General features: G+C 44.1%; 1 protein-coding gene across 1 annotated transcript; it reads left to right on the forward strand.

The window, feature by feature from the left end:
• Positions 1-5,442: 5,442 nt before the first annotated feature.
• On the forward strand, positions 5,443-95,925 carry MAST1 (microtubule associated serine/threonine kinase 1). Its single transcript, XM_044276966.1, has 28 exons — positions 5,443-5,530; positions 43,719-43,747; positions 51,869-51,930; positions 52,672-52,763; positions 61,020-61,095; positions 61,471-61,552; positions 62,433-62,593; positions 62,856-62,931; positions 63,439-63,648; positions 64,371-64,472; positions 67,941-68,070; positions 68,149-68,213; positions 68,309-68,391; positions 69,375-69,583; positions 70,025-70,163; positions 70,437-70,569; positions 71,196-71,361; positions 71,624-71,725; positions 72,399-72,521; positions 73,237-73,346; positions 75,035-75,195; positions 76,445-76,632; positions 76,745-76,924; positions 89,257-89,486; positions 91,775-91,897; positions 91,989-92,125; positions 92,433-92,617; positions 92,774-95,925. The coding sequence occupies exons 1-28, from the start codon at positions 5,443-5,445 to the stop codon at positions 95,119-95,121; spliced, it is 5,790 nt and encodes a 1,929-aa protein (XP_044132901.1). The 3' UTR covers positions 95,122-95,925.
• Positions 95,926-132,854: the final 36,929 nt, after the last annotated feature.

Below are 132,854 nucleotides of genomic sequence, written 5' to 3' on the forward strand. Positions count from 1 at the left end.
AGAAATTGAAATTTTTCGATTTATTTCATAAAAAAAGGTGAAATATATTGACTCAAATTTATGACTATCATGAAGTACAATATGTCACGAGAAAACAATCTCAGAATGGTTTGGATAAGTAAAAGCGTTCCAAAGTTAATAGCACATAAAGTGACACGTCAGATTAGCAAAATTAGACGTGGTCATGAAGGTCAAAAATGGCTTAGTCTTGAAAGGGTTAATTACATGCAATTACAAAAGTATTCAGATCTGGGTGCTGGTTTGTAAAATATCTTTATTGGCACAACCCCTTAATTACTTTCCCCCCGGGTCTCCACATGCCATCCTCCCAGCTGAATAGAAAGAGCTGAGAGGATGGGGTAACTTTAATAGGACATCTTGGGAGAGGGATATGTTGCAATAATATAATTTGTGACCATTTCATTAGGGCAGGGGTCAGGCATGGGGGACATGTATGCAGTGTGTACGTCCATTATTCTTGTTCTATTATCACAGATCTAGAAGTGATGGGAGGAGAGTAATGATTCAGGGAGTGCTCCGTGGCCAGGTAGACCAGGGGGGGACCTTTGCTGCAATGTGAAGGATCACACAGGAACGAGAACCAATTAGGTAGCAAATGAGAAGTCTAAATAAACAGAAGCAATCAGCCACAGATCCCCCCCTCCTCAGCCTCTCACTGTCCTCGTCACTGACACCACATGCAATATACAGTATATGGAGAGAAGACATGCTCTGGAGGGGGACTGGTATCTGGTATTATAATCCTTAAAAAGGTATATTGCAAACAGGCTATAGAATCGAATGCTAGCTCTATGGATCAGTGTGTGTGGAAAACCTCTCCATCTGTCATCAGTATTGTTAAATTGGCAACATCTTAATTATTCAATTCAGCTGTTTCATTCGGCCCCATTAACACAGGTGTATAAAATTCAGCCACTAGCCAAGCAGTTTACCATTACCACAGGTGTATAAAATCCAGCCCCTAGCCAAGCAGTTTACCATTACCACAGGTGTATAAAATCCAGCCCCTAGCTATGCAGTGTACCATTACCACAGGTGTATAAAATTCAGCCTCTAGCCAAGCAGTTTACCATTACCACAGGTGTATAAAATCCAGTCACTAGCTATGCAGTGTACCATTACTACAGGTGTATAAAATCCAGCCCCTAGCAATGCAGTGTACCATTACCACAGGTGTAAAAAAACCAACCCCTGGCCATGCAGTTGCCCTCCAGACATTTGTGAAAGAATAGCTTATTCTATCAAGCTCACTAAACGCCAGCGTGGTTCTGTAATAGGACGTCACCGCTGCCACACATCACTTCCTGAAATGTCTTCCTCCTAGATATTCCAGCATCACCTGTGAGAGGTATTATTGAAAAGTGGAAGGAACCTCAGCAACTTGTAAAGTTAAAGAGCGGGGTCACTGAGTGCTGAGGAGCATAATGTATGAAAGTCATCAACACTCTGCTAAGTCCATACCTGCAGAGTTCAGACCTCCTCTGCCATTAACATCAGCACAAAACCTGTGCTGTGCCAGGAGCTTCATGGCATGGGTTTCCATGGCCGAGCGGCTGCATGCCAGGTGTCAGATGCAGTGGTGTAAAACATGGCGAACTGGACTCTGGAGCAGTGGAAACGTCTTCTGTGGAGTGATGAATCACACTTCTCTGTCTGGTAAATGCCAGGAGAACATTATCTGCCGGACTGCATTGTGCCAGCTGTAAAGATGGTGGAGAAGGGATACATCTGTGGGGGTGTTGTATAGTTTGGGGAAGGCCCTTTTCTGTTCCAGCAGGACTGTCCCCAGTGCACAAAGCAAGGTCCATGAAGCCATGTTTGGGGGAGTCTGGTGTGGATGAACCTGACCGGCCGCACAGAGTCCTGACCTCAACCCCATCCATCACCTAGAACAGAGATTGTGAGCCGAGTCTTCTCCAACATCAGTGTGTGACCTCACAAATGCTCCTCTGGGTGAGTGGGCAACAAATCTTCACAGACGCCCTCCAAAATCTTGTAGTTAAACTGCTCAGAAGAGCAAAGGATGAACAACACCATATTCATGCCTACGAATGCAGAATGGGACGTCATAAAACTTTATATATATATATATATAGGGGAAGATTTATTATTTAGTATATAAATATAGGGGAAGATTTATTAAAACTGGTGTAAAGTAAAACTGGCTTAGTTGCCCATAGCAACCAATCAGAGTCCACCTTTTATTTTCCAAAGGAGCTCTGAAAAATGAGAGGTGAAATCTGATTGGTTGCTATGGGCAAGTAAGTCAGTTTTCCTTTATACCAGTTTCGATAAATCTCCCCCCTAGTGTGTACTAAAGTGTTCTCTGTAGATCTGGTGGTGTGGACCCTTTTAGTTTCATAATATCGTTATATATATATATATATATATAGTTTCAGATATCTAAGGGGCTTAAGCAAATACATAAAACACAAAAATAATAAAAATGGAGATGGTCTTAGATCTTCTTTATCCCAGGACTTCATGGAAGATCTGGATCTTACAGATCACCAGAGGTCTCTGAGGGGTCTCATATCTCAGGATCTCCATGGTGGCCTATATATTCACAACACTAACACTGGGGACGCATGTAAGAAAGAAGTATATGCTCTTTATATGCCCCTGAGTTTTGGTGAGGAGAGCAAGGTCCATATTGGGGTCTCTCACTTCCTGTATACAGTGGTCTTAGATTCAGTCCTGGTAGCTACAGGGGGAAAGATTAACCCCCTCATGTTTAGCTCCATAATAGTTTGTCATGATAGCAATTAGTGCTCAGCAGCATACTATTGCAGTGCAGTGATGGCGGGGGCTCAGGAGCTGTGTCCGCACCATTACTTGTCGATGACAACCATATACAGCTGATACTCTGCTTTGACTACCAGGATCCTCTCATGCCGGCTTCCACGCTTATGCTCCTCATACCGGGCCTGATGAAGGGCTACTTATAGCCCGAAACGTTGCCTGAAATTATGTTCGGCTGAATAAAATCATTAATTACTTCACCTTCAACTTTGGAGTGCTGTCTATTTGTATATATATTGCATAGACGTGCGCAGCCTATTGCATTAGAGTGTGCACCCTAAAGCACAAACACACACGCTGCGCGCGCTTGTATGTGTATATATATATATGGGGGTGCACACAATGCTCCTCTATCATGGGGTGCAGGTCCCCACAATGCCCATCTATCATGGGGTGCAGGTCCCCGCAATGCCCCTCTATCATGAGGTGCAGGTCCCCACAATGCCCCTCTATCATGAGGTGCAGGTCCCCACAATGCCCCTCTATCATGAGGTGCAGGTCCCCACAATGCCCCTCTATCATGGGGTGCATGTCCCCACAATGCCCCTCTATCATGGGGTGCAGGTCCCCACAATGCCCCTCTTTTATGAGGTGCAGGTCCCCACAATGCCCCTCTATCATAAGGTGCAGGTCCCCACAATGCCCATCTATCATTGGGGGCAGGTCCCCACAATGCCCCTCTATCACGAGGTGCAGGTCCCCACAATGCCCCTCTATCATGGGGTGCATTTCCCCACAATGCCCCTCTATCATGGGGTGCAGGTCCCCACAATGCCCCTCTATCATGGGGTGCAGGTTCCCACAATACCCCTCTATCATGGCGTGCATGTCCCCACAATGCCCCTCTATCGGGGGGTGCATGTTCCCACAATGCCCCTCTATCATGGGGTGCAGGTCCCCACAAAGTCCCTCAATCAGGGGGTAGGGGTCCCCACAAATAGTTTCTATCAGAGGGTGCTGATCCCCACAAAGCCCCTCTATCACTGCCACTTTATCAGAGGGTCGGGGTCACCCACTTCAGCAAGTCACCATCTCCACATGACTACCCTCCAGACTATAAGAACAGCCTGGCTGCAAGGTGAACCCCAACTTCAGCACTCACTCCGCTCCCACTCAGCTCCGCTTCAGCTCCCACACATTGCAGTCAGAGGGGTGCACGCCGCACACCTACCTGCTGGGGACACACCTGCTCCAGGCTCCCTTTCACTTCACAACTAGAAAATTTGCGGGGCGCCCATGCTGCCGGCGCTGTCTGTAGCGTCACTCACCCCAGGGGCTGAAAGCGGAGCCTGGATACTGCCCGTGACTCCCGCTAGCTTAGCTCCTCCCAGTCTGTGTAATGCTCCAATCAATGGAATGGGGGCAGGCGGGCGGCCGGCGGCACAACGCAAGTGATTTATAAAAAAAATAAAAAATAGTTTCACAGCCACCGGGCCTGATTAGGGTGTGCCCAGGCACACCCCGTGCGCACGCCTATGATATATTGACTACCAGGATCTGAGATGATTGTGATCCCGGCACAAAATATACAACCTGGCCTGCAAAAAGTAAGCCCTCATATTGCTATATCGATAAAAAAATTATTATGGCTTATTAAAGTTATGGCTTTTTACCCTTTCCTGACATTCGCTGTACAATGGAACTAGAATTTATGGTAGAGGTTTTTTTATATGTCATAGGGACACATCAAAAGTTTAGGTTGTTGGATAACGCTTCTCTCCCTCATCCTAGAGATTGATGGGGGTCTCAGCGCTCGTTGTGCATTATCAGGGACCTCTGTGTCCGTGTAACGTTGTGTGGCCTATGATAAGTGGACACTATTCTCATCTTTAAATACCACTTTTAAAATGTTGACAATTACACTGACGAGCAAAAGGGTAACAATGTTATGAACTTTTGACTTTCAGGCTCCATATCTCACCATCCACTACAGCTTTGAGCGTGAGACCCCCATCATTTTACAGACATCTTGGCTTTCTCATAGATAAATTGGACTTATTTAGCATATGATTAGTTCTGCAGATTCTTGTCAGGTAAGGCCTCATGCACACGACAGTATTTTTTTGCGTTCCGTTGTTCCGTGATCCGTGTCTATTTTTGTTTCCGTGTGTCTTCCTTTATTTTTGGAGGATGTCCAGACATGAAGGAAAGTAAAAAAAATCTAAGTCAAGTTTGCCATGCAAATGATAGGAAAGACGCGGACACGGATGACAATCTTGTGCGCCTCCGTGTTTTTTCACTGACCCATTGACTTGAATGGGTCCGCGAATCGTTGTCCGTGAAAAAAATAGGACAGGTCATATTTTTTTCACGGACTGGAAACACGGATCACGGACGCGGATGACAAACGGTGCATTAGCCGCGTTTTCCACGGACCCATTGAAAGTCAATGGGTCCGCAGAAAATCACTGAAAACGGAACAACGGGCACGGGACACAACAACGGTCGTGTGCATGAGGCTTAACTTGCATTGTTACTGTTTTTCTCCTGGTGGTGGAACAATCTTTTTCTTCTTGTATACTACAAATTACAACCGGTTCTCACATTCCCTAATAGCTCTGTGTGTTATTAGGTTGATTCCCAAGTGTAAAGGTCGCTGGTTCTAATCCAGGAGCCGCCATGAAGAAGATTTCCCAAGAAAAGAGAAACAGCCTCATCCAGTTCATCAATAACGATATCTCGGTCAAGAAAATTGCCAACCTGCATGGTGCGGACGAGTGTCATGACAGTAGGAGGAACGTGAAATGAAGTCCTTCGATCCATGCCAAAGCCAAGAGGTTGGCGTCCAGGCAGAATATTGGAGTCAACAAGTTGGCTCATCACAAGGTCTATCAGTTCTGGTGCGAGAGTTGAAGAGAAAGCTGTATTTGTACCCAAGTGAGTCGACCAGTATGTACCAACATTGGGAACGTGTAGAAGAGACCTGGGAACAGATTTCTGTCGAGACATGCTTGAATCTGATCAAGAGCATGCCCATAAGGATTCAGGCAGTGTTGAAAGCCAAAGGTGGATTAACAAAATAATAAAAATTTTGAATTTTAGGAGCAATTCAGTTACATGACAAGAGTCTGCTAATTATATTCTTAATAGTTGCAAGTCCAGTTTATGTATGAGCCAAGATGATTGTCTATAAAATGATGGGGGTCTCACGTTCAAAGCTGTAGTGGATGGTGAGATATGGAGCCTGAAAGTCAAAAGTTCAAAACATTGTTACCCTTTTGCTCATCAGTGTATTACACCATTACCTCCGCCATAAGGATGGGGGAATTGCAAACCTTATCAGTTAATACACCATACACTGGCATCATGGGGAAATTATCAAACCCGATCTGGCCTTTTAACCCACGGTAGTCTGGTTTCATACTTTCAAAGAGATAGTTTCACTCTCTATCTGTGATAACCTGTGTTTACCCAGCCAAAATTCTGTGCAAGAAGGGTTGCTATGCTATACTGACCTGTCAAGCCCTGGATGGTTTTTGGATCTTGTCTGCTGAATTGGCTTCTTCTGATCCTCCTGGTATCCTGACCATGTTTCTGGATTAACCCTTCGTCTGCTGTTTTGGAATTTATCTTTCTCTCTTGGTTCTGACCCTGCTTGTCCGCCACTCTTTGCGCCCCTGCCCTTAGGGTAGGTCTGCTTCTTGCGAGCTTGCGACAGTTTTCTGCTGCCTTATTCCACAGATGTAACCTGGCTCCAGCTTTGGTGAAGGACCTAGGGATAGCCATGGCTTCCTACCACGCAGGATGGTTAAGAAAGAACGGTACGAGTTTTTAAGTTTGCTGGTTGTGGTTTTGGACGGTGACCCTAGTATTTCCTTACATAACACTAGATCAGAGCTGAGACATTTCAATAGTTTAGATTTTAGGAGATGCCTTCTGCATTATATTGAAGCTTTCAAGGGGTTTAGTATTGTGCCAAGGACCAGGCTAGGCCATTGGTATGGCTTTTGAGTAAGGAGGGGAGTCTGTACCTTCAGACCTTAGAGCTTATTCTGCTAGAGCCTTGGCCACTTGTAAGGCAATTTTTAAGACAGCTACACAGGCTTCATCTTTTTCCACCAATCCAAGCTGAATTTAATTTCTGTGTCTGTCCTTATCTTTGGCAGGAAAGTGTTGTAAGCAGTGGTCCCACCCTAGGGATATTAACTCTGTTATCTTTCCAGCTGCTGTCATGGGTGAAGGGAAACATTACACTCATCGGAACCCATGACAGCTCCCGTCCTGCAGGTTTCCTGTCCTGGGGAAGATAACCTCTCCTGGTGCTGTCATGGGTTCTGGAAAGTCAATTACCAGCAAGTGTTATTATCATTATTCCATAGTAATAAAGTCATACTATGTTCTAACAAACGCCGCTTTGGTCCATGGTTTCCAAATAGCAACATATTTTATTTCTGTGTTCAAAAACTAAAACTGAAAATGAAGTGAAAAATGTCATTTTAGGGTGTAAGCTTTTTGGAGCAGGGACATGTTTTATTTGTTGATTATGCAGATGCGAGAAAAGGTAAGAGAATCCAACGGAATTACCTGGACTTCTGTATTGATTACTAATGAAATGTGGTCTGATTGTTATCTAAGGTATAATCCAACTAATCTAATAACATGCAAACAGTTGTGCCGCTCATGTCTTTTATTGAATACATTGAGCAAATATCCAATGTGCAGGGAATAAAGGCAAACCCTTGAATTGAATAACCGTAGCTAGCACATTAGCAGAAATCATCTCCATCATATGTTTCATGAAACTGCAAATAAGATTTACACAACATTGAAGAGGAATTTTGGACCATTTCTTCCTGCAAATGTGTTTCAGTTCATCAGCAATTCATGGATACCTTGTGTGTCAGCCCTCTCCAGGTCCTGCTACAGTATCTTGTTAAGGTCAGGACTCTTGGCCATTCCACAGTGCGGTGAGCTGGACCGGGGTATGCACTCTGACGCCAAATTATGCAATGGCTGGGTCAGGTATTGCAGCATGCGCAGGGTACAATCACAGGGCCCTTTAAGGTGTTATAACTCACTCCCCAGTTTAGGAGTGCCAGAGTGGTGTAATGTCTCTGTATGGTAGTAGTAATGGTGTCAATGGTGTCTCCTACCTGGGTACGGCTGGACTCCTGGATCCTTGCTCACTTGCAACAAATTGAGTGTAGTGCTAGTAGGAGTAATAGAGGGAATTTGGAGCAGAAATTGAGATCCAGACCTTTGGTAAAGTTCAAACTTGTGGTAACTTTCATCCAAGCAAGATACAGCTTTAGTCTTAGGTCCCAGCAAGTATTGGTAATGGTTGGCAGGAATTTATCTTCTGCTCTATCAACCTGGAGCTTGCAGGAAAGGACGTCTGCTTTGTAGCTCTAAACTGTGGCAGGAATTTGGCTTCTGCACTTTCTATGTTCTGCTGTATGGGGACTGACTAGCTGAGGAGGAATATGGCTTCTCCTGGGTCTCTGGAATTCACTCACAGTTATCTTCTCAGGGTATGCGTTCTTCCTGGAACTGGAATTGTCTGCTTGGTTCATCCAGCCGAGGCTGCAGGGCTCAGGCTGGGGATGGGGATCAATGTCTCAGCCGAGACAAGATCCTGGCTTGGGTCCCTATGCAGGGGGACTCCTGAAGACTAACACACAGCCTTCCCTACCAGGGGTGGCTGGCACACTGCCTCTAACTTCCTTCTCTCCCAATTCTGCAGGATGTGGGCACAGCCCACTCTGCTCACAGAGGGGGAGCTAAGCTGGAATGAACTATTCCCGCCTAGATGTACTAAACTGAACCTAAGTCCTTGCTAACACATTGATGCCACCTGCTGGTGAACATGGAAATTACAGCAATATACATTTAACAAGGTTAACAATGCAACAAATTACATCAGATAACAAAGTTAATGCTCTTAAGAGATTGTAGCGGGGTAAAAGAGTTTAGTAACACAACTCTGGGATGTTACAACAGCACAAATGTTCATTTTTTTCCAGCCACTTTTTAGTTGGTTGTCTTGTGCACTTTGAGTTATTGTTTTCTTGCATCATACATCTTTCATTCAATGTAAGGTCCTGGACCGCTGCCTTTACTTTCTCCTGTAAAATATTTTCATGCACCTTAGAACTCATTGTTCCGTTGACGAACGCAAGGCGTCCAGACCCTGAAGCAGCAGAGCAGCCCCAAAACATGATGTCGTTCTCCAGCAGCACCCGCCAAGAAATACTGATGAACTGAAATAAATTTACAGGGAAGAATGGTCCCAAATTCCTCCTCAACATTGTGCATTATGTGACATGATATAGAATTATAAATCTTCATCAGTGTATAGATACTACCATTATACGGTGTGATTATTATCAGTGTATAGATACTACCATTATACAGTGTGATTATTATCAGTGTATAGATACTACCATTATACGGTGTGATTATTATCAGTGTATAGATACTACCATTATACGGTGTGATTATTATCAGTGTATAGATACTACTATTATACGGTGTAATTATTATCAGTGTATAGATACTACCATAATACAGTGTGATTGTCAGTGTATAGATACTACCATTATACGGTGTGATTATTATCAGTGTATAGATACTACTATTATACGGTGTAATTATTATCAGCGTATAGATACTACCATTATACGGTGTGATTATTATCAGTGTATAGATACTACCATTATACGGTGTGATTATTATCAGTGTATAGATACTACCATTATACGGTGTGCTTATTATCAGCTTATAGATACTACCATTATACAGTGTGATTATCAGTGTATAGATACTACCATTATACAGTGTGATTATTATCAGTGTATAGATACTACCATTATACAGTGTGATTATCAGTGTATAGATACTACTATTATACGGTGTGATTATTATCAGTGTATAGATACTACCATTATACAGTGTGATTATTATCAGTGTATAGATAATATCATTATACGGTGTGATTATTATCAGTGTATAGATACTACCATTATACGGTGTGATTATTATCAGTGTATAGATACTACCATTATACGGTGTAATTATTATCAGTGTATAGATACTACCATTATACGGTGTGATTATTATCAGTGGATAGATACTACTATTATACGGTGTGATTATTATCAGTGTATAGATACTACCATTATACGGTGTGATTATTATCAGTGTATAGATACTACCATTATACGGTGTGATTATTATCAGTGTATAGATACTACCATTATACGGTGTGATTATTATCAGTGTATAGATACTACCATTATACGGTGTGATTATTATCAGTGTATAGATACTACCATTATACGGTGTGATTATTATCAGTGTATAGATACTACTATTATACGGTGTGATTATTATCAGTGTATAGATACTACCATTATACGGTGTGATTATTATCAGTGTATAGATACTACCATTATATGGTGTGATTATTATCAGTGTATAGATACTACCATTATACGGTGTGATTATTATCAGTGTACAGATACTATCATTATACAGTCCAGTATGGTCATCCCTGTAGTCACTGTTGTGTGGATAGGATCAGCACCAGGGACAGCTCCATAATGTTTTAGGGACAGGATCATCTCCTCCCAGCTCCTGTCTGTGCAGTGTACCTGTCACATTTTTCAGTGGCTGACCGGTGGGCTTGGTCAGTGTTTGTAGCCGGTGTCTCCCCTCCCTCGGTGACATAGAGTGTAGCTGGTCTTTGTGTGGATGTAGGAGAGTATAGCAGAGGGCCAGCCTCCTTCCCTCCTACCCCTCCCCACTCCTCTCCTCCCTCTCTCTCCTTTCCTGCCTGTATCTTCCCCCCTCCCTGTCTCATTCTCTCTGTTCCGCACTCTCCATATGACATGGATGATTCTGCCATCATCAGACGCAGGAGGCTGCAGGTACAGTGCTTGCCCCAGTGCCTTATTTATTACACTGTTTTGTCTTGGGTTTTATTGGCTAGCACTTTACTGTGCAGGTCTCAGATCTCCTGCTGGATTTACTGTAATGCCATCATTTCTTAGTCCTGACATATCTTCACTGCCACCCTATAGCTGTACTCCTCCCTCCATCCTATTCACTACCCCTCCTTCTCCCCCTCCTCTTTTCGATGGCTATACCTACATGTAGCAGTATGGTTATATGTGTGTGTGTGTGTGTTTATATATATACATACTGTGTGTGTGTGTATATATATATATATATATATATATATATGTACATATGTGCGCAAATGTCCTTTCACTTCCTGGAAACCCTTATAATACTCATTATACCATCTTCTTATATATTCTATTACTTCATATCAACTCTCCTGTATCTCCTCTTATTACTCCATATAACCTTTCTTAGATTTCCTCCTATTACTCCATATAACCTCTCCTCTATCTCCTCCTATTACTCCATATAACCTCTCCTATATCTCCTCCTATTACTCCATATAAGCTCCCCTATAGCCCCTCCTATTACTCCATATAAGCTCTCCTATATATCCTCCTATTACTCCATATAAGCTCTCCTATATATCCTCCTATTTCTCCATATAACCTCTCTCATATCCCCTCCTATTACTCCATATAACCTCTCCTATATCCCCTCCTATTACTCCACATAAGCTCTCCTAAATCTCATCCTATTACTCCATATAACCTCTTTTATATCTCCTCCTATTACTGCATATAACCTTTTCTATATGGCCTCCTATTACTTCATATACCCTTTCCTATATATCCTCCTATTTACTTCATATACTCTCTCCTATATATCCTCCTATTACTCCACATAAGCTCTCCTATATATCATCCTATTACTCCTTATAACCTCCCTTATATTTCCTCTTATTACTGCATGTAACCTTTTCTATATGGCCTCCTATTACTTCATATACCCTCTCCTATATATCCTCCTATTACTCCATATAACCTCTTCTATATATCCTCCTATTACTGCATATCACCTCTACTATATATCCTCCCATTACTCCATATAAGCTCTCCTATATCTCCTCCTATTACTCTATATAACCTCTCCTACATCTACTCTTACTCCATATAACCTCTCCTATATTTCTTCCTTTTACTCCATATAACCTCTCCTGTATCTCCTTTTATTACTCTATACAACCTCCCCTATATCTCTTCCTATTACTCCACATATCTCCTACTACTACTTTATGTAACTTCTATATTTCTTCTTTTACTCAATATAATCTCTCCTATATTTACTTTTATTAATCCATATAACTTCTCCTATATCTCCTCCTGTTACTCCATATAAACTCTGTTATATATCCTCTTATTACTCCATATATCCTCTCCATATATCTCCTTCTGTTACTCCATATATCCGTTCCTATATCTCCTCCTATTACTCCATTTATCCACTCCCTATATATCCTTATATTCTACCATATAACCACTCCTATTTTCTCTTATTACTTCATATATAATCTTCAATATCTTCTCCTGGTAATCCATATAACTTCTTCCTATATCTTCTGCTGTTACTCCATACAAGCTCTCCTTATATCTCATCCTCTTACTTCATATAACCTCTCATCTATCTACTCCTATTACTCCATATAAACTCTCCCTATAACTCCTCCTATTAGTTCATATATCCTTTCCATATATCTCCTCCTCTTAATCTATATATCCTTTCATATATATATCTCCTTCTATTACTCCATATAACCTCTCCTATATTTCCTCCTATGACTCCATATATACTCGCCTATACCTCCTACTATTACTTCATATCTCCTTTATTACTCCATATACCCTGTCTTGTGTCTCCTCCAATTATTCCATATAACCTCTCCATTTATCTCCTCCTATTAATTCAAATAACCTCTCCTATATCTTCTCCTATTATTATATATAACCTCTCCTATATCTCCTCATATTACGACATATAACCTTGCCAATATCTTCTCCTATTACTGCATATAACCTCTCATATATATCCTCCTATTACTCCTTATAACCTTTACTGCATCTCCTATTACTGCATGTAACCTTTCCTATATCTCCTCCTATTACTTCATATACCCTATCCTCTATATTACCTTCCTATTACTCCACATAACCTCTCCTATATATCCTCCTACTACTCCATATAACCTACACATTCTCCTATTACTCCAAATAACCTCTCCCTATATTTCCTCTCATTACTCCATATAACCTCTCCTATATCACCTCCTATTACTCCATATAACCTCTCCTATCTCCATATACCGTAACCTCTCCTTATCAGGGGTCGAGTGGAGGGGGAACGCATGGGAACAGCGTTCCTGCACTTTTTTCATGGCAGGAACACCGTTCCCTTTCAGCCTCAAGCCAGGAGAACACGGCTGAATCAGATTCACAGGGGGAGACGGAGCGCACTGTGCAGGGCAGGTTAAGGGAGGAGGGGCGGCTTCAGTTGAGAGGAAGCTGTCGGTGCCGCTGCCTGCGACTCCTCTCATGGCGCCCCGCCCCCTAATGACATCATCTCCTTCACTACGAGATCATTTAGAATGTCTTTTAGAAAAGTTTGTCCTGGGATTCGAACTCACGACCTCTACACATCAGAGGAAGGCATTTACCCTCACAGCCATGAAAGCCGTCTAGGTAAATGCTTAAAAAAAAAAATATAAGACTTCTAATTATACCTAGTGTACTGATATCTAGTGTACAACCATACACATGACAGCTGCCCACTGTGTATGGATGTAGCAGAGCTGGGTGTGTTGGGGCAGCTGTCATGTGTATGGTTGTACACTAGGTATCAGTACACTAGGTATAAGTAGAAGTCTTATTTTTTTTTTTTTAAACAGCTACCTTGACAGCTTTTATGGCTGTGAGGGTAAATGCCTTGCCTCTGATGTGTAGAGGTCATGAGTTCGAATCCCAGGACAAACTTTTCTAAAAGTGTTTTTTTTTTTTTTATAAGACTTCTACTGATACCTAGTTTACTGATACCAAGTGTACAACCATACACATGACAGCTGCCCACTGTGTATGGATGTAGCAGGGCTGGGTGTGTTGGGGCAGCTGTCATGTGTATGGTTGTACACTAGGTATCAGTACACTAGGTATAAGTAGAAGTCTTAGTTGTTGTTTTTTTAAGCAACTACCTCAACAGATTTTATGGCTGTGAGGGTAAATGCCTTGCCTGTAATGTGTAAAGGTCATGAGTTCGAATCCCAGGACAAACTTTTCTAAAAGTGTTTTTTTTTTTTTATAAGACTTCTACTGATACCTAGTTTACTGATACCAAGTGTACAACCATACACATGACAGCTGCCCACTGTGTATGGATGTAGCAGAGCTGGGTGTGTTGGGGCAGCTGTCATGTGTATGGTTGTACACTAGGTATCAGTACACTAGGTATAAGTAGAAGTCTTAGTTTTTTTTTTTTAAGTAACTACTTCAACAGCTTTTATGGCTGTGAGGGTAAATGCCTTGCCTGTAATGTGTAGAGGTCATGAGTTCGAATCGCAGGACAAACTAAAAGTGTTTTTTTTTCTTTTTCTGATACTTCTACTGATACCTTGTGTACTGATACCTAGTGTACAACCATACACATGACAGCTGCCCCAACACACCCAGCTCTGCTACATCCATACACAGTGGGCAAAGTTACCTACAGTAGAAGTCTTATATATTTTTTTTTAAGTAGCAAGCTAGACAGCTTTCATAGCTGTGAGGGCATATGCCTTGCTTCTGCTGTGTAGAGGTCATGAGATCGAATCCCAGGACAAACTTTTCTAAAAGTGCTATTTTTTTAATTTATTTTTTAGTCCGCAGCGACACAAATTACAGCATGCTAGATTTTCTGTGCTTTTTTATTTTTTGGAGGGGAGGGGGGGGGGTTGCAGTGGATCTTGGGTGAGTTCCCACACTTTTTTTCCCAGGACTTGACCCCTGCTCCTCTTACTACTATATACAACCTCCCCTATATCTCTTCCTATTCCTCCATATATCTCCTTATATCTCCTACTACTACTTTATATCACTTCTATATTTCTCCTTTTACTCAATATAATCTCTCCTATATTTACTATAATTAATCCATATAACCTCTCCTATATCTCCTTCTGTTACTCCATATATCCTCTCCCTATATCTCCTTCTGTTACTCCATATATCTGTTCCTATATCTCCTCCTATTACTCCATTTATCCACTACCTATATATCCTTATATTACTCCATATAACCACTCCTATATTCTCTTATTACTTCATATATAATCTTCAATATCTCCTCCTATTAATCCATATAACTTCTTCCTATATCTTCTGCTGTTACTCCATACAAGCTCTACTTATATCTCATCCTCTTACTTCATATAACCTCTCCTATATCTACTCCTATTACTCCATATACCCTCTCCTATATCTCCTCCTATTAATCCATATAATTTCTCCTATATCTCCTCCTATTGCTCCATATGTCCTCCCTCTCCCATATCCCCTCCTATTACTCCATATAACCTCTCATATATCTCCTCCTATTACTCCATATAATTTCTCCTATATCTCCTCCTATTACTCCATATTTCCTCTCATATATCTCCTCCTATTACTCCATATAAACTCTCTCTATAACTCCTCCTATTATTTCATATATCCTTTCCATATATCTCCTCCTCTTACTCCATATATCCTTTCATATATATCTCCTCCTATTACTCCATTCATCCACTTCCTATATCTTTTTATATTACTCCACCATATAACCTCTCCTATTTTCTCCTATTACTTCATAAATATAATCTCCAATATCTCCTCTTGTTAATCCATATAACCTCTTCTATACCTCCGCCTGTTACTCCATATGACCTCTCCTATATCTCCTCCTATTACTCCATATACCCTCCTGCTATATCTCCTCCTATTACTCCATATACCCCCTCCCATATCCCCTCCTATTACTCCATATCTCCTTCTATTACTCTATATACCCTCTCTTATATCTCCTCCTATTACTCCATATAACCTCTCCTATATCTCCTACTTTATATTGTGTCTTTTAACCATGTCTGACATTGGCAGTGGATATGTGTATATGATGGATTGAACAATAATTAATTATTTTCACAATCATAAAAATTTTGGATTACATGGATGACCCACAATTTGATATACAGCTGTGTTGCATGATGTGTCAACGTCTTTAAAAGACTGACATGATCATTGTCAATCTTTTAAAGGGGTTTTTCTGCATTAGAGTTTGATGACGTCTGATGATGCAGTTGAAATGAAATTTATGGAAATTTATTTTCACAACTCCTTTTTATTTTTACCGGAGAGTGACACAGTCCTATTTACATGTCATAAAACTCATATGTTTGAAATCCCCTTTAATTAAAGGGAAAGTTTCATTAAAGGGGAAGTGTCAACAGGTCTGGTTCTCTGTGTATTAGTTTATTTGTATGATGCCCTATAAAAAATATATTTGGAGTGACTGCATTTTCTACATTTCTAAAAAAGAAAATGTATCAGGAACCTGAGAATGTTTCCATGAAATGGAATACTTCCTGTTTCCTAGAAGTCCGGACTTTCAGAGAGGCATGTCATGTGACTCCGTTCTGCTTTTTTAAATCGCTGAAAGCTCACAAGGGGGAGGAGCTTATGTGGGAAGCTTTTTCTCCCCCCAGCTCTGATTATATCAGGGCATCCACCAGGGGCCTTGTTCCCTTTAAATGGATAGACTAACCTGGTCCTCCCGTCCTTTCCATATATACAGGCTTCATGCATCCGGCTCCTGTATTTCTTTAAGCTGTCAGTGTCTTTGTATTATATCCTGACCATGATACGCTCTCTCTGGTATCAGTTGCTAGGAAACCACTGCATCATAATGTGTAACTGGTAGAGATATTGCATCCTCATGCTATTCATCCTGGGTCTTATAGGCCTGTCCAGTTCAATGCATTCTGGGGATGGTGTACTTAGGATTTTTGGATTGGTCAGACTGATGCCTTGTGATATGATGTGATACCCACAACATAGTCATACGGCTTGTGCTATGTGTTTATAATATTCTTATAAACACCATACGTACCAAATGGGTATTTTTCTGGGCAGCTCCTTTCACAGGCCATGCTTCTTTTTAGGTAAATATTACCCCCTCATTGCGTTGCGACAACACCCCCTTTATGTGTTTTTGGATGCTGATGACACAGCATCCTGGTGCTACAAGCTTATCGGGCTCTTCTGCGGGATGTGCCAGGAGGCCTCTGGGGCACCCAGTCTTCCAGTTATCCAGGAGGTTTCCCCTTTTTCCTCTAGGCTTCTGGATGTTTCAAATGTAGCAGTGATGAATTTGTCATTTAAATTGACACTACAGCGACCAGGTCACAGGGGTGTGTGAGTGGCCGGGTGGATGTAGTAGTAGTTGTACTCATGGTTCTGATGCTCCCTGGGCCAGTGTGAAGTGATGGGAAAAGGGGCACTTTTCTTACTTTCGGGTAATCTCCTGTTTTGGGGATCACCTGCTTGGTGACAGTTGAGGTACCCTTGGTGTTGAAGGTTTTGAGGTACAAGGCAGGGTCCTGAGTGTCATAACGCCAACACTTTGCAGTTTAATAGTGGTCCAGGAAGCAATGATGAGGCAGTGGTACAGTAGAACTTTTCTTTACTGAAGAATTCAAATGCAAACAGATCATCACAGTTCTTAGCATGCAATGGACTGGCAGATGTTTCAGGTTTCACAGCTGCACAGATAGATAATAGGCCAAAGCGTCTCTGTAAAATAGTCTTCCCTACTTTGCACTTCACTAGCTGACTCTGACATAAGCATTCAGATATGGAGTGCATATTTTAGAGAATACGATGCAATCAGAGGGTGGCCCCCTCATGGCAGGCAAGCTGTATTGCATCTTTTTGAATCACATATAGCCAATACTAGGTATAGGTTCATCAGTGTCTGTGCCTGGAGAACCCCATTAACTCGTGGTGCTTCATCTATTATATAGTAGATTGACTTGTCTTCGTATGTAAGGCTGTAGATGTTGTATAGTGGCATCATGGCACAATAAAAAAATGTCCCTGTTGCTCATAGCAGCTTTCTTTTTTACATAGCTTGTGGGATCCACCAAACATCTAATGTGTTTGGTGGCACCTCAACTGTCTATTATGTCTGCTGCTAGGGAGGTCAAGGATCTAGCATGTTATTTTTCCTAGAAGTAAAGCAGCTTTTCCCCTTCTTGTTAAGTGCATGGCTAGTCCAAAAACAGATATGGAGGGTCAGTGTAACTGACAGGATGGCCATATTAGTTTTAGAAAGTCTTCATGGATGGCCAGATCCTGCTCCGAACTTTCCCTGAAGAAGACACTTATTGCCTCATTTATAGGCAGTGGGTAGTGCTGCTCATGCATACTGTAGATGGGTTGTGGTGCCACAGTAGACCACTACCTGTTTTTGGGTTGTCCTGTCAAGGTTTAGCCTGAGGTTGGGTGATGCCCTTGGTGGTACCTCCCAAATAACACAGTCCAGTGCAGATACCATCATGTAGGTCCAGGCACCAATAATTATGTTGGAGTGCAAGTTTTGTTTTTTCTATCAGGACAAGTGACATACAGTGGGATGGGAAAGTTTGGGCAATCTTGCTAATCGTCATGATTTTCCTGTATAAATCCTTGGTTGTTATGATAAAAAATGTCAGGTAAATATATCATATAGGAGACACACACAGTGATATTTGAGAAGTGAAATGAAGTTTATTGGATTTACAGAAAGTGTGATATAATTGTTTAAACAAAATAAGGCAGGTGCATAAATTTGGGCACCACAAAAAAGAAATGAAATCAATATTTAGTAGATCCTCCTTTTGCAGAAATTACAGCCTCTAAACGCTTCCTGTAGGTTCCAATAAGAGTCTGGATTCTGGTTGAAGGTATTTTGGACCATTCCTCTTTACAAAACATCTTTAGTTCATTCAGGTTTGATGGCTTCCGAGCATGGACAGCTCTCTGTAAGTCACACCACAGATTTTCCATTATATTCAGGTCTGGGGACTGAGATGGCCATTCCAGAACGTTGTACTTGTTCCTCTGCATAAATGCATTAGTGGATTTTGAGCAGTGTTTAGGGTCGTTGTCTTGTTGAAAGATCCAGCCCCGGCGCAGCTTTAGCTTTGTCACTGATTCCTGGACATTGGTCTCCAGAAGCTGCTGATACTGAGTGGAATTCATGCGTCCCTCAACTTTGACAAGATTCCCTGTCCCTGCACTGGCCACAGCCCCAGAGCATGATGGAACCACCACCATATTTTACTGTAGGTAGCAGGTGTTTTTCTTGGAATGCTGTGTTCTTTTTCCTCCATGCATAACGCCCCTTGTTATGGCCAAATAACTCAATTTTAGTTTCATCAGTCCACAGCACCTTATTCCAAAATGAAGCTGGCTTGTCCAAATGGGCTTTAGTCCACCTCAAGAGAGAAAAGTCTTCCTCTGCATCCCTCTCACATACAGCATCTCCTTGTGTAAAGTGCCCCGAATGGTTGAACGATGCACAGTGACTCCATCTGCAGCAAGATGATGATGTTGTAGGTCTTCGGTGCTGGTCTGTGGGTTGACTCTGACTGTTCTCACCATTCGTCGCTTCTGTCTATCCGAGATTTTTCTTGGTCTGCCACTTCGAGCCTTAACTTGAACTGAGCCTGTGGTCTTCCATTTCCTCAATATGTTCCTAACTGTGGAAACAGACGGCTGAAATCTCTGAGACAGCTTTCTGTATCCTTCCCATAAACCATGATGGTGAACAATCCTCGTCTTCAGGTCATTTGAGAGTTGTTTTGAGACCCCCACGTTGCTACTCTTCAGAGAAAATTAAAAGAGGAGGGAAACTTACAATTGACCCCCTTAAATACTCTTTCTCATAATTGGATTCACCTGTGTATGTAGATCAGGGGTCACTGAGCTTACCAAGCCAATTTGAGTTCCAATAATTCTAAAGGTTTTGGAATCAAATAAAATGACAACAGTGCCCAAATTTATACACCTGCCTAATTGTGTTTAAACAATTATAGCACACTTTCTGTAAATCCAATAAACTTCATTTCACTTCTCAAATATCACTGTGTGTGTCTCCTATATGATATATTTAACTGACTTTTTTTATTGGAACAACCAATGATTTATACAGGAAAATCATGGCGATTAACAAGGTTGCCCAAACTTTCGCATCCCACTGTAACTGCAGTAGTTACTAGCAATGCAACCATAATGCTAGACATGGTCTTCTCTGAAATATTGGTAGCCTGGGACTATTGCATCGCCATCACCTTACGTTATACTGGTTTACAGATGGTTGTTGTGCAAGGCTGATATATCAGAAATGAAATAACCTCCTTTAACCTAGCACATTGCAAGCACCAGCGTTTGGTAGAAAGTAAACATCAGGATTTCCCCTCACTGTCAACAAGAAGCCGTCCCTCATATGTTACCCTGAAGCTATTTTGTTACTTGAGTCTTAGGCGATTTGCAACCTCAGGGGAGTCTGGGTCTTTTCTTTTATCCTCATAGAAACACACTGTTAGTTGGGGAAGCAGGATGCCCACAAATCACTGGAAGGATAGAGGAAAAAGTTCAAAGCACAAATATTAAGGGATTTTTCTCTAGTAAACATGTTTGGGACATTATGGAAAATATTCATGACAAGGATGAAAAAAGAGCAGGGTAGGGACGGATGAGGAGCAGGACAGAAACTGAAGGGGAGCAGGACAGAGACGGAAGAGGAGCTAGACAGAGACAGAAGATGAGCAGGACAGGGACAGAAGAGGGGCAGGACAGAACATAAGAACAGTGGGACAAAGAGGAGCAGGAAAGGAAAGGAAAAGAATAGAGGCAAGACAGGGATGGAAGTGGAGCAGGACAGGGATGGAAGTGGAGCAGGACAGGGATGGAAGTGGAGCAGGACAAGGATGGAAGTGAAACAGGACAGGGACAGTAGAGGAGCAAGACAGGGAACAAAAAAGGAGCAGGACAGTGAAAGAGGAGGAGCAAAACAAGGAAAGAAGAGGAGTAAAACAAGGAAAGAAGAGCAGGGCAGGAGCAGGAAAGGAGGAGGGGCAGAGTAGAGATGGAAAAAGGTTAAGATAGGGGCAGAAAAGAAGCAGGACAGGGACATGAAAGGAGCAAAACAGGGATGGAAAAGAAGCAGGAAAGGGACAGAAGAGGAGCAGGGAAGATGGATATGACATGGGTGGAAGAGGAGCAGGGCACAGAAAGTATAGGAGCAGGAAGGGATGTAAGAGGAACATAACAAAAAAAGACAGTGAAAGAAGAGGAGCAGAATAGAGATGGAAGAGAAGCAGACCAGGGACAGAATAGTAGCAGGACAGGAAAGGAAGAAGAGCATGGCAGAGAGGGAAGAGGAGCAGGACAGGGATCAGAGAGGAACAGGACAGGGGCAGAAGAGGAGCAAGCCAGAGATGGAAGAGGAGCAGGACAGGGATGGATGAGGAGCAGGACAGGGACAGAAGAAGAGCAGGAAAGGGGCATAAGAACTCTGGGACAGGGTTGGAAGAGGAGCAGGACAGGGAAAGAAGAGGAGCAAGACAGAATTGGAAATTGAGCAGGACAGGAAAAGAGGAGGAGCAAAACAAGGAAAGAAGAGGAGCAGGGCAGGGACAGAATAGGAGCAGGAAATGAGGAGGGCAGGGTAGAGATGGAAAAAGGACAAGATAGGGGCAGAAAAGAAGCAGGATAGGGACATGAAAGAAGCAAAACAGGAATGGAAAATAAGCAGGAAAGCGACAGAAGAGGAGCAGGGAAGATGGACATGACATGGGTGGAAGAGGAGCAGGACACAGAAAGCATAGGAGCAGGAAGGGATGTAAGAGGAACATAACAAAAAAGGACAGTGAAAAAAGAGGAGCAGAATAGAGATGGAAGAGAAGCAGACCAGGGACAGAATAGTAGCAGGACAGGAAAGGAAGAAGAGCACGGCAGAGAGGGAAGAGGAGCAGGACAGGGATTGGAGAGGAACAGGACAGGAGCATAAGAGGAGCAAGCCAGAGATGAAAGAGGAGCAGGACAGGGATGGATGAGGAGCAGGACAGGGACAGAAGAAGAGCAGGAAAGGGGCATAAGAACTCTGGGACAGGGTTGGAAGAGGAGCAGGACAAGGAAAGAAGAGGAGCAAGCCAGAGATGGAAGAGGAGCAGGACAGGGATCAGAGAGGAACAGGACAGGGGCAGAAGAGGAGAAAGCCAGAGATGGAAGAGGAGCAGAACAGAGATGGAAGAGGAGCAGGACAGGGACAGAAGAAGAGCAGGAAAGGGGCATAAGAACTCTGGGACAGGGTTGGAAGAGGAGCAGGACAGGGAGCCTCCCAGCTAGCAAAGCTGCCCTGGGAACGAGGTCAAACACAGATTCTCGCTCCCGAAGCTAAGCAGCAGGTCTGCGGCTGATGGGAGACCGAGTGCGCCTTCGGCACCCCATTACAGTACCCCCCCTTTTACGAGGGGCCTCTGGACCCAAGACTTCAGGCGATGGCCTTTCAGGGTGTTCTAAATGAAATTTAGCATGAACCTCCCTGGCAGGTACCCAAGATCTCTCTTCAGGTCCATACCCCGTCCAGTGAATCAGGTACTGCAAGGAATTACGCACCTTCCTGACATCCACTATTTTAGACACCACATACTCAACAGCATCATTAACAAGAACCGGCAGAGGCGAGGCTTTCGATGGTACTACCGGTTCAAAATATTTAGAGATTTATGGAACACATTATGAATGTGGAATGACTCGGGCAGCTCCAACCTAAATGATACCGGGTTAATCACCTCCGTGATCTTATATGGTCCAATAAAATGAGGAGCAAACTTTTTAGAATCTACCTTAAGAGAGAGATTCTTGGAGGACAACCATACCTTATCCCCAACCTGAAAATTCACCCCCCTTGAACGTCTCCTATCGGCCTTGAGCTTCTGAGAACTTTGAGCCTTTTCTAAGTTCGATTGAACCCGGGCCCAAACTGTGCACAGTTCAGAGGAGAGCCTATCCGCCTCAGGGTTAGAGGAGGAGACGGATGACCCAGAATGAAAACGGGGATGGAAACCATGGTTACAAAAGAAAGGTGAAACCCCAGCATAAGAATTGACACAGTTATTTAAAGCAAATTCAGCCAATTGAAGAAATTTCACCGATAATTGCTGGTCATCAACAACATACAACCTCAAGAATTGTTCCACAGACTGATTAAGGCGTTCAGTCTGCCCATTACTCTCAGGGTGGTAGGCAGAGAAAAAAGACAATGAAATTTGACATTTTTGACAGAAGGCCCTCCGGAATTTGGACACAAACTGCACACCCCTGTCAGAAACAATATTTTCCGGGATACCATGCAATCAAACAATTTCTTTCACAAAAATAGACGCCAGGGTTTTGGCATTCGGGAGTTTAGACAGGAAATGAAATGGACCATCTTGCTAAACCTATCGACCACTACCCAAACTACAGTCTTACCCTCCACCAGCGGTAGGTCAGTTATAAAGTCCATCGAGATATAGGACCAGGGTCTACTGGGAATGGGTAGGGGTCATAGGTTACCAGCAGGGCGAGTCCTAGGTGTCTTGGACCTGGCACAAACCTCACAGGCTGACACGTAGGACTTGACATCCCTAGTTAGAGTGGGCCACCAATAAGATCTAGAAACCAGATCCTTAGTGCCCTCAACATCCGGATGTCCACAAAAGGCAGAATCGTGACACTTACCCAACAGCTGGAGACGAAATTGTACGGGAACAAACAACTTATCTGTTGGGGTGGATACCGGTGCCAGATGTTGTTCAGACCTAATGCGAGCCGAGATATCCTGGGTTAAAGCTGCTATGAAGATTTTTGCTGGTAGGATGGATTCAGGTGGTACCTCAGTAGGTTGAAAAGCATGGAAGCGCCGAGATAATGTGTCCGCCTTCACATTTTTACTTCCCGGCCTGAACGTAATGGAAAAATCAAAACGAGTACAAAACAGAGCCCATCTGGCTTGACGGGGATTCAACCTTTTAGCAGACTCGAGAAACATAAGGTTTTTATGGTCAGAAAATGCCTCCACTCCTCAAATGCCCATTTAATGGCCAGCAGCTCCCTATTCCCTATGTCGTAGTTTCTCTCAGTGGGAGAGAATTTCCTGGAGAAGAAGGCACATGGTCTCAGGTTAGTGAGGCTAGCAGGACCTTGTGAAAGGACTGCTCCTGCGCCGTCCTCGGACGCATCCACCTCCACAATAAAAGGTCTCTCCTGATCAGGCTAGATCAGAATGGGAGCGCTACTGAATGCCTTTTTTAATTTTTCAAATGAAGAAATGGCCTCAGTAGACCAATTCTCCAAATCGTCCCCTTTCTTAGTAAGGTCGGTCAACGGTTTAGCAATTACGGAAAAATTCATAATAAATTTACGATAGTAATTGGCTAAACCTAAGAACCGTTGTAAGGCCTTAAAGGATGAAGGTATTACCCATTCCTTAATTGCTAGTACCTTACCAGGATCCATCTTGAAGGCGTGAGGAGTCAGAACATGCCCTAGAAACAGAATCTCCTGTACACCAAAGACACATTTCTCTTGCTTAGCGGATAGCTGATTCTCCCTCAACACCTCTAATACTTGTTTAACATGAGACACATGGGATTCGAAGTAAGGAGAGAATATCAAAATGTCGTCAAGATAGACAATAACAAATTTACCTAAGAACTCCCTAAGAATGTCATTCATGAAGTTTTGGAACACAGCTGGGGCATTGCTGAGTCCAAAAGGCATCAACTGATATTCAAAGTGTCCTGCCGGAGTATTGAACGCCGTCTTCCATTCGTCTCCCTCCTTGATTCGGATTAGATTGTATGCCCCTTTCAGGTCAATCTTGGAAAACCAGGTTGCCCCCAGAACCTGGTTAAATAAATCCGGAATCAATGGGAGGGAGTATCTATTCTGGACAGTGATTTTATTTAATCTCCGGTAATCGATACATAGGCCTAGGACCACCATCTTTTTTCTTAACCAAGAAAAACCCCGCCCCCATAGGAGAGACAGAAGGTCTAATATGCCCTTTACCAAGGCTCTCCTTAATATAATCTTCCATGGCCTTGCGTTCGGGCTTAGAAAGATTATAAATTCGCCCCTTAGGAAACTTGGCCCCCTCTACTAGCTCTATAGTACAATCATAAGGTCTATGAGGGGGTAGAACCTCCGGGGTTGGTAATGAGAATACATCAGAATATTCCCTAATAACATTGGGTAAAGTATCAGACTTTACTGAGACCCCAGCCTGTACCACGGACAAGCACGAGTCACACTTAGGCCCCCATCTCACCAACTCCCCCTTGGACCAATCTATAGTGGGGTTATGTAGTCGGAGCCAAGGCAACCCTAGTACCACCTCAACCGGTAGATTCTCCAGGACAAAAAGGGAACATCTCTCTGAGTGGCACACACCCACGGTTAGAGAAATCTCTGAGGTACATGAGCTCACCGTACCACCAATAAGAGGAGTAGCATCAATAGCCATGACATGGATAGGAGTTGGTAAAGCAAACATTGGAATACCCAATCTTACAGCGTACTCAGAGTCAATAAAGCTGGCCGCTGAGCCAGAATCGATAAAGGCCTTACCCGGCCATTTATCTACCCCCAGAGAAATCGTAATGGGTACCAAAAGCTTACATTTAGAAAAATCAGGGTGTACCTGGTCTTTAGGTTGCCTTGCCTATGGAGATTTGACAGAAAGGACCTTCTTAGGACACTGGTTGATCCAATGGTCAGAATCTCCACAGTAAAAGCATTCTCCACGTCTGCATGGACATGACATGGGTGGAAGAGGAGCAGGGCACAGAAAGTATAGGAGCAGGAAGGGATGTAAGAGGAACATAACAAAAAAAGACAGTGAAACAAGAGAAGCAGAATAGAGATGGAAGAGAAGCAGACCAGGGACAGAATAGTAGCAGGACAGGGAAGGAAGAAGAGTACGGCAGAGAGGGAAGAGGCAAAAGACAGGAATCGGAGAGGAACAGGACAGGTGCAGAAGAGGAGCAAGCCAGAGATGGAAGAGGAGCAGGACAGGGGCAAAAGAAGAGCAGGAAAGGGGCATAAGAACTCTGGGACAGGGTTGGAAGAGGAGTAGGACAGGGAAAGAAGAGGAGCAAGACAGAACTGGAAATTGAGCAGGACAGGGAAAGAGGAGGAGCAAAACAAGGAAAGAAGGGGAGCAGGGCAGGGACAGAATAGGAGCAGGAAAGTAGGAGGGGCAGGGTAGAGATGGAAAAAGGACAAGATAGGGGCAGAAAAGAAGCAGGAAAGGGACAGAAGAGGAGCAGGGAAGATGGACATGACATGGGTGGAAAAGAAGCAGGATACAGAAAGTATAGGAGCAGGAAGGGATGTAAGAGGAACATAACAAAAAAAAGACAGTGAAAGAAGAGGAGCAGAATAGAGATGGAAGAGAAGCAGACCAGGGACAGAATAGTAGCAGAACAGGGAAGGAAGAAGTGTACGGCAGAGAGGGAAGAGGCAAAAGACAGGAGGAGAAGAAAAGCAGGACAGGGACAGAAGAGGAGCAGGACAGGGATGGTAGAAAAGCAGGACGGAGAGGGAAAAGAAGCAGGATATTGAAAGAAAATGAGCAGGACAGTTTTGAAAATAATAAGGACTGGTTTTACTATACACTGCAATGAACATTTGCAGCACATGCAAAAGGGGTTCTCAGCATAGCTCATTTGTATCTCATCTGTGGAGGTCTGACTCCTGACACACCTGCCAATCAGCTGTTGGAAGGGTTCGAGGTGCTAGGGTGAGAGTGCTACAACCTCTGCCTGTGACATGTCATTTAGGGAATGCTGTATGTAGGACCACCACTGGCCTCTTAAAGTTCTAATGTCATTTTCTGAGAAAACTATATATCTGTTCAGCTACTCTTGCTCTGACATGCTGTCCATGGACGGCACTGCATTCTCAATGTGACAGCTGCATGACATAGACATGCATAGGCCGTCTGGTTGTGCTCCTGTGTAGTAGTGGCCTATGTCCTTTTTTTCCTCTCATAAGCAATACCCATGAAAACTACTGATAGTATCACAGCCTCCGAGCAACTGCATCAGAAGAGAGATACGAGCCCACCACCACAGAGCGAGGCCCCCCCCCCCCCACCTATTCTCAGTCATGCTGGACATCCTTAGAGGCATGGAAGTTTCCATTTATTAGAGAATGTGAGATGATCACCCTTGAAGACCAATTTTGGGTAGCTTCAAAGAGGGCTATTGTATTAAATGGTACTCTCATTTTGGCCAATCCCTACTTCTTAGAAGGGTTCCTTGTTCTCAAGCTGATCACAAAGTGTTTCTTTGTGGCAGGAGTGGACTGGGAACTTAAAGTGGCTCTGGACAAAAACAAAACTAAAATAGTCCCATGTTGTAGGCAGGTTCAGCAGAAGTGGGCGGGGCCAGTAATATCATAGTAGTGCAGAACAAAATACCGCCCCAGCAGAACTAAATACTACGGTGCAACATACAATACTGCCCCAGCAGAACCAAATACTACGGTGCAACATACAATACTGCCCCAGCAGAACCAAATACTACGGTGCAACATACAATACTGCCCCAGCAGAACCAAATACTACGGTGCAACATACAATACTGCCCCAGCAGAACCAAATACTACGGTGCAACATACAATACTGCCCCAGCAAAACCAGATACCACAGTGCAGCACAATATACTGCTCCGGCAAGCCAAATACCATAGTGCAGCACAAAATACTGCCCCGGCAAACCAAATACCATAGCGCAGCACAAAATACTGCGGACATCGCTAACCAGATGGATAAGTACCCGATGCTCCTACATTAATTAATGCTGAGAGTATCAGATCTTTATGTACCTGGCTGGCGGCCAAAAGGAGGGCTTGGTCGACCCTCTGGGCATTGGCCAATCATGAATTTTCTCTGTAGAGTCTATGGCCAGTCTGCCCATCCTTGCTGGGATCATTTGCAATCTGTGGAGAAACCTGGCAATAAGTGTTCAATTTCCCTACAGCACCACCACAGGGGGAATGAATTATTACACAGTGTCTATTCCAACCAATGGGTTGTCTTTGTAATGCAGGATAGGAGAGGTCCTCCAGAGTTTGAGACACTCTCCACTCCTGATCCAGAACAAAGAACCCCTTTTTATTAATTCCCTAAAAGGATAAATGCATCCAGGTCGTTCTGCAGCATGTATAATTTAAATGTACCCCACTGTGTTCCCACACCACCCCTTCCCCACGTATCATCATGTCCTGCTTACTGCTTTACAAGGGGCATGGTGACTTCACCGGAGCCTAACAGACATTTGGGAATCACTGGCCTCTGAGATGAGAATGCAGCACCAGATTGAAGTTTGCACACCCCTTCTAATCAAAATATGCTAAAATAATAAATTTTTAATGTAAAAGAAAATACAGACATCCTCACGTGATGTAAACCAGGCAGCAAGCCACCGTAGACTAGTTCTGCCAGCAGCTATATAAAAACTACATTTCCCATGAGAGGCAGCCGGCTCGCTCTCGTCTCTCAGCATGCTCACATGAATATGCAGGAGGCTTCTTACCGCCATTGCAGGCCATCCATGTATAATGAATCCGGTTAATGATGCTCAGGATGGGTGGCCGCTCACCGCTGCACTGGGCCTAGATCTTGAGGAGTTGTCTACGATCCGGGTCTAGCTGTCAGTCAAACCTGATAATGCTTTATCAACAAATTTATTCTGTAAGCCGATACCTGAGGCATCTGAAATTTACATACCGAGGGGAGAGCAGCTGGAAAATAATTCAAGTGTATAATGTAGATAGCGGATAATATACAAAGCTCTGTATCCTCTCCATATACGAAAAATAATAAATTACCGTGCATGCAGTTCACCGCCGAGTGTATACAGTATATAAGCATGGAAGCCGCTGTATACAGAACATAACAATTTGGACCATGATGCTTTGTGAATTTGCACCAAATTCACGGATCTCTTGCATAGACCTGAGTTAGAAACACCCCTTCAAGGGAGTTTCTACCATAAGACTTCTATGGACATGTTACACAGGCCATAAAGTTATGAGTGATGGATGGTTAGTCACTAGGAATTTGGAGGGCCTTGGGGCCCTGTAGACCATAAGTCCTTAACACCAAAGGCAACAACTACTGGTAGAAGAACCAAAACGGTGCTCCTTCTCTGACATCATTTCCTGCTCTGCAGTAACTTCCTGCCCCTCCCCACCCCCATCATGCAGATAATACTGGTAATACTGAGATCTCTCTGCTCCTTTTCAGAAAATACTCCCCAATAGCTGCACAGCAGGAACTGATGTCAAAGGAAAGGCAGTGTTTTGGCAATTTCTTTTGTGTAGGCCGGTAACATGCTGCAATAGATGTTGCCTTTCGTGTTAAGAAATTACAGTATATTGTACAGAGCATCTTAGAAACTTACATTTGTGGGACCCAATTGAAAGAATTCATAGCTCAAATTTTCCTTTTTAAAGGGAACCTGTCATATACTGGATACTGCTGCAGCATAAAGTAGCAACAGACATGCTGGCTACAGTTTAAGGGCCCATCCACATGACCGTTTGCTGTCCACATCCATACTTCCATTCCACAAAAAAAGATAGAACACGTCCGCAATTCCGATATCCGTGTTTTGTGGATACGCAAATTGCGGACTGCAACACACATACGGTCGTCTGAATGAGCAGCACGTGCCATAGAAGAGTCACGTGCTGCCAGAGAGGAGTCCAGCTGGTTCAGGAGCTCCCTTTCTCCTGCCAATCATCGGTAGTGATTTCCTTAGTGTTATCAGTAGGAGATAATGTCGGGTGGGTGGAGGGTGGAGAGAAGTAACTCGTCATGAATAAGCTGGACTCTTCTCTGGCAGAGCATGACTCTTATCCACCATGAGCTACCATCATTAGATTGTAAATTCCCTCTAAGAATTTTATATTACCAGATACAGTCTTGGCTGAAAGTGTTGGCACCCCTGAAAGTATTTCTTCCAGAAAATGATTGCAATTACACGTTTTGTTATACACATGTTTATTTCCTTTGTCTGTATTGGAACAACACAAAAAATAGTGAAAAAAAGGCAAATTGGACCTAATTTCACACAAAACTGTGGGTAAATACCTTTGTTCCAAGCATGTGATGGTTGTTCAAACTCCCCTGTGGCAAGTAACAGGTGTAGGCGATCTACAAATCACACCTTAAACCAGATAAAAAGGGGAGAAAGTGACTCACTCTTTGCATTGTGTGTCTGTGTGCTTCACACTAAGCATGGAGAACAGAAAGAGGAGAAGAGAACTGTCTGAGGACTTGAGAACCAAAATTGTGGAAAAATATCAACAATCTCAAGGTTACAGGTCCATCTCCAGAGATCTTGATGTTCCTTTGTCCACGGTGCGCAACATAATCAAAATGTTTACAAGCTATGGCACTGTGGCTAATCTCCCCAGATGTGGATGGAGGAGAAAAATTGATGAAAGGTTGCAACGCAGGATAGTCCAGGTGGTGGATAAGCAGTCCCAATCAATTTTCAAAGATATTCAAGCTGTCCTGCAGGCTCAGGGTGCATCAGTGTCAGCACAAACTTTCTGTCGATATTTGAATGAAATGAAATGCTATGGCAGGAGACCCAGGAGGACCCCACTGCTGACACAGAGACATAAAAAAGCTGGGCTGCAGGTTGCCAAAATGTATGTGAGTAGGCCAAAATCCTTTCAGGAAAACCTCTTGTGGACAGACGAGACCAAGATAGAGCTTTTTGGTAAAGTACTACTGTTTACTGAAAACGGAATGAGGCCTACAAAGGAAAGAACACAGGACCTACAGTCAATTATGGTGGAGGTTCAAAGATGCTTTGGGGTTGTTTTGCTGCCTCTGGCACTGGGTGCCTTGACCGTTTGCAAGGCATCATGAAATCTGAAGATTACTAAAGAACTTTGGGTTTTGCAATCTAGGGCCTAGTGTCAGAAAGCTGGGTTTGCGTTCTAGGTCATGGATTTTCCAGCAGGACAATAACCCCAAACATACTTCAGGAAGCACCCAGAAATGGATGGGAACAAAGCGCTGGAGAGTTCTGAAGTGGCCAGCAATTAGTCCGGATCTAAATCCTATTGAACACCTGTGGAGATATCATAAAATTGCTGTAGGGAGAAGGCACCCTTAAAATATGAGACCTGGCGCAGTCTGCAAAAGAAGAGTGGTCCAGAATTCCAGTTGAGAGGTGTAAGGAGCTTTGTGATGGCTATAGGAAGCAATTGATTTCAGTTATTTCTTCCAAAGGGTGTGCAACCAAATATTAAGTTGAGGGTTCCAGTAAATTTGTCTGGCCCATTTTTGCTGTTATGCGTGAAATTTTATCATTGTTGGTTTTTTTTTTCTCAGTTTTTTTGTGTTGTTCCGATACACCCAAAGGAAATAAAAATGTGTATAAGAAAACATATGTAATTGCAATAATTTTATGGGAGAAATATTTTCTGGAAAAATTTCAGGGATGCCAACACTTTCGGCCATGACTGTAGGTAGGCAGTCCGTTGAGGGTGGTATAAAGGGTATGATAGGTTCGCTTTAAGTATGTTCACATGTGGCAGATGCGCTGCCAGTTTGTAGGACTAAGTTCCCAAAATATCATCTGTACACTTTAGAAAAAAAGATACAGCATAAATGTAACCTTGGTACCTCTTGTTTTGGTAATCTGAGGGCACCAAGCAGGGCTTTTATGTTGGCATCTAGACTATTTACTGAGTACTGTGAATATTGTGAGTACCAGGCTAGGAACTGGGTTGGTACTGATGTAGGCACTGTGACATAGTAGTAATGGGGTACCTTGGCTGTTATTTCTGGGGTGTGCATTGTGGCTTTCATTAGTTGGTGGTAATACAGTATGGTTTACATTCATGGGGGACATTTTGCTTGGCACTAATGGGTTCATTATGCCTTGAAACTCCTTGGAGGCGCATTGGTCAACAATGTAGGAAAGCGTTGGGAGCTGTGAGAAGAGCCATGTTTGTTGTCCCCCAGCTTCTGATAAAACACAGGTGGGATGTCAAACAGCACGAAAGTAGAGGACAACTGATGGACTAATATTTCCTGCGGAAAAATGTATCTAAGGAAAAGAATCTCCCAGCGCAGGGCTGAATATTATACATGCTGTACTTTGATTCACGCTCTGAAGAACATTTTTGTAAACAGGGTGAGTGCTGCTCACAGAGGCGTCTCTTTGGGATGGGAGGTAATAGGTATTCTGCTGAAGCCCAGGAAATTGGCAAGAGAGGAAAATCTACCACTGACAGATTGTCACATGGAGACAGAAGAGACTGCACCAGCTGGCAGATGAGTCTGCAGAGTGGCCTATGGAAGGAAGGAGGGATGACACAGGGCTATTGATCCAAGAGGATTATTGCTTCTTCACCATAGGGAGAAGATGGCACCGTCAACCTTTTAATGTCTGGCTAAGATTTTCCTTTCTAGTCACACATTTCTGTGTCTAAGCAATGTAAGACTCGTCATCATTTATTTGAAAGGTAGCATCAGTTCTCTAATCAATCAGTGCAAAGTATTGTAGGTATCATAATGAGGTGCAAAGAGTTAGATGGGGGTCCCTACTACGCCCTGACACCCACATTGGTAGAGATAGCAGTGGAGGTCCCTGCCAGGCTGTTGGCACTGCCTGACTACTTGGCATCTCAGTTTGCCCTTAACGGTCCATGTCTACAGCAGTACCTGTACTGCACTTTCCGTACCCGCCTGTCATCTTCCACAAGGATGGGGTCACATGCGCATTGCATTTCATGACTGGCCTCAGCAGTATTGTGTCTCCAAAAGGCACATGACATGCAGCTTGAAGCCCGCCAAGGTAAGTCACTGGCTGCAACAGTGCACAAGATATAGTCTGTGCAGGGAGTTTACAGACAGGGAAGGGAAGTCCAGTGAAGACAGCCAGGGAGCCAGAATGGATGGAGGTGAACTATGTGTCTCGTTACAGACTACAGACATGTAGTCTGATCCTCTTGATAACTAACAGAAAGTAGAAGAATGGGCGGTGGGTACAGTGGAGTAACACATCGATAGACTACACAGGGATTATTTGTAATTTTTTTGCATGGAGAAACATAGGTCTGCATGTAAGATGTATACACAACTCGGTCTAGCTTTAAGCATTGCTATATGCACATTTGCTTTAGATTCTTCCACGGATGTTTGTGAAAGAAATCTCTAAACTGTGAGTGGCAATCTCTTGTACAAGCAATTGTAGATAGTGAACTCGCTATAATAATTCCCCTAGCAACACCAGTTGCATGTAGAATTCCAGTAAGGGAGATTCAATCGATATGCCTGTAGGTTACTGTGATGCATGTCTGACAAACAGGAAAGGAGCACGGACACAATATGTAAGCTCACAGAAAAGAAGGAGATATAAGATGAATGATATAATGAAATACAGCCATAGATAACTTACATTAGCCAAATAGAAAAAAAAGGCCACTAGATGGCAGCAAAGTACATTAAGTATAGTGAATAATAAGTATAGCAGAGAATACAATTAAATTAATTCTAAATGAGAAACCATTAGCTGGGGAAGGGGGGGGGGGGGGGGGAGGTTGTAAATGTGAACAAACCTTTGTATACAGTCCAGCTAGCTGCATTTAAAAGCGTGGCTGCTATAGACAATCCTGGTTTATCTGTAAAAATAGTATGAGTGTACTAAATATGTGTAATCCACCTGACAAAAAGGTGGTCATCAGAATCTCCCAGTAACTTCATATCAGAGCATAGAAGACAATTATATTATATAATGTTTGATGATCTAAGACAGATGTCCTCCATAGTCCGAACCTCTCACACTCATCTCCACAACTTCTCTTTTGCTGCATCAGTTCTTTGGAATGCACTACCCCAATCAGATTAATTTCTAACATCCACAGTAGAGATGAGTGAAACTGACAAGGTTCGGTTCACTTCAGGTTCGAAAATTTGGTTTGGGCACAAACCAATTTGTCCCGAACCAACAAGAGAGTGAGAGAGCTCAGTATGAGCTGCAGTACTCATATAGGTGCTGTGTCCTCCTTACTAATTACCTGCTTGCTGTGCAGCATCGAGTAGGTGTAATTATAGCTCTGCTGTCCCAATTCACTTCAATGGAATGGCTCCTGTCTATTCACCTGAGGATACGTCATAAATATAGAAAAGCAGACTATCCATTCACAAATGAGCATTTTTCTATCTCTAAAAATTTTGTGTGAATCTGGACTTTTTAAGAAGTTTGCTCATCCTTAAGGGGGTATTCCCATCACATACAATGGGGGCATATCACTAGGATATGCCCACATTGTCTGATAGGTGCAGGTCCCACCCGTACCTACAAGGAGAATGGAGCGGGGAGAGGTGTGGCTGGTCCAAGCGCTGCTCCCCGCTGCTCCCATACAAGTGAATAGGAACGCACTGCGCACACACGGCCCCTGCTCCCATTTATTTCTATGGGGCAGACAGAAATAGCCAAGCCAGCGCTCGGCTATTTTCAGTGGCCCCATTGAAATGAATGGAGGGCGCATGCGCAGTTTGCCCTACATTCATTTCCCTGCTCTGTTCTCGTTGTAGGTGCGGGTCCCAGAGGTGGGACCTGCACCTATCAGACAATGGTGGCATATCCGAGTGATATGCCCCCATTGTAACTGATGGCAAAACCCCTTTAAAGGGGTTGTCCAGGCTTTTACTATTGATGACCTATGCTCAGGATAGGTCCTCCATATCAGATCAGAGGGGGTTCGACACCCGGCACCCCCATCGATCAGCTGTATGAGGAGACGGCGCGTGCAGTGCACACGTGCTGTCTCCCTTATCTCTTCCTGTCCGCTGCTGTCTATGGCAAAGACCAACGCCTTTAATCCTCACATTTAAAGAGTTTGTCCACCTCGGACTCAGGGCCCTTTGACCATATAGCAAGCCCAGGAAGGGAGAGAAGGACTGGAGTGGTGGTAGTAATGATGGAAGTAGTAGTTACAGTGGTGATCCTCGCACCATCTCTCCATGCAGTGATGGGCGGGTGCACCCTTTCTTCCCTCGGGCACACCCTGGTGATGTGAAGATCTTCTGCCTGATGTGACCCAGGATGCCCTTGGTGTCGGTCAGGGTTGGGATTGCTGCAGCCCAGGAGGAGCAGAGCAGAGGATGGCAGTGGTCGTGGCTCTGGCTGCAACAGTTAGACCTTATGCACTTGACCGTATCTATTTTGCGGGTCGCGGTCATGTGCATGCCAGCAATTTTTCATTTGACTCAAAATGGACAAGAATAGGGTGTTCTATCTTTTTTATGGGGTCGCAGAAGGTGACTTATGGATGCGGAAAGCACATGGTGTGCTGTCTGCATCTTTTGTGGCCCCATTGAAATGAATGGGTCCGCATCTGATCCACAAAAAATGTGCATTGGATGTGGACCGAAACTATGCTCTCGTGGAGGATGCCTTATTCACATAAATCACAGTGGCATTCCTCACACCGATGCTCCCTAATATTGATCAGGTGCCCTTGATGTTGTTTTGTCAGAGGTGTTGGGTGCAGTGGCCGGCGAATGGTGCTGGAGTCAGGAACCAGGACAGTTGCAGAAAATAGAAAAGTCTCTCTTTGCTAAAGTGCAGAATGGCAGTTGTAGTGCATCCAACAGTATCAAACAATTCACAGTGCAAATCTTCCCTATGTATGGATATGAGCAATGATGAGGGTTGTAGTACTCCTCTTTTTCTTTCCAATGTCTCTCTCTGCAGCATCTAAGGCTGGCAATAAGGTTCTTGCAAACTTGTCTGTTATTCCCAGCTGAGGGGTGTAGGATTAATATATGATTAGCCAGGACTGTGTCAAAGCGTGGAACGGTATATTGTCCCCCTTACTGCAGTAAAGTCTTTATCAGCCTTAAACAGTGAATACCTTACTGACTGACTCCAGTGCTCCGCCATGCAGATTCTGGACCTTCTAGTTCTTTCTGTCTCTCTCTCTAGAGTACTGTAAAGATGGCTTGCTTGATGCAAAGAGATAGCGATTCTCTGTGACTCAGATCTAGTTTCTCCAAGGAGTGAACAAATGTAGCTCTGCTCTCTTCCTCAGCTAACACTAGACTCCATCACTAGGGGTGGACCTAAGTCCATCTCCCTGCTTCCTACAAGGGCAGAGTCAGGATTGTTAACCCTGAATTTGCCATACAGAACTGTATGGATACAATGCAATACATCAAATAACATTATATAATAAAAAATAATTTTACAAGCACCCTATCCTGGGGTACTGCATGGGGTGCAAGGCAGGGTCCCAGGCAGATGTTGGTACAGTGCAGCGATGCAGGTGTGGGTGTATACAATGAAGAGGCTGGTGTAACAGTAGAACAAAGCTTTACTGACAAAGTTCAAATACAGCCTTCCCAGTTCTCAGCATGCATGGGCTGGCAGCTCTTACACAGATTGCAATTTTCACAGCCAATGACTGGCTGTAGCTGTGATGTGTCCCCCACGAGTCATGTGACCCATTGATGTGACGAATGGGGAGCTTGTCCCTAGCCAGGCATTGGCTGCAGTGGCACACGTGACCCCGTCAAACCAGGTATTGACAAATGGGACCAGAGCACGGCAATGGGTGATCAAGGGAACTGGAACATTGTGGAGGTGAGCAGGAGAATATTCTTCCATCCACAGGCCTGGTGATATGGGGAGGCGGTTTGAGCATAAGGCCCCAAAAGTGGACAACCCCTTTAAGTGTATGTATAAACACATCTTTTTAGGTAGGCCTACCACATTGCTTAATCTGACTCTTCTGAAAATGCCCCCCTGCACTAGAAATGATGCCTACAGGGCACTGCCCAGAGGCCTCCCTATAATATTTGTCATGAAGTCAGCCTTCCATATATAATTGTAATGAATGGCTTTCATCCCTTCTCCTCACGCGCTGAGTATTTTTCCTGTATTTGGGCATTAGACTCAACATTTGCTGCCAAACTGTGTTTACTTCTGTTTTCATAGATCATCTCCATTCACCGGGAAGTAGTCAAAATAGGTATCTGTATTGTGACTGATCGTCTGGGCTGTGTCTGCTCATCTTCTTGTTGTTAGGTCTATGCATTGTCTGATATCTCAGCCGCACCCACATTAGGCTGCTTACATTGTAAACATTACGCCATTTTCGGAAAAGCAAAATGAAAATGAATTTGTTTTTAGCACTCAGCATTGCCATAGGGGTTGTATTATTGTGGCCATTGTACTCATTGACATCCATCGGATTCTCCATATAACAGCTCCAAGAACATTTCCTAAAATGCTAACAGCAAAAAAAAGCACAAGTGAAAAAAAATTACTGTACTTTGCTCTGTGTTGTAATACTGCAACATTCTTCTACGTTGGAGGCCAAATGGACACTCTTTTGGCTTCCATTGGTTGATATGTCTGACGTATGCACCAGGAACTTTCTCAATTCGTATGCAAAATTTTTGTGGGCTGGCACTGTAAAGCCTAGGGGCTGGAGGTTTAGGAGCTGGCACTGTGCAGTCTAGGGCCTGGAGGTTTAGGTGCTGGCACTGTAAAGCCTAGGGGCTGGAAGTTTAGGAGCTGGCACTGTGCAGTCTAGGGCCTGGAGGTTTAGGTGCTGGCACTGTAAAGCCTAGGGGCTGGAAGTTTAGGTGCTGGCACTGTAATGCCTAGGTTCTGGAGGTTTAGGTGCTGGCACTGTCAAGTCTAGGGGCTGGAGTTTTTAGGAGCCGGCACTGTAAAGTCTAGGGCCTGGAGGTTTAGATGCTGGCACTGTCAAGTCTAGGGGATGGAGGTTTAGGTGCTGGCACTGTAAAGTCTGCGGCCTTGAGGTTTAGGTGCTGGCAATGTCAAGTCTAGGGGCTGGAGTTTTTAGATGCTGGCACTGTAAAGTCTGGGTAAAGGTTTAGGTTCTGGCACTGTAAAGTCTTAGGGCTGGAGGTTTAGGTGCTAGCACTGTAAATTCTGGGGGGTCAAGTTTTAGGTTCTGGCACTGTAAAGTCTAGGGCCTGGAGGTTTAAGTGCTGGCACGGTAAAGCCTAGAGGCTGGAGGTTTAGGTGCTGGCACTGTAAAGTCTAGAGGCCGGAGGTTTAGGTGCTGGCACAGTAAAGTCTAGAGGCCGGAGGTTTAGGTGCTGACACAGTAAAGTCTAGGGGCTGGAGGTTTAGGTGCTGGCACTGTAAAGTTTAGGTGCCAGAGGTTTTAGGTGCTGGCACTGTAAAGTTTAGGGGCTGGAGGATTAGGTGCTGGCACTGTAAAGTCTAAGGGCTGGAGGTTTAGGTGCTGGCACTGTCAAGTCTAGGGGCCAGAGGTTTTAAGTGCTGGCACTGTAAAATCTAGGGGCCAGAGGTTTAGGTGCTGGCACTCTAAAGTCTAAGGGCTGGAGGTTTAAGTGTTGGCACTGTAAAGTTTAGGGGCTGGAAATTTAGGTGCTGGCACTGTAAAGTACAGTACCTTTTACGGTTTCATCTGATAGATTCACTACTCTGTATTATAAGATGGCAATTTATAACTTGAGGAATGTCATACTGTTTCTGTCTGCAAGATGTATGTACAGGGTCACTTTTTCTTGCACAATTTTGAGGTAAATATAATTTATTATTAGTCCTTTTATAATTTTATGGGGAGAGGCAAAACACTGCTTTTTTGCCTTTTTTCATGTGATGTAGTTTAAATAATACCCTTTTTTCTACATATTATTATGACTGCTTTATCGTATTCTTTTTTTCCAATTTTTTTAAAAGTGTTTTTCTCAATTATTTTTTCATTGGGGGGATATTTAATTAAACTTTATTGAACTTAATTAATTAATTTTATTTATCCCATTAAGGATCTTTAAGTTGCAATTGTTTGTCTTCTTAATATTGCACAGAAATTTAGTATACCTGAACACTAGTGACCTAAAACTACATAAGATTTTCACACAAGTCCTAAGTATACCATATTTAGACATTGGTGGCGTATATTTAGAATGGAGCACGCAAAGTGAAAGAGTGCACACTGCGCATGCGCGGCCATCCTCCATTCATTCCTATCTTTCAGTGCTGGCTATTTCCTTCAGCCCTATAGAAGTGGACGGAGTGGAGGCCGTGCTTGCATGGTGTGCTTCCCAATCATTTTAATGGAACCACTGAAAATGTCCTAGCACGCCACTCTCCTATTTTCGGCGCTGCCATAGAAATGAGTGGAAGGCAGCTATGCATGCGCGGTACGCCCTCCTTCACTTTGCGAGCTCTGTTCTAAAGATAGGTGCGAGTCCCAGAGGTGGGACCCGCACCTGTCATACTTTGGGGGAATATCCTAGTGATTTGCCACCAATGTCTGAAGTGAGAAAACCCCTTTAAAGATAAAAAAAATCAAACTAGATGGTGTCGTTTCTGAAGAAACCACAAGATGTTGGCTTGAAATCTGATTGGATGTTTGTGGCTCCACCCACTTTTTAAAATTTGAACCCAAGTCACCCAATGACTGACTGTGCCAAATTTGAGGACCCTGCCATTAACAGTCAAAGAGCGGCAGTAATAAAAAATTTCCCATATTAAACGAATGGCTGAAATGTGATTGGCTGTTGAAGGCTCCACCCACTTTCCCTAAATTCTAATCACACTCACCCAGTGACCCATGGTGCCAGTTTGGGGACTCTTGCTTTCATATTGTAAGAATAACTGCTTTTTACATTTTCTCATTGAAGTCAATAGGGAAAATCTGATTGGTTGTTTTTGGCTCCGCCTACTTTTTAAATTTGAATTCCCGTCACCCAGTAACCGAATGTACCAAGTTTGAAGACCCTGCCATTAACAGTGTAAGAATGGCAGCAAATTAAATATTCCCTTTGAATAGCACTTAGCAATATTTGATTGGCTGTTTTAAGCTCCGCCCATTTTTCCAAATTTTAAGTCCAGTCACCCAACCATGGTCTGTGCCAAGATTGGGGCCTCTGGCTTTTAGGTGAAATCTGATTGGCTGTTTTAGGCTCCACCCACTTTTCCGCAGTCACCCAGTGAGTAATTGGGAGACTTGGCATTTAAACTATGATAATAGCAGCAGTTTATCTGCTTTTCATTAAGGTCAAAGGCTGAAATCTGATTGGCTGTTGTTGTCCCGCCCCTTTTTTTCCCTAATTGTGATGTGAACCACAGTCACCCAGTGACTAACACTTTAAGGGAATTATGGCATTTGATGTGTAAAAATGGCAGCAGTTTTATTGTTTTCTATTGAAGATCAATGAGTAAAATTTGATTGGTTGTTTGTGGTTCTGCCCACTTTTTAGGGTCCCCAAAATGCCATAGACATTTTCAGGTTGACCCCATCCCCATGACTAAGGCCTCTTTCACACTTGCGTTGTCCGGATCCGGCGTGTACTCCACTTGCTGGAATTACACGCTGGATCCGGAAAAACGCAAGTGAACTGAAAGCATTTAAAGACGGATCCGTCTTCAAAATGCTTTCAGTGTTACTATGGCAGCCAGGACGCTATTAAAGTCCTGGTTGCCATAGTAGGAGCAGGGGAGCGGTATACTTACAGTCCGTGCGGCTCCCGGGGCGCTCCAGAATGACGTCAGAGCGCCCCATGCGCATGGATGACGTGCCATGCGATCATGTCATTCATGCGCGTGGGGCGCCCTGATGTCACTCTGGAGCGTCCCGGGAGCCGCACGGACGGTAAGTATGCTGCTCCCCCGCTCCCCACCACACTTTACCATGGCTGCCAGGACTTTAGCGTCCCGGCAGCCATGGTAACCATTCAGAAAAAGCTAAACGACGAAACGACGTTTAGCTTAAGGCCGGATCTGGATCAATGCCTTTCAATGGGCATTAATTCCGGATCCGGCCTTGCGGCAAGTGTTCAGGATTTTTGGCCGGAGCAAAAAGCGCAGCATGCTGCGGTATTTTCTCCGGCCAAAGAATTTTCCGGTCCGGAACTGAAGACATCCTGATGCATCCTGAACGGATTTCTCTCCATTCAGAATGCATCAGGATAAAACTGATCAGGATTCTTCCGGCATAGAGCCCCGATGACGGAACTTTATGCCGGAACAGAACAACGCAAGTGTGAAAGAGCCCTAAGTGACCCAAGTTCGGTGAGTTTAACTTCAAAGCTGTACGAGTGGCAAACATTTACAATTTTCCAATGAAAGTCTATGACAAAAAGTGGGGTCTTCGGGAGGCCTCCCCAGGGGCCCGGAGGGTGGGATCGGTTAACAAAGCACAAACCACCTATTCAGGTATGTGCCGAACAAGTGTGCCAAGTTTCGTAATTGTACTCCTAAAACTGTGGAATGAGTAGCGTATAGAAAATAGCCACATTTTCATTGGCCGGTGCTAGCTCCGCCCACTTTGGGGTGTTTCCCCTTAAAATGTACCCTTTTATTCGGGTTGACACCAACAATATGTGGTCAAAGTTTGGGGAGTGTTGCGTCAAAACTGCGAGTGGGAGCGATTTGAAGATTTTCTCTGTCAAAGTCAATGGCAAAAAAGGGGTCTTCGGTGGTCCGCCGCAGGGGCCCGGAGGGTGGGATCACTTATTAAAGCGCAATCAACTTACCTCACTATAGGTCGAAGAAGTGTGGAAAGTTTGCCGTTTGTAACCCCAAAACTGTAGGAGGAGGAGCGTATAGAATAGGCATGCTCAACCTTCGGCCCTCCAGCTGTTGGAAAACTACAACTCCCTTAATTCTCGGACAGCCTACAGCTATCAAGCTACAGCAGGGCATGGTGGGATTTGTAGTTTTACAACTATAGAAGAATAATAAAACGGAATAATAAGCTGAAACAATCGAATAACAGTATGATACAGAATAACAGGATGGTACAGGCTTTTTCAAGCCAACATAACAAATGAGTCAAAAAAGTTATACTTGGCCACTTATTTGTTGAGGAAAATTATCCAATATCACATCTTTTAGACTGAAAAGTAAGTGAAGAGTCAGGTGTTTTCAATCATTGGGATGACAATTAGGTGTGAGTGGGCAACCTTTTTTTATAAAAAAAAAACAGGGATCTATGAAGTTGGGTCTTCACGTATCATGGCATGAACAAAGGAGATTACCTCAGAAGCCTCAGAAGCAACGTTGTTGATGCTCATCAGGCTGTAGTTACGGAACCATCTCTAAAGCTGTTGGACTCCACCAATCCACAGTCAGACAGACTGTGTACAAATTGATGGAATTTAAGACCATTAATACCTTCCCAAGAGTATGGCGTGTAATAGTCCGTAAGGTCACAAAGGAAACCAAGGTAACCTCTAAGCAACTAAAGCCCTTTCTCACGTTAGCTAATGTTCATGAGTCCACCATCAGGAGGACACTAAGCAATGATGTTGTGCAGGGCAGGAATGCAAGGAGAAAGCCGCCGCTCTCCAAAAAGAACATTGCTGCCCGTCTGCAATTTGCTAAAGATCACCTCCTGTGTGCGTCACATGAGCAGCAGACCGGTTCCAGGCTGTATGCAAGCGTTCATGTTGGTATTGTGGCATCAGGGCACACAATATATCCCAATATCAATGAGAACGGAGGGTGGGTAAATATTGTATTTTTCTAAACAAAAAATGTCTTTGATTAAGGGATTGTGCTTGGGGCGCCAGAAATGACAAGCACGCCCCCCAACTGTCAGCACCACTGTATAATAGTAATAATGATACCGTACTGTTCGTCTTCCCCCGTTGGCGATGCAGGCCACATCTGGCATGGCACCTTCAGTATTATGAATGTCGAGCGAATGATGTCATTTGCTGCCTACATCACTTATAAGGTGCTGACGGACAGGGCTGGGAGGTAAGCAGAGCTTTCCTACACTACTCAATCCTGCACAATTGAAACCATGGGGATTCTGCATCGGCGTCCTGCTTCTCCTCTCCTCTCTTTGTTTGATCTAACCCGTGTGTTGTCGTGTTACATGTAAGGTTTTATAATCATGTCTTCTCCCAGCACAGGACAATGCCACAGCAGCACAGAGCACATCCAGCTGCTTTCATTGTAAACTGTACACGCAACACTGCAGCGGCGGCATTTTCCCATACTGTATTATGTCACACTTCTGGACAACCCTTTGGCGCTTGATGTCAAGTAATGGAATTAACGACAGGGTGTGTCATGGTGCCCTCAAGCTTCTGTCCCTCACAACCTATGGGGCTCAGCACTCCTGCCATGTGCTCCACTGATGAAGTCACAGATCACCACATGCTCTCGCAGCTTTCTGTTTTCCGCTAGGCTCTGATCTCTCTCCGGAGTGTCTCAGCATTTTCTGTACTGCTTACTGGTCTCCTTAGAAACTGAGATCCAATGCGGCAAGGTTTGGGAATATGGGAATATTACAGATTTTCACTTAAAGAGGACGGTGAAAAGAGATTTCTCTCTGTGCAGATAGACTATGATTATGGCTTTATATACATCAGTAGATGTAGACTCCATAGGCAGGTCATGTTTATTGGGTTATGTATCCATGTTTTATTGCACCCTATAAGGGAACATGTACCACTATTTGAGATTTCTTTGAAAAGGAAACCCTGGTTTCAGTGGAAATTATGCATTCACAACGATTCATAGAAAAATGCACTTTTTATGGTGACCACTAGAGGTCAGAACTTTAGGCACACGTTTTAGAAAACCATCTCGCTTTACAGTCTACAGCAAAATGACCGCAGTGGCCTTATGAAGTTCTCCATCTCATTCTGAAAGGTTTGTATTACAAAACCAAGCAGACATTAGGCTTTATAACTGTAGGTGGCGAGGCCTGCGAGGATATCTCGTTCACCACAGATTGGTGCTAATGGGGACTACAAGGAGCAGCTTGGTGACGTCAGTTCCTGTAGGGATGTTGTTGAATTCATCATTCGTGATAGGGGTTACTATAGGATTATGTTCAATAATTTATATGTACATTATATGGACAATCTCTTGATTTATGTCTTTTGTCTCTACAGGATCTGCCCCTGCCCAGGAAGAGCAGCGGGTAAGTGATCTGCCCATATGGCCATCAGAGGGATGTATGGGTGGAGTGAATGACAACAAGTAGTGCGGCAGGATCCTTTATCACTATTTGTACTGTATCATTTATGTCATGTGTAGAGCAGGACATGGAGGTATATAGTGTATAATGTATAGAGCTGGACATAGAGGTATATAGTGTATCATGTATAGAGCTGAACATGGAGGTATATAGTGTATCATGTATAGAGCTGGATATGGAGGTATATAGTGTATAATGTATAGAGCTGGACATGGAGGTATATAGTGTATAATGTATAGAGCTGGACATGGAGGTATATAGTGTATCATGTATAGAGCTGGACATGGAGGTATATAGTGCATCATGTATAGAGCTGGACATGGAGGTATATAGTGTATCATGTATAGATCTGGACATGGAGGTATATAGTGTATAATGTATAGAGCTGGACATGGAGGTGTATAGTGTATCATGTATAGAGCTGGACATGGAGGTATATAGTGTATCATGTATAGAGCTGAACATGGAGGTATATAGTGTATCATGTATAGAGCTGGACATGGAGGTATATAGTGTATAATGTATAGAGCTGGACATGGAGGTGTATAGTGTATCATGTATAGAGCTGGACATGGAGGTATATAGTGTATCATGTATAGAGCTGAACATGGAGGTATATAGTGTATCATGTATAGAGCTGGACATGGAGGTATATAGTGTATCATGTATAGAGCTGAACATGGAGGTATATAGTGTATCATGTATAGAGCTGGACATGGAGGTATATAGTGTATCATGTATAGAGCTGAACATGGAGGTATATAGTGTATCATGTATAGAGCTGGATATGGAGGTATATAGTGTATAATGTATAGAGCTGGACATGGAGGTATATAGTGTATAATGTATAGAGCTGGACATGGAGGTATATAGTGTATCATGTATAGAGCTGGATATGGAGGTATATAGTGTATAATGTATAGAGCTGGACATGGAGGTATATAGTGTATCATGTATAGAGCTGAACATGGAGGTATATAGTGTATCATGTATAGAGCTGGACATGGAGGTATATAGTGTATCATGTATAGAGCTGGACATGGAGGTATATAGTGTATCATGTATATAGCTGGACATGGAGGTATGTAGTGTATAATGTATAGAGCTGGACATGGAGGTATATAGTGTATCATGTATAGAGCTGGACATGGAGGTATATAGTGTATGATGTATAGAGCTGGACATGGAGGTATATAGTGTATCATGTATAGAGCTGGACATGGAGGTATATAGTGTATCATGTATATAGCTGGACATGGAGGTATATAGTGTATAATGTATAATGCTGGACATGAAGGTATATAGTGTATCATGTATAATGCTGGACATGGAGGTATATAGTGTATCATGTATAGAGCTGGACATGGAGGTATATAGTGTATAATGTATATAGCTGGACATGGAGGTATATAGTGTATAATGTATAGAGCTGGACATGGAGGTATATAGTGTATCATGTATAGAGCTGGACATGGAGGTATATAGTGTATCATGTATAGAGCTGGACATGGAGGTATATAGTGTATAATGTATAGAGCTGGACATGGAGGTATATAGTGTATCATGTATAGAGCTGGATATGGAGGTATATAGTGTATAATGTATAGAGCTGGACATGGAGGTATATAGTGTATCATGTATAGAGCTGAACATGGAGGTATATAGTGTATCATGTATAGAGCTGGACATGGAGGTATATAGTGTATCATGTATAGAGCTGGACATGGAGGTATATAGTGTATCATGTATATAGCTGGACATGGAGGTATATAGTGTATCATGTATAGAGCTGGACATGGAGGTATATAGTGTATCATGTATAGAGCTGGACATGGAGGTATATAGTGTATCATGTATAGAGCTGGACATGGAGGTATATAGTGTATCATGTATAGAGCTGGACATGGAGGTATATAGTGTATCATGTATATAGCTGGACATGGAGGTATATAGTGTATCATGTATATAGCTGGACATGGAGGTATATAGTGTATCATGTATAATGCTGGACATGGAGGTATATAGTGTATAATGTATAGAGCTGGACATGGAGGTATATAGTGTATCATGTATAGAGCTGGACATGGAGGTATATAGTGTATCATGTATAGAGCTGGACATGGAGGTATATAGTGTATAATGTATAGAGCTGGACATGGAGGTATATAGTGTATCATGTATAGAGCTGGACATGGAGGTATATAGTGTATCATGTATAGAGCTGGACATGGAGGTATATAGTGTATCATGTATAGAGCTGGACATGGAGGTATATAGTGTATAATGTATAGAGCTGGACATGGAGGTATATAGTGTATCATGTATAGAGCTGGACATGGAGGTATATAGTGTATCATGTATAGAGCTGGACATGGAGGTATATAGTGTATCATGTATAGAGCTGGACATGAGGTATATAGTGTATAATGTTAGAGCTGGACATGGAGGTATATAGTGTATCATGTATAGAGCTGGACTATGGAGGTATATAGTGTATACTGTATAGAGCTGGACATGGAGGTATATAGTGTATAATGTATAGAGCTGGACATGGAGGTATATAGTGTATCATGTATAGAGCTGGACATGGAGGTATATAGTGTATAATGCTGGACATGGAGGTATATAGTGTATAATATATAGAGCAGGACATGGAGGTATATAGTGTATCATGTATAGAGCTGGACATGGAGGTATATAGTGCATCATGTATAGAGCTGGACATGGAGGTATATAGTGTATCATGTATATAGCTGGACATGGAGGTATATAGTGTATCATGTATAGAGCTGGACATGGAGGTATATAGTGTATCATGTATATAGCAGGACATGGAGGTATATAGTGTATCATGTATAGAGCTGGACATGGAGATATATAGTGTATAATGTATAGAGCTGGACATGGAGGTATATAGTGTATCATGTATATAGCTGGACATGGAGGTATATAGTGTATCATGTATAGAGCTGGACATGGAGGTATATAGTGTATCATGTATATAGCAGGACATGGAGGTATATAGTGTATAATGTATAGAGCAGGACATGGAGGTATATAGTGTATCATGTATAGAGCTGGACATGGAGGTATATAGTGTATCATGTATAGAGCTGGACATGGAGGTATATAGTGTATAATGTATAGAGCTGGACATGGAGGTATATAGTGTATCATGTATATAGCTGGACATGGAGGTATATAGTGTATAATGTATAGAGCTGGACATGGAGGTATATAGTGTATAATGTATAGAGCTGGACATGGAGGTATATAGTGCATCATGTATATAGCAGGACATGGAGGTATATAGTGTATCATGTATAGAGCTGGACATGGAGATATATAGTGTATAATGTATAGAGCTGGACATGGAGGTATATAGTGTATCATGTATAGAGCTGGACATGGAGGTATATAGTGTATCATGTATATAGCAGGACATGGAGGTATATAGTGTATAATGTATAGAGCAGGACATGGAGGTATATAGTGTATCATGTATAGAGCTGGACATGGAGGTATATAGTGTATCATGTATAGAGCTGGACATGGAGGTATATAGTGTATCATGTATAGAGCTGGACATGGAGGTATATAGTGTATCATGTATATAGCTGGACATGGAGGTATATAGTGTATAATGTATAGAGCTGGACATGGAGGTATATAGTGTATCATGTATATAGCAGGACATGGAGGTATATAGTGTATCATGTATAGAGCTGGACATGGAGGTATATAGTGTATCATGTATAGAGCTGGACATGGAGGTATATAGTGTATAATGTATAGAGCTGGACATGGAGGTATATAGTGTATAATGTATAGAGCTGGACATGGAGGTATATAGTGTATCATGTATAGAGCTGAACATGGAGGTATATAGTGTATCATGTATAGAGCTGGACATGGAGGTATATAGTGTATCATGTATAGAGCTGGACATGGAGGTATATAGTGCATCATGTATAGAGCTGGACATGGAGGTATATAGTGTATAATGTATAGAGCTGGACATGGAGGTATATAGTGTATAATGTATAGAGCAGGACATGGAGGTATATAGTGTATCATGTATATAGCTGGACATGGAGGTATATAGTGTATCATGTATAGAGCTGGACATGGAGGTATATAGTGCATCATGTATAGAGCTGGACATGGAGGTATATAGTGTATCATGTATAGAGCTGGACATGGAGGTATATAGTGTATAATGTATAGAGCTGGACATGGAGGTATATAGTGTATCATGTATATAGCTGGACATGGAGGTATATAGTGTATAATGTATAGAGCTGGACATGGAGGTATATAGTGTATCATGTATATAGCTGGACATGGAGGTATATAGTGTATCATGTATAGAGCTGGACATGGAGGTATATAGTAGTACATGCACACGTATCTTCTGATCAGTCACACAGCAGTACATGCACACGTATCTTCTGATTAGTCACACAGCAGTACATGCACACGTATCTTCTGATCAGTCACACAGCAGTACATGCACACGTATCTTCTGATTAGTCACACAGCAGTACATGCACATGTCTGTTCTGATCAGTCACACAGCAGTACATGCACACGTATCTTCTGATCAGTCACACAGCAGTACATGCACACGTCTGTTCTGATCAGTCACACAGCAGTACATGCACCCGTCTGTTCTGATCGGTCACACAGCAGTACATGCACACGTATCTTCTGATCAGTCACACAGCAGTACATGCACACGTATCTTCTGATCAGTCACACAGCAGTACATGCACACGTATCTTCTGATCAGTCACACAGCAGTACATGCACACGTATCTTCTGATCAGTCACACAGCAGTACATGCACACGTCTGTTCTGATCAGTCACACAGCAGTACATGCACACGTATCTTCTGATTAGTCACACAGCAGTACATGCACACGTATCTTCTGATTAGTCACACAGCAGTACATGCACACGTATCTTCTGATCAGTCACACAGCAGTACATGCACACGTATCTTCTGATTAGTCACACAGCAGTACATGCACACGTCTGTTCTGATCAGTCACACAGCAGTACATGCACCCGTCTGTTCTGATCAGTCACACAGCAGTACATGCACACGTATGTTCTGATCGGTCACACAGCAGTACATGCACACGTATCTTCTGATCGGTCACACAGCAGTACATGCACCCGTCTGTTCTGATCAGTCACACAGCAGTACATGCACACGTATCTTCTGATCAGTCACACAGCAGTACATGCACACGTATCTTCTGATCAGTCACACAGCAGTACATGCACCCGTCTGTTCTGATCAGTCACACAGCAGTACATGCACACGTCTGTTCTGATCGGTCACACAGCAGTACATGCACACGTATCTTCTGATCAGTCACACAGCAGTACATGCACACGTATCTTCTGATCAGTCACACAGCAGTACATGCACACGTATCTTCTGATCAATCACACAGCAGTACATGCACACGTATCTTCTGATCGGTCACACAGCAGTACATGCACCCGTCTGTTCTGATCGGTCACACAGCAGTACATGCACACGTATCTTCTGATCAGTCACACAGCAGTACATGCACACGTATCTTCTGATCGGTCACACAGCAGTACATGCACCCGTCTGTTCTGATCAGTCACACAGCAGTACATGCACACGTCTGTTCTGATCGGTCACACAGCAGTACATGCACACGTATCTTCTGATTAGTCACACAGCAGTACATGCACACGTCTGTTCTGATCAGTCACACAGCAGTACATGCACACGTATCTTCTGATCGGTCACACAGCAGTACATGCACACGTCTGTTCTGATCAGTCACACAGCAGTACATGCACACGTATCTTCTGATCGGTCACACAGCAGTACATGCACACGTATCTTCTGATCGGTCACACAGCAGTACATGCACACGTCTGTTCTGATCAGTCACACAGCAGTACATGCACACGTCTGTTCTGATCAGTCACACAGCAGTACATGCACACGTATCTTCTGATCAGTCACACAGCAGTACATGCACACGTCTTTTCTGATCAGTCACACAGCAGTACATGCACACGTATCTTCTGATCGGTCACACAGCAGTACATGCACACGTCTGTTCTGATCAGTCACACAGCAGTACATGCACACGTATCTTCTGATCGGTCACACAGCAGTACATGCACCCGTCTGTTCTGATCAGTCACACAGCAGTACATGCACACGTCTGTTCTGATCGGTCACACAGCAGTACATGCACACGTATCTTCTGATTAGTCACACAGCAGTACATGCACACGTCTGTTCTGATCGGTCACACAGCAGTACATGCAAACGTATGTTCTGATCAGTCACACAGCAGTACATGCACACGTCTGTTCTGATCAGTCACACAGCAGTACATGCACACGTCTGTTCTCATCGGTCACACAGCAGTACATGCACACGTATCTTCTGATCAGTCACACAGCAGTACATGCACACGTCTGTTCTGATCGGTCACACAGCAGTACATGCACACGTCTGTTCTGATCGGTCACACAGCAGTACATGCACACGTATCTTCTGATCGGTCACACAGCAGTACATGCACACGTATCTTCTGATCAGTCACACAGCAGTACATGCACACGTATGTTCTGATTGGTCACACAGCAGTACATGCACACGTATGTTCTGATTGGTCACACAGCAGTACATGCACACGTATCTTCTGATCAGTCACACAGCAGTACATGCACACGTATGTTCTGATTGGTCACACAGCAGTACATGCACACGTCTGTTCTGATCGGTCACACAGCAGTACATGCACACGTCTGTTCTGATCGGTCACACAGCAGTACATGCACCCGTCTGTTCTGATCAGTCACACAGCAGTACATGCACACGTATGTTCTGATTGGTCACACAACAGTACATGCACACGCCTGTTCTGATCGGTCACACAGCAGTACATGCACACGTATCTTCTGATCGGTCACACAGCAGTACATGCACACGTATCTTCTGATCGGTCACACAGCAGTACATGCACACGTCTGTTCTGATCGATCACACAGCAGTACATGCACACGTCTGTTCTGATCGGTCACACAGCAGTTATGCACACGTATCTTCTGATCGGTCACACAGCAGTACATGCACACGTATCTTTTGATCGGTCACACAGCAGTACATGCACACGTCTGTTCTGATCGGTCACACAGCAGTACATGCACACGTATCTTCTGATCAGTCACACAGCAGTACATGCACACGTATCTTCTGATCGGTCACACAGCAGTACATGCACACGTATCTTCTGATCGGTCACACAGCAGTACATGCACACCTCTGTTCTGATCGGTCACACAGCAGTACATGCACACGTCTGTTCTGATCAGTCACACAGCAGTACATGCACACGTATGCTCTGATCGGTCACACAGCAGTACATGCACCCGTCTGTTCTGATCGGTCACACAGCAGTACATGCACACGTATCTTCTGATCAGTCACACAGCAGTACATGCACACGTATCTTCTGATCAGTCACACAGCAGTACATGCACACGTTTGTTCTGATCGGTCACACAGCAGTACATGCACACGCCTGTTCTGATCAGTCACACAGCAGTACATGCACACGTATGCTCTGATCGGTCACACAGCAGTACATGCACACGTCTGTTCTGATCGGTCACACAGCAGTACATGCACACGCAGTAGCGGGCACATCTGCAGGCTCACACCTCTCCCCCTCCCATCTGCAGATCCCTCTTCCCTCACTCGCCCTCAGAATATCCTTGTCATCTCTCCCTCTGTCCCTCATCCTCCCAGGTTCCTTCCTTCCTCTCCCCTTCTGAGGATGTGATCTCCACCTGACCACCTTCCCGCACTCTCCTCCTCCTCCTCCCTCCGTCCTGTCCTTGCCTCCATTATCCCCGTCTGCTCTCCCTCCGTCCTGTCCTTCTCTCTGATTTCTCCATCTTCACCACCTCCTGGAGAACATCCTCCCTCCCCTCCATCTCCTTCCTCCGTAGTGTTCCTAATCTGCCTCTGATCACCGTATCCCATCCCCCTCCAGCTGTTGTACTCACCTGGACGAGGTCACCTACCCACCATCGCCATGTTTAGACGAACCAAGAGGTAATCTGGGTCTGGTGGAGGGTAAGCGGGGTGACAAATGTCCTCCAGGCGGGATTATGTCAGCGATTATCTTGGTGTGGTAGAGTGTAGTGGTGTCAGGTGCTGAGGAAATGCAGCAGAGCCGAGATGCCTGGGTTATAGGTGACTTACCTGTAACCAATGCAAGGAAGAGTCTACATTTGGCTGAAGAGCTAACACCTAAAAAACGGACAAAGGTAGAAATGTAGATTGTACATACGTTTAATTCCAAAGCTATGCCATCAAAGTAAAGAACTGGCCATCAGAGCTGACACTCTACATCTGGCTGGTCAGATGCGATCTATCAAGATACATCGGATACCTGCAAGACATCAGTAAATGTCTTGGCTCAAAACGCGTTGCGTCTATGGCCATTTAATAGACGCGATCCCGAGGGCATGTATAGTGTTGTTCAGAAGAGCTTGCACTCTGTCTATTACAGTATGAGTATTACAGCCTGCATGTCATGTATTATTCCTAGCTGCCTGTCTGCAGTTGTGTGTGCGACTTGCCACAGCACATGTATGTGGGGGCGTGTAAGCATGTCCTGGGTCTCCCTTGGGGTGTCACGCTGCGTATCTGCCAGCTGAGCTGTCTGGTCTGAGATTCCAGACTGTGTGTCTGCGCTCCTCTCCCGGCGCAGGGTGTCAGTCACACGCCTTTCCAGGGTCTTTGTTCCTCAGTGTATGATGACACCCTGCAAATCACTGCTTTATCATGTAGTTGTAGGAGCAGCAACCGGAAGAGCCTAATCCTGACGAGCAGCAGTTCTCCCACCCTCCCCCGACCGCACTCACCTCTGCCCGGTCACATAGGTAAGTGGTCGTGAAATATAAGCTCCTGTGAGCGTGCTGGTATAACCTGAGTATCTCCTGTATATAATTATATATGTACAGCTGGTATAAGTTATACATCTTCTTGTATATAGTGATATGGAGCATGCTGGTATAACCTGGGTATCTCCTGTATATAATTATATATGTACAGCTGGTATAAGTTATACATCTTCCTGTATATAGTGATATGGACCATGCTGGTATAACCTGGGTATCTCCTGTATATAATTATATATGTACAGCTGGTATAAGTTATACATCTTCCTGTATATAGTGATATGGACCATGCTGGTATAACCTGGGTATCTCCTGTATATAATTATATATGTACAGCTGGTATAAGTTATACATCTTCTTATATATAGTGATATGGACCATGCTGGTATAACCTGGGCATCTCCTGTATATAATTATATATGTACAGCTGGTATAAGTCATACATCTTCTTGTATATAGTGATATGGAGCATGCTGGTATAACCTGGGCATCTCCTATATATAATTATATATGTACAGCTGGTATAAGTTATACATCTTCTTGTATATAGTGATATGGAGCATGCTGGTATAACCTGGGTATCTCCTGTATATAATTATATATGTACAGCTGGTATAAGTTATACATCTTCTTGTATATAGTGATATGGACCATGCTGGTATAACCTGGGTATCTCCTGTATATAATTATATATGTACAGCTGGTATAAGTCATACATCTTCTTGTATATAGTGATATGGGCCATGCTGGTATAACCTGGGTATCTCCTGTATATAATTATATATGTACAGCTGGTATAAGTTATACATCTTCTTGTATATAGTGATATGGACCATGCTGGTATAACCTGGGCATCTCCAGTATATAATTATATATGTACAGCTGGTATAAGTTATACATCTTCTTGTATACAGTGATATGGAGCATGCTGGTATAACCTGGGTATCTCCTGTATATAATTATATATGTACAGCTGGTATAAGTTATACATCTTCTTGTATATAGTGATATGGACCATGCTGGTATAACCTGGGTATCTCCTGTATATAATTATATATGTACAGCTGGTATAAGTTATACATCTTCCTCTATATAGTGATATGGACCATGCTGGTATAACCTGGGTATCTCCTGTATATAATTATATATGTACAGCTGGTATAGGTTATACATCTTCTTGTATACAGTGATATGGACCATGCTGGTATAACCTGGGCATCTCCTGTATATAATTATATATGTACAGCTGGTATAAGTTATACATCTTCCTCTATATAGTGATATGGACCATGCTGGTATAACATAATAATATTCTTTATTTCTATAGCGACATTGTATTCCACAATGCTTTACAATTCAGAGGGTTCATGTACAAAACAAAACTGTGGGGAGAAAAGGTTTTTAAGGCAAGTTTGACAGTAGCGAAGTTAGGAATTGACCTGATATTCCGGGGCAGAGCATTCCAGAGAGCAGGTGCAGCTTGAGAAAAGTCTTAATACTGGTATTTTGGAGTAAAGCAGGGGTGATGTCAGGGAATGAAATGTATAGTTGTGTGTCATCAGCATAGAGATAGTACTGAAAGCCAAATCTATTGATAGTCTGTCCGATGGGGGCTGTGTAGAGAGAGAAGAGTAGAGGACCTAGGACAGAACCCTGAGGAACCCCGACAGCAAGAGGAAGAGAAGAAGAAGTAGATGCAGTGAATGATACACTTAAAGAGTGGCCAGAGAGAAAGGGAGAGAACCACGAGAGAACAGTGTCCTTAAGGCCAATTGAGTGGAGCATGGTGAGGAGGAGTTTGTGGTCTACTGTATCAAATGCTACAGAGAGATCCAGAAGAATCAGTAGAGAATAATCACTATTCCTTTTTGCTGTCAGGAGATCTTTAGACACTTCAGTAAGGGCAGTTTCTGTAGAGTAGAGAGGGCCAAAGGCAGATTGTAAGGGGTCATGAAGAGAGTTTGCAGAAAGATGGCTTATTAAGTTAGAGTAGACAAGACGTTCCAGGAGATGAAGGAGAGGTTAGAAACAGGTCGATAGTTAACAGCACAGGTCGGATCAAGTGATGTTTTTTTAGTAGTGGGGTTATAACAGAATGTTTGAAAGAGAACGGAAAGATCCAATTAGAGAGAATGAGAGGTTAAATATTGTATTAAGGTGAGTAATGCCAGCCGGGGAGAGGAACTGGAGGAGGTGTGAAGGAATAGGATCACTGCTGCAGATCGAGAAGAGGAGGGACAGCATGTGGAAGTGTAGGAAGGAGGATTGAAATTGGTCGGGGAATGGGAGATTATTTCCTGCCAGAGGTTACCAATCTTGTCTCTGAAGTAAGTGGCCATGTCATCAGCACAGTGGTCAGTGACGAATTCTTCAAATTTTGGGCTTAGAAGGGAATGAAAAGTGTCAAAGAGTCGTTTCGAGTTATTTCAGAGTGAAAATATGAGAGAGGTGAATTACTTCTGTTTGACAATGTTAAGGGCCAAATTGTAGCATAAATTTATAATGGCAGAAATCTGCTGATATTCGAGATTTTCTCCATAAGCCTTCTGCACATCAGGAGTACCTCTGGAGAAAATGTGTTTCAGATGTGTGCCAGGGTTGGCGTGTTCTGTGTCGGGAGGGTCGGATTGATATTGGAGCAGCTTCATCCAGGGTAGTTTTGAGGGTATGGTTGTAATGATTGGCATCCCGGTCTGGACAGGAGAGGGAAGAGATTGGGGTAAGCACTAACTGTAGGGTTTCAATGAGTTGCTGACAGTTAATGGTGTGTAAGTTTCTATAAGTGTGAAAAGTAGGACTGTTGTTAGAGAGTGAGAGGTCTTTATACCAAAGGAAAGAAGATTGTGGTCAGAAAGTGGGAAGGATGAGTTAATAAAGTTTAAAACTAAGCAGTGATGGAAGAAGACTAGATCAAGTGTATTGCCCTCTTTGTGCATGGCAGAGAAAGTAAGTTGTGATAGGCGAAGAGTGGAGGTTATAGAAAAAAAAAAGTGAGAGGTCGATGGAGAGATAGGATCATCAATAGGGATATTAAAATCACCCTTAATATGAGTTGCTGAATCAGAAGATAGAAGGTGAGGAAGCTAGGCAGCAAAGTGAGTCAGGAATTGGAGGGGGAGCATGGGAGACAACAGCAATTTGCAGGGGGAATGGGCGGAAGAGTCTGATGGTATGGATTTCACAAGAAGGGAATGCGTGAACTGTGGAGAAACTATTATGCCTACTCCTCCACCATGCCTGTCATCAGGTCTAGAGGTATGGGAAGAGTGAGGTCCACCATAGGATAAGGTGGCAGGGTGTCACGGTGCGGTTCACTGTGACAGTTGTGGCCATGCAGGCTGGCTGCATACTCTCTCGTGTCGTACTGGCTGCAGGCTGACTCCTATGCAGTTGGTTGCTTGGGGCTGAGCGTTGGCGGAGGTGTCTTGAGTGAAATATGCCTGTGAATGTGTGTACTTCCCGTGTCTGTATCTCTGGGGTACCTGTCACCGGGGCCTTGCAGGCTGGCTGCATGCGCTTTGTGTACTGGCTGTGCGTGTTTCCATATATGCTGGTTCTGCGATGCGTGTGAACAGAGTCTGAGTATAGATGCATTTCTGTTTGTATCACAGTGCAGTTCTGTCACTCCTAGTGGTTGTGTAGGCTGGCTGCCTGTAACCTCGTACTGGCTACAATTATCCTGTGTATGCTGGTTGTCGTTTGGGGCGTGCTGGCTGCAGCATACTGTGTCTGGTGTGAGCTGTCACTTGTGATTGTATGGGCTGTGCTTCTGGTGGGGTTAACCTTCCCTGGTCTGTTCCTGGGTGTGTCTTATCAGTTGCCCTCATTATGCAGCTATTTCTACCTGTGAGTTGTGGGGCTTGAGGTCAGTCTGTCTTGTGCCTTGCTGGGTGTAGCCCCTTGCTGCTGATCCAGGTATTTTTTTGCCATCTGTCCTGTGTGGTGTCGCCTGGTAAAGTGATCTTGTTGTTGTATCCTTATCCATGCCTTGCCTGATCTTCTGTACATGGTCTGTGTCATTGATGCTGTATCATGTCTGTTTCATGTATAGCTATGCAGTGCCCAACTGCTTCTGATCCTTGTCTGTTCCATAACTAACCTGGTAGTGCCTACTGCTTCTGATCCAGTCTATTCCATGTCTTGCCTGCAGTGCCTTACTGCAGTGTTTTCCAACCAGTGTGCCCTCAGCTGTTGCAAAACTACAACTCCCAGCATGCCTGGAAAGCCTTTGGCTGTGCGGGCATGCTGGGAGTTGTAGTTTTGCAACAGCTGGAGGCACACTCGTTGGGAAACACTGCCTTACTGCATCTGTTCCTGTGTTTGTCCTGCCTTCGTGGGAGGGCTACTGGGTTCTTCGGAGGGAGGACATCTAGTCTGTGTGCAGCTCTGTCTGTCACCACCATGCTTCTATTCCACATGGGGTCCAGGCATCTGCTTGTGTGACTGGTTTCCCTTTGTCTTGTCTGTTCTATGTCCTGTGTTTGCTTGGGTTCCAGTTCTGTTGTCTGTTCCACTGGTGCTTGCACCAGCGTGGTTCTCAGCAGGTAGCGGCCAAGTGTACTGGGACATTCCTGGAGGTGCGACCAGTGAGACCTTGGCCAAGTTCACCCCCACCACCTGGGGCTCTGTGAAGAACGGGGCTCACTGGCTCTTCGCCCTCTGGATTTTGCCTCTGGTCTACCGGTGCACTTGGTTCAGTGGTAGTGCTACCACTATTGCTTAACCTGCTTTACTGTCACGTTCTTTTATTACATGCGTAATAAAGCATTCAGTTGGGTTCCCGGTCTGTTTCTGCCTGTGTCCTGTTTGCAAGACATCCCGGAGGTCTTTCTTGGTCCTCCATAACGTGACACATCTGAAGCAGTGTCAGAACGTTGAAGCCAGGTTTCTGTAAGCGCCAGCAAGTTCTGAGAGCGTGAGAGGAAGAAGTCATGGATTGTAGGGAGTTTGTTACAGACGGCCCATTCTAGGCGCACAGTTAAAAAAGACCGGAGAAGATGTACAGAGAATGTTAATAATATTTTTAGGGTTTCTATGTGTGGCATGTGAGAACATGAAGTTAGCGATAGAGGGCCAGGGTTTGGTGAAATATCCCCTGCAGCTAGTATCAGAACAGAAAGAGACGGCAAGTGGTTGAATGATTTGTTAGGGTGTTTTTTATGCTGCACCATGGAGGAAGATGGGTCAGGATGATGTATTAGGGTAAAAAGTGTATGTGAACTGAACATGGGTGATGGAAGGAGGGAGGGACTGATGTGGAGAGAAGAGACAGAGGGTGGAAGTTGTGGGTGATTTGAAATTAGACAGCTGCAACAATCAAAAATTAAGGCAATAAACTGAGTGAAAGAATACTGTAACATACCTGTGCAGTGTGTACATTTGTTTGAGCAGCTCACATAGCATCTCCATCTCCTGCCCTGTCCAACTGCCATGATTAACTTCCAGGCACTTAGGCAAAGATGATGTTTTTGGCTTGTGCCTGACCCCTGAGAGTGCTTCCCCTTAGACTTTGTTATAGGGAGTTTGATTATAGAACTAGAGGTAAATTAGCTCATTATTCAATTAATCACTTAAGCAAGACACATGAGAAGAGATGCTATGTGTAGGTAAACAAACACAGCTAAGGATCTGGATGGGCCATAAAATCACTACAGATCACAAGTATTACAACAGTCACATAAATCACATCAAGTCAATTGGAAGAATGTCTACAGTGCTGCCCATAATTATTCATATACCCTGGCAAATTTTGACTTAAAGTTACTTTTGAGGAATTTTTTGACGGGAAATGACATAGGTGTCTCCCAAAAGATAATAAGACGATGTACAAGAGGCATTATTGTGGGGAAAAAAACATTTCTTAGCTTTTATTTACATTTGAGCAAAAAGTGTCCAGTTAAAAATTATTCATATCCTTCTCAATAATCAATAGAAAAGCCTTTATTGGCTATTACAGCAATCAAACGCTTCCTATAATTGCAGACCAGCTTTCTGCATGTCTCCACAGGTATTTTTGCCCATTCATCTTTAGCAATGAGCTCCAAATCGTTCAGGTTGGAGGGTCTTCTTGCCATCACCCTGATCTTTAGCTCCCTCCACAAATTCTCAATTGGTTTCCAGTCTGGACTGTGGCTGGGCCACTCCAAAACGTTAATGTTGTTGTCTGCTAACCATTTCTTCACCACTTTTGCTGTGTGTTTTGGGTCATTATCATGCTGAAATGTCCACTGGTGCCCAAGGCCAAGTTTCTCTGCAGACTGCCTGATGTTGTCGTTGAGAATCCTCATGTATTGCTCTTTTTTCATGGTGCCGTTTACTGTGATTAGGTTTCCTGGTCCATTGGCTGAAAAACACCCCCAAAGCATTAGGTTCCCACCACCATGTTGGACAGTGGGGATGGTGTTCTTTGGGTTGAAGGCTTCTCCTTTTTTTACGCCAACTGGACATTTTTTGCTCAAATGTAAATAAAAGCTAAGAAATTGTTTTTTTTCCCACAATAATGCCTCTTGTACATCGTCTTATTATCTTTTGGGAGACACCTATGTCATTTCCCGTCAAAAAATTACTTGCTGCTTGAATAAAAGTAACTTTAAGTAAAAATTTGCCAGGGGTATGAATAATTATGGGCAGCACTGTATAGGACTAAGCACAATTATATTAAAATTGCAGAAAACGTATACATGGATGAATATGCAAGGTTATATACCAGGGAAGATGGAAGCTGCACAATTATACATGCTGGTATAACCTGGGTATCTCCTGTATATAATTATATATGTACAGCTGGTATAAGTTATGCATCTTCTTGTATATAGTGATATGGACCATGCTGGTATAACCTGGGTATCTCCTGTATATAATTATATATGTACAGCTGGTATAAGTTATACATCTTCCTGTATATAGTGATATGGACCATGCTGGTATAACCTGGGTATCTCCTGTATATAATTATATATGTACAGCTGGTATAAGTTATACATCTTCTTGTATATAGTGATATGGAGCATGCTGGTATAACCTGGGCATCTCCTGTATATAATTATATATGTACAGCTGGTATAAGTTATACATCTTCTTGTATATAGTGATATGGACCATGCTGGTATAACCTGGGCATCTCCTGTATATAATTATATATGTACAGCTGGTATAAGTTATACATCTTCCTGTATATAGTGATATGGAGCATGCTGGTATAACCTGGGTATCTCCTGTATATAATTATATATGTACAGCTGGTATAAGTTATACATCTTCTTGTATATAGTGATATGGAGCATGCTGGTATAACCTGGGTATCTCCTGTATATAACTATATATGTACAGCTGGTATAAGTTATACATCTTGTATATAGTGATATGGAGCATGCTGGTATAACCTGGGCATCTCCTGTATATAATTATATATGTACAGCTGGTATAAGTTATGCATCTTCTTGTATATAGTGATATGGACCATGCTGGTATAACCTGGGCATCTCCTGTATATAATTATATATGTACAGCTGGTATAAGTTATACATCTTCCTGTATATAGTGATATGGAGCATGCTGGTATAACCTGGGTATCTCCTGTATATAATTATATATGTACAGCTGGTATAAGTTATACATCTTCTTGTATATAGTGATATGGAGCATGCTGGTATAACCTGGGCATCTCCTGTATATAATTATATATGTACAGCTGGTATAAGTTATACATCTTCCTGTATATAGTGATATGGAGCATGCTGGTATAACCTGGGTATCTCCTGTATATAACTATATATGTACAGCTGGTATAAGTTATACATCTTCTTGTATATAGTTATATGGACCATGCTGGTATAACCTGGGTATCTCCTGTATATAATTATATATATGTACAGCTGGTATAAGTTATACATCTTCTTGTATATAGTGATATGGAGCATGCTGGTATAACCTGGGTATCTCCTGTATATAACTATATATGTACAGCTGGTATAAGTTATACATCTTGTATATAGTGATATGGAGCATGCTGGTATAACCTGGGCATCTCCTGTATATAATTATATATGTACAGCTGGTATAAGTTATACATCTTCTTGTATATAGTGATATGGAGCATGCTGGTATAACCTGGGTATCTCCTGTATATAATTATATATGTACAGCTGGTATAAGTTATACATCTTGTTTATATTGTAGCCAGAAGACACAGTCATGAAGGAACATCCTGACCATCTCTTACACTATGTCTCATTTCAGGGGGAAGTCCTATGGACAGTCCTCGGAATTTTTCCCCCAGTGCAGCCGCTCACTTCTCATTTGCATCTTCACGCAGGTAATGTAGGTTCATAGTATACTAAGGGGGATTTTTTTTTTTTTAAACAAAGTGGTATAAAAAATAAAATAAAAGAAGAGATGTTCACCATCACCGATCCTCTATTGCTATTTTTCTGATAATTACTGGGTTTCTGCTGGTGTCTACTTCCTGGTCCGGGCTCAATACGCAGGTAATGCCCGCTTTTCCATTGGTTGGGTGCTGAGGTGACCTGCCTCAGCTAGTGATTGGGTGAGCAGGCATTTCCTGCTGGTCGAGCCAGGTCCCATAAGCTACTCAGAACCGTGACGGCTGACACCGGAAATATATCCTGCAACACACGAACAGTTAGAGGTTTTTTTTGTGTTTATTACATCATTTTTCATAATCTTTCAGCAGGACAGATGGCCGCCGCTGGTCCCTTGCTTCACTTCCATCATCTGGATATGGGACGAATACTCCAAGCTCCACTGTATCGGTGAGTTTCGACCAATCTGAAAGTGAATGTCCACCGCTCAACACCTTCTTTGCTGAGTATAAAATCTCTGTGTATGGATCAGAGCTTTAGACCTCCTGCCTAGACCTGGAGCTAAACAGGGCCTGTTATCAGGCTGGTTATGTATCTTACCATCCTTAGGCTCTGCAGAGTACAATGCTTTTTTTTTTTCCTCCTAGTTGTCTCAATTTTTCCATTATGGTCCTCATTATTTTTGGTGGCCAATATGCCAATAGGCAGCACCATGTAAAAATGAATGACTAAACAGGCAGCATCTCTGACACTGTCCAATAGGAGTGAGGAGAGACAACGACTTTACTTGCGAGATCACACTATCTCACTGTGTTCCTTTGTTGGGTAATACATCCCATTCAGCCACCTCCATGCGGTTCCCACACTAACTGTGTTCTCTCCTTTGACAGTACTTCTCGTTCAGCCACCTCCATGCGTTTCCAACCCTAGCCACGTTTTCTTGTTGGGTAGTACTTCCCGTTCAGTCACCTCCTTGCAGTTCCCACACTGCCTAGCTCTATATATTGAGAGAAGGCTGTGTTCTCCAGACTCTCTCTGACCTCTACTGAACAATCTTCAAAGCTGATTTATCCCAAATCAAAATTCAACTTTGATTTAGTAATAAATCATTTTAGAAAGCCATTCAAGAGAGATCAGAGACGCCTGGTGACAGCCATATGTTGTGTCTGAGGACATGTGCATCTGTTTTGTCTGTTTGCTGCTGTCAGTCCTTTGTGTATCCCTCCATCATGGTTGTCCTCCCTTCCTTCTAAACTTTCGTCTTCTTTGTTCTTTCCTCTTTAACCCACGTTCTTCTGTGTTTTTCTTAACCTTTCCCTCTTCCTTGCAGTCCTCCTCCTCTTCTCAGGAACACCTTCACCAGCTACCATTCAAGCCCACCTTGGACGAGCTCCACTTTCTATCCAAGCACTTTGGCAGTACAGAGAGTATCCCCGATGATGACGGTGGACGTAGGTCACCTGCAGTCAGGCCACGATCTCGAAGTTTAAGGTCAGTCAGCGCCTTGGTTCTATCGTGCCAGATCATTATTCCTCCAGGTTGCTACCATGTAGGACCCTCAAGGCAGGGGCTTAGGGCGGCAGCACAACCATGCTATTTGCAGCCTATATACTGACTATGAATGAACATTGACTATAACGAGATAAACAGTTGACATACAGTAGTCCAAGTTATTGGACTGATAAGTGTAGGAGTTGCCATGTATTCTCCATGTTATATATCACCCTGACCAAGCGCTGTTTTCTGTCCCCAGTCCCGGCAGATCTCCTTCCTCTTATGATAATGAAATCGTGATGATGAACCATGTGTACAAAGAGAGGTTCCCCAAGGTAAGGATGGAAGTGTCTTTCTAGCAATTGTTGTCATTATCCGCATATCACTGTACCTAAATGAGAACTTCGACTATGATCCCAAGAACATGAAATACTGGGGCCTAAGGTGTTTACAAGGCTTTATTAACTCTGATATCCTACATGAATGTATTATATATGGATCTGACCCATTGGACCCCTAACTATCTGTAAAAATGGCTGTGCCACATTACCAGGCACAGCCACTTATACGGGCAATGGAGGGGCCCTCCACTAATTGGACCTCCAATGACCAAACCATTGTTGGCCTGTTAGTGCTAGTGAAACTGAATGGGTTGAATCTTACTCCTTATATCCATCTACCCCACACATTATAGTAGTTCATCATGAAGATTTTAAAATATCTATAGAAAAATATTTTCCCGCTTTATTTCAATAAATGGGGGCCAATTCATTTTCATAGGTGTGATCTTCTTACACACGCATGTAATGCATAGTAAAAAGCACCATATTTGTTTCCTCCAGGCTACAGCTCAAATGGAGGACAGGCTCCGGGTATTTATCTCCAACTTCTCACCTGAAAGTGTTCTGCCTCTGGCCGACGGAGTCCTGAACTTTATCCACCACCAAATCGTGGAACTCGCCAGGGACTGCCTGACACGGAGCACTGAGGGAATGATCACCAGTGCTTACTTCTACCAGCTGCAGGACAACCTGGACAAGCTGCTGCAGGATGTAAGATACCACAGAGACGATTGATTGAGGGAACCTTGAATATTGTGAGGGTTAGGCCTCCTGCACATGACCGTATGGCTTTTTCAGTATTTTGCGGTCCGTTTTTCACGGATCCGTTTTACAGTAGTGTTTCCGCGTCCGTTCCGTTTTTTTCCGTTTGTGATCCATTTTTTTGCGGATCGCAAGCGGAAACGGACGTATACAATAATGTTTAAACAGTAAGTACATAAAAAAATTGGGCTGGGCATAACATTTTCAGTAGATGGTTCCGCAAAAACGGAACGGATACGGAAGACATACGGATGCATTCTGTATACATTCCGTTTTTTTTGCGGACCCATTGATTTGAATGGAGCCACGGATCGTTATTTGCGGGCAATAATAGGACATGTTCTATGTTTGAACGGAAATATGGAAACGGAAGGCATACGGAGTACCTTCCGCTTTTTTGATGATCTATTGAAATGAATGGTTCCGTATACGGAAAGTAAAAAACGGAACGTAAACGGTAGTGAGCATTCTTGGCTGTTTTTATATCAGTCAGTGTCATACAGAGTATCTGCTTATGTGCAGTAATAACATTCTGCCTGCAGCCACCACTAGGGGGGGTGTCGGAGCAAACTGCATACTTTTATACATTGAGCTCAATATTAAAGGATTATTCCTGAGTGATAAAATGAGAAGGATTAAAGACAATGCAAAACCTTCTTTGTGATCTACAGGCAGTGGAGAGATCGGAAGGATCAGAAGTGGCTTTCATCGCCCAGCTGATGAAGAATCTGCTTATTATCATCTCGCGGCCGGCCCGTCTACTGGAATGCTTGGTGGGTTGATAAGTCTGACCTTGTATTTAAGCAGATTAGGGCATAATTTTACAATACACTGGTGGAATTTGGATCTTTGTTTACTCCTCAATATTTGGGGCTACTATTCATTAGGTACCTGGTAAAGGTGCAAAAGATAGTGATTTAAAGCAGATTTGTGAGATCTCCTATCTGAGAGAAATATATGGTAGGAGGGTGGGGGGAGGATACTGAGCTTGGAGACATTTTTTATGGTTTTGGTATATTCTTATAAAAAATCTGCTTAAATACTAAGAGTAACCATAGAGAAAGCATGTGAATCATGCTTTTCGTGTCAACTCATTTAAAAAGCCTGTGAGTCCTACTTTCACTCCTGACTAGTAGACAAAGCCTGTGTGTCCTGTTCCCCCACCCACTCATAGAAAAAGCCTCAAAGTCCTGCTTCCCTCAGAGAAAGCCTGTGAGTCCTGCTTCTCCTGCCCACTCATAGAGAAAGCCTGTGAATCCTGCTTCTCCTGCCCACTCATAGAGAAAGCCTGTGAGTCCTGCTTCTCCTGCCCACTCATAGAGAAAGCCTGTGAGTCCTGCTTCTCCTGCCCCCTCATAGAGAAAGCCTGTGAGTCCTGCTTCTCCTGCCCACTCATAGAGAAAGCCTGTGAATCCTGCTTCTCCTGCCCACTCATAGAGAAAGCCTGTGAGTCCTGCTTCTCCTGCCCACTCATAGAGAAAGCCTGTGAGTCCTGCTTCTCCTGCCCTCTCATAGAGAAAGCCTGTGAGTCCTGCTTCTCCTGCCCACTCATAGAGAAAGCCTGTGAATCCTGCTTCTCCTGCCCACTCATAGAGAAAGCCTGTGAGTCCTGCTTCTCCTGCCCCCTCATAGAGAAAGCCTGTGAGTCCTGCTTCTCCTGCCCACTCATAGAGAAAGCCTATGAATCCTGCTTCTCCTGCCCACTCATAAAGAAAGCCTGTGAGTGCTGCTTCTCCTGCCCACTCATAGAGAAAGCCTGTGAGTCCTGCTTCTCCTGCCCCCTCATAGAGAAAGCCTGTGAGTCCTGCTTCCCTCAACCCACTCATAGAGAAAGCCTGTGAGTCCTGCTTCTCCTGCCCACTCATAGAGAAAGCCTGTGAGTCCTGCTTCCCTCAACCCACTCATAGAGAAAGCCTGTGAGTCCTGCTTCTCCTGCCCACTCATAGAGAAAGCCTGTGAGTCCTGCTTCTCCTGCCCACTCATAGAGAAAGCCTGTGAATCCTGCTTCTCCTGCCCACTCATAGAGAAAGCCTGTGAGTCCTGCTTCTCCTGCCCACTCATAGGCAAAGCCTGTGAATCCTGCTTCTCCTGCCCCCTCATAGAGAAAGCCTATGAGTCCTGCTTCTCCTGCCCACTCATAGAGAAAGCCTGTGAATCCTGCTTCTCCTGCCCACTCATAGAGAAAGCCTAGAGTCCTTCTTCTCCTGCCCACTAATAGAGAAAGCCTGTGAGTCCTACCTCAATTTCTGACTTGTAGGCAAAGCCTGTGAGTCCTGCTTCTCCCACCCACTTTCATAGCTGCTTTAATGGTTTGGCACTAATTTACAAATGCTTGTACCTTTTAAGAGAAAAGACAAACTCAATGCAGATTACTGTGTAAGTAGGAGTAAACCTATAGCTCACCCCTGCGCATCAGCAGTGCCGGCCATTGTCCCCTTATCCTTCCTGTGCCCGCTCTTAATCGAAAGTGCATTGTTTCTATTAAAATTCTACGACCTTCTGCTATTCCTCTCCTTTTTTATGTAAGGACGTGGCTTCTGATGCCTCTGCAGGGCTCCCAGTAATAAATAACTACTCCCGGGGCTTTCTTGAGGGGACATTTCCATTATAATCCCACAAGCTGCAGCATCCATTATATCCGAGTCTAGCTGTATTTCCCCAGTGACGTCTGACGTCAATGCTTCATAATGCCTTCCTGCAGCATCTGGATATGGCTTCATAATGCCAATGTCTTTTACGTTCATCTCTGGTGACAGGCGTCTAATGGCTGCATCATTTAACCCTTGCTATTCTTTATAAAATACAATGTATGATGTGTCTCACTACCTCTATATTGCACAGGGCTGTGGGTATGTTCACGTGGCAGATCTTTCTGATGTGTACTCCGTGGCAGAGATCTGAGGGTGACCCTTGGATTCTGCAGCTGATCTGCACCAGGATTCAGCCTCACGCGTAACCACCTGCGTGCAGAAACGATGGCATGTGACATGTCAAATCTGCACTGTATATCACGTGACATAATATGAAAGAGACTTGAAAGCTTTGCTGCACGTGACATGAAAACCACAGTGCGGATTCCCATTCACACCCTTAAAAACCCTTCTTTGCTGTGGTTTTCAGCACGGAAAACGCTGCTCGTAAGTGGTTTGTACGATCTGCCATACATGTACTGTGTTGCGATTGTGCAGGCTCAGGAGCTGAGCCCGCACCATCAGCAGAAGGTGTTACCTGCATATTACATCTGACACTCTGACGCTACAGCACCTGTTTAACCTCTTAGATGCCATGATCAAGAGCGATCGCAGCTTTTAAGTGGCTACACAAAGGGAGTCACCCCCATCACGCTCTTCCCTCCTGATAAGGTTGAGGGGTGCAGATCGAACGCTTTGGTAGCCAGGGGCCTAACAATGGCTTCCAGGTCTGCCATCTACCTATTGGATGCCTATCAGTGTTACACTGACAAGCATATTGCACTGTAATACAGAAGCACTACAGTGTATTATATGGACAACTATGATCATACATGGTCAAAGCCCCTGGTAGAACTAAAATCCGTAAAAATAATAAAAATACACCCACTCTCCCTTGCCAATCAGCTCATGTGGAATAGCTCTGGCACCAGAAGTCGGCGCTGGAACTGTATAGCACCGTCTACTGTGTAGTGGATAGAGCTGGTTACTGCAGCACTGTTTCCACTGCAGTAGCCAGTTCCATGCAGTATAAAAAGTAAACTTCTGGAGAAACTCTTTAAAGACTATGGACAACTTTGGGGCAATTTTTTTTAACATTGCATATTACTCATTTTGGGCCAAAAATCTTTTTTTCAGTCTGGTAGCAAGCTGTCACAGTCTGTTTTCCTTGAAACTCATCATCTTTAGCTCTTATTTCGGATCTCATTAACTCATAATCACTCATAAACTTCAAGTCAGGAGATCAGGGATAAGAGCTACACATGAATCATCAGATGATGGGATTCAATGAAAACAGAAACTAACAGCTTGCAAACAGACTGATTTTTAACCCTTGTATCTAAGAAATGGCAAAAAAAACTTTTTAATAAAGACCAATTGAAAAAAAAAAAAAGATTTTTAGCCCAAAATAAGTAAAATGCAATCTTAAAAAAAAATTCAGCCAAAGGTGTTCAAAGCCTTTAAGGAGTTACATGATTCCAATTGTGATCTTAACATGGAATTGTAATGTTTGATAATGGGACAAGCCATTTAAAGAAATTTTATTCACAGGAGTTCAACCCCGAGGAGTTTTATCACTTGCTGGAAGCAGCTGAAGACCAGGTGAAGGAAGGGAACCTCAAGACAGACATACCACAGTACATCCTCCGGCAGCTGGGACTCACAAGAGACCCTTTCCCAGGTAATGTGACTTTTATGATCCCCATCATTGTGGTGTTCTACACAGTTTAAAATATAATTGAAGGTTATTCTTCTGTAGAGGTATCTGCTGAAGAACCTCTTACTTTGGAAACACACACACCAGAAAGTGAAGATACTGGAGAGGTGAGAAGCTGTATATGGCACTTCACTGACTACTCGAAGGCCTCCAAATGAACATGTTTATCACACTCTTTAAACCATTCTCTTAAATTTTTTAGGGAAAAGGAGCATCAAAGCCAATTAGACCCCCACAGGAGAGCGATTTTGAAACCATTAAACTGATCAGCAATGGCGCCTATGGGTAAGTGGATCAGAAATGACCCCACATAGTACAGGACAGACCAGGGTTGTTGAACTATACGTAGAAAGATGAAGGTCTGTATATAAGAATTTGTTTTGGAACTTCTGCCTTTGTCCTGGCTTGCTACGCCAAGTTTTAGAAGACATATACACAAAAATTTATCATACTTTCATACAAAGGTCACCCGAAACCACTTATTTTAGCAGAGCTGGTTGGTGACTTCATGTGTATGACACAGCAGCCCAACAGTCTATTGTTGTCTGCTATCAGAGGAAAGAAGGACCGGCCATGTCGGATGTGAAACTGGTCTAATTCAGCTTTAGGATACAGTCTACTATCAGCAGTGTAAGGTTTTGTTCAGACAGCATGCTGTGCTATTTTGTCCAGTAAAATAATGGACACCACAGCGGAAACCCCATGGATCCCATTTTAATCAGTGGCGTCTGCTGGGTTCCTTAGACGTTCTTCATGTGATGGGTCCATCATGTTGGAAGAATGGACTGCCCAAACTAGATATGAACAAAGCTCAGGATGAAAACATTCAGGTTATCTGCACTGTGGAAGAAGATGTATAGATTCAGAGACAGGAGATTTGTTTATACCCAGCAATTGACTTGTGCTAGAAAATTCCTTCTGAGAGAGAGGGGAAAAGGGTTGCCCCATTCACTGTCAGGACACAGATTTTGCAAGATGGCTGCTACAAAGATGTGAAAAGAAAAAAAAAACACCTTTATTATAGTTCTTTGTGTAACATAAATTGGTATTTTTATGTTTATAATGCCTAAATATCATGGCCAAGACATGTCCTGTTCTACAGGAGCAGCAGAGACAAGGCCAGAAGATGCTGGTATACACTGATCTAGCTCCCAGGCTCTGCCTCTATGTGTTTCACTCTTCCTTTGTGTAAACCCAGCTTAGATGTGGCTACAAATTGATGTTGACCTGTGATTCTCATAGTCTCTCCCCACCTTCCCCCTCCACAGGGCAGTATATCTTGTCCGGCATCGGGAAACACGCCAACGATTTGCCATGAAAAAGATCAACAAGCAGAACTTGCTGCTGAGGAACCAGGTGCACCAGGCCTTCATTGAGAGAGACATCCTGACGTTTGCACAGAATCCATTTGTGGTCAGCATGTTCTGTTCTTTCCAGACTCGTCGACACCTCTGCATGGTCATGGAATATGTAGAAGGTGAGAGACAGAACGTCCTGCACGTCCAGACATCTGGAGACATCTGTGGAATTACACAACGTTAATGGGAACAATGGAGATATATTGTTTCTGCTGGCCATATGCCATGTTCTGAGACACAATGTGATCAGGGGTGTACTCTGTTGTGGGATGGGACAAAATGAAAATAGAGGCACCTAGCCTTGATTGTTACCACCAATACTTTTGGGAGTCCATTGTCCCCCTCTGCCACATAAGAAGACACCCATGTTATAACTGGCACATGGTAGGTGGGAGCCCTGTTTTAGATTTGCATTGGACCCCTGCAGTTGTGCCTCTGCCACTGGAGAGGGGGAGCTGTTTGTGGGTTCACACCTCTTATGAAGACGTAGTTTGGGGTACACCTCCCCAGGCCTCATCTCTCACTCCCTGTCTTCCCGCCTTATGTTCTATGCCTGACAGGGGGTGACTGCGCCACTCTCTTGAAACACATCGGCGCTCTCCCTCTGGAGTTGGCACGGTTGTATTTTGCGGAGACCGTCCTGGCCTTGGAGTATCTACATAATTACGGCATTGTTCACCGGGATCTGAAACCAGACAAGTGAGTCCTAGTCTATACCACATATACGTCCTCTGCTGACAGTACAGTGCCAGTCCAGCTCAGTCATTTGGGACAGACTGGTTGCTCGGGGCACACTGCCCCATGTCTTTAATATGAGGTTATTGGGCAGTAGATGCCCAGCACCCAGACTGTGTCAGCAGAAGGATGGATCACGTCATTTGTATAAGAACTTCCTTGCACCCAGGTTTCTTCCTGTGGTGTCTGTCTTCGTGCCTTAATGTCTTTTACCTTCTTCTTCTTATGTCCTTAAAGCCTTTTAATAACGTCAATGGGTCACGTCAAGCTGACCGATTTTGGCCTATCCAAGATGGGGCTTATGAATCACACTACAAATTTATATGAAGGACATGTTGAAAGTGAAGCGAGAGAATTCCTGGACAAACAAGTGAGTGTCGTGTGTATGTGTCACTCACATAGCTCCTCCCTCCTGTCTGTGTCACCCTGTGGTAGGCGGAGCAGACTCCATGCCACATAGCTCCTCCCTCCTGTCTGTGTCACCCTGTGGTAGACGGAGCAGACTCCATATCACATAGCTCCTCCCTCCTGTCTGTGTCACCCTGTGGTAGGCGGAGCAGACTCCATGCCACATAGCTCCTCCCTCCTGTCTGTGTCACCCTGTGGTAGGCGGAGAAGACTCCATGTCACATAGCTCCTCCCTCCTGTCTCTGTCACCCTATGGTGGGAGGAGCAGACTCCATGTCACATAGCTCCTCCCTCCTGTCTGTGCCACCCTGTGGTGGGAGGTGCAGACTCCCTGTCACATAGCTCCTCCCTCCTGTCTGTGTCACCCTGTGGTGGGAGGAGCAGACTCTATGTCACATAGCTCCTCCCTCCTGTGTCACCTTGTGGTGGGAGGGACAGACTCCATGTCACATAGCTCCTCCCTCCTGTCTGTGTCACCCTGTGCTGGGAGGTGCAGACTCCATGTCACATAGCTCTTTCCTTTTTAGGTCATCTTATTCTACAGGAAATAGCTACTTCCGAATTTTATTTGCCTTGTAAATCTTTCAGGTGTGTGGGACCCCAGAGTACATAGCACCAGAAGTGATCCTGCGTCAGGGTTATGGAAAACCTGTCGACTGGTGGGCAATGGGCATTATCTTGTATGAGTTCCTTGTGGGCTGTGTCCCGTTCTTTGGCGACACCCCCGAAGAGCTGTTTGGTCAGGTGATCAGTGGTGAGTATATGAGCTTATTACATGGGGCCCATTTTAAGCTCTTCTCTGCTATGTATAATAGAGGGTCCTGGGGAGTAGAACCACATGTCCTGATAGGGATTTTACCGATAACACAACCCCTTTCTGGTGGGAAGAGTTCATGGTCATACGGGTTTAGATCACATTTCTGTGGGATTGTAGTAATAAATGGAGATCCATTGAGCATTCGGACATCTATTATTGATGCCACCATTACAGCATGTCTATACTCTCTCTTCTCTAGATGACATTGTCTGGCCAGAGGGTGAGGAAGCCTTGCCAGCAGATGCCCAGATCCTCATCTCCAGCCTGCTGCAGACGGACCCCTTACTTAGACTGGGGACAGGTGAGACGTGTCGCCATATACTAACCTCTTTGATAATTGTACTCCACATCAACCACAGATGTCAACAGATTCTACACGTCACCAGAGACAACCCCTCATAATGTCATCCCAAAGACTGTATCCTGCAAAGCGAAACCTTCTAAAGCACAATCCTTATAATCCTGCGTCAATGGAGAGTAGCAGATGCGGAATTAGGAAACATTCCAGATTACTGGGCAGGCATAGATAAATCCGGAAACCCTGTCTACAGACAGCTCTGCTCTGTATACCGTCAGCTGCTATTACACTGTGAGCAGTAATGATCGTCACCCGTCCTACAGAGGAGCACACGGAAGACGGTTGTGGACACATGATCTCCCTTGGGACCTGAAGGGGGGGGGGGAGGGAAATCTTTGGGGAATAACATTAATTATTTTCACACCTCCTGAGATAATTCTATAATGTTATATATACACTATATATATATATATATATATATATATAATATTATCTATCTATATCTATCTATCTAATGTCTATCTATTTTATCATATGTATCTATCTAATATCTATCATATATCTATTCTATCATATCTGTCTACTATCGATCCATCTATCTAGATTATTCGGTGCAGAAACCAGTATAATGTGTGAACTGTGCATTTAACCAGTTTTTCCCTCTTTTACCCACCAGGGGGAGCTATTGAGGTGAAGGCTCACAGGTTTTTCACAGACCTGGACTGGAATGGCTTGCTGAGGCAGAAGGCAGAGTTCATTCCTCACCTGGAGGCTGAGGATGACACCAGCTACTTCGACAGTGAGTATAATAACATAATAATGCACCCAGTGACACCTGCAGTGGTGATCGGGCAGGGTGGGCATGAGCAATGACAAGCCTGGGCACTAGGGGCCTCTTCACTGTGCTCTTTAGGGATGCATCAAGAACAGGGACCCTGAACCTCACTGGGACCTCAGAAATGAATGGAGCATTAGGTTACGCATGCACGTTGCTGCTCTATTCATCCATATGGGCTGGCAGAAGTAGCCAAGCGCTTGTACTCCGCTATCTCTGGCAGTGCCATAGGGTGCAGACTCGACCTGCTGCTCTAGTCACTATAGGGGTCCTGCAGGGGCTTTGTTCTCATGATCAGTGGTAATAGTTATCCTCTATCACGTCAATAGGGAATAACTTAAAATACCGGACTACCCCTTTAAAAGCTACTTACTGACTCACCTTGTGGAGATCCATCCGGGAGTCTTTAGAGCAGGCATGTCCAAAGTGCGGCCCTCCAACTGTTGCAAAACTACAACTCCCAGCATGCCTGGATAGATTACAGCTATTAGGGCATGCTGGGAGTTGTAGTTTTGCAACAGCTGGAGGGCCGCAGTTTGGACATGCCTGCTTTAGAGCAATGCTTTCTGGGAATCACCATGCAAAATAGGTGTCCTTCAGAAACCTGCCTCCCTATCGCCACCTATTGGTGCCTGCTGTGTAAGTCAGTGTACCACGTGTCCATTTTTTGCCTTTGCAGCTCGCTCAGATCGTTATCAGCATATTAATTCCTATGATGAAGACGATACAAATGATGAAGACTCTGTGGAGATCAGGCAGTTTTCATCCTGTACGCCAAGATTCAGCAAAGTAAGTGCCCCCTTATGATTAACCCCTTAAGGAACGGTCCATTTTTCGTTCTTGCGTTTTCAGTTTTTCCTCCCCACATTCCAAGAGCCATTATTTTTTAAAATTTTCCATTCACATGGCCATATGAGGGCTAATTTTTTTGTGGGAGCAGTTGTATTTTTGTTAATGGTCGTCATTTAACTTACCATATCTTGTACTGGAAAAAAAAAATTGTGGAGTGAAACTGAAAAGAAACCCCAACAATTCTGCCAAGGTTTTTTGGGTTTTGATATTACGGCATTTATTGTGCACTAAAAATGACATGACGTCCTTCTGCGGTTCAATACGATGAAATTTGTGTCGTTTTTATTTTATTTTTCAAAAAATACAAATTTTCTTTGTATGGCCATTTTCTAACTTTGTTACACTGCCATCTATAGAGCTGTATTAGCTTTTTATTGTTTTATTGGTAGCATTTTGGGCTACATATGACTTTTTAATCACCTTTTATAAAAATTTTATATAAAATATTTATTTATTTTTTCCCGTTACAGCGTTCACTGTGCAGGAAAAATATTTTGATATTTTACTAGTTTGGACATTTTTGGATGTGACGATACCCATTATGTTTATTTTTTATTGTTTATTAATTTTTATAAGTAAAATTGGGAAAGGGGGTAATTTCTAATATTTTAAACTTTCTTCATTATTTATTTATTTATTTTTGAAATTTTTATACAGTAAGGTCTTTTTTTTTAACTTTTTTTTGCGCGTGTACAGGCCGTTTTTTTGTGTTCTGTATATGGTCCGTATACAGAACCATTCATTTCAATGGTTCCACAAAAAAAACTGAATGTACTCCGTATGCATTCCGTTTCCGTATTTCCGTTTTTCCGTTCCGTTGAAAGATAGAACATGTCCTATATTTGGCCGCAAATCACGTTCCGTAGCTCCATTCAAGTCAATGGGTCCGCAAAAAAACAGAACACATACGGAAATGCATCTGTATGTCTTCCGTATCCGTTCCGTTTTTTTCTGAACCATCTATTGAAAATGTTATGCCCAGCCCAATTTTTTCTATGTAATTACTGTATACTGTACATGGCATACGGAAAAACGGAACAGAAAAACGGAAAGGAAATGAAAACACAACGGAACTCAAAAACTTAACAACGGATCCGTGAAAAACGGACCGCAAAAAACTATAAAAGCCATACGTTCGTGTGAACTAGGCCTAACTTTTAGTCCCCTTATGGGACTCAAACAGGCGATCCTCTGATCACTTGTCCCATAGACTGCATTATAATACTATTGCAAGTCTATGGGATTTTGAGAGACTGCCTAGTGAGCTGTGCCTCAGGCACGGCATAGTTAGCATGACAGGCCTGGGAACCTCCACCGCGCCCCAGGCTGTCATGGGGCTCCGATTGGAAGGCAGAGGGAGCCCCCTCCCCCTGTCTAACCCCAAAGATGCCAGGGTTGCTATTGACAGCAGCTTCTGAGCATCATTGCGGCCGGGTACCTGAAGTACTATACGGCTGGCACCCGCCATGTATGCAACGAACCAGTGTGTGAGCACACTCCATACATCCCCGTAATGCTGATCATGCACATGTATGTGATTATGCGTTAAGGGGTTAAGGTCAATGTCATGTGATTCCCCTTTAAGACGGTTTTAGGCACTTCATTGCATTTCTCCCTGTGTATAGGTTTACAGTAGCATGGAGCAGCTGTCCCAGCTGGAGCAAAAACCCTCCGGTGCTGTCCAAGACTCCACCAAGCAAGAGCGGTCTGAGAGGACGAGCAAGAGAGAGACCCTTGGCGGCGTCACCCTGAGAGATCGCTGCTGGAGGACCGTGTCTCCGGAAATGTAAGTGTGTGCCGTACTGCTGACCGACACCATGACCGAACCCGACAGACCCCATTATAAGTCAGTGAGTCACATCAGGCACCGGTGGTATCTGCCATAGAACGAAGCGGGCACTGTGCTATGGTTCCTAAACAGAGACCGCAGTGCAGATAGGAACAGAGACTAAGGGGCGTATACGCTGCGGAAACACGTACAGAAAATCCACCATCTATACAGCACAGTGAATGAGATCGGAATCCACACATAACCCGACCTGCGGATGTCATATCCACAGTATGTCAGCTTATTCCCTGTCCACATGGCGAGTTTTCTTTCTCCGTACGCAGCCCGCTCTCAATCCATCTGCCATGGGAAATCCGCACATCGCCTTTTTTTAATTTGCACATGGTTTGTTCATTTTTGGAAATTCCCACTAAAATCAGAGAAAGGCCTAAAAAGCACATTAAAATCTGCATAAAAAACAGCATGGAATTTTTATTCAGATTCGTTAGGGATTTTCCACGCCGCGTACTGCCTTATCGTAATACTGTACGTAACAAAGACGTTAGTTTGCTACAGTTGTATCCGGTATAGACAATGCTCTGCGAGCTAGACAAGGCAGCGTATTCTCTCTCTCCTGTCGCGATAGTTTGTTACAATGTATCAGTGCAGGGAAAAATGAATAAGGGCTTGTTCAGATCTCCGTATGGAAGCTTTGTTGCAGTTTCTGACACCATGATGAAAACCTGGTGGTCCACATTGTAGACAGTGGAGTCCATCATGCACCGTTGGTTTCTGCCATATAATGGATCCTTCTGGTGGAAGATGGTGAGCACTGAGTCCTCCTCACAGGATACCAATCACAGCTCTGTACATTGTATAGTGGCGGTGCCTGGTATTGCAACCCAGGCAATCACTTTGCAGTGTGACTGAGCTGCACCCAGGCCATGTGACTGATGAACATGGCGTCAATGGCATGGGAGGAGGCCTCAGCGATCACCAGAGTGCCGTGGCCTCTTCCTACAGCTGCTCAGCGCTGTGGCAGGAGTCAGACCTCCACAAATCAGATATTGATGATCCATCTTGAGGATAGGACCGCAATATTCTAGTCCTGGAAAACCCCTTTAACTTTCTGGATGCAGCAATTCATATACAGAACTGACAGGGGGCGCCACTCTGCCTTTTCTTGGGTAACTAGATACGGGGCAGTGGACTGCTTTTTGCTGCGGGTTGAGTTAAGCTACATATGTATTGAATATCTCTATTGCAGGAAGCATTTCTCAGATGCCGCGGACGCTGACTCTAGTCCCCCATTAGCAGCCAGGCGCCGCTTCTCTGCTTTGGTGGATACGGCTCGGTTTGTGGCTCCTCTAGAAGGAGAAGGAGAGAGCAGAGTAAAAAGCAGCAGCGGGACTCACTTTGGTCAGAGTAAGATCCCCTTGGGAGAGCTAGAAGGAGGTGAGCGATTCCCTCCCCCCCCCCCCCCCCCCCCCCCAATAAATCTAATATAATGGGAGACATGACAGTAGGGGGTTACTAGATGTAATTCGTCTATGTCTTTCCCATGTAGACAAATCTTCAGAATCACAAACACAAGTGGATGCAGACTCCTCTCCCCGCGCCACCAATGACCTTGTCCTGCGCAGAGCTCGTCACCAGCACCTCTCCGGGGACAGCGAACGGAGGAGAACTGGAGGAAAGGTGATCAAGTCGGCCTCCACCACCGCACTGTCTGTCATGATTCCTACAGGTGAGTGTCGTGGCTACTACTGTGACTTATTTCAGGCTCCATCATGCAGAGTAGGATAAAGGATTTGGACTTCTTTAGTGAAAGACCTCCTCCAACATCCACTGATGGGAGATGTAGGAGGACTAAAGTGTTGGGTCCATAGACCGACTGTTGATGGCTAATGTCTATGGCCACCTGAAGCAGAGAAGGTGACTCTTCTTACAACAGGTACTTGCAGTGACCAGGAACGGGTTGCATCCAAGTGGTATACAGCTTTGGTCTTTTGGTCCCAGCAGGTTTTGGCAATCATTGGCAGGAATGAGTACTTCTGCTTTAAATGTGGAGCTTGCAGGATAAAACGTCTGCTTGGTAGCTCTGTAACTGTGGCAGGGTTAGCTTCTGCACTTATCTGTAACCTGCTGTATGGGGACAGACTAGCTGAGGAGGAATAAGCTTCTCCTAGGACTCTGGACTTAACTCACAGATGGATTCTCAGGGTATGCTTTCTTCCTGGAACTCTGGAGGTTGTCTGTAGTTTCTGCTTTCCTCATCCAGCTGAGATGAAGGTGCTCAAGCTGGGTATATGGCCAAGTCTCAGCCGAGACTAGGTCGTTGCTGTCTTCCCTATGCAGGGGATCTCCTGGACACTATCACACATCCTTCCCCTAGCAGGGGGAGGCTACACTGACTCTAACTTCCTTCTCCACCCAGAATGCAGGATGTGGGACCAGCCCACATTTCCACAGAAAGTGGGCTAAGCTGTAATAATCCATTCCAGCTCAGATTCACTAAACACTAAACTGTACTTGCCAATGAGTTGCTGCCACCTACTGGTAACCAGGCTAATTACATGAACAATTGAATTTAACATAGATTTGTATGCACATTTGTGGAGGACATAATATAAATTACATCTGATGACATTATAAAGGCTCTTAGGAGATAGTAGCGGAGTAGAAGTGTGTAGTAACACAATTCTGGGGTGTTACATTCCCCCTTACTTTGAGTCAACCCGCCCTCGGCTTGTGCTTTGGAAAAGAGGGACAAGCTCTGGGGTACCCAAATAAATAAAAAGTGTTGCATGAAGTACACATAAAGACATACAAAGACAAACACATAACGGCTACCCTAAAGGTTCCTGCCCGCATGAGTAGGGTATCTTATTAACTGTTTCCCTCTCGGTATAACCAGTTAACCAACGGTCTGCACTAAGCAATCATTACTGACTGACTTTTGAGTATTTTGGATCCTAATACCAAAGAAAGCATGGGGGTGTCTTTACTCTGTAATCCCACCATGGTGTAATGAAATGCTGGCAAATGGAAGGGTGGCTTTATCCTGTATTCCCTTCTCTGCACCAAAGTCATAAATTAAGGCTTATAGTACGATCACTATGATGGCTATGGGTAGCTAGATGGCTCTAAGGCGGTGCGCTAGGCCTTAGGCAAAGGTACAGAAGGGGGGGGAGTATACTTCTCCCAACGCTTCTGGCAATATCACAGGAGGAGGGTATAATAATCCCATGGAACTCCTGGAAGACATCACAGGATGGGGGTGTAGTAGGAAGGAGCGGTATATTATTCCCCCAGCCGTTCCCAAAGCAGCGTGGTTACCTTTGGAGTTGCTGGACCTGCTTGGGACTTACCACTTGTCCTACCTGGGTACCCAGGTTATGACACCAGGAATAGGCCATTAGTATTAAGCGTTCAAAGAGGCAGTCTGTTTAAAGAGAACAGAGCTGTAAAGAAAAGTGACACACAAAAGAAAGGTGCTACTGATCTGGCTAAGTGGAATAGTTAAGTGCAAATTCACAAAAAATGCATAGATTCACATTGCGGCACCTGGAGAAGAATATGCACAATGGGCATAAGTGCTTTAACATTGCATAACCTGTAAACATTGAAGTAAAATTAGTGCAAAAGTATAAGTCACAAAGAGCTCAGGTATACGTTAGAGTCTTTTCTTTGAGTGCTGGCTTGTAATGTTGCAGAACTGTAACACATAGTGAAAAAACACAAAATCTATATATAAAAAATCTATTGTAATCCAACATGAGGTATAGCTTGGCTGATAAGTGGAGTCAATTAAGTCCAGGCACAAAAAGGATAGATGAAAAAGGCCAGAATGTCAACAATAGACAGTAGGCAATGTTTCTTACCAGTCAAAATGTGTCCATGGCTTGGCTCCCATTGTCTTTGTAGCTAAACACTGGTTTCAAAGAATTCCCAATAACAGGCAGGTGGTTTAACTTTATTGGTCTGTTGGGATCTCTGCAAGGGCAGTTCCAAGTCTCCAGGGGTAGAAGTAGAGTCCTGGACTTGTGCAGGAGGATCAGCTGTCTGACTTAGAGTAGTCTCAGCAACTGGCATCAGGATTCGAATTTGAGGCTGGAGTAACCACTGAAGGGGGTCAAGCATGGAAGGCAACTCTGTTGGAGTCTTACTTTCTGAAGATAATGGCATCTCGGGTGATGTATCCTGTAATCTTGGCTGCTCTTGAACAGGTTCCTGTAGGCATTTCTTGAGCCTGTTGCGATGTATTCGCTGAGTACCTTTATCCTCTCTCTTGATTTCGTAGACCTCCGATGAGGGGATGGCCACTATTGTATATGGCTCACGCGCCCAGCGACTATCCAGCTTGCTTACAGGGTGATTGTTTTTTAGCTAGACCTGGTCTCCAGGCTGTAAGGGTTCAGCATGTGCATGCATATCAAAGTCCTGTTTTCGTTTTCGTTGGGCCTTCTTTATTTTAGAGTCCACTATTTCTTTGGCGTCCTCCAGGTGCTTCTGATGCTCTTTGACCCACTCAGATTGGGGAAGGAGTGTTTCAGAGTCCGGCACAGGGACGTCAAGGGCAAGATCTGCAAGTAGACGGCCATGTCTTCCGAACATGAGGTAGTATGGAGTGTACCCAGTGGAGCAATGAGTTGTATTGTTGTACATGTACACTAATTTAGGGAGAAGTAACGGCCATTCGGCCCTCTTGTGAGGTGGCACAGCCTTGAGCATGTTGATCAATGTCTGGTTCATCTTTTCACACAGCCCGTTCCCCTGAGGGTGGTCCTCAGTTTTTTTGCAGTTGTACAAGGCACAAAGTTCATAGAATAACTGAGACTCGAATGCAGATCCCTGATCAGTAAGTATCTTGTCAGGACACCCATACGGCTGAATGAAGCTCTTCCACATGGCAGCAGCTGTAGTTTTTGCAGTTCAGTTCTTTACAGGTACAGCCACAACGAACTTGGTATAGTGATCTATGATTGTCATAGCATAGATGTACCCAGATCTGCTGGGTTCCAGTTTCACATGGTCAATTGCCACGATTTCAAGGGCCCTTCTACTCACTATTAGATGAATGGGGACTCGCTGATCATGTCTTTCTCCTTTAGCCACGGCACAGGTGGGACACTGTCGACACAAAGTTTCAATGTCACTTCTCATGCCAATCCAGTAGAAGCGCCGTCTAATGGTGGCTTCCGTTTTTTAGGTTCCAAAGTGACCAGACCTGTTATGGTACATGTCCATCACTATCTTGGCATCTCTTTGGGGCACCACTATCTGGTGGAGGCGCTCAAAGGTGAATGGATCAAGAGTTCTCCTGAGGAGCAGGTCTCTTTGTAGGAAGAGTAGTTTCTGTTGTTTCCAGAGGTGAACTAGCTCTGAATCAGTTCTCCGCTGCCGGATTCTCAGCGATACGTGTCCACTGTTAAAATAATCCCACAGTTCTCCGATGGCTCTGCTCTCTGATTGTAGTTTAATCCAGAGCTCTTTCTCAACTGGAGTTGAGGGGTCACAGGTCTGGGGAAAACAAGTGACTTTAGAGGTCGGACGCCTAGTGTGTAGGGTCTCCTGCCGGGCAAATCAGGAGTAGAATATTGTCATTTCCACATCTTCCCACTGATCATCTGTAGAAATTGGTTCTTCCTGGGCAGGTAGCCTAGACAAAGCGTCGGCGTTGTCATTAGATTTGCCAGTCCGGGACTTAATGGTGAAGTTAAAGTTCACCAGTCTAGAGGCCCATCCTTGTTCCAGAGCTCCCAGACGTGCAGTGTTCAGGTGAGCCAGCGGATTATTATCGGTGTAGACCATGAAAGGTGTGGCAGCTAGATAATCCTTGAACTTCTCAGTTACAGCCCAGACCAAGGCTAGAAACGAGCAGTTGTTATAGTCATTCCGCTCTGGCTCTCGTAGAGATCTGCTGGCATATGCGATGACTCTTTCAGTTCCAGCTTGTGTCTGGGATAGTACAGATCCTAAACCTTTCTTCCATACTCAGTTAAAAGAAAAATCAAAATTCTTTCCAAAAAATCAGAACAATGAATGCATTGAGGCATTCAAAAGGGGGCTATTAAAAGAACTAGAGGAAATTGGAAAGAGGAAAAACAACAACAATTTGACAGTTGGTGAGAGAAAGGCCCTAAAAGATCTAGAAACCAACCCCCTAATTGTCATAAAACCAGCGGATAAGGGGGGGGGGGGAGTGGTAATAATGGATAAGCAGAAATATGAAGAAGAAATGGTCAGATTAGTGTCAGATGACAAAACATATAAAAAACTAAGGAGTAACCCAGTCTTTGAATATAAAAAGAAATTAGATGGATTGCTGAAGGAGGGATTTAAAAAAGGTATTCTGAATCGGAAGGAGCTGGAATACCTAACTGTGCAGAACCCAGTGATGCCCAGCATATACCATCTACCTAAGGTGCACAAAAACCCAGTAAACCCCCCAGGAAGACCGATAGTGTCAGGGATTAACTCCCTGACAAGCAATATAACTGAATACATTGATTTCTTCCTATAGAGGTATGTCTCAAAGAACCCGTCCTACCTGAAGGACACTGGTAGTGTAATTGATCTGATAAAAAATTTGGGTCCCTGTAATAATAACATCTGGATGGCCACAATAGATGTAACCTCTCTGTACACTGTCATACCCAAATCATTAGGACTAAAAGCAGTAGAGAACAGGTTAATGAGTGATCCTCAAATTACAGAAATCCAGGGCAAATTCATTTTGGATTGCCTGGAATTCTGTTTGGACCATACCTACTTTTGGTTCGACAACTCCCTCTACGTACAATGCATTGGGACGGCGATGGGGGCGAAATTCGCCCCGAGTTTTGCCAATATATTTATGGAGTATTGGTAGGAGGAGATTATTACCCCAGAACTCGGAGAGGAAAATTCCAGAGGGAAATTAACTCTCTGGAAAAGATTTATCGATGATTGTTTGGTACTATGGGAGGGGGAGAGGGAGGGACTTGAGGTGTTTATTTCCAATTTAAATGTGAACAACTGGAACCTGCATTTCACAAGCTCCATTAGTGCCACAATGATCAATTTCTTAGATTTATGCATTATAATAGGGGGGAAGGGGAGATTCAAGACCAAAACACATTTCAAGGAAACGTTGAGATGTTAATGCATATATAGATATTAAGAGTTGTCACCATGACCCCTGGCTAAAAAACATCCCTAGTGGTCAATTTTAAAGAATGTCCCGTAACTGTACTGACACTGAAGATTATAGAACCCAGAGTGGAATACTAAAAGAGAGGTTTTTGGAGAACGGCTATAAAGAAGGTACACTAGAGGATTGTAGGATAAAGATTGAGGAAAATAGAATGGTCAAAATTGGTCACAAAGAAGAAAAAAAGAAGGATTTTCGATACGCCTTTCTGACACAATAAAGCACTGATGTAGGTTTTATTAAGAACGTAATAAAGAAAAATTGGTCTGTCCTAAAAAACGATCCAGTCATTGGTAAAGATGTACCAGCTCATCCTGATATTATTTTCAAGAAAGCTCCTAATATAGCAACTCACCTTGTTCATAGTGGAATACCGCCAGTGAGGACAAAAAATGGTACGAGCAAATTCGCATGGTGCGGTTTCTGTTTGGCTTGTAAAAATAGAAGCTCTCTCAATAGGGTCCAATCCATTGAGAGCGTTAAATCCAAAAGCAATGGACAAATATTCAAACTAAAAGGAAGCCGCACCTGTGAAAATGAAGGAGTCATATATCTGCTGGAATGCCCGTGTGGGCTTCAATATGTGGGGCGCACTTTACGAAAATTAAAAGTGCTCATTCAAGAGCACATTAGAAACATAAAAAAAGGTTTAACCACACATAGTGTTTCACTGCATTTTAAAATGTGTCCTGAAAAGAACCCAAAGGGATTAATATTTGCAGGAATCAAAGTGGTCAAAACACACTGGCGTGGGGGGGATGCGGTAGTGCAGATAAATCGCAGGGAAGTCGAGTGGCTATACCGACTAAATACACTGCAACCAAAAGGGTTAAATGCAGAGTTTGATATAAAATCATGTTTGGTATGATTGTAGTATCCATCCTGTGAAAGGGATCCAACAGGGATACATAACGTCATGTGAGAAAATAAGACTAAATATACTGGAGCCATTATGTTGAATAAAAAGATGAATGTTGACGCTCAATGAGGATACTCCTCGCACCTGTTGGAGGAGGGTGTGTGCTGAATGAATGGGATTGTAAACTTCAGATTGGCTGATCGCAACATGTGACCGGTTTATGAATGAAAAATGTGGATACAATTGGTATTAATAGAAATGAAGGAGTAATTTTGTGTCTTTTACTGTGGATCTTATTGTGGATTTTATGGGCTGAAATAAGAGGGTGGGTCAGATGATTGCTGAAGTGTTTTGTATTTTGTTTTATATTGTGCCAAATTGTGACGGAGGGTGGGGGAGGGGTGGGGGGACTAAAAGGACATGCCTCCCAATGTCCATAGATTTCGCCCCTGACGAAGCTTGAGTGCGAAACCTGGGTCGGGCAGCGGAGTGCTACTACCAGGATTTTATATATACTATATATTTTAGCTCGTTTGTGAGTATAATAAACCACAAGATTTTTTACCTGCATTTGAAGTGCTTCACTATGGTGTGATTTTTTTGGTGCCCTGCAGAGGAATCCAGGAGGTGCGTTTGGAATCCAGAGCTGGGAAGCACTGTTATCCTGTATCAACTCGGTGGGCTTATAGCACGGTGGAAAAAATTCCTTGTTTAGGCAGCGCGGTTCTTCACTTTAACGCATCCTAAACCTTTCTTACTTGCGTCAGTATAGAGGCAAAATGGTAGGCTGTAGTCAGGGTAGCCCAGGACTGGGAGTTCTGTAAGTTTTTTTCTTTCAACAGTCAGAAAGCAGCCTCTCTCTCTTCAGTCCACTCTACCGATATTTTAGCATTCTGACAGCCTTTGGGGTGACACCTTTCACAAGCTCCTAAATAGGCTCCGCAATCTGAGCGAAGTGCGGGATAAACCTCCGATAGTAACTTGCAAATCCGAGGAAGCTCTTGACCTCTTTGACTGTTTTGGGGGCCGGCCAGCTTTGTACTGCAGCTATCTTGTCAGGGTCCGGTCTCATGCTCTCCGCACTCACAACATGTCCCAGATATTTCACATGAGGCTTCAGTAAGTGTCACTTTGAAGGTTTTACTTTCAGTCCATGTTGGGCCAAAGTCTGGAACACTTCTGCCAAGTGTTGTAAATGCTCTTCGTAGGTCTTAGAGTAGACGATCACTTCATCCAGGTACAGCAATACGGTCTCAAAATTTCTGTGTCCAAAACATCTTTCCATGAGTCTCTGAAATGTCCCAGGGGCGTTGCACAACCCAAATGGCATGTAGTTGAACTCGAACAGACCCATTGGGGTGGCAAAAGGTGTTTTTTCCTTATCTTCTGGTGCCATGGGGACTTGCCAATAGCCACTGGTTAGATCCAGGGTTGAAAAGTAAACAGCGGATCCCAGAGCTGCCAATTCGTGGCAGGGGGTACGCATCCTTGTGCCTAATGTTGTTGATCTTACGGTAATCCACACAGAAACAGATGGTTCCATCCTTCTTTTTTACCTGGACCAGGGGGCTGTGACTATCCTGGATGACACTAGCTGTCTTCATATCCTGCTGGTACATGGCAGGAGGTACTAGTCTGTTTCTCTTTTTGATTGGAGGATGAGTGCCAGTTTGAATGGTGTGCTGTATTAAGTGAGTCTGACCATAGTCCAGAGAGAATGTTTGTTGAAGACTTGATGGTGCTGTTTGACTAAGTCCAGCACACCTTCGATCTGTTCAGAAGAGGTGGTGGTATCCCCAATATGTAGTTTGACCCACCAGGGCCGGCGGGTCTTTGGCTTTCTCCACTGTTTGGAGTGATTGTTGGGCCGCAGCAGTAGGGGAATCCAGGATATCCTGCTGACGCATGTGATATAGGCAGGCCACTGGGTAGTGCTTTTTTAATTTCACAGATTCATCACCTAGATTGGGTATATGGGTACCTTTCCTTGGGACACGGTGACCACGCTCCTAGCGGCTAGGACAAGAGGGTGATCCTGAAGATGTATTGGTTCCACAAAGGCCTGATAATCCTGACCTTGGATACCGATGCAAGCCTTGCACCATATTAGAGTCTCTGCTCCAGGCTGGAGTTTGATAGGTTGAGCATCCTTGATGCGGACACGGCAGATTTCACCCCGTTGATTGCTGACTTTTTGTTGGGCAACTAGCACTCGGATGGTCTGGTTTATAACACATTGAGTTGCACGGGGTGCAGTCAGTAGAGTTTTCTTTAAGGCTTTCAGCACATCAGGGTAACAGTTACCGAGTACATTCATCCCCAGGACCACAGGGCAATGGTCATCTTCCGGGACCTGAATCGCGACTACCCCTTGGCATGGGAGTTCGGTATATTAAATCTGTAAGGTAGGTTCCCAATAACCTAGTATAGGCACCAGTTTGCCATTGGTAGCTATGATGTGGAGCCAAGATTCAGGAGGTTGCGTCAGCTGGGCTCCGTTTCGGCATGTGTCAAATGCTACTTGACGGATGGTAGTCACTTGAGATCCAGTATCGATTAAAGCAGGAAACTTCACTCCGTTGATGTCAACTTCAACCATGGGGCAGGTGCCAACATATCTAGGCATGAAGGCTGGATCTTTGGGACCTAGTATTCTTCCTCCCGAGGGGCGGTCCTTGACCTCAGGGGATACCCGTTTAACTGACGGCAGTCCTTTTCAGGGTGTCCATACCTCTGACAATGCAGGTATCGGTGTTTCCTAATGTTTTGCTAACCGGGGTCTGCCAACCTACCGATCGGCTGGCGCCAATATTCTTGTGGACCGGGTGTAGGGCGGTGTCTGGTTGCAGAAGTTCCTTTCCCCACCTTTGGTTGCTGTTCTAGTCACTCTAGCTATTTCCTCATCCTCTCCATATTCTCAGCTAAGAGGGAGACTTGAGCGGCCACAGCTGCTACGGAATCTGGAATGGGTGCCTGAGCCCCATGCTCAGCTATTTGGCTGTGAGTAGCAGGCCATAGTGTGGGCCCTGCCCTCTTGTTTTCAGGGGGTTCAGCTTGGTGACTTTCCCCTAGAATGCCAATAGCAAGTTCCTTAAAGTCATGGACCGGGTGTATCTGGGTGCTGAGCTGACAGCATCTTCAGCTGACTTTTGAGGGATTCGTCAAGGAGACCTTTAATAAACTGTTCCCTGAGGGTTTGATCTTGTCCCTCAGCTTCACAGGGATCAATGTGGATAACACCCCACAGGGCTTCCTGTAGAGACAGGGCAAAGTCTGTCAAGGTCTCTTTTGACTGCTGCCGCTTTCCAAAGAAGCGCATTTTAAGCTCAGAGGCAGTCCTAGTCTCAAAGGTGGTACTGAGTCGGTCTAGGATCTGCTCAGCGGTTTTCCGCTCTGGCCGAGGCCAGGACTTGACCTCCCGGAGCGCAGCTCCCTGTAACTGGCTAATCAGGATTTCCACTTTCTGTTCCTGTGATACTGGATATAGCTTAAATGTGGCTACCATTTTATCACGAAATTCCCTGAGTGAATGGGGTTATTCTGAGTAACTTGGGAGCCAGGGTGCCCCAAAATAGTATGGCATAGTAAGAGGCATGATGCAGGTGGCTGCCGCTGCTGCTGGTGGATCACTGCGGTCCAAGTAGGTGCTGTCTTCGTTGTCAGACATGGCCCTTGATACCCAGTACCATACTAGAGGGGTCAGTATTGGCTATAATGCAATTTAGATGCAGGTTGCTATGGGCGACTGCAGCAGAAATAGTGCGTGGCTCCTTTAAGAGTTGCTGCAACTGCTCAATTTCGGGGAGTATGGCGCTCTGGCACCCAGATTATAACCCTAAACAGTCTTTACCAAGGTTATTTGCACAGAAGTACTCAGATCCACAGATGGTGTTTTTTCCAGAGTCCATGGCAGAAAGAGATGTGTTTTCCCTTTTCCAAGATGGCCACTGCTTCACTTCCTGTATGGGCAAATGCAGCAATTTCTATGTCCTCCTGGGAACTTGTATTCAGCACTTTAGTTCCTGCTGCTGTAGGAATTATTTCTCTGTGGAGGTGGGCTGTTTGGTTCCCTCCCCTCTGCTGGGTGGATGTATCTAAGATGGCCGATTAACCCCTTCTCTGCCACTGTCCTGCAACTGATGCAGACCCACACTCTTCAGCAGTAAGTACATGCATCAAAAGTCATTTTTTTCTGGGGGTTTGGTGATTACTGTAGCCTGTGGTATATAGTCACGAAGGTAAATCCTGTTTGTGATGCCACTTTTTAATGCAGTGACCAGGAACGGGTTCGCTGACGCCACTTCTAGTGCAGTGGCCAGGTTAGGTGGATAATATATCCTGTCTTTGTTCGTGACGCCAATTGCAGCGTGCACAGGGTACCATCCCAGGGCCCTTCCAAAGGTGTTATAATGCACGTCCCAGATTAGGAATGCCAGAGTGGTGTAATGGCCTATAATGTCTCTGTAGGATAGAGATAATTGTGTCACAGTGTCTCCTACCTGGGTACGGCTGGACTCCTGGCTCACTTGCAATAAATTTGAGTGCAGTGATAGTAGGAGTAATAGAGGAACTTGGCAGAATAACTGATGTCCAGACCTTTAGATGAAGTTCAAATGTTTCTTTACTTGACATAACTTGCTTTCAAGCGGTATACAGCTTTGGTCTCTTGGTCCCAGCAGGTTTTGGCAATCATTGGCAGGAATGAGTACATCTCCTTTAAATGTGGAGCTTGCAGGATAAAACGTCTGCTTGGTAGCTCTGTAACTGTGGCAGGGTTAGCTTTTGCACTTATCTGGTCCCTTCTGCTGTGTGGGGACAGACTAGCTGAGGAGGAATAAGCTTCTCCTCGGACTCTGGACTTAAGTCACAGATGGATTCTCAGGGTATGATTTCTTCCTGGAACTCTGCAGGTTGTCTGTAGTTTCTGCTTTCCTCATCCAGCTGAGGTGAAGGTGCTCAAGCTGGGTATATGGCCAAGTCTCAGCTGAGACTAGGTCCTTGCTGTATTCCCTATGCAGGGGATCCTCTGGACATTATCACACAGCCTTTCCCTAGCAGGGAGGAGGCTACACTGACTCTAACCTCCTTCGCCACCCAGACTGCAGGATGTGGGACCAGCCCACCCATCCACAGAAGGGGGGACTGAGCTTGAATAGTCCATTCAGCTCAGATTCACTAAACATTAAACTGTACTTGCCAATGAGTTGCTACCACCTACTGTAAACCAGGCTAATTACATAAACAATTGAATTTAACATAGATTTGTATGCACATTTGTGGAGGACATAATATAAATTACATCTGATGACATTATAAAGGCTCTTAGGAGATAGTAGCGGAGTAGAGGCGTGTAGTAACACAACTCTGGGGTGTTACATACTCGCCAGGAAAGATTTTCAGCCGATGTAACATTGTTAATCCATATTGATATGGTGGGAAAACCTTGAGTGTTGACCTCATTTATATAATCCTATAGGGTAACTCTGAATTACTAAAGGAGGTCCCATATTTAGATCCTCCATCATTTAGCCAGAATGTTGTTGGAGGACTCAGTTTGTTCATACGTTGCATTGGGCACCATGTAATACCTAATTTCCCCTGTTCTGGCACTGCATGGAATTGAGCACTTGCTGCTGGCTCACTCACTCATCGCTGGTGATCGCTCACGATCAGCTTATTATCTTCAGACCCTTCTTACTAATAGTGATTGCCATGGTGGACAACCCCTTTAAAGGGGTTATCCTACACTGAACAAACCTCTTCAAGAGTGGCTGGAGCTGTGGTGGGTTTCATACTTATCTGGTCCCAACCTCTGGATTCCAGCTGCATTTCTCCACGGCCACCTCCGCAGGTCCTGGGTTTCTGGGTATCAACATCCTGTTCATGGGCATTATGTGACCGCTGCAGCCAATCACTGGCTACATCGGTGACCTGTTACCCACATCACTGGGTCACCTGAGGACCTCAGCATATTGTTACCATATTTAATGCCTCATTTGTTTTGTCATGTCTTCCTGCGCCACAGTTGAACAGCACAGCAGTTCACCCCTGGTCAGTCCTATGTCTCCGCGCTCCCTTTCATCCAATCCGTCCTCACGAGACTCCTCTCCCAGCCGCGACTACACCCCTGCAGTCAGCAGTCTCCGCTCCCCCATCTCCATCCAGCGATCAGGAAAGAAGTATGGCTTCACCTTGAGGGCCATCCGAGTATACATGGGAGAGAGTGACGTATACAGCGTTCAGCATATAGTTTGGGTAAGTCTGGACATAGTGGGTAGTAGCTTCTGATCACATTATTTTTGGGGATTTGTTTTTATGATATACAGTCGTGCCCAAAAGTTTTGAGAATTACATAAATATTGGAAATTGGAAAGGTTGCTGCTTAAGTTTTTATAATAGCAATTTGCATATACTCCAGAATGTTATGTAGAGTGATCAGATGAATTGCATAGTCCTTCTTTTCCATGAAAATTAACTTAATCCCCAAAAAACCTTTCCACTGTATTTCATTGCTGTCATTAAAGGACCTGCTGAGATCATTTCAGTAATCATCTTATTAACTCAGGTGAGAATGTTGACGAGCACAAGGCTGGAGATCATTATGTCAGGCTGATTGGGTTAAAATGACAGACTTGACCTGTTAAAAGGAGGGTGATGCTTGAAATCATTGTTCTTCCATTGTTAACCATGGTGACCTGCAAAGAAACGCGTGCAGCCATCATTGCGTTGCATAAAAATGTCTTCACAGGCAAGGATATTGTGGCTACTAAGACTGCACCTCAATCAACAATTTATAGGATCATCAAGAACTTTAAGGAAAGAGGTTCAATTCTTGTTAAGAAGGCTTCAGGGCGTCAAAGAAAGTCCAGCAAGCACCAGGATCGTCTCCTAAAGAGGATTCAGCTGCGGCATCGGAGTGCCACCAGTGCAGAGCTTGCTCAGGAATGGCAGCAGGCAGGTGTGAGCGCATCTGCACGCACAGTGAGGCAAAGACTTTTGGAAGATGGCCTGGTGTCAAGAAGGGCAGCAAAGAAGGCACTTCTCTCCAAAAAAAACATCAGAGACAGATTGATCTTCTGCAGAAAATATGGTGAATGGACTGCTGAGGACTGGGGCAAAGTCATATTCTCCGATGAAGCCTCTTTGCGATTGTTTGGGGCATCAGGAAAAAGGCTTGTCCGGAGAAGAAAAGGTGAGCGCTACCATCAGTCCTGTGTCATGCCAACAGTAAAGCATCCTGAGACCATTCATGTATGGGGTTGCTTCTCATCCAAGTAAGTGGGCTCACTCACAATTTTGCCCAAAAACACAGCCATGAATAAAGAATGGTACCAAAACACCCTCCAACAGCAACTTCTTCCAACAATCCAACAACAGTTTGGTGAAGAACAATGCATTTTCCAGCACGATGGAGCACCGTGCCATAAGGCAAAAGTGATAACTAAGTGGCCCGGGGACCAAAACGTTTACATTTTGGGTCCATGGCCTGGAAACTCCCCAGATCTTAATCCTATTGAGAACTTGTGGTCAATCCTCAAGAGGCGGGTGGACAAACAAAAACCCACTAATTCTGACAAACTCCAAGAAGTGATTATGAAAGAATGGGTTGCTATCAGTCAGGAATTGGCCCAGAAGTTGACTGAGAGCATGCCCAGTCGAATTGCAGAGGTCCTGAAAAAGAAGGGCCAACACTGCAAATACTGACTCTTTGCCTAAATGTCATGCAATTGTCGAAAAAAGCCTTTGAAACGTATGAAGTGCGTGTAATTATATTTCACTACATCACAGAAACAACTGAAACAAAGATCTAAAAGCAGTTTAGCAGCAAACTTTGTGAAAACTAATATTTGTGTCATTCTCAAAACCTTTGGCCACGACTGTAGTATAAATCATCATAACATTGTTCTTCCAGATTTATAGTATTTTTGTGTACTTATAACATTTTGTTCAATTTTTATTTCTTTTTTTGGTAGAAGGGATGACCGAAAAACTACAATTCTGATATTTTTTCCACCAGGGGACATGTGATCCCCTTTTCTCTCCTTTATAATATACTTCAATACTTCTGTATTGTAATGTATTATGCCTGTCAGTGCTACTCAGATAGGCAGCATAATAGACTTAAAGAAATGTGATCGCTCACCCTATGATTCGGTACCACAAGGATTGAGCGTCCACAGTGCTCATAGGGAATGGGGTTAATCTGTGAATTTAGGCATTGTTCACATGAGAAATTATGTATAGCTAGAGGTATATTAAAGGGTGCCCCCAGAATAGAACTTGTATGCCATGAGGAAGGATGTTTTTAATGAGTGTCTAAATAAAGGAATCATTGAGTTTTAAGGACAACGAATGCCAGAGGATTATTCCAGAGCTAAGTTGATGATTATAGCCTTATAGACTTACATACAAGGCAGACCTGAAGGGCATTTCTTAAGGCCTCTTCTGTAAAAAAAACAAATGAAATCTCAGATGCAAATCATTGAATCTAATTCATCCTCGTCTTCTTAGGAATTAACAAATCTACCTTGTCTTCTTTCCAGCATGTTGAGGATGGAGGTCCTGCTCATGAGGCAGGGCTGTGTGCTGGTGACCTTATTACTCATGTCAATGGAGAACCTGTGCATGGTTTGGTACACACAGAGGTGGTTGAGCTGATCCTGAAGGTAGGGACTTTATGAAAAAGTCAAAAACATCGTCCTTCAGTAGTTCTGTTCATACCGACGTGCACTGATAGCCCATATTTCCTCCCCATAGAGTGGAAACAAGGTGCTGGTCACCACAACACCTTTTGAAAACACATCAATCAGGACTGGTCCAGCCAGGAGGAGCAGCTACAGGTCCAAGATGGCCCGGAGAAGCAAGAGGAGTATAGGAAGAGAAGGGCAAGAGAGGTAAGAGATGTGAGGTGCATTGTTCGTAGATATGCACAGTGAGCTAAAGAAGTTTATAGATCCAGAAAGAAAATATATGAGGAGCTGGCGAAAAACTACAGGTCAATGGTGCATGGGGTGGACAACCACAGTGACAGAAACCATGAACAAACCTTTGAGGCCCATAGGTTTTGGAGAAACACTCTATAGTCACCAGAAATCAACTTGGTGGTGTCTAATAATGTAGTGTCAGATATTGGGTAGAAGGTCATCTAGAATTTCTTCTCTTTTTTCCATTCCTTCTTCTTTCTGTTCTGTCTCTTAACAGCAAGAAGCGCAGTTCTCTTTTTCGTAAGATCACCAAGCAGTCCAATCTTCTGCATACCAGCCGCTCTCTGTCTTCTCTCAGCCGCTCTCTGTCCTCTAGTGACAGCCTGCCAGGATCTCCTACTCACAGCCTCTCTGCCCGTTCTCCAACTCACAGCTATCGATCAATGGATTCTGCATATCTAGGTAGGGTTGATGCTCTCGAAATGGGTTAAGGTCTTCTGTACTATATACCAGAGAAAGATATTAGGGAATTAGATTTCCACTTATCACTTTATAAAGGCCGCTACAATTTTTTGGGGAACCAGTACTAATTCTCTTTATTTTCTTGTTTTCTAATAGGTGCCTCATCACAAGGCAGTTCCCCTTCTTCTAGCACTCCCAATTCCCCTGCCCCTCCTCCACCATCTTCCTCAACATCTTGTGCCTCTACATCCTCCTCCACATCCTCTCCAGCACCACCCTCTCCCCACATTCGTCCCAGTACACTACATGGCCTGTCCCCAAAACTTCACCGCCAATACCGTTCCGCACGTTGCAAGTCTGCTGGTAATATGCCGCTTTCTCCTCTTGCGCATACTCCATCACCTACTACTGCCTCCCCTCCTCTGATTCCAGGTCACAGTGTAGGAAGCAGCCTGACCACACAGAGCTTCCCTCCAAAGTTGCATCCTTCCCCTCCTGTCTCCCGTCCACGTCCTAAGAGTGCAGAACCTCCACGATCCCCTCTCCTAAAGAGAGTGCAGTCTGCAGAGAAGTTGGGAGGCGGGGGGAGTGGAGGAGCACCTAGAAAACAGGAGCCAGGAGGCGGTGGTGGAACTCCAGATGGAGAACTAGGAGAAAACCTTGGAAGTAGATCTCAAGCAGTTAGAAGAGTAGGCAGACAGGAATCCCCACGGAGCTTATGTGCAGGAGATCTCTTGGTAGATAGTTTAGAGAGACTGGAAGGTGAATTGGGAACAGGAATATTACAGACAGAGGGACACAAAGGTACTGAGGGTAAAGTTCAAGTAGTGGGAAAAATAGGTGCAGTAGTCCGAAGTCCTGCTACGTTTTCACCACAAGAGCCTCCACCTACTGCAACGTCTGCCCTTCCAACACAGGGTGACCCCTCCCATGCTATGGTGGGGAGATGCCAGGTGAAAACTCTAAGTCCTGTGCAGGAACACGAGGGCAGAAGAGGTGAAGGAGAAGAAGGTATAGGAGAAGGAGAAGGGAAAAAAGGAGAAAAGGGAGAGGAGGATGAAGAACATTGTAGAACCACAAGAGAACGTTGGTATCTAGAAGTGGTGGAAGAATTGACCACTGTCGGTAAAAGCACACCTCATGCTACCACGAAAGGCGTGCCTTCCAATCTCACAGACTGTTCACATTCTGTCAGACCCAAAAGTGCTGATTTCAACCAAATGAAGAGTGCACCCACCTGCTTCCCGCTTGTACAGCCCGACGTCAAGCACCCAGTAATGAATAAAGACCATGAAGCTTCTTCTGTAAAGTCGTCTACTCCTAAAATGTCAAGCACTTCATCTCAACAAGCTGAAATAAAGTATCCAGACCCCAACAATATAAAATGTGATCCATCCTGCAATATTAAGGATGAGAAGCCAATGGCTGACATTCAAAAATATCCATCTCAATCTCGATCCACTGGAAAACAAACTGAAACATTCCAGTCCGCCTCCTCTCACCCTGTTAGATTAAGAGATGATCTAAAGGTCTCCACCTCTAGCACAAATGGTTTAAAGCCTGGTCTAACACAAACCTCCAAGACCAGTGAATCTACAAAAGCCTCTCCAGCTATCCCCACCCCAGAAAATGTGAAGGGAATTGGGCCTACAACTGAGATTCCTCCATTGCTTCTGCCGGGTCCATCAGCTGTTTCTCCCATAAGTATCCAGATAACCAAAGCTGATAATGAACAAATAAGAGGGACTACCACAGTGACCAATAACATTACACTGGGTGTAAAAGAAGTGAGTCAAACGAAGGTGACCAACATCCTCCCTGCTGTTAAAGTGACTGTAGGAGAAGATAAGGTGGTGTCCACCCAAACATCTCAGCCTACTCTAAGTACAACCGAGAAGAGCCAAGCAAACAAAACCACAGGCATGACTAGTGCACCAGAAAGTGACAAGACCAAGGTGGCCATAGCTATTAATAAGGTCAGTTGCACTGAAATTGTGCAGACCAGCTCTACTGATAACACCCCAGTTATTAGTAAGCCTTCAGGAACAGAATATGACAAGACAAGGGGGACAACCAAGCTATCGAGTACTCCGAAAACTAGTGAAGAAACAATTATCCGGACAAAGTTGACCACAGCTGCTTCTGATAGTAGCATCAGTAAAATTCTGAGTGATCAGTCTAAGAAGACCACCATCTCTCCAAGCTTTGATAGGGTAAGCATGGTGGACAGCACCCAAGTCAAAGTTCCTCCTGTACTATCATGTCATAAACCCCTGACCGGGGTAGGTGACCAAATGACCAAAACCGTTACAGGCAGTTCTGATACTGACCAAAAGCAGAGTAAGATGTTAACAGTTTCTACCAAGATGACAGAAGGTCAACCCAAGGAGCCACCAGTAACAATTAAGATTAGTGGTGCTGAGAGCGATGCCAGGAGCCCAACTGCAAAATCTCCAAGCCCCCAGACAGCCACAACCACAGTCACAAGTCAGCGCCGCTCCTAAGGAATGCGGTTTCTTGTCTTCGTCAGGGTGAACAGATATGAATTTAGCCCCTGTGTATTCAGGAGTGAAAATTACTAGGGGTCAAGTGTTCTATCTGCCCCACACTGGATTCTTGAAATGAGCCTTATTGTCTCCTATAGACTCTGCGAGAGGTGGGGGCTGCACAGGCGTGTATGTGTGTGTCTGTGTGTGTGTCTGTGTATCCGTGTGTTTGTGCTGTGCCTTAATCGTTATTTAGTTGGGAAAAAAAAAAGTTACTGCACATACACACACACTTAGCGCTAGAAACTAAAGAGATGGTAGAGTGACACTCAGCAGGTCTGACCATAGACCTGTTCCAGACAAATATAGGAGTCAACCATTTTGTTTGCCAGAAACTGGTGGCAACCTTACCCTACAAAATGGTTGACTCCAGTCCTTGTTGGTGACCAGGCCCCTTAAAGGGAGGGTTAACGAGTAATGAACTGCAGGTTCCTGCCATGCCCCCTGCATGACATCACTGCCACCACCATTACCCCTTCCCGAGACCTCATTCTGTGCTCAAACCTTCCGACCAATGACATCACCTCCCAGCCTATGATGTCATCATGAGCCTGCGCCATGTTCGGTGATGTCCTGCCATGCCTTGTCTTATCTACATATAGAAACTTACGTCTATACATATGGAGTATATTTATCTGGACGCACTATATATATAGATCTATATAAATATATAAATATATTGTCTATAGGGGCTCCACTATTTCTATGCAAGAAGATTTATGGTCAATTTAACCTTGTCAGTTCCTGGCTGGCCGCTTTGGTTCACTGTCGGCACTGTGGAGGTTAGTTTGTGAACTATTGTAATTTTTATTTATTTATTTACTTTTGTGTATTTTTTTAATCAATAAAGCTGTGCCCCGCTAACCTTATGTCCCACTTACCTTCATTCTGTACCTTTTTGGCTGTATATTAGCTGTATTAACTTATTTACCCTGCCGTGGCCGGATGCAGGGAAGCAAAGCTTACAGTTCATTGGCTAGTCTTTGGCAGGGGTATGACCTTGGATCATAAAGGTACTGCACCCACCCTTGAGGGTACAATAAAGTACAATGCTCAATTCAAACTCTTTCTCACTGCAATTAACCGCTTGGAAATCGCCTTATAGAGATCAGTGGTCGAACCCCCAGCAATCAGACATTTATCAACCAACCTACAGACAGACGGCTCCATTTTGTGTTCTGTACAAAAAATGTTACCATATTCACTTCCGAGTCTATTCCCAGGTGATCCTTATGGTACATAAGGTGCATTCAGAATGTCTTCAGAACCTTTCAATTTTTTCACATTTTGTTATGTTGTGGCTTTGTGCTAAAATAAAATAAAAAAATCAAATTTGCCCTATCATTCTGCACTCAATATTCCAAGAAAATGAAAACAGAATTTTAGAAATTTTTGTAAACTTATTAAAATCTAAAATGTTATCAATTTATCATGTAGGGAAAGTTAATACAAGCCAGTTACTAATGTATTGTGTATTGTAAGAATATTTTAAGTACTGATTGGTTCTGTCCCCTTTAATTATCTTTTATATTACTTTTAATATTCTGTATAATAAAGTTTCCCTTGTAATGTAGTGGGTTAGAGAAGTACCCATCCCCTATTGTGATGATAAGACCATATTCCTGAGTGATCTCAGAAATATGCCTGATGCGTACGGGAGGAGGGGCTGATGGGAGTAAGTCTGGTTTGCACACATATCTTTTGGGGACTCCAGTTGGAACTTTATCCTAGATAGGATGTAATAATTGATTGCCCTATCTCTTGTACACCCTGGGGTGTTGGTCATTGGTATAACGTGGTATACAGCCATGTGTTATAGCATGACCGACAGAGTCTCACCCCATATTACATGTTGAATATTTAGACTAGTGATGTATTTACTTTTTAGTAAATATACTGTATTTATTCACTTTGCCTGCGTAAGCTTATTAATTCTCTAATCTTTTGAATTGACATTACAATTGTAAGAAATATGATTATCGACAATATTAATATTAAATAAGATAATAATATTGAGCAATAAAAATATTCCTACGTAAGTTCTAGGGGGCATCATCAAAGAAAGCACACCAACAAAAGTGTATATTGAGAAAAAATAGAGAAATTATATTATATACAGAGTCAATTGTGCAGCATTAATATTAATAAGACACAAATAAACCAATTACCACAACATAAAAGAAAACCACTTTAAGCAATAAAACAGATATTTAACAAACCATAACACACCTATATATGTAGTGTAACAGCGGCTGCTGTGCACCCCTGTTTCCCTGCTTACCACCACGGTCCCAGGCGACATCATCAGCGGTGATCTGTGGCCCATTCACCGCTGCTCTGGGCTCTGTTTGTGTAGATGCTGTGGTTTTGAGGATCTGCTCCACAGTTTCATCTCAACCCTGGCCACAACATGCTGCTGTTTTTTTGCAGCACTTCCTTAAGGGCTGGCGCGCCTCACTTCCTAGGTTTTATGTGTTAGGTCATGTGACCTCGCTGACCAATTCTAGCCCTCATGTGCATATATAAGTGGCTCAGCTCCCTTCCCAGATGCCTCAGTGTCAAGGTCCTTGTGCTCTGCTTAGGTTCCTGATAACCACTTGTATTCCTGGATTCTGTTACTTGTCTGATTCCTGCCAGCTTGCCTTGACTCTCCTGTTGCCGACCCGGATTGCCTGACTTGTACCCGTGCCTCCTGCCCTGACCTTTTGCCTGTCTGACTACGTCTCTGCCTCATCCTTCGGTCCTGCACTGTTGCTCCTGGTAACGACTCTGCCTGCCTGACAACACCTGTACCTCTGGTACCTTTCTTAGGTACCTCCTGGTCCGCCTGGACCAGCTGCCTCGTGTGCCTATCCTCCTCAAGAGGTAGCCTACCTGCTGTTCCGCTTGGGAAAGTCTATCCCCACCATCAGAGGTATTGTGAAGAATCGATGGGTCCACTTAACGCCCTTAGAGGAGGTAGGACACGTGTCATGTAGGAAAGAGACACCATTAAATCACAACACTATTTCACAGATTCCTGGCCTAAAGAATCCTGGATATAGATCACAAAAACAAAACCAGTTAGAAAAACAATATTCCACCACCTAAAAACAAGGCATAATAACCATTCAGTAATGAAGAGTCATTCACATAGCTACCAGAATACTGTTCCTTTTGGCCACAATGCTCACAAGCCACCTTCTTCCCAGGAAGGCTCCCAAGACCTGTCTCTATGTTAAATTTTTGGATCTTGGAACTTACTCCCCCTCCCATCAGCAAATATTTCCTGCTTCAAAGGCTGGTTTTGATCTCTGTGTGTTCCCTCCCAATATGCAGCAGAATAACTGCTGCATTTTCCCACAACATGCATATTATGACAACTCTATTCTCCTGGCATTTGCACATTGTGATGAGATCCCACTGACTAGAGACATGATGACCAATTGTTTTCCAATCTAGTATTAGTATTTGAATGGGAGAGTCCATCTGCCCTTTAGGATGTCTTAGAAATGTAAGTGACTGTAAACACTTCTCTAGACATCCTAATTAGCAATACAGAAGACTTCTCTACAACAATTGACCCCAAGAATATTATTAGAAATCTTTTCATCTGCTTTAACAAATGATCCTACAAATCTGATATAGTTCAATCAATACCGTACATTAAATCATAACTCAGACATTATCTTCATTTTATATGACCATATCCTTACACAATTGTGGTTGTCTTTATTGCCGCCTTTGCTGGCTTGATTCATTTATCCATCACACTATAAATGGTTATGACCACTCTGCAATCCAGCAGCGGTAGCCGTGCTTACATACTATTTGAAAAAGCGTTGTCCTCTCTGGTGGTTGGAACAACAAGCACAGCCATTATCCAATGTATGGCGCTCTGCTTGGTGAGCTCACAGGAGCGCGGGTGCCTTCTCAAACAGCTGATCGGCAGGGGTCCCGGGTGTCAGACCCCTACCGATCAGATACTGATGACCTATTCAGAGACTTTGGACTTGATACAACACAGTGGACCCACACCAGCAGATAGCAACCCAAACCGTCACTGACTGTGGAAACTTCACATTGGACCTCAAGCAGCTTGGATTGTGTGCCTCCCCACTCTTCCTCCAAACTCTGGGACCTTGATTTTCAATTAAAATGCTACATTTACTTTAATCTGAAAACATGACTTTGGACCACTGAGCTACAGTCCAGTCTTTTTTCTACTTAGTCCAGGTAAGACACTTCTGATGTTGTCTCTGGGTCATGAGTGGCTTGACACAAGGAATGTGACATTTGTAGCCCATGTGTGGTGGATCTTGAAGCACTGACTTCAGCCGCAGTCCAATCCTTGTGTATTTCTCCCAAATTCTTTAATGGTCTTTTCTTGACAATCCTTTCAAGGCTGTGGTTATCCCTGTGCACCTTTTTTTACCGCACTTTTTCCTTCCAATCAACTTTCCATTAATGTTCTTGGATACAACACTCTCTGAACAGACAGCTTCTTTAGCAATGACCTTTTGTGGCTCCCCCTCCTTGTGGAGGGTATCAATGACTGTCTTCTGGACAACTGTCAAGTCAGCAGTCTTCCCCATGATTGTGTAGACTACTGAAGCAGACTGAGGGACCATTTAAAGGCTTAGGGAGTCTTTGAAGGTGTTTTCTGTTGATTAGCTGATTATAGTGTGACACAATGAATCTACAAGATTGAACTTCTTCACCATATTCAAATTTTCTGAGATCCTGACTTTTGGGGTTTCATTAGCTGTAAGCCAGAATCATTAACATTAAAATAAATAAACACTTGAAATAGATCTGTAATAAATCTATAGAATATATGAGTTTCACTTTTTGAATTGAATTACTGAAATATATTAAAGGGGTTCTGCACTTTCATTTAACTGATGATCTATCCTCTGGATAGATCATCAGCTTCTGATCCCGGGACCCCCGGTACCCCCACCGATCAGCTGTTAGACAAGGCAGCGGCGCTCCAGCAGCGCCGCGGCCTTCTCACTGTTTACCGCCGGCCCATTGACGTCACAACTAGTATCAACTAGCCTGGGCGGGGCTAAGCTCCATTCAAGTGAACAGAGCTTAGCCCCGCCCACGCTAGTTGATACTATTCGTGACATCAGTGGGCCGGCGGTAAACCAGCTGATCGGCGGGGGTCACGGAATCTCGCCGATCAGAAGCTGATGATCTATCCAGAGGATAGATCATCAGTTAAATGAAAGTGCAGAACCCCTTTAACTATTCTAATTTATTGAGATACACCTGTAATCAGGGAAAAAGGGCCTTGGTAAGAGAGGTCACCAAGAACCCAATGGTCACTCAGCCTGAGCACCAAAGATTCTGTGTGCCGATCAGAGAAACTTCCCGAAGGTCAACCATCACTGCGGTAGGATTATTTTGGTATCAACATTTTGATTCGGTTTCGATACCATAAAAAAGTATTGCGATACTCGATACCATTCGATACCACGCAAAAAAAAAAAAAGCTGCATTTTATGGAACGTCCGGCCCATAATCGAACGGTCCTATCCTATTTTTTGGGGGGACAAGGTGACCCAAAAAATGGGGAATCACGCTTGCTTTTTTTTTTTCTGTTATGGCGTTTTATAGGAGATTTTTTGATATTTTCGTACGTGGCGATATGTGATATGTTTATTTTTTTTTGTTGGGAAAGGGGTGATTTATACTTAATATTTTGGTGTTTTTCTTTATTTTATTTTTTTACTTTTTATTTAATAACTATTTTCCCCCTTAGGGGCTAGAACCTGAGATCTTTTAATCCCTTGTCCTAGTCACCTTAATAGAGCTCTATTAGGGTGAATAGGACTTCACACTCTCCCTGCTGCCCTGGGCTTTGTGCACACAGCAGCAGGGAGGTTACCATGGAAGGCTTCAGTAGCATCCTGGCTGCCATGGTAACCGATCAGAGCCCCAGGATTACACTGCTGGGGCTCCGATCACAACTACCACTGCACCACCAATGAATATGAGAGGAAAGGACCCTGTGGCCCCTGCCACCAATGATTTTGGTTGAGGGGTGGGGGCACAGTGCGTCAGCAACGATAATTAACGTCTAATACAGATACAGGAGGCGGGTGCGGCGGTAGAATCACATAGCCTGCACCCGACCTCTATGACAGGGAGCCGCGATCCGCGGCAGTTAACCCCTCAGGTGCGGCACCCAGCTCTCTGCCGCCACACCCGCCTCCTGTATCTGTATTAGACGTTAATTATCATTGCTGCCCCTCTCTCCTAATTGGCAGCGGTGGCACAGGGGGAGGAAGAGACTGACTGCTGCTGAGGGAACATGGCGCTCCATGTTCTCTGATACTGGGCTGCGCAGTAGCACAGCCTAGTATCGATAAAAAGCAAATCCCGGTACCGAACCGATACCAGGAAAAAAGTATTGATTGGGTATCAAAATTTCAATACCCGCAACAACCCTACACTGCAGCACTGGAGTATGGAAGAAAGCACCTAAAGGACTTAGACTGTAAGAAATAAGATTCGCTGGTCTGAGGTAACCAAGAATTAATTTTTTGGCCTCAATTTTAACAGACATGTCTGGAGAAAAACAAGCACTGCTAATCACCTGCCCAGTACCATCCCTACAGTGAAGCATGGTGGTGGCAGCATCATGCTGGGGGGGACAGGGATACTGGTCAGGTTTAAAGGAATGCTGAATGGAGCAAAGTACAGAGATATTCTTAATGAAAACCTGATCCAGAGCTCTGGACCTAAGACTGGGCTGAAGGTCCACCTTCCAACAAGGTAATGACACTAACCACACAGCCAAAACCACACAGGAGCAGTTAGGGACAACCCTATGAAGGTCCTTGAGTTGCCCAGTATATAGAGGAGACAGGAGGGTTGGAAAGTGGTGGGGTAACTCCCAATACAACCTACTCCAATAACCCAAAACGAGCGCCAGTGCACTATAGGTGTTACGGTTCTAATTATTGGGTTTGTGGTATTATACCCCAGTCTGTGAGAACACCTCGTGAGAGAATATAACGCTCGCTCGTTCCCAGGGGATATGTGCCCGTGGGTGTGGGAAGCAAACGGTGGGATGTCACTTAGAGTACCATGAAAAACAGCATAAACATTATAAGACAATATGGAACAGTATTAAATTTGGTAAAAGATAAAATTCAGTAAAAGATAAATGTATAAACAGTATATGTAACGGATCTCCTGGCACCCCGACCGGGTACCTCCGTCGATAGATGCTCCTAGCGCTTCCCGATGACTCCAAGCACTCCACTTGACACCGTAAGCGCTGCAGACCCCACGAACCGCCGAAGCTTGGTTGAGGTCTCACCGTCTCCTACCCACCCTGGACCTATGACAGTGGGTGAACCTCTCCTACATCCAGAGAGCAGGAACAGCTCTTACAAGAGCTAGTAGTTATGCCAGGGGAGTATAGCAAATCTTCAGCATATAGCAATCCCCCAGTGTCGATCAGTTACCCAAACACCAGCCTTAACTTGGTAAAGGGTAAAAGAGGAACTCTTTATTTGAACACCTAAGCATTGTTTTATACACATTTTCCAACAAGGTTACCACCCACAGGGTTTTGTAAAAACTGCCAATAACCACGTACAATACACTCAGACACTCCCACACAAAATCCTCCCCTCTGCCTGTGATCCAATTACCTCACACTGGGTTGATGTAATCATCACAGGCAGGAGAATACACAATGTCTGAGACGCAATTAACTAACACACTGGCATTGTCTGAGACGCAATCAACAAAATACAATTACCAAACGTAATGGGCTAACTTAATCACTCACAGACAGAGAACACACATTTTTCCCCCAAAAAATGGAACAGACCTCAATACTCAAGGTATACAATGTCCCACCCTTTACAATACACATAGACATTTAACATCCCAAAATGGCACGAATTAGACCAGGGGTTCAAGTTAGTACAAGTCCTTTGTGAACAAAGGAAGCCTGGCTGATGAGAGGGCCCATAATCCTGGGGCAGGAGGCGGGCAAACAGCCCCCTCCAAAACACTGTGGCGAAGTGGCTTTCGCCACAGTATACATATATTATGAGCAGGTACTCACTTAACGAGGTGGGTGGTTTATCCGGATACGCGTAATATCCCAGTAAACCAAGTACCCCCCCCCCAGCCTGGATCGGTGTTAAAAGATAAAGGTAGCCAATCAGTCAGGGCTTCTTTTCAACTTTATTTATTACAGTAAAAAATCAGTCTCTACACGTTTCGGGAAAACAAGTCCCTTCATCAGGAGCATCTTACAACCAGTGTGCATGTGTGGGGTATATATACCCTGTGGATCGTTAGCAAAAGACCGCCAAAATAAGGTAGGAGTGTCTTTCCTATCGAGTGAGCTCACGGCGGACCGAAATTGGAAGTGACAGGAAGCAGTCGTGCGCAAGACCGGAAGGGTCAGCGTGATGCGTTCCAAAATGGAACGCATCGGTGACTAGTGCGCATGTCCGGAAGCGGGGTTCTGGTGCGGCGCGCTCCAAGCTGGAACGCACGTTCGAACACTTGCGTGTTCGGGCAGCGACTGGATAAACAGCTGGGCTGGTTCACATTGTTCCGTGGCAAAAATAAATCCTAGGAATGGGATTTTGGGGAAAAGGTTGTTAGAGTGCATTGCCCTATGTTTATATGTATAGGAGCTCACTGCCTTTATACTGTTATGTTTATATTCATAATCTTATCATGACCATAGTGGGCTTATTAACCGACATGGAAAAGGTGTATAAAATATGTTGATAATCAGATATATAAATACACGGATCCATATATATCCCTATATAAATAAACATAAACATATGGATCGATGTAACTAAAAACATGCAATTACATATATACACACACAAATGGATGCAGATAAATACAAAAATAAATGGAGAAATGAATCAAAATAAAAAATAAAGAAAATATAAAAAATGAATATTAAAAATATTAAAAATGCAAAATAAAAGATAAAAATGAATGAATGTCAGATGATCATACGAAAATTGATAAAATATCTAAAAAATAACATGTCTAGATGTAGACCTCATCTTTGGCCATGGGACGGACTTGTGTCATTGGGATACGGCTGAAGTCTAAATATAAATTTGTGTGTTTATAAATAGTAAAATACTAGAATATTCAAAATGTTGGGAAATTGGGATATTGGGATATTTCCTTAGAGTGGAGGTCTCTTGTGAGGACAGAGGATATAGTGGGATAAATAGTAAACCATAAAAAATAAAATGTAAAAACAAAGAATGGTATTATCTCGAGAATGTAAACAGTGTGCGGCTGTCAATTGGAAGTATGGACCCTTGATGTTGTGTATTTAGTAGTCATATGTTTAGTAATCATATATTTAGTAGTTGACGTGTTCCAGTCTTTCATTCAGACCATAGTGAGTAAGGGTATTCAGCCAGTATATCCAAAACATCTCCTTCTGGCACAATTGTTAGAAGGAGGATGAGATTTGTTCTAATGGGGTAACTTTGAGGCCTGAAGGGTTACCTTCGTGTGTCAATGAAAGTGACGTGAAACACTGTGTGTTACAACCTTTCTGTTGATGTTAGATCTATGCTCATTCATACGCTCCCTGTCACCCTTCAAATAAATGATTGTACAGCCTCCACCTCACCAACACAAGATATAGACACCACAACCACCTTAGAAACAATAAGTACCATAAAACCACCGCTAAAGAAGAGATCCTCTTTCTACCCCCTAGAGAGCAGAGGCCCTCATTTGGAAAGCTACTACAATAAGGTTTTAGACAACCTCAAAGTAGCCTTCCCCTCTTTTAGCCATAAAAACCCACCCCTAAGTAAAAGAATATCAACACCTCTCAATCCAGAACCAGACAACCTCAATCGCAACCATAAACCATACTATTGTTAAAAAAAAATGCTGACTAGGGGGGTGTAATTGTCATCTTTGATACCGACGATTATGAAAAAGAAGCCCTCAGAGTTCTATCTGACACCGACTACTATAGACCTCTCACAGATGACCCCACGAAAGACTTTAAGACCCAACTTCATGACCTTATTGAACAGGGATCCTCTTTAGGGATCCTAGACAAAAAAGAAAAGAATCATTAAAAAATAACACACCCCACCGTTGCACGCTTCTATTTTCTCCCAAAAATACATAAGTCCTTAACAAACCACCCCCCCGGAAGACCCATAATCTCTGGAATTGATTCCCTTACTTCAAACCTATTCAGAATAGATTGACAGCATCCTCCAAAGATATGTAACCACACTACCTTCATACTTGAGAGATTCAGCACACCTCATCCAAAATCTAGAAAATTTAACCTGGCAAGATAACTACATTTGGGCCACTTTAGATGTCACAGCATTGTATAGTAACATCGTACACTCAATAGGCTTAAAAGCCATAAAGAATATCTAGCTGGTGACACCCTCATGCCCCCCACACAGAAAGAATTCATCCTTAGATCTATAGATTTCATCCTACGACACAACCATTTCTCTTATAATGACACATTTTATATCCAAGTAAAAGGAACAGCAATGGGCACGAAATTTGCACCGTCATATGCTAACCTATTTATGGGTGCTTTTGAAAACTATTTCGGCCTCCTGAAACACCCTAACGTTGCTTTCTACAGAAGATACATTGATGACATTATCCTTATCTGGCAAGGGAGCAATTATGACCTGAGGGCATATATTGAGATGTTAAATAAAAACGATTGGAACTTAAGCTTCACTCTTGAGTCCCACCCCAAAGAAGCTATTTTTTTAGACCTCCATCTTAACAGCAATAATAACACCATTTCCACCAGTACACATTTTAAAAGTGTTGATGCAAATAGTTTCCTAGATTTTAGAAGAAGTTGTCACTATCATAAATGGAAAACCAACCTACCATTCAGCCAAATGAAACGAATCAGACGCAACTGCACAAATAACGGCGCTATTAAAGAACAACTAGACGCCCCCTCGGTATAAGGTTTATAGACAAGGGATATCCCCGACAGCTCAGTAAAGATTCGAAGAAAAAGATCTTACAAATTGATCAAAAACAAAGCCACTGTTTACATTCTCGAGATAATACCATTCGGAGTTTTTACGTTTTATTTTTTATGGTTTACTATTTATCCCACTATATCCTCTGTCCTCACAAGAGACCTCCACTCTAAGTAAATATCCCAACATTTTGAATATTCTAGTATTTTACGATTTATAAACAAATTTATATTTAGAATTCAGCCGTCTCCCAATGACACAAATCCGACCCATGGCCAAAGGTGAGGTCTACGTCTAGACACGTTATTTTTTAGATATTTTATCCATTTTCATATGATCATCTGACATTCATTTTTATATTTTATTTTCCATTTTTAATATAAATTTTTTGTATTTTCTTAATTTTTTATTTTGATTTCTCCATTTCTTCTTGTATTTATCTGCATCCATTTGTGTGTATATATACATATGTAATTGCATGTTTTTAGTTACATCGATCCATATGTTTATGTTTATTTATATAGGGATATATATGGATCCGTGTATTTATATATCCGATTATCGACATATTACCGACATGGAAAAGGTGTATAAAATAAGCCCACTATGGTCATGATACGATTATGTATATAAACATAACAGCACATAAATGTCAGGCAGTGAGCTCCTATACATATAAACATAGGGCAAGGCACCTTTTCCCCAAAGACTTATTCCTAGGATTTATTTTAGCCACGGAACAATGCGAACCAGCCCAGCTGTTTATCCAGTCGCTGCCTGAACAACCAAGTGTTCGAACGTGCGTTCAAGCTTGGAGCTCGCCTCACCGGAACCCCGCTTCCGGACATGCGCACTAGTCACCGATGCGTTTCATTCTGGAACGCATCACGCCGACCCTTCCGGTCTTGCGCACCACTGCCTCCTGGCACTTCCGATTTCGGGCCGCAGTGAGCTCACACGATAGGAAAGACACTCCCACCTTATTTTGGCGGTCTTTTGCTAACCACCCTCAGGGTATATATACCCCACACATTGTAAGATGCTCCTGATGAAGGGACTTGTTTTCCCGAAACGCGTAGAGCTGGATTTTTGACAGTAATAAAGAAAGTTGAAAAGAACCCCTGACTGATTGGCTACCTTCATCTTTTAACACCTTAGAGGCGATGCAGGCTGGAGGGGGGTACTTGGTTTACTGGTGTATTATGCGTATCCGGATAACCCACCCCCCTCGTGAAGTGAGTACCTGCTCATAATATATGTGTTAAGGGAAATATGGCTTTCAGCCATAACCTCATCCTGATGACCACACAAATATGCCTAATAATTGGACCCAGTGGTATTCACCCATTCAGTATGGCCAGTAGCATTGTGTCCCTTGTTGGCATATCTAAGGCAGTTGAACAACATCCTCTTGACCAAGAGATGGGGGAAGATATTTGGGTGGTCACAAGGTGGAGTCTATGGTGGGGGGCTGGGACACAGCAACATATGTGTGCGTATGTGGGTATGTATATAAGTATAATATCCCAGTAGACTTTATATGTGTAGTCTTTGAAGGAGAAGAAATGTGTACATATAGATATTTGTAGTCGGCGATTGTATTACCAATAGATTACATATGCTGTTTATGCAGGACTCTCTATATGTACAGTACAGACCAAAAGTTTGGACACACCTTCTCATTTAAAGAGTTTTCTTTATTTTCATGACTATGAAAATTGTAGATTCACACTGAAGGCATCAAAACTATGAATTAACACGTGTGGAATTATATACATAACAAAAAAGTGTGAAACAACTGAAAATATGTCATATTCTAGGTTCTTCAAAGTAGCCACCTTTTGCTTTGATTACTGCTTTGCACACTCTTGGCATTCTCTTGATGAGCTTCAAGAGGTAGTCACCTGAAATGGTCTTCACTTCACAGGTGTGCCCCGTCAGGTTTAATAAGTGGGATTTCTTGCCTTATAAAAGGGGTTGGGACCATCAGTTGCGTTGTGGAGAAGTCAGGTGGATACACAGCTGATAGTCCTACTGAAAAGACTGTTAGAATTTGTATTATGGCAAGAAAAAAGCAGCTAAGTAAAGAAAAACGAGTGGCCATTATTACTTTAAGAAATGAAGGTCAGTCAGTCCTAAAAATTGGGAAAACTTTGAAAGTGCAGTCACAAAAACCATCAAGTGCTATAAAGAAACTGGCTCACATGCGGACCGCTCCAGGAAAGGAAGACCAAGAGTCACCTCTGCTGCGGAGGATAAGTTCATCCGAGTCACCAGCCTTAGAAATCGCAGGTTAACAGCAGCTCAGATTAGAGACCAGGTCAATGCCACACAGAGTTCTAGCAGCAGACACATCTCTAGCACAACTGTTAAGAGGAGACTGTGTGATTCAGGTCTTCATGGTAGAATATCTGCTAGGAAACCACTGCTAAGGACAGGCAACAAGCAGAAGAGACTTGTTTGGGCTAAAGAACACAAGGAATGGACATTAGACCAGTTGAAATCTGTGCTTTGGTCTGATGAGTCCACATTTTTGATCTTTTGTTCCAACCACCGTGTCTTTGTGCGACGCAGAAAAGGTGAATGGATGGACTCTACATGCCTGGTTCCCACCGTGAAGCATGGAGGAGGAGGTGTGATGGTGTGGGTGTGCTTTGCTGGTGACACTGTTGGGGATTTATTCAAAATTGAAGGCATACTGAACCAGCATGGCTACCACAGCATCTTGCAGCGACATGCTATTCCATCTGGTTTGCGTTTAGTTGGACCATCATTTATTTTTCAACAGGACAATGACCCCAAACACACCTCCAGGCTGTGTAAGGGCTATTTGACCATGAAGGAGAGTGATGGGGTGCTGCGCCAGATGACCTGGCCTCCACAGTCACCGGATCTGAACCCAATCGAGATGGTTTGGGGTGAGCTGGACCACAGAGTGAAGGCAAAAGGGCCAACAAGTGCTAAGCATCTCTGGGAACTCCTTCAAGACTGTTGGAAGAACATTTCAGGTGACTACCTCTTGAAGCTCATCAAGAGAAGGCCAAGAATGTGCAAAGCAGTAATCAAAGCAAAAGGTGGCTTCTTTGAAGAACCTAGACTATAACATATTTTCAGTTGTTTCACACTTTTTGTTATGTATATAATTCCACATGTGTTAATTCATAGTTTTGATGCCTTCAGTGTGAATCTACAATTTTCATAGTCATGAAAATAAAGAAAACTCTTTGAATGAGAAGGTGTGTCCAAACTTTTGGTCTGTACTGTACATATACTAATGGTCAGGTACTGGATGTGAGTTGGTTGAAGAGAAGATCCAGTAGACTGTATATTGGTGGACTCTGGATATTCTGTATATACATACACATTATTAGCCACATTTGCTTAGCATCCAGCGTGGGCAGGAACTGAGGTGGCTGTGTGTGGTGGTGTCCTCTATGTATTGTGTTATCTGTATCTCTATGTATAATGTCCATTGCTTTGTCATCTCTATGTTATCAGTAAACTATTTATATATATAAGTATCTGCGAGGGTTGTGTGTTGCTCCTGGGGTATATGAGGGACTGGAGGAGGTGTAATTATACACAGAATAATCGGGTTGTATGGGAAACAAGGGCAACATGCTAGGAATAGAATAGAAGGGATGGAAAACAGAGATATACACAAATCTCTATTTTCCAAGAAGCAAAAACCCCCTCTTCAATATGTATACAATTTATACATTTATCTTTTACAGAATTGTATCTTTTACCAAATGTTATACTGTTCTATATTGTCTTATAATGTTTATGCTGTTTTTTTATGGTACTCTAAGGCTGGGTTCACACTTGAGCGTTGCGCAAACGCGCGTTTTTGACGCGCATTTTTATGCGCGTTTTTGTAATAGTAAACGCGCGTTTGACGCGCGTTTGTGTGATTCACTACAGTGTCCTATGGCCACAAACGCCCCAAAAGTCGCTCATGTACTTTTTGGAGCGTCGGGCGTTTTACAGCGCGATCGTACGCGCTGTAAAACGCCCAAGTGTGAACCATTCCCATAGGGAATCATTGGTTTCTCCTTGTTGAGCGTTTTACAGCGCGTAGGAACGCGCTGTAAAACGCTCAGGTGTGAACCCAGCCTCAGTGACATCCCACCGTTTGCTTCCCACACCCACGGGCACATATCCCCTGGGCACGAGCGAGCGTTATATCCTCTCACGAGGTGTTCTCACAGACTGGGGTATAATACCACAAACCCCATAATTAGAACCGTAACACCTATAGTGCACTGGCGTTCGTTTTGGGTTATTGGAGTAGGTTGTATTGGGAGTTACCCCACCACTTTCCAACCCTCCTGTCTCTTCTATATACTGTCTTCACATGCGGACTACTCGTCCGCATGGTCAACCCTTGAGCAGCCTCTCCACTATTGTGATTCCACCGATCTTTCCATCTCTTTCCTAAAAATATATCTCTTCATCCTCTGGCACTTCAAGTTTTTTCTGGTCTTCTGGATCTATTTTCCACAAGATCCGATTAACCCTAAACTCTCTTTCTGTTTCTATACACTTGAGTGGCCCAGCCAGACCCTTGACTTGAACCCAGTGGAACATCTCTGGAGAGTCCTGAAAATGGCTGTCTACTGACTGCCCCCATCCAACCTGACAGAGCTTGAGAGGATCTGCAGATAGGAATAGTCGAAAATCTCCAAATCTAGGTGTGAAAACCTTGTGGCATCATCCCCAAGAAGACTGGAGGCTGTAATTACTGCCAAAGGGGCTTCACCTAAGTCCTGCGTAAAGGGTCTGAATACTTATGTCAATGCAAGGTTTTAGTTTTTCATTGTGAATAAATTACCAAAGATTTCAAACATTCTGTTTTTACTTTCTCATTATGGGTGATTTTCAGGAGCTCACGTTGCTGTACTGGTAGGGGGTTGCTGTGCTTAGTAGACAGGTCCCGACTGCTGTACTTGTCAGAGTGACTGGAGACTGAGCCAATCAAGTTTTTGACTCCGTGTCCAATCCCAGAGCTAAGAGGGGTTTTTTAGACAGCTGTTTCCTATCAACCATGCCTGAGCTTGCAGTTAGTATTCTAGGCTCTATACTGTGTGGCTCCATGCTGACATTTCTGGATATCTGACTTTTTGGTTTTTGGATTTACTCTTTTGCCTGCCGTTCCTGTTTATATTGACCCTCTTGGTAACTGGGCCGTCTCTCCTTTACTATTTGTGCTCTACAGTTACTGTGTATGTCTTTTCCTGGTTTTGACCCTGCTTGTTTTTGGACCTTCTTGGTCATCCTGGAAGGTTTGCTACTTGTCTGTCCCCCATTCTAAAATTTGACAGCCAGCTCCTGGAGGGGATGGTCTATTGATAGGCTCAAGGCAGAGAGGACTTCATGGCAAAGCTCCACTTCCTGGGTACTTGCCAGGAGCAGAACCTGACAGAATAAAACTTTACTCCTTAATAAAAAAGCTCCACAAAAGCTATGTTTGTACTGTTCTCTTTAGCCCCTGTCTAGTGCTGTCAGCAGTTTAGCATGGTCAAAACTGCTGACAGATTCCCTTTAACACACAAGAAATTACTTCTCAGTCAGTGGCTGACTGCATCAGTGACCGACCTCGGCAAGTGATTGGCTTAATGGAAGCAGAGACTGGGAAGCGACAGAACAGTCACAGCAGCGGATTGGTGAGGTGAGTATTTCTTCATTATTTTATGTCATTCTGACCCAAAAAATAAAACATTTACCGTCTAGACGACCCCCATAAGGGATAACAGTCAACTGAGGTGATGATTTTACAGTGATTCGCAGAGAGTTGTGCTTTTGGCATCCCACATCCCTGGAGTCATAGTCCGACAGCTACTTAATAAAGGGCAGGGGTGCGGAGGTTCTGGTTTCTCTTGGGCAGGGGTCCTAAAGTCATATAAGAAGACACCAGTAGCTTCAAGGAGCTTCACATTATGCCTCTGGTGAAGAAGGGTTATTGTACGGTCGTACAGTGGTGCCAAGGGCGGATTAAGGGTATTATAGGCACGGGGACCAGTATATTGTATATAGTGTAACACCCACCAGCCCCTCATAGTATATAGTATAGTATACAACACCCCACAGTATGCAGTATATAGTATAACAACTCACAGTATATAGTATACCCCACACAGTATAACACTCCACAGAATATACTATAACATCCCACAGTATACAGTATAACATCCCACAGTATACAGTATGACACTCCACAGTATATACTATAACATCCCACAGTATATACTATAACATCCCACAGTATACAGTATGACACTCCACAGTATATACTATAACATCCCACAGTATACAGTATAACACTCCACAGTATATACTATAACATCCCACAGTATACAGTATGACACTCCACAGTATATACTATAACATCCCACAGTATACAGTATGACACTCCACAGTATATACTATAACATCCCACAGTATACAGTATAACACTCCACAGTATATACTAAAACATCTCACAGTATATAGTATACTACCCCAAAGTATTCAGTATAATACTCCACAGTATATACTATAACATCCCACAGTATACAGGGGGCTTAGGGTTTTTATTTTCTTTCCGTTCGGACGCTCACCACATAGGATTTTTTCAGACGTGGCGATATGTAATATGTTTATTTATTTATTGTTTATATATTTTATATGTAAAATTGGGAAAGGGGTTGATTTATACTTAATAATTTGGTATTTTTTTGTAACTTTTTTAAAACCTTTTATTTAATAACTAATTCCCCCCTTAGGGGCTAGAACCTGGGATCTTTTCATCCCTTGTCCTATTTAGGGTGAGTAGGACTTCAGCCAGGGAGAAGGAACGCCCAGGGAGAGAGGCTGATGTCTCCTCCCCGGTGTTCCGAAAGTAGTAATTAGCATACAGCGCGGGAGACTATGACGGGGGCCACAGTGGGTGAATGGAGCGGCGCCCAGGAATAATAGTAAGTGCAGGGAGATCCCTGGGCGCCGCTCTAAATGTCCTGCTACTTAGTTAATAAAGTCCGGACCCATGAAAGGTCCTTTGGTTAATTATCATTGGTGGCACAGTGGCCACAGTCCCTCCCTTCCTCAGCCCACTCTCTCCTCATTGGTGGTAGTGGCTGGCCGGCATCAGAGTTGGAAGGAACGCTCTCCTCCCTTCCTGCTGTCCGTTGTGTGTGATGTGCATGTCGCGCATGCGCTTGGCGTCTCCGCTCCTCTGTATTGCCGCGGCCCAGCAAACAATCTTCCAGGGCCCGGTCCTGGGCCGTGGCCTGGCAGTTGGGTACCGCTGTCCTACAGTATATAGGGCTCTACAGTATATAGTACCCTGCAGTATACAATATAACACCCCACAGTATATAGTACCCTACAGTATATAGTACCCCACAGTATATAGTTAACACCCCAGAGTATATAGTACCCTACAGTAGGGTTGTTTCGGGTATCTAAATTTCAATACCCAATCGATACTTTTGTCCTGGTATCGATACGATACCGGGATTTCCATTTTTTCGATACTGGGCTGTGCAGTCTAGTATCACAGAACTTGGAGCGCGCTGCTGTCAGCGTGCTCCAAGTTCCCTCAGCAGCACAGGGGAGAAGGAAGCACTCTATGAGGAGAGACGGGAGGAGGAGGGGCAAGCACGCTGCACCACCAATGAAAGTCAACTTCTAATACAAATACAGGAGGCGGCAGAATCACATAGCCGACACCCTTCCTCTATGACAGGGCGCAGCAATCAGCCGCAGTTAACCCCTCAGGTGCCGCACCTGAAGGGTTAACTGCCGCTGATTTCAGCTCCCTGTCAGAGGCAGGGTGCCGGCAATGTGATTCTGCCGGCACCGCCTCCTGTATTAAAGGTTAACTATCATTGGTGGCGCAGTGCACCCCCTCCTCAACAGTATTAAAAACATTAGTGGTGCAGTGCGCCCTCCCCCCTCCCCTCCCCTCCCCTCCCCAGTATTAAAAACATTGGAGGTGCAGTGCACCCTTCTCCCCTCCCCCCCTCCCCAGTATTAAAAACATTGGTGGCGCAGTGCGCCCTTCTCCCCCTCCCCAGTATTAAAATCATTCGTGGCAGTGGCTACAGGGTCCCCTCCCCCTCATTGGTGGCAGTAGCAGCTTCTGATCGGAGCCCCAGTGTAATCCTGGGGCTCCGATCGGTTACAATGGCAGCCAGGGCGCTACTGAAGCCCTGGCTGCCATGGTAACCTCCCTGCTGCTGTGTGTACTATAGGCAGCAGGGAGAGTGTGAAGTCCTATTCACTCTAATAGAGCTCTATCAGGGTGAATAGGACAAGGGATGAAAAGATCCCAGGTTCTAGCCCCTAAGGGGGGAAATAGTTAATAAATAGTAAAAAAAGAAAAGTAAAGTAAAAGAAAACACTAAAATATTAAGTATAAATCACCCCCTTTCCCAATTTTACATATAAAATATATAAACAATAAATAAACATATCACATATTGCCATGTCCAAAAAATCCAAACTATTAAAATATTTAAAAAAATTCCTATGCAGTGAACGCCAGAACAGACAAAAAAATAAATAAAAACTGCATGATTCGCCATTTTTTTAATCACAATATCCCCCCCCAAAATAGGATCGGACTGTTCGATTATGAGCCGGACGTTCCATGAAATGCGGAATGCACGCAGCTTTTTGGGGTGTTTTATTTTTTTCGCATGGTATTGAATGGTATTGAGTATCGCAATACTTTTTTATGGTATCGAAACCGAATCAAAATTTTGGTATCGAAACAACCCTACCCTAAAGTATGCAGTGTAACACCCCACAGTATATAGTACCCTAAAGTATGCAGTGTAACACCCCACAGTATATAGTACCCTACAGTATGCAGTGTAGCACCCCACAGTATATAGTACCCTACAGTATGCAGTGTAACACCCCACAGTATATAGTACCCTACAGTATGCAGTGTAACACCCCACAGTATATAGTACCCTACAGTATGCAGTGTAACACTCCACAGTATATAGTACCCTACAGTATGCAGTGTAACACTCCACAGTATATAGTACCCTACAGTATGCAGTGTAACACCCCACAGTATATAGTACCCTGCGGTATGCAGTGTAACACCCCACAGTATATAGTACCCTACAGTATGCAGTGTAACACTCCACAGTATATAGTACCCTACAGTATGCAGTGTAACACTCCACAGTATATAGTACCCTACAGTATGCAGTGTAACACCCCACAGTATATAGTACCCTATAGTATGCAGTGTAACACCCCACAGTATATAGTACCCTACAGTATGCAGTGTAACACTCCACAGTATATAGTACCCTACAGTATGCCGTGTAACACTCCACAATATATAGTACCCTACAGTATGCAGTGTAACACCCCACAGTATATAGTACCCTACAGTATGCAGTGTAACACTCCACAGTATATAGTACCCTACAGTATGCAGTGTAACACCCCACAGTATATAGTACCCTACAGTATGCAGTGTAACACCCCACAGTATATAGTACCCTACAGTATGCAGTGTAACACCCCACAGTATATAGTACCCTACAGTATGCAGTGTAACACTCCACAGTATATAGTACCCTACAGTATGCAGTGTAACACTCCACAATATATAGTACCCTACAGTATGCAGTGTAACACTCCACAGTATATAGTACCCTACAGTATGCAGTGTAACACCCCACAGTATATAGTACCCTACAGTATGCAGTGTAACACCCCACAGTATATAGTACCCTACAGTATGCAGTGTAACACTCCACAGTATATAGTACCCTACAGTATGCAGTGTAACACTCCACAGTATATAGCACCCTACAGTATGCAGTGTAACACCCCACAGTATATAGCACCCTACAGTATGCAGTGTAACACCCCACAGTATATAGTACCCTACAGTATGCAGTGTAACACCCCACAGTATATAGTACCCTACAGTATGCAGTGTAACACTCCACCATATGCAGTACATAGTATAACACGCTCTGTCACCTTTTCCTGATCTAATCTTAACAGAAAACTATGGCAAATTTCTCCTGCAGCAACAGTCCTGGATGAGAAAGGACCTGCGATGACATCATCGCCATGTGACCAGTAACATCACACTCTCCCTCCTTATAATGAGAGTTTTGGGGGCAATGGGCCTCAAAGAAACGTTGGGTTCGGGGCTACTAACACCCCTATTATAATCCCCCATTGAGTGGTGCAATGCCTTAATCCTCAGGGAGGGAAATATCTCAAATCTGATTTACTGAATACTTTTAAAAGGAACCTGTCACCTGGATTTTGTGTATAGAGCTGAGGACATGGGTTGCTAGATGGCCGCTAGCAAATCCGCAATATCCAGTCCCCATAGCTCTGTGTGCTTTTTTTGTGTAAAAAAACGGATTTGATACATATGCAAAATAACCTGAGATGAGTCCTGTCCCTGACTCATCTCACGTACAGGACTCATCTCAGGTTAATTAGCATATGTATCAAATCGTTTTTTTTTCCCCACAATAAAAGCACACAGAGCTATGGGGACTGGGTATTGCGGATGTGCTAGCGGCCATCTAGCAGCCCATGTCCTCAGCTCTATACACAAAATCCAGGTGACAGGTTCCCTTTAAGGGTCAATTCACACGTCCATATGTGTTTTGCGGATCCGCAAAACACGAACAGCGGCACTCTCATAGAAAATGCCTTTTCTTGTCCGCAATTGCGGACAAGTATAGGACATGTTCTATTTTCTTGCAGAACGGAAGTGCAAATCCAGAAGTGCGGATCTGCAAATGCGGATGCGGACAGCACATTCCGGCTGCATTGAAAATTAATGGGTCCGCACCTGTTCCGCAAAATTGCGGAACGGATGTGGACCCATTTTGCGGACGTGTGAATGGACCCTAAACCAAAAGATTTAAGAAAATGCCCTCTTCTCCTTCATTTCCACCTACAAGTCTATTCCGAGCAATAAATACAGTGTTGGACTGGTCTGGGGTGACACTACCCAGAAATCACAATCTGAAGATCATTTTCTTTTTCACAAAAAACCCAACAAACAAAAAAACAATACGAGGTTTGATACTTTTCAGACTGTCCAGCAGATGGCAGCGCTACATTGTTTCTGTATGGTTAAGTGGCTAGGAAATGCTTCCATTCTTCTGTTCACCTTTTGTCCTGTACCCCAAGTGTCAGTGTCATTACCCTGTACCCCAAGTGTCAGTGTCATTACCCTGTACCCCAAGTGTCAGTGTCATTATCCTGTACCCCAAGTGTCAGCATGTCATTATCCTGTACCCCAAGTGTCAGTGTCATTACCCTGTACCCCAAGTGTCAGCATGTCATTATCCTGTACCCCAAGTGTCAGTGTCATTACCCTGTACCCCAAGTGTCAGTGTCATTACCCTGTACCTCAAGTGTCAGTGTCATTATCCTGTACCCCAAGTGTCAGTGTCATTACCCTGTACCCCAAGTGTCAGTGTCATTATCCTGTACCTCAAGTGTCAGTGTCATTATCCTGTACCCCAAGTGTCAGTGTCATTACCCTGTACCCCAAGTGTCAGTGTCATTACCCTGTACCCCAAGTGTCAGTGTCATTACCTTGTACCCCAAGTGTCAGTGTCATTACCCTGTACCCCAAGTGTCAGCATGTCATTATTCTGTACCCCAGGTGTCAGTGTCATTACCCTGTACCCCAAGTGTCAGTGTCATTATCCTGTACCCCAAGTGTCAGCATGTCATTATCCTGTACCCCAAGTGTCAGCATGTCATTATCCTGTACCCCAAGTGTCAGTGTCATTGTCCTGTACCCCAAGTGTCAGTGTCATTGTCCTGTACCCCAAGTGTCAGTGTCATTACCCTGTCCCCAAGTGTCAGTGTCATTACCCTGTACCCCAAGTGTCAGTGTCATTATCCTGTACCCCAAGTGTCGGTGTCATTATCCTGTACCCCAAGTGTCAGTGTCATCGTCCTGTACCCCAAGTGTCAGTGTCATTGTCCTGTACCTCAAGTGTCAGCGTCATTATCCTGTACCCCAAGTGTCAGTGTTATTACCCTGTACCCCAAGTGTCAGTGTGTAATTATCCTGTACCCCAAGTGTCAGTGTCATTATCCTGTACCCCAAGTGTCAGTGTGTAATTATCCTGTACCCCAAGTGTCAGTGTCATTATCCTGTACCCCAAGTGTCAGTGTCATTATCCTGTACCCCGAGTGTCAGTGTCATTATCCTGTACCCCGAGTGTCAGTGTGTAATTATCCTGTACCCCAAGTGTCAGTGTCATTATCCTGTACCCCAAGTGTCAGTGTCATTATCCTGTACCTCAAGTGTCAGCGTCATTATCCTGTACCCCAAGTGTCAGTGTAATTACCCTGTACCCCAAGTGTCAGTGTGTAATTATCCTGTACCCCAAGTGTCAGTGTCATTATCCTGTACCCCAAGTGTCAGTGTCATTATCCTGTACCCCAAGTGTCAGTGTGTAATTATCCTGTACCCCAAGTGTCAGTGTGTCATTAGTTATCCTGTACCCCAGGTGTGTCAGTGTGTAATTATCCTGTACCCCAAGTGTCAGTTTAATTATCCTGTACCCCAAGTGTCAGTGTCATTATCCTGTACCTCAAGTGTCAGCGTCATTATCCTGTACCCCAAGTGTCAGTTTAATTATCCTGTACCTCAAGTGTCAGCGTCATTATCCTGTACCCCAAGTGTCAGTGTAATTACCCTGTACCCCAAGTGTCAGTGTGTAATTATCCTGTACCCCAAGTGTCAGTGTCATTATCCTGTACCCCAAGTGTCAGTGTGTAATTATCCTGTACCCCAAGTGTCAGTGTCATTATCCTGTACCCCAAGTGTCAGTGTCATTATCCTGTACCCCAACTGTCAGTGTCATTATCCTGTACCCCAAGTGTCAGTGTGTCATTATCCTGTACCCCAGGTGTCAGCGTGTCATTATCCTGTACCCCAAGTGTCATTATCCTGTACCCCAAGTGTCAGTGTAATTATCCTGTACCCCAAGTGACAGTGTTTCATTAGTTATCCTGTACCCCAGGTGTCAGTGTGTCATTATCCTGTACCCCAAGTGTCAGTGTGTCATTATCCTGTACCCCAAGTGTCAGTGTCATTATCCTGTACCCCAAGTGTCAGTGTGTCATTATCCTGTACCCCAAGTGTCAGCGTCATTATCCTGTACCCCAAGTGTCAGCGTCATTATCCTGTACCCCGGCAGCCACTGAGGAGGCACAGTGAGTATCAGCACCTTCTTCTAAGGCCTCATGCACACGACCGTTGTTGTGTTCCGTGTCCGTTGTTCCGTTTTCCGTGATTTTCTGCGGACCCATTGACTTTCAATAGGTCAGTTGAAAACTCGGATAATGCACCGTTTGTCATCCACGTCCGTGATCGGTGTTTTCAGTCCGTCAAAAAAATATGACCTGTCCTATTTTTTTCACGGACAACGGTTCGCGGACTCATTCAAGTCAATGGGTCCGTGAAAAAACACGGAGGCACACAAGATTGTCATCCGCGTCCGTGATGCGTGTCCGTTTTTTTCCTATCATTTGCAAGGCAAACTTGACTTAGATTTTTTTTCACTTTCCTTCATGTCTGGTGATCCTCCAAAAATCAAGGAAGACACACGGAAACAAAAACAGAAACGAATCACGGAACAACGGAACCCCGTTTTGCGGACCGTGAAAAAATACTGTCGCCGTGTGCATGAGGCCTTAGACTGGAGTCTAGTACTTAGTATCTTAGACTTTTCACAAACCCGTCTTCTTTGGGGTACAACACCTAATAATAACATGGAGTCTCCTCTGTTACCTGGATGCGTAACACAGGAGGAGTCTGCTTTGGTTCCACATCACTGAGAAGGTGGTAATTATGATGAGCTGAGTGAAATTGTGTCTGACAATCAATTAATTTCCACTCCTGACTACTGCATTCCCCAGAGAAATTAATTGCCAATTAGCAAATTAGCATTGCCTGTAAGTCTGCATGCCATGAAGCGCTTCCAGTAAGGCATCCTGCACACGACCGTTGTGTGCATCCGTGGCCGTTGTTCCGTTTTCCATGATTTTCTGCGGACCCATTGACTTTCAATCGGTCTGTTGAAAACTCGGAAAATGCACCGTTTGTCATCCGCCTCCGTGATCCGTGTATCCTGTCCGTCAAAAAAATATGACCTGTCCTATTTTTTTGACGGACAACGGTTCACGGACCCATTCAAGTCAATGGGTCCGTGAAAGAACACGGATGCACACAAGATTGGCATCCGTGTCCCTAGGTTACTTTCATACAGACGGATCCGAAGATCCGTCTGCATAAAAGCTTTTTCAGAGCTGAGTTTTCACTTTGTGAAAACTCAGATCTGACAGTATATTCTAACACAGAGGCGTTCCCATAGTGATGGGGACGCTTCTAGTTAGAATATACAACGAACTGTGTACATGACTGCCCCCTGCTGCCTGGCAGCACCCGATCTCTTACAGGGGGATGTGATCCGTACAAATTACCCCTCAGATGCTGCACCTGAAGGGGTTAATTGTGCGTATCATAGCCCCCTGTAAGAGATCCGGGGCTGCCAGGCAGCAGGGGGCAGACCCCCCTTCCTCCCCAGTTTAAATTTCATTGGTGGCCAGGGCGGCCCCCCCTCCCTCCCTCTATTGTAATAATAACATTGGTGGCACAGTGTGCGCCCGGCCCCCCCCTTCCTCCCTCTATTGTAATAAGAACATTGGTGGCAGTGTGCGGCCTCCCCCGGCCCCCCCTCCCTCCATTTATTGTAATTAGAACATTGGTGGCAGTGTGCGGCCTCCCCCGGCCCCCCCTTCCTCCCTCTATTGTAATAAGAACGTTGGTGGCAGTGTGCGGCCTCCCCCGGCCCCCCCTTCTTTCCTCTACTGTAATAAGAACATTGGTGTCAGTGTGCGGCCTCCCCCGGCCCCCCCTCCCTCCCTCTATTGTAATTCGAACATTGGTGGCAGTGTGCGGCCTCCCCCGGCCCCCCCCTCCCTCCTTCTATTGTAATTCGAACATTGGTGGCAGTGTGCGGCCTCCCCCGACCCTCCTCCCTCCCTCTATTGTAATTAGAACATTGGTGGCACAGTGTGCGGCCTCCCCCGGCCCCCCCTCCCTCTCTCTATTGGTGGCAGCGGAGTTCCGATCGGAGTCCCAGTTTAATCGCTGGGGCTCCGATCGGTAACCATGGCAACCAGGACGCTACTGCAGTCCTGGTTGCCATGGTTACTTAGCAATAGTAGAAGCATCATACTTACCTGCTGGCTGCTGCGATGTCTGTGTCCGGCCGGGAGCTCCTCCTACTGGTAAATGACAGTTCATTTAGCAATGCGCCGCACAGACCTGTCACTTACCAGTAGGAGGAGCTCCCGGCCGGACACAGACATCACAGCAGCAAGCAGGTAAGTATGATGCTTCTACTATTGCTAAGTAACCATGGCAACCAGGACTGCAGTAGCGTCCTGATTGCCATGGTTACCGATCGGAGCCCCAGCGATTAAACTGGGACTCCGATCGGAACTCCGCTGCCACCAATGATCGGGGGGGGGGGGGGTGGCCGGGGGAGGCCGCACACTGCCACCAATGTTCTTATTACAATAGAGGGAGGGAGGGGGGGCCGGGGGAGGCCGCACACTGGCCACCAATGATATTCAAACTGGGGGGGGGGGGGGGTCTGCCCCCTGCTGCCTGGCAGCCCTGATCTCTTACAGGGGGCTATGATACGTACAATTGACCCCTTCAGGTGCGGCACCTGAGGGGTTAATTGTGCTGATCACGGCCCCCTGTAAGAGATCGGGTGCTGCCAGGCAGCAGGGGGAAGTCATGTACACAGTTTGTAGTATATTCTAACTAGAAGCATCCCCATCACCATGGGAACGCCTCTGTGTTAGAATATACTGTCGGATCCGAGTTTTCACGATGTAACTCATATCCGACAGTATATTCTAACATAGAGGCGTTCCCATGGTGATCGAGGCGCTTTAAGTTAAAATATACCATCGGATTGGAGAAAACTCAGATCCGATGGTATAAAAGGGACTCCAGACTTTACATTGAAAGTCAATGGGGACGGATCCGTTTGCAATTGCACCATATTGTGTCAACGTCAAACGGATCCGTCCCCATTGACTTGCATTGTAATTCAGGACGGATCCGTTTGGCTCCGCACGGCCAGGCGGACACCAAAACGATTTTTTTTTCATGTCAGTGGATCCTCCAAAAAACAAGGAAGACCCACGGACGAAAAAACGGTCACGGATCACGGACCAACGGAACCCCGTTTTGCGGACAGTGAAAAAATACTGTCATGTGCATGAGGCCTTATAAATGTGTTTGATCGCTGGGCCAGTTGATCCTCACAGCTAGCAACCAATCGTAGCACAGCTTTCATTTTTCAAGAGCTGAATGTGAAATCAAAGCTGTACTGTGATTGGTTGCTATAGGCAACAAAAACAGTTTTTCTTTCAGTTTGAGGGAAAGGCCCTTATTGTTGCCTAAAGCAACGAGCAGCCAATCACTGTGCAGTTTTCACCTTTCCACCACATGAGAGCTGAGCTCTGATTGGTTCAAGAGCTAAATGTGAAATGAAAGCAGTGCTGTGACTGGTTGCTATGGGCAGCAAAGATGTTTTTTCATTCAGTTTGAAAGAGAAATGCCCTTGTTACCTATAGCAACCAGCAGCCCATCAAAGTGCAGCTTTCACCTTTCCACCACATGAGAGCTGAGCTCTGATTGGTTTCTGTGGGTAACTAGGCCATAAATAACTGGTGTGCGGGGTGCAGAGGTAGCAGTCACTTCCGGGCCCTGGTGCCTGAGGGCCACATAAGACAGCAGTATTATAAATGCTTTGTGCTTATATAAGAGTGTTCTCTGTCACCTTGAGATGTCTGAGACCTCCTCACCCCCCTCACCGGTGTCCCAGACGCTCCCTTCCCCCTCCTCATGCTGCAGCGGAGGCCTGAGGGCTTCTGTAATATTCAGGTCAGGGTGTTACTGGGTGTCTTACTTCTCAGGGCGCATGAGACTTTCCCCTCACGTGTCCCTGGCTGAGACAGAGCGAGGCGGCTCAGCCCGAGGCTCTTACATGTCTGACTCTGACGCCACCACAGGCTTACTGCCGCCTCGTCATCCGCATACTGGCATCTGTGTGCCAATCCCCAGCGTCCTAGTTTCAATCCCATTGCATCCCGTCTAAACCATCTCTCTGTCAGGTCCTGATGGTTTGGTACAATGTATCGGTCTGGAGTCCAGGCTGTCACCTAGCAAAATAGTAGCAAACCCTCAGCCGTTGGGGGTCATTTTACTTCTCTTTTTGACTTAAAATTGTTGAACGCTCCTTTTTTGCAACTTTATAAACACCCATGAGACAATATTTATCACACAGGTATTTACGTGGCGGAGACGTGACGGGGGCTGAGGCCCGGCAAATTTACTAAAAAAAAGGCATAAGAGTTTCCAAAAAAAACTTGATTTCCTGGGGGGTGCATGGACTACCAAAGATGTGCCTAATTTATGACGAGGTGCAAGCTCCAGTGCATCTTCTGGCAGCAACATTTACAAAATGCCGGTCTTAATAAATGACCCCATTAGGTTTTCAGTCTCCAGCTGCAAACAAGAATGGCGCCATTCACTGACAGCCAGCAGAGATCTTGAAAATGGGCAGAAATTGAAGCATAAAGTATATTAGAAGGTTGTGGAACTTTTTGTTATGAATTGATTAAGCTTTAGTTTGGCTTTTTTTTTGGGGGGGGGGGGGAAGGGCACAGTCTCTACTTTTGACAGCAAGCAGAGATCTTGAGCGCTTACTAAAACAGCTGTCATTTTTAGGCCATTGAACAGTTGTCCAGTCAATGGGTTGCAGCATAAGGCCTCCTGCACACGGAACCATTCATTTCAATGGTTCCGCAAAAAAAACGGAATGTACTCCGTATGCATTCAGTTTCCGTATTTCCGTTTTTCCGTTCCGTTTAAAGATAGAACATGTCCTATTATTGCCTGCAAATCACGTTCCGTGGCTCCATTCAAGTCAATGGGTCCGCAAAAAAAACGCAACACCATACGTATGTCTTCCGTTTTTTGCTGAACCATCTATTGAAAATGTTATGCCCAGCCCAATTTTATCTATGTAATTGCTGTATACTGTATATGCCATACGGTAAAAACGGAACGGAAAAACGGAACAGAAACGGAAACACAACGTAAACAAAAAGCGGAACAACAGATCCATGAAAAACGGACCGCAAAACACTGAAAAAGCCATACTGTCGTGTGCAATAGGCCTAAACGTGTTGCGGCGGGAGTCCACAGCACATGATGAATGAAAGTAGGGGTTGTGACCCGTAGGCCTCATTCACACGTCAGTGTTTTGGTCAGTGATTTCCATCAGTGATTTTGAGCCCAAACCAGGTGTGTACCGAATGGAACATAGGACATAACTCTGCCAACTACTGAGATTTGTAATTAGTCGCACAGTTTGTGTTCACGTATATGTTTCAAATGTGATTTAAGAATAAAAGTTACGTTTTAATTATTGGAGCGTGTATAAAAAGACGCCCTATAGTCAGATGACTAAGTGGAAATAGCTGCTCCCCCTAGTGGCAATGAACCACCCGCCCTAACTTAAGGGGATCCTGTCCCGTCTTCAGTCCAGTGCAGTTTGTTAGGTTTTCCATAAGCTATCTATGAAATCTGGCTGAACCTAAAGAACCTTTCTGCCCACATTAAAGGGGTTGTTAACTTTATTTTAAATTCCATCACCCCAGACATGTGAAGCGAAGTATGCTTTCCTGCTCTCCGCTGTTCGGTTCCAGATCTGTAGGGTCCCTGCGTGTAAACCACCTGCATGTGCCACCTGGAGATGTTACTGCTGAGGCCAGTCATTGGTTGCAGCGATGGAAGCTCTGTGTGTATAGTTGGGTCTGGCCTGGTGGGGGTGTTCCCCTTTAAGGTTGAAACCTCGCATTAGCTCTGTGTTTACTTTGCAGCCCGGAGATGGTAATTGTCATGTTCCTGTTGGGCGGGCGCGGTGCATTGTGGGCAGCAGCAGTTACCTGGAACAGGTGACATGCCGGTCTCGTGTTCTAGACTCGTGTTCGCTGCTGCTGAACGCTTGCCAGGAATTGTGTAACATGGCTGAGAGCGCCCGGGCACAGTCCTTCTAACACTGACATCTTTCTTCCTGTAAATAGCTTCTGCCTTCTCTAGTCCAGACCTGTCAGCTTGACCCATTTTGCCGGCGCCTGTTTACCGCTTATCACTCCTTTGCCTCTCAAAGCTATTTATAAGACATGTAAAATATCTGAGCGTTTAGGTAATGACTGCAGCGAGCAGAGGGCACGGGCTCATGTGGGTGTGGGCAACGTGACTGATGACTACCTGCCAGCGGGGGCCTCATGACCAATAAATGAGACTGGCACAGAGAAAGCACCCACTGAGTGGTTTACATGGATTAGAGCGTCAGCTCTGCAGGACAGGTTAATAGACCTCATGGTTTCTGCCCTTCCCATGTATTGTATCATGACCCCCCCATAATGGAGTGTCAGCTCTGCAGGGCAGGATTTATAGACCTCAGGGTTTCTACCCTCCTCTGAACAGTATTATCCCCCCCCCCCCTTATATTAGAGCGTCAGCTCTGCAGAACAGGATTAATAGACCTCAGGATTTCTGCTCTCCCTTGTATAGTATTATGACCCCCCTTAAATTAGAGCATCAACTCTGCAGGGCAGGATTAATATATAGTAATATATTAGAATGTCAGCTGTGTGGGTCAGTACAGTATATCCCAGTATATATTAGAGTGTCAGCTGTGTGGGTCAGTATATCCCAGTGTTTATCAGAGTGTCAGCTCAGTGGGCCAGTATTAGATTGTCAGCTGTGTTGCTCAGTTATTAGGGTTCATTCCCACAACCATAGGTGTCCCGCTGCCGTATTGCGGACCGCATATGCGGATCCGCAATATACGGGCACCCTTCCGTGTGCATTCCGCATCACGGATGCCGACCCATTGACTTAAATGGGTCCGCAACTCCGGAGATGCGGAACGGAAGTACGGAATGGAACCCCACGGAAGCACTACGGCTTCTGTGGTGTCCCGTTCCGTGCTTCCGCACCGCAAAAAGATAGAACTTGCTCTATCTTTTTGCGGAACAAACGGATCGCGGACCCATTGAAGTGAATGGGTCTGCGATGCGCTTGCGGCTGCCCCGCGGTCGGTGCCCATGCATTTCGAACCACAACTTGCAGTCCACGGCACGGGCAGCACACGGTCGTGTGAACGAGCCCTTAGAGTGTCAGCTATGTGGGTCAGTATATCCCAGTGTACATTAGAGTGTTAGCTCTCTGGGTCAGTATATCCCAGTGTATATTAGAGTGTCAGCTGTGTGGGTCAGTATATATTAGAGTGTCAGCTGTGTGGGTCAGTATATGATATCCCAGTGTATGTTAGAGTGTCAGTTGTGTGGGTCAGTATATATTAGAGTGTCAGCTGTGTGGGTCAGTATATATTAGAGTGTCAGCTGTGTGGGTCAGTATATATTAGAGTGTCAGCTGTGTGGGTCAGTGGAGTGACTTCTCCAGTGCTGTAGCTGGGTTATCAGGGATTAGAAGGGGCAGTCTCATCGGATGCCACCTCCAGGTCAGTCAGTTGGTAGGTGCGCTCACGAGCGGAGGCCTCACGTGTGACTGTCTCTTCCTCCTCCGCAGCCTGGAGGTTATTAATATCCCACTAAACCTGGATCTCTGAATAATCAAATCATGATGGCGTTAACACCGCGCTGACCGAGCCGGCAGGAGACAACGCCAGACCGGCGTCACAGCAGAAGTATCCACGCCCCATTGCTGCTTCATAAGCCCTTCTAATATACTTCAAGTACCCATCTCTTAACATTTTCAATATCTCTGCTTGCTGTCAGCGAATGGCAACATGATGCTGGGGCCTACTTTGCTAAGAATATGGTTCCTCTAGAGAGGGCAGTCTTCAAGGTCCGCCTGTACATTATGTACCCCCTTCTATACTGACCTAATGCCTCTCACAGCTGAGGGTTTGTTACACTTTTTTCCCCAATATATCTACTGTCAGCTAAACGCATCAGCAACACAAACCTTTCTCCTATTTGCTACAATGTATCAGTGCAGGTACAATCTATCATTGGTCCAGTCAAACCATGTGAAGCGTTAAATTGACAGCAAGCAGAGATCTTACAAATTAATTTTGGGACTGTATGAGGTGACATTATCTACTATAAGCTTGCAGTGCATGCTGGGATACGCAACTGAATCCAAACTGGAGCTACATGGAGTCTGTATTTTCTGGGCAGTCTTTACCAGTGTGCTATAAAGAGATTAGATTGTGAGCTCCTGGGGAGAGGGACTGATGTGAGTGATTATAATCTGTGCACATAACCACACACAACAGGAACTATGACAAATTCAGCTCTGCTACATCGGTAGTTACATTAAATAAAGAAAGAATGAACTGTCATGACCTTTCTATCCAAAACATCCACATGAGGTTAGAATTAGAGATTGTCAGCTCTGCGGGTCAGGATTACATATAGATTGTAAGCTCTGTGGGTCAGGATTACATATAGATTGTCAGCTCTGTGGGTCAGGATTACATATAGATTGTCAGCTCTGTGGGTCAGGGTTACAGATTGTCAGCTCTGTGGTCAGGGTTACATACAGATTGTCAGCTCTGTGGGTCAGGATTACATATAGATTGTCAGCTCTGTGGGTCAGGATTACATATAGATTGTCAGCTCTGTGGGTCAGGATTACATATAGATTGTCAGCTCTGTGGTCAGGACTACATATAGATTGTCAGCTCTGTGGGTCAGGATTACATATAGATTGTCAGCTCTGTGGGTCAGGATTACATATAGATTGTCAGCTCTGTGGTCAGGACTACATATAGATTGTCAGCTCTGTGGGTCAGGATTACATATAGATTGTCAGCTCCGTGGGTCAGGATTACATATAGATTGTCAGCTCTGTGGTCAGGATTACATATAGATTGTCAGCTCTGTGGGTCAGGATTACATATAGATTGTCAGCTCTGTGGTCAGGACTACATATAGATTGTCAGCTCTGTGGGTCAGGATTACATATAGATTGTCAGCTCTGTGGGTCAGGATTACATATAGATTGTCAGCTCTGTGGTCAGGACTACATATAGATTGTCAGCTCTGTGGGTCATGATTACATACAGATTGTCAGCTCTGTTGGTCAGGATTACATATAGATTGTCAGCTCTGTGGGTCAGGATTACATATAGATTGTCAGCTCTGTGGTCAGGACTACATATAGATTGTCAGCTCTGTGGGTCAGGATTATATACAGACTGTCAGCTCTGTGGTCAGGATTATATACAGATTATCAGTTCTGGGGGTCAGGATTACATATAGATTGTTAGCTGTGTGGGTCAGGATTACTTACAGATTGTCAGCTCTGTGGGTCAGGGTTACATACAGATTGTCAGCTCTGTGGGTCAGGATTACATATAGATTGTCAGCTCTGTGGTCAGGACTACATATAGATTGTCAGCTCTGTGGGTCAGGATTACATATAGATTGTCAGCTCTGTGGTCAGGATTACATATAGATTGTCAGCTCTGTGGTCAGGATTACATACAGATTGTCAGCTCTGTGGGTCAGGGTTACATACAGATTGTCAGCTCTGTGGGTCAGGGTTACATACAGATTGTCAGCTCTGTGGGTCAGGATTATATACAGACTGTCAGCTCTGTGGGTCAGGATTACAGATTGTCAGCTCTGTTGGTCAGGATTACATATAGATTGTCAGCTCTGTGGGTCAGGATTACATATAGACTGTCAGCTCTGTGGGTCAGGATTACACATACATTCACCTAAAGAATTATTAGGAACACCTGTTCTATTTCTCATTAATGTGATTATCTAGTCAACCAATCACATGGCAGTTGCTTCAATGCATGTAGGGTTGTGGTCCTGGATCAAGACAATCTCCTGAACTCCAAACTGAATGTCAGAATGGGAAAGAAAGGTGGGCTACAACAGCAGAAGACCCCACCGGGTACCACTCATCTCCACTACAAATAGGAAAAAGAGGCTACAATTTGCACGAGCTCACCAAAATTGGACTGTTGAAGACTGGAAAAATGTTGCCTGGTCTGATGAGTCTCGATTTCTGTTGAGACATTCAAATGGTAGAGACCAAATTTGGCGTAAACAGAATGAGAACATGTATCCATCATGCCTTGTTACCACTGTGCAGGCTGGTGGTGGTGGTGTAATGGTGTGGGGGATGTTTTCTGGGCATACTTTAGGCCCCTTAGTGCCAATTGGCCATCGTTTAAATACCACGGGCTACCGGAGCATTGTTTCTTACCATGTCCATCCCTTCATGACCACCATGTACCCATCCTCTGATGGCTACTTCCAGCAGGATAATGCACCATGTCACAAAGCTCAAATCATTTCAAATTGGTTTCTTGAACATGACAATGAGTTCACTGTACTAAAATGGCCCCACAGTCACCAGATCTCAACCCAATAGGGCATCTTTGGGATGTGGTGGAACGGGAGCTTCGTGCCCTGGATGTGCATCCCTCAAATCTCCATCAACTGCAAGATGCCTATCCTATCAATATGGGCCAGCATTTCTAAAGAATGCTATCAGCACCTTGTTGAATCAATGCCACGTAGAATTAAGGCAGCTCTGAAGGCAAAAGGGGGTCCAACACCGTATTAGTATGGTGTTCCTAATAATTCTTTAGGTGAGTGTAGATTGTCAGCTCTGTGGGTCAGGGTTACAGATTGTCAGCTCTGTGGGTCAGGGTTACAGATTGTCAGCTCTGTGGGTCAGGCTCTGTATGTGATGTGTTCTGCAGCATCTGGTTACATAAACTTCATGGAGCAGAAGATCTTGTCCTGAGAATGAGGTGACGGGGCAGGACCTGATCCCTTTACATAATCAGTAGCACTGATAACCTCCATACATGTCCCTGCCGACTCCTCCCGTTGGCGCTGATCTCCTGGTACATTCTGGGTGGGTATTGCCCCCTCCAGACATCTTGTGCTAGGCTCCTGGCAGCTGGACAAGAATCTGACCCATTTTGCTCTGACCTATATCTGCACAGTCGCTGGCACAAGGCTTAGTTTATTGTGGAGCTGAAGAGAAAATGTATGGAGCGCCTGGGGCACCCACAATGGACAGACATGATGGCTGTGACCCCCTGTGTGATGGGGGAGGTGAACATGTATGATTTGCACTCAGGGGTGCACCTACTGTAGCTTTTCTGCTGCCTGAGGCAAAAATTGAAGTGCCGCCATAGAGTCCCCAGTAGAAGTAAGGCTCAGATAGAGTCCCCGGCATTAACAAGGCACCTCTATAAAGCACTCCTATTGATCCCCCTAGTAATAAGGCCCCCTACAATGGTCTCAGTAGTCATAATGCCCCTTGCAGTGCCCCCAGTAGTAATAATGACCCCTATAGTGGCCAAGTAGTTATAATGACCTCTGTAATGGTCCCCAGTACTTATAATGCCCACCTGCAGTTATAACCTCCCCTGTAGTACCCCCTGTGTAATAATGTTACTATATTGCCCATATGTATAATTCCCCCCTGTAGTACCTGTATGTATAGTTCCCCCCGTAGTGCCCCCTGTATTAAAATGCTCCCTTGTAGCGCTCCATCCTGTAATACCTATCTTTACTGCTCTAGCCTATAGAACCCTCCTCTATAAGACAGGATGTCACTCAGGATCAGTCCGGGATAAGTAATGTATGCACACAGAGACTGCACCAGCAGAATAGTGAGTGCAGCTCTGGAGCATAATACGGTATGTAACTCAGGATCAGTACAGGATAAGTAATGTAATGTATGCACACAGAGACTGCACCAGCAGAATAGTGAGTGCAGCTCTGGAGTATAATACGGTATGTAACTCAGGATCAGTACAGGATAAGTAATGTAATGTATGCACACAGAGACTGCACCAGCAGAATAGTGAGTGCAGCTCTGGAGTATAAAACAAGATGTAACTCAGGATCAGTCCAGGATAAGTAATGTAATGTATGTACACAGAGACTGCACCAGCAGAATAGTGAGTGCAGCTCTGGAGTATAATACAGGATGTAACTCAGGATCAGTACAGGATAAGTAATGTATGCACACAGAAACTGCACCAGCAGAATAGTGAGTGCAGCTCTGGAGTATAATACAGGATGTAACTCAGGATCAGTACAGGATAAGTAATGTATGTACACAGTGACTGCACCAGCAGAATAGTGAATGCAGCTCTGGAGTATAATACAGGATGTAACTCAGGATCAGTACAGGATAAGTAATGTAATGTATGTACACAGTGACTCTACCAGCAGAATAGTGAGTGCAGCTCTGGAGTATAATACAGGATGTAACTCAGGATCAGTACAGGATAAGTAATGTATGCACACAGAAACTGCACCAGCAGAATAGTGAGTGCAGCTCTGGAGTATAATACAGGATGTAACTCAGGATCAGTACAGGATAAGTAATGTATGTACACAGTGACTGCACCAGCAGAATAGTGAGTGCAGCTCTGGAGTATATTACAGGATGTAATCCAGGATTAGTACAGGATAAGTAATGTATGTACACAGTGACTGCACCAGCAGAACAGTGAGTGCAGCTCTGGAGTATAATACAGGATGTAACTCAGGATCAGTACAGGATAAGTAATGTAATGTATGTACACAGTGACTGCACCAGCAGAATAGTGAGTGCAGCTCTGGAGTATAATACAGGATGTAACTCAGGATCAGTACAGGATAAGTAATGTATGTACACAGTGACTGCACCAGCAGAATAGTGAGTGCAGCTCTGGAGTATAATACAGGATGTAACTCAGGATCAGTACAGGATAAGTAATGTATGTACACAGTGACTGCACCAGCAGAATAGTAAGTGCAGCTCTGGAGTATAATACAGGATGTAACTCAGGATCAGTACAGGATAAGTAATGTATGTACACAGTGACTGCACCAGCAGAATAGTGAGTGCAGCTCTGGAGTATAATACAGGATGTAACTCAGGATCAGTACAGGATAAGTAATGTATGTACACAGTGACTGCCACCAGCAGAATAGTGAGTGCAGCTCTGGAGTATAATACAGGATGTAACTCAGGATCAGTACAGGATAAGTAATGTATGTACACAGTGACTCCACCAGCAGAATAGTGAGTGCAGCTCTGGAGTATAATACAGGATGTAACTCAGGATCAGTACAGGATAAGTAATGTATGTACACAGTGACTCCACCAGCAGAATAGTGAGTGCAGCTCTGGAGTATAATACAGGATGTAACTCAGGATCAGTACAGGATAAGTAATGTATGTACACAGTGACTGCACCAGCAGAATAGTGAGTGCAGCTCTGGAGTATAATACAGGATGTAACTCAGGATCAGTACAGGATAAGTAATGTATGTACACAGTGACTCCACCAGCAGAATAGTGAGTGCAGCTCTGGAGTATAATACAGGATGTAACTCAGGATCAGTACAGGATAAGTAATGTATGTACACAGTGACTGCACCAGCAGAATAGTGAATGCAGCTCTGGAGTATAATACAGGATGTAACTCAGGATCAGTACAGGATAAGTAATGTAATGTATGTACACAGTGACTCTACCAGCAGAATAGTGAGTGCAGCTCTGGAGTATAATACAGGATGTAACTCAGG

The sequence above is a fragment of the Bufo gargarizans genome, chromosome 2 (genome assembly GCF_014858855.1).
Source record: "Bufo gargarizans isolate SCDJY-AF-19 chromosome 2, ASM1485885v1, whole genome shotgun sequence".
NCBI classification, from domain to species: domain Eukaryota; kingdom Metazoa; phylum Chordata; class Amphibia; order Anura; family Bufonidae; genus Bufo; species Bufo gargarizans.

Coding starts and splice junctions, on each gene's coding strand:
- MAST1 (XM_044276966.1), top strand. CDS start 5,443: ATGAAGAAGATTTCCCAAGAAAAGAGAAACAGCCTCATCCAGTTCATC. Junction 5,531..43,718: donor GAAAATTGCCAACCTGCATG/GTGCGGACGAGT, acceptor TTGTCTCTACAG/GATCTGCCCCTGCCCAGGAA. Junction 62,594..62,855: donor CCACGATCTCGAAGTTTAAG/GTCAGTCAGCGC, acceptor TTCTGTCCCCAG/TCCCGGCAGATCTCCTTCCT.